Source organism: Staurois parvus, unplaced genomic scaffold, assembly GCF_062004578.1.
Source record: "Staurois parvus isolate SC_StPar_1 unplaced genomic scaffold, SC_StPar_1.0 ptg000189l, whole genome shotgun sequence".
Classification (NCBI taxonomy): domain Eukaryota; kingdom Metazoa; phylum Chordata; class Amphibia; order Anura; family Ranidae; genus Staurois; species Staurois parvus.
In genome coordinates, this window is record NW_028317985.1 from 901,461 (window position 1) to 1,045,639 (window position 144,179).

A 144,179-nucleotide genomic window follows, 5' to 3' on the forward strand; every position below is an offset into this window, starting at 1 on the left:
TTCAGTGGAAGTATTTGGCCTGTATTGGTGTCTACTACCTTTGCCTGAGCAGAAATAGAGAAGTCAGTGCTGGAAATTTTCTGAAGTAAAAGGATTATACAAACAACAAGAAAAAAAAAGGTAGACACTGTGGCGCCTCACCTCTGTATGGGACATGACATAACCTACACTGTCTGTTTTCCAGAAAATGTCATCATAGAGGAACCCCATGAATGTGAACGAGCTGTTTTCTGTTGTGCCGTAACCAACCTGTAAATATAGAACAGCAGCAATATTTTTTGTGAGCTATTGTTAACAGTTCTATGTAAATGTCATCAACTTAAATGGGGACTAGAAATATGTCTTGGCTTCTTAACCCCATACCGACCGCGTAACGTACATACAGTATACAGCGGCAGGGAAGGTGGGCTTTAATACCCAGCCGCTGCATATATTCGTCTGCAACTGCATGATGTTTGTATGCTGGGCTATCCCAGTACACTGACCACGCAGTCACCAAGAGATCTCAGCCAAGGCTCCTGATCAGGAACCAGCAGGACGGGCTCCCAATTATGTGACCACCAGAAGCAATGCTGCCTTCTACGCTTTATAGCCCATTTAACAAGCGCCGGAAGGCAGCGTTAAGAGTTAAAGTCTTAAACCTTTAAAAGTGCTGCAAGTCCAAAAAAAATACTAGGTCATTTGTCAGAAATCTAGTAAGCACCAACATTTTTTTCCTTTCAGCTGACAACACAGTGTCTTTGCCATGCTAAAGTCCCAAACAGTGTTGTCAGCCCTACCAGCCTGCTGGGCTACAAAGCCCTGCCAACCACCAGCCTCTCTCTGTCCCTACCTACATGCAACTATTAAGGAACAGAGAGGATCAAAACGTACTGCTTCCTTGACTCCTAAGAGAATGCCTACACAGTGTGCATAAAAGAAGGACTCTTGGGAGATGTAGTTCTGGGGGCATGCCTACAGCAACAAGACTTGATCCATCTCCAGCTGCCCCTACTTGAATTTTACAAGGCTAGTGATGATGTCACAGGGAGTAATAAAAGCTCTTTCTTGTTACAGTAAAAAGGTAAAATTAAATCCTGGAACATGCTCTAGGTTGGATGGGGATAAGGAAGGGGGATTTGGGTAATGTCTAGTGGACTGAGCATAATGGATCGGAGTCCAATCCATTATGCTCCCTAATCCACAGATCCGATTCATTCTGCGGGGATCGTCTGCTTGCAACCTATACAGGGTTAACTGATCTCTCCACAAGCTCCACGAAAAGGAAAGTTTTAAAGCAAGCCGACGATCCCCTCAAGATGAATCGGATCTGCGAATAGGGGAGCATAATGGATCGGGCTCCGATTCATTATGCTGAATCCACAGATCCGATCCATCTTGAGGGGATCGTCAGCTTGCTTTAAAACTTTTCTTTTCGTGGAGCTCGTGCAGAGGGCCCGGTGTCACCCTGTGCGATAGATGTCACCCAGTGTGGCGTGCACGGGGGGGGTGCACGCCACACTGGGTGACACCTATCGCACGGGGTGACACCCGACCTAGGGACGCCACTGGTCACAGGGTGGTTGGAGAGTAACTCCATTCACTTGAACAGGTTGTGTTCAGTAGTGCTACACCCCCAAAAGCAACAGGAGGTATAATTCCTGCCATGGCTTGTGCACACCCCAGCCACTGCCTCTGCAACTAAAGAGGGTAGCGGTTGGGGAGGTGGTAAAAGTGCAGCTCAACTGGGTTTTACCAGCCCCTAACCGCTAGTGTGAACGAGTCCTTAAAGTATTTAAAACGCACTGCTCATGTAATCAGACTGCACCTACAAATAATTTAAATACTACTTGGGTATGCAGGAGTTAACAGGCCATCCTGGTATGGTGTTTTTGCACATTCAGGGGCTGCACCCTTCTGCATCCATCACATGTCCCTGGAGGCCTTCCAGGTGCCCCTCCTAAATCTCATAAGTAAGAGACATGTGGCAGCTTCATGAAAAAGTCTGTGGGATTTTCCAAAACATTTCACTGCCGATGCACCCTGGAGAGGAGAGGGGCACGGTGCTGATGACAGGGATACAAGTTAAAAGATATTCAACTGGCACACAGGTCAGTAATGACATCCACAGGATTATTGAATAGGATAATGAGGAATGTGCAAAGCTCCGTAAACCTCTCTATATATATAAATATATACTGTATAATATAAATATATATATAAAAAATATATATACACTGTTTAATGTATAGATAGATGTTTTATGTTTTATTTATTTATATACAGTATCTCACAGAAGTGAGTCCACCCATCACCTTTGTAAATATTTGATTCTATCTTTCCATGTGACAACACTGAATAAATGACACTTTGCTACAATGTGACGTAGTCAGTGTATAGCTTGTATAACATGTAAATTTGCTGTCCCCTCAAAATAACTCAACACACCGCCATTAATGTCTAAACCGCTGGCAACAAAAGTGAGTCCACCCCTAAGTGAAAATGTTCAAAATGGGCCCAATTAGCCATTTTCCCTCCCCGGTGTCATGTGATTGGTTAATTTTACAAGGTCTCAGGTGTGAATGGGGAGCGGGAGTGTTAAATTTGGTTTTCTTTTTTTTTCAGATCCTCAGAGAGTTCTTTGCCATGAGGTGGCATGTTGAACTTCCAGCGACCAGTATGAGAGTGAGAGCGATAACACCAAATTTAACACTCCTGCTCCCCATTCACACCTGAGACCTTGTAAAATTAACAAATCACATGACAACGGGGAGGGAAAATGGCTAATTGGGCCCAATTGGAACATTTTCACTTACGGGTGGACTCACTTTTGTTGCCAGCGGTTTAGACATTAATGGCGGTGTGTTGAGTTATTTTGAGGGGACAGCAAATTTATACTGTTATACAAGCTGTACACCCACTATGTCACATTGTAGAAAAGTGTAATTTCTTCAGTGTTGTCACATGAAAAGATATAATAAAATATTTACAAAAATGTGAGGGGTGTGCTCACTTCTGTGAGATACTGTGTGTGTATATATATGTATATATATATATATATATATATATATAGTTTAATATATATCCACATGCTTATTGACTAGGATAATGAGGAATGTGCAAAGTTCCGTAAACCTATAATATATATATATATTATATACACAGTATATAAATAAATAAAAAATGGATATACCTATAGTGATGTTTTTGTGTGAATTCAGCAGTCTGCTCTCAGTGAAAAAATGCATTTGAAAATAATGAAATAAAAATTGCACAGACAGTGATCTAAACAGGGAGAATCAGACAGCGCGCCCACAAACGGCCTTTAATAGATTCTATAAATACTGCCAATGCCAAAAAAATGTCTGCTACTGGCGAAGGGCTGGTCATGCCAAACTGCTGCATAAATAGAACGGGGGAGCTGTGCCAGGCTACTGCCAGCAGTGTGCCAGGCAATCCACATCCAGAATGCCTTGTATTTGCAGGACTGTGTTCTGAGATATGAGCAGGCCAATGTAAGTGGAACATTGTATTAAAGAGAACCTGTTACCAATTTTAAAAAATTCTGTTAAAAGTATAGAAAAATCATGGATTTTAAAAGATTACTGGCATCGAGTCAACTGGCGTTTCCTGCGCCTTACCCTAGAACAGATAGGTCTGGGTCCGCGGTTCATTAATAAGATCACGACCCTTTACTCTCACCCCATGGAGTCGGTTCTTGTAATGGTACGGCCTCTTCATCCTTTTCTACCTCTAATAGTACCAGACAGGGATGCCCTTTTTCTCCCTTACTTTTTGTTTTGGTTATGGAGCACCTTGCGCGGGCTATACGGGCTAACGATTCTATACTAGGCATTCATACCCCCTCCTCACATCATAAACGTTCGCTTTATGCAAATTGCCTCCTAATTTATATGCAACAGCCTCTCATCTCTCTCCCCAGCCTGCTTCAGGAGTTCCATAGATTTGGTTCGTTTAGTAACTTTAAACTTAACATCTCGAAAACAGAGGAATTGAATATTTCTCTACCTGATTGCGTGCTGTCACACCTTTGCTCCAACTTTTCATTTCAATGGCGCCCAAAGGCTGTTTCGTGGTTCTGATCTCTTCTGATCTCACTGCACTCAACTCGCTTATTTGCCCCCTACTTACGCGTCTTCACAAAGACTTTGCATCGTGGGGAGCCTCCTCTCTGCTCTAGTTTGGATGCATTAATACCCCTAAGATGGACACTCTTTCAAAACTGCTATGTTTTCCAGACTGTCCCGGTCTCTGTGTCCAAGAGTTTCTTCCTCTCTTTGCGCTCTTTATCAATCAAGTTTATTTGGCATCAAAGGTTTCTCCAGATTGAAGTACAAACTGCTCACCTATCCGAAGCTGAGAGGTGGAGTGGGTTTACCTGATTTTGAATTGTATTATCAGGCAGCCTTGTTAGCTTGACTGGTTCCCCAGACCCTTTCATAAAGCCTCCTGCATGATAGAACAGGACCTATCTCAAACTGACCCATGGGCTCTCTTCCGGGGTTATGGTTGTGACCTTCAGCGTCTACCTGGCCTGTCTCCTTTGACTTTGGCAGCTCTGCGCTTGTGGTATAAACACGGTCTCCTTACCCTTCTATCCTCCGACCCTTCCATTTTATCTCCCCTATTTGATAATCCCTCCTTTCCCCAAGGGACTGGATCTTCTGTCCTGGGTCCCTTTCCCCGTACCTCATGGCCGGTAGCTCGGGGCTTTATCCTCCACTCTCAGACAGGTCTCCCAGGGTACAGCCTGCCCATACGTGGAAGAAAAATGATAAATGGTTTTCAAAATGTTTTACAAATAAATCGGTGTAAAGTGTGGCGGCATTTGTATTCAGTCCCCCGGAGTCAATACTTTGTAGAACCACCTTTCGCTGCAATTATAGCTGCCAGTCTTTTGGGGGATGTCTCTACCAGCTTTGCACATCTAGAGAGGGAACTTTTTGCCCATTCTTCTTTGCAGAATAGCTCAAGCTCTGTCAGATTGGATGGAGAGCATCTGTGAACAGCAATTTTCAAGTCTTACCACAGATTCTCAATTGGCTTTAGGTCTGGACTTTGGGCCATCCTAACACATGAATATGCTTTGATCTAAACCATTTTATTGTAGCTCTGGTTCTATGTTTAGGGTCGTTGTCCTCCTGGAAGGTGAATCTCCTCCCCGGTCTCAAGTCTTTTTATAGACTGTTACAAGATTTCTTATAAGATTTCCCAGTATTTGGCTCCATCCATCTTCCCATCAACTCTGACCAGCTTCCCTGCCCTGCTGAAGAAAAGCATCTCCACAACATGATGCTGCCACCACCATGTTTCACAGTGGGGATGGTGTATTCATGGTGATGTGCAGTGTTAGTTTTCCACCACACACAGCGTTTTGCTTTTAGGCCAAAAAAGTTTAATTTTGGTCTCATCTGACCAGAGCCCCTTCTTCCACATTTGCTGTGTCCCCCACATGGCTTCTCGCAAACTGCTAACATATGGCTTTTTTTCAACAATGGCTTTCTTCTTGCCACTCTTCCATAAAGGCCAGAATTGTGCAGTGCACGACTAATAGTTGTCCTGTGGACAGAGTCTCCCACCTGAGCTATGGATCTCTGCAGCTCCACCAGAGTCACTGTGGGCCTCTTGGCTGCTTCTCTTATGAATACTCCCCTTGCCTGGCCTGTCAGTTTAGGTGGACAGCCATGTCTAAGTAGGTTTGCATTAGTGCTATACTCTTTCCATTTTTGGATGAACAGTGCTCCGTGAAATGTTCAAAGCTCGGGATATTTTTTTATAACCTAACCCTGCTTTAAACTTCTCCACAACTTTATCCCTGACCTGTGTGGTGTGTTCCTTGGCCTTCAAGATGCTGTTTGTTCACTAATGTTCTCTAACAAACCTCTGAGGGCTTCACAGAACAGCTGTATTTATACTGAGATTAAATTACACACAGGTAGCCTCTATTTACTAATTAGGTGACTTCTGAAGGCAATTGGTTCCACTAGATTTTAGTTGGGGTAACAAAGTAAAGGAGGCTGAACACAAATGCACACCACACTTTACAGATATTTATTTGTAAAACTTTTGAAAACCATTTAGCATTTTCCCTCCACTTCACAATTATGTGCCATTTTGTGTTGGTCTATAACATAAAATCCCAATAAAATACATTTACATTTTTAGTTGTAACATGATAAAATGTGGAAAATTTCAAGGGGTAAGAATACTTTTTCAAGGCCCTGTAGATGGCGCCCCCTTGTGTTTCTATTACAGAAATCTCCCTGTCTCTTGCTGGAGCAGCCTTTCCTGCAGCAAATCCATATATTTTGATGGACTTTTATGGACTTTCATGATCCATTGCTTTTGGTGTTATGGTTTACTGTTTTTTTTACATTTTTATTTATTAATTTTTACCATCGCTCTGGGACTTTTCACTAGAGTCCTATCTTTGCGTCATATTCTTTTTTGTTTATAAACGGTTAGGTAGGGATGGGAGGGGTGGAGGAGCTGGACCAGCATAGACAGTAATTAGCCACAGAAAAGGAGAGGGCTTTGTGCTAGGGAATTGACTCTTCCTGGAGTAATACAATTTTCTAGCAGTTTCTAGGGCACATTGAAAGTGAATAAAAGAATTATGGAAAGGGAAAGTAATATTTGAAAATACATTTTCTGTGCTGTTACCAGCATTTTGTAAGTTGATGAAAGGGTCTCTTTAAAGTATAAAATATCACTGAAAAAAAGCATATTTATACCTTCATAAATGTTCACACACACAAACCATTACTGTATCTGCTGCTAAAGAATAGTGGGCTATATTACAATTGTGCAGGCGTTAGCTTGGAGAAGCATTAATTAAATAATTAGTCTTCATTAAATTAGAGGCTATAGGCTCAGACTGTGTTGCTTCTGTAATGTTAAAATACTTTAAATATTTTCCTGCAAAGCTTTACCCTGTCACAGCCTGTTTTTAGTTCACTATCTTCTCTTTCTGCTGCTCGCAGTGGGTTAAATTCACACTCACCTCCCAAAATCTGCCTCTTCCATCAGAGCTTGGCTGCGGTCTGCATTTTTTTTATTTAATATGATATAAATAGGTCTGTGTGTGGAGGTCTCGCTCACACTGCCAGGGCTGTGTGACCGCTATGGAACACCTCCGCATTTTTCTCCTGCTCGCCATTCTAGCTGTTGCGTGCCACAGCCTCAAGGCATGCCCCGCGAACTGTCACTGCCACGGGGGAGAACTGCAGCATGTTATCTGCTACAGCTCAGGGTTGGCTAAAATTCCCAAAGTGTCAGAGCAAACTCGCCTGCTTAACCTGCAAAAGAATTCCTTCCCTGTGCTGTCTCCCAACTCTTTTAAAGAGATGAAAGGTTTGGTGTCCCTGCACATGCAGTACTGCGGGATCCGAGAAGTAGCTACGGGGGCTTTCCGAGGTCTTAAGAGGTTGGTGTATCTCTACCTGTCCAACAACGACATTAGTGTGATCGGCACAGGAGCTTTTGATGATTTGCCTGAGCTCACTTATCTCTACATGGACAACAACAAGATCATTGACATACCCAAGGGGCTGCTGTCCCCACTCGCCAACCTGTTCATTTTCCAGCTCAGCCACAACAAGGTGCGTGAGCTGAAAGCAGGGACCTTCACTGGCGCCAAGGATCTGCGCTGGCTCTACCTGTCAGATAATGAGCTCACCACGCTGCAGCAGGGGTCCTTGGATGAGGTGGAAAACCTGGCCATCTTCCACTTAGATGGAAACCAGTTGAGCACTTACCCACTGGCTGCCGTCAGCAAGCTGAGGGTGGTGGAAGATTTTAAGATCTCCCGAAACCCAATCAAAGTCATCCCTGATTTTGCATTCCAGTCATTTGGGCGATACATGGAATCCCTCTCCATGGAACAAATGGGTATCGAGAAGGTAAGAGGTCAACATAAAACAACATGGACTGAAAAACCGCCACAAATTTGCAACCGGACGTGTTCTGTAATGTTGAAGACATTTCGTAGCTTCAGTTCTGAAATGCTTAGGGCAAGCTACAAAACATCTTCAACATTATGGAACAACTCCAGTTGAATGAGACTAACTCCTACTAAATATATCATGAAAAGTATAAATAAGAACCTTCACAGACAAAGATTGCTTTACATTTCAAGTTTTGTTGGCAATGCAAAGGGTTTGTTCCTCAAGCATGCCTCTAAGGCTGGTTTAGCCAAATATACGACCCCCATTGCAGTTCAAAGAGGTATTAAGGAACACTGCTTATTGGTTCTGTGCCAATTACCCCACCAAGATTCGAGGTGACCATAGAGCTTGCCAAGGCAAGGGATAATGGTCATTCTAGGAAGGAAAATAAGGTCGCTACAAAGGTTTAAGAGTTTTTTGGATGATATGATATGAAATGATATGAAATTAGTGTTTTATGAGCTTTTTGTAATGTTATATTTTACATTATGGAAATGTGTATCGTTTTACTTGAAAAATAAATAAATATTTAAATAATAAATAAAAAAAATAGTTTTTTGGAGGCAGTAAGTGTCCATTTCAAGCACCAAAAACTTAACATCTGTCCATTCTCCATCTATTATCCCAAGGATAAAAACACTCCCCAGTGGGACATAGGGTATTTTTTAGCAAAATCAGTTTCTCATTACTAACATGTAACAGGTCAAAACTGATGTCTGTTTGATATCTGCATGGAGAAAGGACTGCTTTGACCAGTTATTAAGCAGTCAATAGTTATTGCTCCTCCAGGCTTTTAAAGGACATACATTATCCATACCACTGGCCATTTTTTCTATCATTTAATGCAATCTCAGCAAAACCACAAAATTAAATTAGCTGTTGAAGCTCAAAATATATCTAAAGCCAAAATTTTTTTGGAAGGAGTAAAGAGTGGCTAAAGCCCCTGTCCTTTTTTGTGTCATCTGTGTCCCATTTAGAAGATTTCTGAGTACGATTTATAGAGACTTTGGAGAGGAAAGCTCTCCATGGTGAGGGACATGTCCTCTCATCCTACTGGAAGACTTACCTTCTTTCCCTGTTTTGGTGACGTCTAAACTCAAAATGCTTGCGTTTCCCTCCTCAGTCTCAGCTCTAAAGACATGTTGGGTTCATATATAGATTTTTAAATGCTTGTTTGAGATCTACATGTGTGCAGATGTTATACCAAAATCGTGCATTTTCATTGCAAGGACCAAAATCTATTCGTCATTAGCTTCCGTATTTTGAAAATGCGCCTTTTTTATATCTGAGTGTTGAAAGAGTTAATTTCCAGCTTCAAACTGCTGTTTCTCCTTCCTCCTGGATAGGAAAAGAGTGGCCAGTTTTTCCCCTTCAAGAACAGTCTGTTTATTGACACAATGTCTCACATGCACTGGCCTCCTCTGCTCCTCACAATGCAGTCCCTGTCTGGGGCTCAGAGGACTCGCGGGAGGGGCACCTGTGCTCTCTCGTTCCAAAATAGCAATGAGAAATTACGGATTAGCAAACAGAGACACTCTGAGTACAGGTCAGGAAAATTCAAAGGTATGATGGCTAACCTCTCAACTTTCCGAAACAGCAACTAAGGACATAATGTAAAGTCACGCAAAGGGCTGTACATAAACACAATAATCAGTGGTGGAACTAGTTGATATATTCCTTGACGTTGGGCAATGCAGTGATTAATTTCTAATTTTTCCAAGTCAGGAGACGATTGCATTATCCGGGTAGCATTTCTCAACCGTTTTTGGTCTCAACAACCTTTGAAAGTATGCAAAAACGTAAGACAAACCAGTCTAAAATGTAAAAACTATGAATGTTACTTATCAATAAGAAACCTGAGCCTGGGATGATGCAGACAACCACCATGATGGAAATAACTTCACATCAGAAATTCCCCCTTACATCAGTTCCTTCTTTACATCAGAACTCCAAATTCACATTAGAAGCCCCCATCACATCAGAAGTCCCCATCATTTCAGAATCCCTCTATCACATCAGAGGCACCCCTATACATGAGAGCCTTCATCATGTTATCGTTGCCCCTAAACATGTGTCCCCCCAACACCACAGAGCCCCCAATCACACAGTCTCCCCCATTACAGAGCCCCCAGTCCCACAGTCCCCACATCACAAAGCCTCCAATCACATGGTCCTCTCTTCACATCAGAGCCCTGCTTTTTTACTCCAGCAGTGCAGTAGAGCTTGGAAGGTGGAGGAGGTGGACTTCCATCTTCTCCTGAATGCTGGGGGCAGCCCTGCATGCTACCTTCCCTACATCAGAGTCTTGAGTTGCTATGTTGCAGGAGATGGTTGCCATCATTATAGCAGTGAATAATGCTATGCATCCTGGCCCTAGAGCATCATTGGTTGTTATGGTGCTGGAGGCCGGCCTGTCCTCACCATGGCAACTCATGAAGCAGACCCAAGGCAAATTAGGCTCCATGCTCGCGGCACACTGGGGAAACCCAGACAGTACCTTGGATGAGAAACATTGATTCAGGGTTTAGATGTGTGCAGACACCCAGCAGGCCAATATCAGGAGAAAAGTTTGATTTTCCCAAACGACCAACATTATTTCCACAAGACTTGCTTGGGTTCCTCGCTTACTAAGATATTGTACAAGTTCAGGAACAGGTGTTTCTATTGAAGAATTTACAATCACCTTCTGTAAAATGTTGGATTTCTGAAACTGGCAGTAAGTACAGTGAAAGATGATATTTAAAGTACACGTTCACGTAAAGTACATTCTAGTCCCACAGTATAAGATGCCTCACGAAAAAATTGTCATGTGATGGCATTGCAAAGATTTGAACCCTGTTTTAGATCAGCGATCTCCAACCAGTGGTTTGTGACACATACTGTATGTGGCTTTTAGCCATTTCAGGTGTTGCTTGTAAGAGTCTCTTGGAAGCCTTGGAAACACCAGTCTTGTTTAAACATCTGTCTGAAGAACCACTCAAGACCTACCTAGAATGACTGTATTGAACTGACCAATATTAAAGTTTTGGCAAATGGCCTTGATAGGGCCATGCGGTGCCGGGACAGGGTTGTCCAGCGTCGAGGGCTAAATGTGGAGCTGTGCCCTCCTCTCCTGCTCCAATGCATGTTGTAGATGGGTGTACCACCTTGCCTACTCTGGTATGCCCATAGTTGACATGGAGGGTGCACTGTGCATGCCTAGTCATTCACTTGTTTTTTAGCAGCTGGGGGTGGGTGGGCAGTTTCTCATGCAATGTGTGTTTTTCATATTGGCTGTGGGCAGTTGGGGTGCGGGAGGCAGATAGTGGGCATGATGGATAGTGTCGTGCAAACAGTAGCTGTTAAAGCAGATGAGTATTCTGCTTATACACACATGTAAATCTATAAAATGTAATCTATTAGAAACATTTTAAAATAACATAGGAAGAAATACAGTCTGCTCGAATTGCGTTGGAAAAGAAGAGAACTGTACCCAACATGCTCTGATCATTATCATGGCCTGATACATTTTATTCTTATCTATGTTACTTGAACATGTTTCAAATAAATTACATGTTATAGATTTACATGTGTGCATTAGCAGAATGCTGAAAAAGTGCCATCTAAACATTGTAGAGTATATTTAAAGATTCAGGGGTTTTGGCATTCATAACTGAGGTGTGACCATTTGGCTACTGTTTTTGGTAAAGCAGACTGAAAGTCGTGGCCCGGTATAGAGAAGGCCACAGTTCACTAGTTACGCACCACCAATCTGGAGCATGCACCGAGTAGTGCCCCCTCTCCCTGTTGGGTGCTGCAACCTGGGTGGCTGCTCCATCTGGGTTGGTCTGGGTAGGCATATCCATGGAGAGACAGACCTCTACAGGCACTGACTGCCATTAGGTATCGGGATGAAATCCTTGGACCCATTGTCAGACCCTACACTGGTGCAGTGGGTCCTGGGTTCCTCCTGGTGCACAAAAATGCCCGGCCTCATGTGGCGAGAGTATGCAGGCAGTTCCTGGAGGATGAAGGAATTGATACTATTGAATGGCCCACACGCTCGCCTGACCTAACTCCAATAGAACACCTCTGGGATATCATGTATTGGTCCATTCGATGCCGCCAGGTAACACCTTAGACTGTCCAGGAGCTCAGTGATACCCTGGCCAGATCTGGGAGGAAATACCCCAGGACACCATCCTTCATCTCGTTAGGAGCCTCCCCCGACATTGTCAGGCATGCATACAAGCACGTGGGGGCCATACAAACTACTGAATACCATTCTGAGTTGCTGCAAAGAAATTTCAGCAAAATGGACTAGCCTGCTGCATCATTTTTTCACTTTGATTTTCGGGGTGTCTTTGAATTCAGTCCTCTGTAGGTTGATAATTTTCATTTCCATCAAACGATGGGGCATCCTTATGTTCCTAACACATTACCCAGTCCATGTCAGTATAGATATCCAGCAGGAGATTTTTCTGCATTGAGATCTGATGTGTTTTCAAACTGTTACTTTAATTTTTTTGAGCAGTGTATGTAGTGCAATGGCTGAAATAATCTAGTCAATTTTCATCCAATTAATTAGGCCTTTCAACTACTCAGATGTTGGTAAATCTAAAGGAGAGTTTACTTTCATGTAGTATGATCAGCCAATATTTAGTATGGTTCATTGAACTACTGTAATCTGTATAATGATCATTGAATAAATATGCTCAATCGTTTTGGTCAAGTGTGCACCTTCATGCACTAAACGGGCACCCGGACCTTCATACAAAAGGAAACTTCCCTTTTGGTCGAGCTGCCCTTTAAATCTGCACTTCGCTCCCCCTCCCAGGTTTGGCAACCACTTACCTAATGCTATGTTGTGCAGTCCAGCTTGACCTACTCACTGCTATGGCTAGTAAACATTCATGGTGGCCCCCAGCCATCTAGAATAGTACAACCCTGAATATAATAATGCTCCTACTTACTTCCAGCATTACTGGAGTGGAAACCAATTGTTTTTCACATCCTAGCAACAAATGAGGACATGGCGTGCTAATTGAGAATTTATAACTGTATGGCCCAAATGGCCTACAGTTATTTATTTCAGGTACTTATATAGTGCTGTCAATTTACACAGTGCTTTACACTTATATATTGAACATTCACATCAGTCCCTAACCCTCAAGGGGTGTGCAATCGTCCCTAACTTACATTCATGCATACACATATTATGGCCAATTTAGACAGGATCCAATTAACCTACCAGTAGGTCTTTGGAGTGTGGGAGGAAACCAGGCTACCTGGAGGAAACCCATGCAAGCACAGGGAGAACATGCAAACTCCATGCAGGAGGCACCATGGTCAGGGATCAAACCCATGATCCATTTACTGCAAGGCAGACGTGCTAACCACCAAGCCACTGTGCCACCCATGTTATGACAATAAAATTTGAGAACATTTTACAAATTTCCTGTATCTTTACTACCTACAGAGGCTCTTTGACTGCATAGTTTATTTTCTGGAAAAGGTGAACTTAGCCTTTAAATGAGCATCAGCTTTTATTTGAGAAAATCCATTTAAGATGATCCACCTTTCACCTAATCTTCTGGTGGCTGGACTGGACGTTGTTCCTCTCATGCCTAAAGGCAGCCTAAGCTTGGCTGAAGCATCTCAGTAGGATCCCAGATGGAAATTTCCAATGACATTCTTTAACCAGCTGAAGAATGTGGGGAGCACACGGAGTGGGTGAGGAATCTGGAGAGGGGGATGTAGACGTGTGTAATGAGCGGGGAAGAGGTGGAGTGTTTGTTCCTCCAGCAGTGGCCAAACCTTCACATTTTTCGCTTTAGTTTTCAGAAAAAGCTTTTGTTGGAGTCACGGCCCTGAAGAGTCTGAACGTTGAAGGAAATAAGCTAAGCCAGCTTCCTGCCAATGCCCCATTTTCCTCCCTGCAGAACCTGACACTAGCAAACAACCCTTGGCACTGCTCCTGCCAGCTGGCAGCTCTCAGAAGGTACATGAAAGAATCATACAGAGATGAAAATATCTCCCGTAACATGCCACCTCCCAATCCTAACTATGCCTCTTCCAATTTAGGTGGATTGACGGTAGCCGCTCTCGCCCAGATGCCACTTGTGCGAGCCCAGCTCAATACCGCGGGCAACAGCTACGAGACACAGGAGCCTTCCGTGGGTGTAAACAGCCGGTAAAGAAATCAAAAAAAGGAGAACGACATTAAATAGGTAATACAGCCAGTACAGGTATACTTGAACAAAAAAAACAAGGCTGGATGGGACTTTTTAAGCATTTTACATATGTATTAATATAAAACAAAGTCTATTGGAACAGTATAGGTATCTCAAAACATTAACGATAAAGGGGTCTCTTTACAGAACATTTGCTGTGCAAATCTCAGAAGCATTTGTGAAAACTGAACAAAATGTCGCTGTAATTTTTCTAAGAGATTAATTCCTGTATCATCGGCTCCAACTAGTGGTCAAATGCAGTACTGTTTTCTCATGAAGATTTTTCAGAAAACTATACTGCATGTTGGCCACTAGGTGGAGCTGACAATACAAGTATTAATTTTAGAGAAAATATTGGGACATTTTGTTCAGCTTGCATGAATGCTTCCGACATTTGTGCAACAAATGCTTTATAAAGACACCCCAAAATGTATATAAATCCTAAGAATGAACATGTCTTATATGTTATTCATACCATGAAAGTGGTAGTAAAGTTGTTTTTTTTCACTTGTACCTACAGGTAAGCCTATAATAAGGCATACCTCTAGGCAGGAGTGGACTGACAACTCATGGGGCCCCTGGGCAATAGGGGATCATGGGGCCCCTGTGTCCTTGCCCAAACTCAAAAAAGCCTATGAAAAAGGTACCAGGGGCATCTCATGGGGCCCCCTACTGACCCCGGGCCCTTGGGCAGTGCTCGAGTTTCCAAATGGTCAGTCCGCCCCTGCCTGTAGGTACTGTAAATATCTCCTAAACCTGCACTGTGTAGGAGACATTTTCTTGTAAAGGAGCACCAGCGCATGCGCTCTGTGCTGTTCCTTCAGAGCTGTGTGCCTTAAAAAGTGACTCAAGAGCGCATGCTCGGGAGTGACGTCATTGAGGCTTTGCCATTCAAGTCTCTGGAGCCCACGAACCCGGAAGAGAGACCAGGTGAAGATGGAAGCCCTGTCAGTGGTGGAGGACTTCGTTTTAAGGTGAGTTTCACATAATGTACTAGTATGGGATGCATACTAGCACGTTATGCTATTGTCCTGCAGAATTGTTTTTTTTTTAAAGGTTGCGGTTTACTACAGCTTTAGCACCACAAAAACCTACTGATCCTGCCAGAAATCTAGTAAGCTCTTCGTTTTTTGTTGAAGTCTTATCAATTATACGGCGTTGTGCCTGCAGCATGTGTACACCCCCGTATGCACCTGTCAACTGCAATTAAAGGGGGTAGTAATTGGAGAGTGGTAAAAACATGGCTCAGCCATGGAGTATTGTGAGTATGACCTGCGCAAAGGACTGAACAATTAGACTGGCTGCTGATAGCAAAATCACAAATGTGTACCGGTGAACAAACACGTGAGTGTAAACATAAAAATTTCTGCGCTGCCTCTCCCAAAAAAATGACTAAAATAAATACAGTGAAGGAAATAAGTATTTGATCCCCTGCTGATTTTGAATGTTTGCCCACTCACAAAGAAATGATCGGTCTAAAAATCGAATGTTCGGTGTATTGTAACACTGAGAGACAGAATAGCAACAAACAATTCAAAAGAAATGCATGTCTAACAAATGATGACTGATCTGCATGTTCATGAGGGAAATAAGTATTTGATCCCCTATCATTCAGCAAGATTTCTGGCTACCAGGTGTCTTTCATACAGGTAACAAGCTGAGATTAGAAGCAGTCTCTTAAAGGGAGTGCTGCTAATCTAATTTTGTTACCTGTATAAAAGACACCTGTCCACATGAGCAATCAAACAATCAGATTCCAAACTCTCCACCATGGAAAAGACCAAAGAGCTGTCCAAGGATGTCAGGGACAAGATTGTAGACCTACACAAGGCTGGACTGGGCTACCAAACTATCACCAAGCAGCTTGGTGAGAAGGTGACAACAGTTGGTGCAATCAATCATGGTGCAAATGGAAGAAACACAAAACAAGTGTCAGTCTCCCTAGGTCTGGTGCACCATGCAAGATCTCACCTCGTGGAGTGTCAATGATCATGAGAACAGTGAGGAATCATCCCAGAACTACATGTGAGGATCTTGTCAATGATCTCCAGGCAGCTGGGACCACAGTCACCAAGGAAACAATTGGTAACACACTACGCCGACAAGGACTGAAATCCTGCAGTGCACGCAAGGACCCTCTGCTCAAGAAAGCACATGTCCAGGCCCGTCTGAAGTTTGCCACTGAACATCTGAATGATGCAGAGGAGGACTGGTTGGAAGTGTTGTGGTCAGATGAGACCAAAATCGAGCTCTTTGGCATCAACTCAACTCGCCGTGTTTGGAGGAGGAGGAGGAGGAATTCTGCCTATGACCCCAAGAATACCATCCCAACTGTCAAACATGGTGGTGGAAACATTCTGCTTTGGGGGTGTTTTTCTGCTAAGTGGGCAGGACAACTGCAATGCATCAAAGGGACGATGGACGGGGCAATGTACCGTCAAATCTTGGGTGAGAACCTTCTTCTTTCCAAGAAGTTGAAAGTTCCAAAAAAAACCATCCGTATCCGGAGTGAATATTAAGTGATACAGTAGTAAATCTTCTTATCTATAACAATTCTCTGTCCGTAGTGCTCCAATTAATGCTCCCCCTCCAGAGCACTCACCACAGATAACTGAGCACCTGGAATGGTAGGTCAAATATCACAGAAGATGTTGCAGCGCTCTCCTGCAGGACAGATGGCCGTCTGTGTGGTCTTAACACCTCTTGTCAAGGATCCGGGTATGACCAGAGATGTGTGGACCGACACAGGGAAACGCAGACTTCAGGTATAGTATAAAACAATACAATTTATTAAAGGCTAACATAAACACAGTGTAAACAAACCAAACCTCCAACAGATAATAATATGTACAACACCAAACGTAGTCAGGTGGGCCGGGTCGGTAGCAAACGGGCAGACAAGGTACAAGGAGCAGGCGGAAGAGTGGTCAGGAATAGCCGAGGTCGGTACAGGCAGAGTTCATGCAGAGTCAGGATCAGGCAGGAAGCAGACAGGATGCAGGTACAGGGGCTCATGGGAAGAATACACCAAGGCACTGACTGCAGGCCTGGCCATTCCTTAAATACACCTCCTGCAATCAGCCTCAGGTGATGGCTTGATTGCAGGAGTGAGCTTCTGGCTGCTGAGAGCACCCGCTGGCCAGCCCTGGTACTGCAGCCCACACGGCAGGTGAGTCCCACTACCAGTGGTGAATCCATTCCTGACACCTCTATATGCTGATGACAGACTCCATAGTGGAAACACCTCTAGATTATCGTTTGCAAGAAAACTCCTCCAGAACATCCACAGCTCCTGATGAGATCAGATGACAAAACGTGTAGGACGGGGCTTGACAGAAATTGCTTTTTTGCTGGGATTTAAAGTGCCATACACATGGTTTTATGTAAGTGCAATTTTAATGTTTTTTACCTAATAAATACTGTGTTACGTTATGGAAGTTTTCCTTTGATGTTTTTACGGTGGTGGAGGAGTACTGTGGATGTTCTGGAGGAGTTTTGTCGCAAACGATAATCTAGAGGTGTTTCCACTATGGAGTCTGTCATCAACGTATAGAGGTGTCAAGACCACACAGACGGCCAACTTTCCTGCAGGAGAGCGCTGCAACATCTCATGCGATATTTGCCCTACCATTCCAGGTGGTCAGTTATCTGTGGTGAGTGGGGCTATGGAGGGGGAGCACTAATTGGAGCACTACGGACAGAGAATTGCTATGGATAAGAAGATTTACTACTGTATCACTTAATATTCATACCTTATTCGGATGGGTTTTTTTGGAAATTTCAACTTCTTGGAATTTTTATATGTTTGAACAATATTGGGACATATATATATCTATATATATACAGATATATATACATATATATATTGTTTTATACAAATTTCACTGTATACACAGTTTTATGGCATTGTATATGTAATTTTTTTAGCACCATTAACGTTTAAGCACCTTGTTTTACATATTGGTTCATCTAGGACTTAGTCACTGGGGAGGAGGGATACAATCGCCAGCCCGCGGGGCATTATAGTACATGCACATTTGTGGGGCCTTTTTGTGTAGCAGAGAGTTCATTATTTATTTATTTTTGGGAGAGGCAGCTCAGCAATTTTTATTTTTACAGCCGTGGAGTTTGACCGTCCCCTCAACCGCTAGTATGAAGGAGCCCTAAGAAACAAACCAAAGCAGGTTCAACAAACTAAAACTCCACTTTCTTTTAGAAACGCACCATTTGCCCACTGCGTTGTTACACTTTTTTTTTCTCTACAGGCTCCAAATGGACAGTCGGGGGAACTGTGACCCGGGTGACCAGTAAACTACTGACACGTAGGACCTTCAAGATGCTCTTCCAATAACGATGGAGCCACCTTGTATCTCTACAGCTGCCATTTTGCATTTACCAAAGCCATTCCACCATGTATGCATGTAAACTATGTGACCAACTAACAGCCATTGCACTCCTAATCATGTGACCAACTAGGTATGTACATATAAATGTATATATGATATAAAATATATAGAAATAAATACATACACAGTAATGACAACTAAAACCATTTTCAATAAATGTCCACGGTCTCATAACAGCTTGATTCATGTCAGACAAATAAATCAATTGAAAAAAAAAAATAGCGAGTCCGTTAAAGTGACCGATGTTTACCGTGTAAAAATAATAGGAAAACCATGAAAGACAAAAATGATGGTCAATAAATAAAAGGTCAGTCCAGCCAAAAGTGACATTGTAGTCTCCAGTCCCGCCTGTACCCCTCGATCATTACAAAAAACTTTCACTGCAGATGGACAGAGCTAAGGTTGCTACAAGGACCACTCACTAGTCCTGAGACATATTGAACCCTCAAGATACAATCAGCCCTCAGAGGTCCACTATAGCTGAAACAGCAGTTTCGGGTGGTCTGGCCCTTTAAGACCATCAATTAAAAAAACATTAATTGGAAAACTGTAATAAAGGGACATTTACAACTAACATAGCGCTTGGACTAATTTATGTCCACAGCAGCATATAAAAAGGTGGTGGGATTTTCTCATGAATTAAAGTGGAAATGCTAGACATGTGCAGAACAAAAACATTTGTTTCCGTTCGGATTGATTCGCTAAGTTACTCATTTTGCTGCATTCGTAACAAAATTTGCTTCGTTTAGTTTCATTTATGCGTTTTCGGTTCAAATTTTTCTAATGGATTCAAAGCATTCATATCGATTTTAACCACTTGCCCTCTGGAGCATTTACACCCTTCCCGAGCAGTCCATTTTTTGTGATACGGCGCTTCGCTACTTTAACTGACAATTGCGCGGTCATGCAATGCTGTACATAAATTACCAATCTTTTCCCCACAAATAGAGCTTTCTTTCAGTGGTATTTGATCACCTGTGTGGTTTTTATTTTTTGCGCTATAAACAAAAAGAGACCGACAATTTTGAAAAAAAAACAACTATTTTTGACTTTTTTGCTATTAAACACGTCCAATAAAAAAATTGAAAAAATCAAAATTCGTCATAAATTTAGGTCAAAGTGTAATCTGCTAAAAAAAAATTCTAATACATGTAAATTAATTGGTTTATGTTAAAGTTATAGCATCTACAAATGGCGGTATGTATATTGGATTTTTTTTTTTCATACTAGTAATGGTGGTGATCAGCGACTTATTGCGGGACTGTGGGACTACGGCGGGCATTCTGACTAATTGCCACTGACATCCCCAGTGACACCAATACAGTGATCAGTGCTAATAAAAAGCACTGACACTGTACTAATGACACTGGGCAGGAAGGGGTTAAAATCTGGGACGATCCAAGGGTTAACTGTGTGCTGTTTTATATAATGTGCTGTGTGTGTTTTACTAGGGAGACAGAGAAATACACAGCAGCATGTCCTTACTCGCACGAGTGCCATTTGGATGTCAGTGGCAGTTAGTCAGTTCCCACCCAAAATGCCCACCCCAGTCCTGCTATAAGTTGCTGACCGCTGCCATTACTAGTATCCCCCCCCCCCCTTTACCCCCCATCCACAGTCCAAATTCTTTCCAAGAACTCCTATATTTTTCCATCTATGTCAACACCCCAATTCTTCTGCCACCTCTCTCTCTTTCCTTTCTATGGTACCCCATAACTAGTCGGTAAATCTATAGACACTTTAAACTTTGAAACTCTCCAAAATCTACTACTTTAACCCCTTCACGCCTAAAGGTAAAACAAATCTAAATGCCTAAGCACAATTCTGCAATGTTGACATGTGTTAGTAAAACCGTACATATCATCACAACTACTTTGTACATCCAGGTGGATTATACCGTGTTTTTTTAGGACAAATTGGGCTTTCATTTGGTGGTAAATGGTAATGGATATCTCCTGATTTCTTTTTATTATCAAAAGGAAAACTGGCCCAAAATAGTAAAAAAAAATGTTTTTTTTATTTAGCTGTGTGTTTCTTGTTACTACCATAACCTACCACCAAAGAACAACCCAAAATAAAATTTCCAGCTCTTGACGATTGCAGCGATACCACATATGTGTATGTTATTTGTACCCGTAGTACAGCCCAGAAACAATAGTGCTCATTTTGGGTTTTTTTTACCTAACGCACACTGACACTAACTGACACTGATACCAATTTAAAAAAAAAATCCTGACCTTTTAACCTTGACCTTTGACCCTGACCCAAACACTTACCGTGGCACTGAACTAGATCAAACCTTGATCTAGGTATTTTTTCTTTATTTTTTAATATTTACAGTATATATATATATATATATATATTTTATTTAACAAACATTTTTTTTTCTCTATGCCTGGAGTTAAGAGAGATACAATGTATCTCTCTCCTCCATTCATAGAGAAAAAAAAACAAGGGGGACAGGCTACACAGTGACTGATCACTGTGATAGCCATTCAGAGGCTATCACAGCAATCATGTGACCCAGAATCGGGAGTCCCGGGTCACGATCGTTAGAATGGGACCCGGGGCTCTCAGTGACACCCTGGTCTTTGTGGTGGGAGTGCGCTGTGCGGCACGTTCCCACCACAAAGACAGGTACGCAAATATACGACCCCACGGAAAAAAGCCAAGTTCTGTCGGGCAGCATATTTATGTGACATCGGCACAAAGGGGTTAAACTTCTACCACTTCCCTATATCTTTTAGATAATTAAAAGTTGTGCCAACTACTCTACACTTCTCTATATGTTTCCATTTTATCCTTTTTCATATGATATAACTCTATCCTGTTTATGTATTCCACTCTCTTAATCCAATATTTTATTTTTGGGGGCTCCTGAGATAACCAGAATTTAGGAATAAGACTTGTTTTTATATTGTTTCACCCACGGGTCCCTCTGTACAATCGTCCCCGACATCTCCTGTATATAATGAATTATTTCCTGCCAGAACATCTGAATTTTAGGGCATCCCCACCATATATGTGCCATTGTTCTCTTATTCCCACACCCTCTCCAACATAATGGTGAAACATCAGCTCGCTGTTTATGCGCCACACTCAGGGTGATATACCATCTTGCTAAGCACTTGTAATTCATTTCAACTGTGTTCATATTTATCACCTCGTGTGTTAATTTAAATATCTTATTTTTTTGTAGCTCATTCAATTTTTGTTCCCAGCTCCTTTTCCCATTTCTCTTTAACTTTAAATTTCTTATAGTATATCCATCAGGGCCTGGGCTCTTTCCTGCAGCCATACTCTTCAATGTCAAAATGATTTCCTCCTGAGAGATAGCTCTCTCTAGTGTCTCGAACTTTTCTTCTGAGATTCTTGGTAGGCGTACTTCCTCTAAATATTTCTGCTTTTTTTCCTTCCTTTCGTCCTGTTTCTTTCTGGTCCCCAAGAAACAGCCTACTATAATATTTTTGAAACGTATTAGCGATATCAGTGGTGGTATACATCATTTCTCCTTTTTCATCTTTAATTTTTTCAATATAATTTTTTTATTTCTTTTCCTTTAATCATTTCATTAGATGTTTCCCTGGTTGATTCCTCCACTGGTATCGATCTTTTGAGACCCTGTTAAAAATCTTCCTTGTTTCCAATTCCATAAGATCCTTTACTTCTATCTCTTTTAAGTTTTATCTTCTGGTGTATTTCTGCATTCACTGTCTTTTTATGTAATTAGGTGTTCTTGCACGGCAAGACCACTTCCTGTTATCTCACATATATATTCTTATTATTATAGCCAAATTTACCACCCTAACTCCTCCCACAGTTTTTACACTACATAGACAGTAATATACCGAAACGTGCGGATTGTTCCCGATTGGTGTGCTATTACTTTGTGGAACGTTTCGCCGTATGGTTCACGAAATATCGGCGTTTTTGTGGTGAAATTGGTCCCATAGGAATGAATGGCGGAATGTTCAAAACTAGAGTGGGAGCTGACAACAGCTAGAGTGTGAGTTGAAAAATCAGGACATGATATCTAAACTGCCATCACTCCCTCATTTTCAAGCCCACCTACACAAATCTTATATCAAAACGTTCAGCTATCCCTGCTGCCATTAAAAATGTCCACGTCTAAGCCATAGTCCTGATAGTTTTCACAATATGACCATTTGTTTGCAACTCACGCCGCTCATTGACATTCATTGAAACTGCACCTCAAATTTGAAGGGCAATCTCTAAACTGCGACTGTGCCTTCATTTTTAATATTTCAGAGACATGCTATGCATCAAAATGTAGGTCTGGGTCTTGTGATTCTTAGGTGTAGGATTTAAACTACAACCGTTTGAAGATGGCAACCGCCGGTCAAGTGAGCAAGTTGGAGTAGTTTGTTTTTAACCGCTCTTCTCTGCCCTTGCTGTAGAGTGTGTTGCCATAGGAACCCAGGTGTGTGAGCAGGCAGCAGAGTTACAAAAGCTACTCCGCCCAGTTACTCCGCCCACTCCAGTTGTAGACTACTGGTGGAGGCAAGAACACTTCACACAATTTCCCCAGAAATTGTAGCTTTTCTAGTTCTAAATTATACAACTCCTCCATCACAAGCCCTCTTTTTCTCCTGCTCTTTATTTTTTTCCGCCCCCATCGAAATCAGAATTCCTCTGATATATATCTTGTGAGCCTCCCATATTGTAGCCCAGATACCTCCTCAGTCTCGTTCAATGCAAAAAATTGTTCTGATTCTTTCCTTATCCTTTTCTCTAATTCCGGGTCTTGTATAAGCGACTTAATCTCCACAATGCTGCTCTATTCCACTCCTCTCCTACCCGTAATCTCATTGTGACAGGTGCATGGTCTGACACAGACATAGTCTCAATGTTACACCTAACCAGTGACTCCAATTGTCTGTGTTCGACCATTATGTAGTCCAATCGTGAAAATGATCTGTGCACTGGAGAGAAAAAGGTATAATCCCTTTCTCTTGGATGTTTCAGTCTCCACTTGTCTATCAATTGACATTGATGTAACTTCTTTTTTAGCAATTTAATTTTTTTACCTCTTTCTCTCTACGCATCTGATGACGTATCCATCCATGGATCCAAACAAATATTAAAGTCTCCTGCCAAGATCAGCCATCCTCTTTTGAAATCATTGAGTTTTCTTAAAATACTCTCCAGAAATACTGCTGGATTATTATTCGGACAATAGATGTTAACTAAGGTACAGTCAACTCCTTGTGTCTTTTAGTCGGAGAGTTTAAACCTTTCACATTATGTGTTATAACGTTAATCAAACTAATTTCTTTCCCCTTTCCTCTGGATTTCCCTTCACAAGGACAAAGACAGAGATCATATGGACCCAGGCTATCCCCCCCCCACCTTCCTTCTCCCCCTCTTCTTTCTCACCCCCCTCCCCTCCTCCTTGCCCCTCCCCCTCAACCTTCCACCCTCCCCTGTCCTTTCTTTTATTCCATTTAAAAAAAAACCTCTTGGCCTAAATATTGCCCTAGAATCTGTCGTGGGTCTTTCCCACTATCAATTCCTACGTTGGGGAGTGGCTCTGGACACACACACCTACTCTGCCCCCTATCCCACGGCATAGGGGATCCAGAGTTTAGGAGCAAGTTTGGTCTCCAGACGACCTGCCAATTCCTGCTAATCTTCCTCATAGGTCCTGCTGCCTATCTAGTCCACCCACTTTATTCTGTAAGGGGGATCATGAAACCAGTGGGGAGAAGCAAGAGAAGAAAGGAGGAACCATGAAAGAGGAGTAGGAGAGAGAAGAAAAAATCTGAATCAGAAAAACAGGGTCACCTTCCATCATTCAGGAGGGGTTCCTCTATGTTAGTCAATTCATCTGCCATTGCAGTGGGTGTGCTCAAAACATATTTGCCAGGGTGTCCTGGATTGCTTGTAAAGATGCTAATTGGTTGTATTCAATGATCTCAGTTATTCTTTAGCCAACAAGATTTCTTTTGCATTGTAACCACCGACAAAAACACATAACCAGCCGTTCACATTAGCAGGTATTTTTATTAAAAATAAGGCAATTGTTAAAATAAACTTGTTCTACACATTCAGTGAGGTCCGCTAATTGGTGCCAGATACAGACTGTTGATATATCTATGACTGCCACCCCGCTGCTGTTTCACATGCAGTCCAATGAAAATTTGACTTAATGCCAGTAATAATTCTATACCGGCTTAAGGTATTTCCAGAGTAGGTAGTGGGCGTCCATCTGGTGTGCGGTAGAGAAAGAAGTGTTAAAATCTAAGTTTAGTTAAAATGTTTTTTTAAAAATTAGCACAAGGGATGGTACATACATTCAATAGAAAGTGTCCCTTGTTTGCTGGCTGGTCACTTTTTTGAAATCTGAAGTCTTCTGCCAAATCCACCCCCCACCATACCCATACAGCCATAATCTTCTGGTGCTGCAGTGTTGACTATGCCAGCCCCTTTTGGTGCTCTATAAATGGAGGACAGGTAGGTTCATACTCACTTCTCCATTGGTAGCTAACTCAGATTGCCACCATGCTGAAGATCTACAGAGATGAAGACCATTCAATGGGGTTGATTTACTAAAGAAAAATAGACTGTACTTTTCAAAGTGCAGATGCACTCTGCAAGAGCAGTTGCTCCAGAGCTTAGTAAATAAGAAGACACTCTGCTGACTTCCATCCAATCATGTGCAAGCGAAAATGCTTTTTTTTTTTTAATTTTCCTTGCACGTGATTGGGTATTCTTTGCAAATTAAAGCTTTACCTCATTTACTAAGATCTGGAGCAACTGCACTTGCAGAGTGCAAATGCACTTTGCAAAGTGCACAGTCTATTTGCCTTTAATAAATCAACCCCTATTACCCAAAACTGCTCGTTGGAGCTTACAAAGGGTTGAGATAGGGTTATCAATACATGGGCAAAGTACAAGTTTGCTTTAGAGCAGGGTCTCCAAACTTTCAAAACAAAGGGCCAGTATACTGTCCTTCAGACTGTAGGGGGGCCGGACTGAGGGAGTAGAAATTATCCTGATGTAAGTGGGAGTAAACAATGCCCTTTAGTTTGGGTCAGTGGTAGGAATACTGCCCCATTGTTGGTGTCATTAGGAGGAATTTTTTCCCTTCATTGGTGTCATTGGGAGGACATGTGCCCAATTGTTGGTGTAAGTTGGAAGAATTGTGCCCCATTGCTGGTGTAATTGGGAGGAATTGTGCCTCTTTGTTGGTGTCATTGGCAGGAACTGTGCCCCATTGTTGGTGTAAGTGGGAGGAATTATGCCCTATCATTGGTGTCATTGGGAGGAACTGTGCCCCATCACTGGTGGCAGTGGAAGGACATATGTCCAATTGCTGGTGTCAATAGGAGGACAGATGCCCAATTGTTAGTGTAGGTAGATGGAATAGTGTCCTGAGGGCCAGATAAAAACAAGCAAAGGACCACAGTTTGCAGACCACTGCTTTAGAACAATTTTGTTGCTGGGAATTTTTTTTTCCTAGAAAAAAAAAGTGTTCATTTTCACCCCTCTGTCGGGAAGTGACTCGGACTGTCACTATGCTGAAGATCTATAGCAGCTTCTGAAGACCATATAGCATCTGAACGGTCCCCCACTGTAAGCTGTAGTTTTCCTTGCTGGCTGCTACATCACTACTCCTGTAGCAATATAGGTATCAGCAGAAGGAACCAAAACACATGGTGGGGACATGAGCAACCATTGCTCTTGCAAGTGTCAAATGTGAACATTCTGTCAGAGGTTTTAACCTTTCAGAAAAGTGACAATCCAGGCCAGTGGAGAGAAGTATGAAAAGTCTTCTTTTGCAGGGACGCTTTTGTAGGAAACTTTTCCAAGCAACGGAGTTCTCCAAACTCAACTTGACATTTTTAATTGATAATATTTAAAGCAAACCTGTGATCAACTCATACCTACTAAGTAATCGTAGACCCAAAAAGCAGATACTATATGCCTCGCACAGGTCCACTGTACTGGGAGCCCGAAAACCAAAGATGTTCTATCAGCAAAGCTCAACATTCCCTTTACACTTCCCTGCCTCAAACTACTGGCCATGGCTATCATGGTCACCCTACCTAACCAACAGTGAGGTGTGGATAGCAGAAGAGGGCAGGCTTGAGCTCAGCATGAATCTTCCTGCATGTCATAGTAAGAAAATTCCATGGTACGCAAATTCTGCTTCACATGACTTAAATTGGGAATTGAGCGTGCAACGGTTGTGTATTCTGGGTACAGAGGCCAAATAATTCTCCAGTTACACTGACTACAAGATTTATCTGATATCAACTTCCCAGTGCAGAGCCATAGTATTAGGTCATGTGGCCCTATGATATATGTTGGACGGGGGTATGTATGTCCCTATGATATATGGTGGATGGATTTATATATGGCCCTAGAATATATGGTGGATGGGTGCATGTATGGCCCTAAGATATATGGTGGACGGGTACATGTATGGCCCTATGACATACGGTAGACAGGTGCATGTATGGCCCTAGGATATATGGTGGACGTGTGCATGCATGGTCCTAGGATATATGGTGGACGTGTGCATGCATGGTCCTAGGATATATGGTGGACGGGTGCATGTATGACCCTAGGATATATGGTGGACGGGTGCATGTAAGACCCTAGGATATATGGTGGACGGGTGCATGTATGACCCTAGGATATATGGTGGACGGGTGCATGTAAGACCCTAGGATATAAGGTGGACGGGTGCATGTAAGACCCTAGGATATAAGGTGGACGGGTGCATGTATGATCCTAGGATACATTGTGGACAGGTGTATGTATGGCTCTATGATATATGGTGGATGGATGCATGTATAGCCCTAGGATATATGGTGGATAGGTGTGTGTATGGCTCTATTTTTTTTTATAGGCCAGCTAATATTAGTTTGCACTGACAAGGGGCAGGATTGCTTTCTAATTACTGATAGATTTTAGCTGGTGTCCTGGCTTTCCATGCCGTTTTTCACCTACCTTTCTTCATGTGTTCAATACTTTTTTCCTGTATTATTCCATTTTATTACACATAACTTAATTTAAAAAAAATATTTATTTTGGTTTCTTTGTATGTATGGGTTGCATGAGAAAAATGGTGGCATGTTCAATACTTATTTTACATGCTGTATATGGTAGACAGGTGCATGTATGGCCCTATGATATATGGTGGGCAGGTGTATGTATGGCTTTTTGACATATGATGGATCAACACATGAAAACTGCAAATTATGACCTCTTTTGAAGATGCTAGTTTTCTGGCTGTGGTGCTGACCCATTTGCTTTTTTGAGTCTTGGACTGAATACAAGTATGCAGATAAGTATGCCGGTTTTCTTTTTTTTTTTTTATATCCCTGAGCTTCATACTTGTTCTACAGACTCAAAGTACTGAATGGTTCAAGCCTAGAAGCAATAAACTAGCGATTTTGGTAATGACAACCCCCATGTATCTCTTCTGGGTTTACTTTCAAGTGGATCTAAGTTTTGACCTTTAGGCCCCGTTCAATGGCACTAGCGGTGCAGACTGAAGAACTTTGGGGACACAAGTTAAGGACGTATTTGATTGCCCACAAAGCCTTAGGATGGACAAGGAGCAACTTTCCCATCTGGACAAGCAAGGTGCAGAATCTGCTCTGGAAGAAGCAATGGAAAGTGCTTAACATTCACAGTATAAGGCACATCACGGTATTTACAGCCTAAAGAGCATGTTCATAATTCATACTCATAAGCCCCATATAAAGGACGGAGCAGCACCTCATTTAATAAAGCTTGTCGTAAAAACAGTAAATGGAGTATGAAAGAGTAAGGAGTGACTAAAAACTAGGCCAGGAGGAATATGAAAACTGTAGATCTCATTATGAAAATATAAAAGCTGAGAACCATTTTTTATGCCCACAGCAGCCAATCTAACCTGCACTAGATTAATAGCAGAGGCCTGGTATAAGAAGCAGCAATGATTAATGAATGGTTAAGCAATGATATAGTGCAATATAATGCAGATAAAAGTGAAAAAAGACTGCTAACTATGTGACTTGACCCTTTCCTGACTGGTCTACACTCGGAAGAGGTTATATAATGATCATGATGAATGAACATAAATCGTCTTTTTCCACATTCATTTTTTCACTTCTAAGTCCCAGCACCTGGAGAATACCAATCACAGGTCACCAACCAAACGGGAAGGGTAGGAAGTCTCTAATGAAGGGTGCTACATTTTGAGGTCAGGACAATGCTCTTGGTTTGGACATGAAGGGCTCCTCATAACTTCAGCTGCTTCTCCACCATTTCTCTCAGTTTGAACTTTTGGATCTGAACAGAACAAAGAACAGTATAAGGTTGACATGAGTACCCAACCAACACATACACCGCATATCAATTTACGATGTCGCCTCCAAGTAAAGTCAGCACATCCGTCCCAAAATTACCTTTCCAGAAATTGTGAGAGGGTACTCATTCACGAAGACTATGTAACGAGGGATCTTAAAATGAGAAATCTGTTGGAAAAGAGAGAGTTGGAAAATGAGATCAGGGAAGTAAACCTTAAAGCAGTAATCCAGTCATTTTTCAAAAATAACTTGCCTGAACTGTTCAAAAATGAAAAAAAGCAGCTATTCTTTTTTTTCTCGTCTCCCCCCTTTGACCTCAATATTCGCCTGCATTGTCTACCACTTATTTAATCTGCAGTTCTGTCCAACTTCTATGTCTTGCGTATTGCGAATTTCTGTGAATTCCTAAATGAAGAATTTTTTAAAAAGGCAGCTATTCGCTTTAGAAAACACCTTGGGGTTGATTTACTAAAGGCAAATAGGCTGTGAACTTGGCAGTACACGGCAAGTACACTGAAAGTGCAGTTGCTCTTGATCTGAGGAGGACATGCAGGAAAATAAAACAAAAAAACAAAAACATGATTTTTTTGTTACTTACCATGAAATCCCTTTCTCTGAGTTCATTGACAGACACAGCCTCTTCTTCTTTATCCATTGTTAACAGGGTTTTATAGCCCCACCTATAGGAGTAGTACTCTAGGTAGGAAAAAACTCGGTACCTTCTATGGGCAGTCCTCTCTAGGCATAAAACCCCCAAACCCCCTCTCTGCTATAGGTCTCCAGTCAGTCACAAGCAGTGTCAAAGGAGAAAAAGCCATAGAGGGGAGGGTGCTGTGTCCGTCAATAAACTCAGGGAAAGGGATTTTATGGTGAGTAGCATCTCGTTTTCTTTTACGTTCGTTGATGGACACAGCCTCTTCCTCTTTATCCATTACCAAACAGGGATGTCCCCAAGAAGTGCCACAATGACGGGTGGGCAAACCAACTAATGGAGAAAAAAAAAAACCCCAGGCAATCTGCCAACACTCCAAACCATTCCAAGGGGGTGTCTGAGTGGTCTGCAAAACTTTGCGCCACAACTAGCATTGAACATGCAACACATCAATCTGACAGAACTTAGTAAATGCGCACACAGCAACCAGATCATTGCTTGCAACCTTAATTAGGCGCCTTATGCTTGAACGCCCCTGAGGCACTAACTGCCCTGGAGAAGAGGGCTGTACCAAAGAAGGGAGATTCCTGTCCCTAAATGGCATATGGCTGCACAATCGTTTGTTGAATCTAACAGGAAACAATGGCAGAAGAGGCCGCAAGGCCTTTTATCTGACTGTCCGTGAGCACCAGGAGAGAACTGAACTTCCGAAAAAAAGCCAGGTATATGCAGAGCACATCCAAGGAGTGCACAGCCACCTCCTTAGGAAGTGATGGCCAATGTCATATAGAAGGAAGAACAATGTTCTCAGTCAAGTGAAAATCCAAAACCATCTTTGGAAGGGAAAGGCAAAAAGCATCACCCTGTCCCTGTGGAAAACCAGATAAGGCGGCAAACAAGATAAGGCCGCCAACTCCTCCAACCGCTGAGCGAAGTAAGTGAGGAGTAAGGCACCTTACGTCAAAAGAATAGGAAAGGGAATATCCTGAATGCTCCCAAAGGGAGGCATCTGACGAGCCGACAACACCACATTCAAATCCCACTGTGACAGGGAAAGCGCACAGGGGACACCATATGACAAACCCCCTAAGGGAAGGTGCATAGCTAAAGGACACTGAAGGAAAAAAACCAGAGCAGAGCAGAGAGCCATGACCCTTGACTCACATCCGCTCCACTGATAAAGAGCAAGGATGGAACCCCAAGGCTGCGCACTAAACAACATAAGCTCTCGAGGTGCGATGATAAATCTGTTCAGAGGTAGACTCACGAGTCATTAGCATAGATGGAACACAAAGTCAGACAATCCGCCAGTTCCTTCAGAACCTGGTTTGCAATAGCCATGCTGTCAAAGCCAGCAAAGAAAAGTAGGGGGGGACACAGTCCCCCGAGGTATAAGGTCCTCCCCTTAGGCAGCCGTAAGGGAGCATCTTCCAGCACCGCACCACAGGTGGCTAGGCCAGTCTGGAGCCACCGGGAGGACCGGGATCCATCAGTCTCTATCCAGCGGAATAGACAAAGAATCATTCGGAAGGACAGAAGTTGTAGATGATATTGTACTCATCCCCCAGCATCACTAACCCATTCACTGCGTTCGCCAGAGGATCCAATGATCTTGCCACGAACCTTGGAAGCAAGCCGGGACACTAGAACATCCACAGCCTGAGTCCCCCAGTGAAGGCAGAGATGAGAGAACAGCTCCGGGTGAAGGGACCACTCGCCCTGATCCAGCATCTGACAGACGAGAAAATTTGCTTGTTAGTTTCGACCCACGAAACATGTACATGTACAGAGGATAGAGCCAGAAAGAACCTTTCTGCCCATCTCAGGGCGTGAGATGCCTCCAGCACTGCTCCTGCACATCTTGAGCCCCCTAATGAGTGACATATGCCACTGCAGCGGTGTTGCCCGACCAGATCCCGATTGGTAGACCTGTAGGCGATAAGTCCCATGGGTAAGGAACAACCTGATCACCCAAAATTCCAGGACATTGATGGGGTAGTCGAGCCTCCTCCAGAGTCCAATGACCCTGAGCCAAGTCCTATCCCAAGACTCCTCCCTAGCCCGACAGGCTGGCATCCGCCATGACCACAGTCCATTAAAGGGGAAGGAAGGACATTCCGTTCCATAGAGCCGGAGACTGCAGTCACCAGAGAAGAAAAGCCCTCGTTGACCACCCCAAGTGAATGTGAAACTCTTAGGGAGTGGAGACCCTTTGCATTTGGACAGGATTGCCTACAACAGTGTACTCACATGGAACCGGATATCTGGAACCGCACAAAAATAGACACCAGTAGGCCCTTGTCCAGCCAGCGAAAATGCAAGGTGGGAAGCTTGAGATTCAAAAAGCTGCCAGACTGGTACCAGAGGTCCTGTAGTTCGTTCGCCAGGTGAAACACCATGGAGCAGCAGCCCCAGACACTCCAAGCACTTGAATGGAGCGACACAGACTTCCAGAGGGTGGGGATGCATGGTGATCTCCCCACTGTCCAACAAGGGCATGCAGGTCTCCACCCACACAAGCAAAACGTACAGGTAGCCAAGCCCCTGTTGTTGCTGAAGACACTAGGCAGAATGACTGGAGACCTATAGCAAAGAGGGGGTTTTATGTCCAGAGAGGACTTCCCATAGGAGGTGCCGAGTTTTTTTTCTACCAAGTGTACTACTCCTGTAGGTGTGTCTATAAAACCCTGTTTGGTAATGGATAAAGAACTAGAGGCTGTGTCCGTCAATGAAAGTAAGAGAAACAGCATTTTTGCTTGCACATGATTGGATGAAAAGAAACCAGCAAAGCTTCGACTCATTTCAGATCTTCCCCTCGGATATAAAGCAACTGCGCTTACAGTGCACAGTATATTTACCTTTAGTAAATCAACCCCCCCCCCCCCGTCTCTAGTGCAAATCACAGATCTGCCATTAGCTGTCTTTGAAGCTAAGCTGAATGATGGCCACCACCACTCACCCTAGTGAGCCTAGGCTGTCACAGACAACCTCTTGGGGGGGGGGGGGAGGCATCACCACGTCGCCCTGGGTTTACTGTACAACACTGCACTGACTTCATATTATGGCTCCAATCTCTACAGTATTGAAGAAGGCCCACAGCTGGCATTGGAAGAGAACCCCTGGCTTTTCTACCACGTAAATATTCAGGTGTGAAGGATGAAAGAACCACATGCCTATGAATGGTTCAGTAAAAATTAATTAAAGTGGTTTTAAAGGCTGAAGGTTTTTATACCTTCATGCATTCTATGCATGAAGGTAAAAAACCTTCATTATGCAGCTACCCTGCAGCGCCACCAAAAACTTACCTGAGCCCGATCTCTTTCCAGCAATATACACGAAGACAGCGGCTCTCCCTCCTCATTGGTTCACACACAGCAGCAGGAGCCATTGGCTGTGAATCACAGCCAGTGAGGAGGGAGCAGGAGGCAGGGTTGAACCATGCTCTTATGGACACACAGAGCAGTGGCTCGGGAGCAAGTATGCATGAGTACCCCCAGAGCAAGCTGCTTGCTATGGGGGTGCTTGGTGAGGGAAGGGACCAGAAGCACCAGTGGGGGACCCCAGAAGAATAGGATCGGGGCTGCTCTGTGCAAACAAATAACACAGAGTAGATAAGTATGATGTGTTAGTTATTTTTTTTAGATTGCCTTTACAATCACTTTAATCTTGATAAAAACACTTGCTTTTTATCAAGTTTAATTAACTTTTACTGGATCATTTAAGAAAAATAATAACTTTTTATCAAAATTAATACATTTTTAGTTGATCATGTATAAGCTTGTGCTGCTGTCATTCTTCACATTTTTATTGGATCATCTTGGGGCCCATAGGGCTGCTCTATTTATTAGAGAGCTACCTCTCCAGACTAGTAACTGCACCAGCTCACACTTATTTTTGAGTCCAACACTCCTTCAACACCTATGGAAACATTGTAGAGGCTTCCTGGGTCAAGTGTGTGACTTTTCCACCTATGCCTTACTTAATACCCATTCCCAAGGCCTAAAGTGAGCCACTGCTTTGTACTAGGCAATGGAAATGGTTTGCTTCAGCCACCATAGGATCACTGTACTTTCCTACCCTGTTCTCCACTGCTGCCAGAGGCCCTGGGAGAACCTTAGTACTTCTGAGTATGGGGCATATGCTAGAGTGTGCTGCAAGGGTCTCAATCTGCTCAATGGCAGCTGCCTGTAAAGTTCTGGTGTTATGTCATCCTGGACAGTCAAGAGGCAGTGCAGCTGTTCATGGTAGCCAATCAGCTTCTAACTTCAGTTGGTTCAGTGAAGCTTTGACCATAAAATATGGAAGCTGATTGGTTTCTATGCAGAGTTGCTTCAGACATGGAGCATTCTTCCTTCCAATGACCAATATGGGCGATCTTGGTGGTCTCCCAGATTCCAGTGTTATAATCCACTGATGGAAGGTGCGCCAAGGGCCTCAATCTCCTCAGTGGCAGCTGCCTGCATAGTTCTGCTGTTATATCATCCTAGACAGTCAAGAGGCACAAGACTAAGAGCATTTCAAAGATGGAGCATTCTTCCTTCCAATTGCCACTGATGATGTTCCATTTTTCTTCTCCTACTGACCAACACAATTTTTTTTGCACCTATCCAGTGGAGTCGCTATGGGGGTGTGAGTGGTGCGGACCGCACCCAGGTGACACCCACCGGAAGGGTGACACTAGAGGCGGACTTGGACTTACCATTTGGTGACAGTGAGGGGAGCGAAGCAGGAGGTGGCAGCCTCCAATCCCGGAAGCAGCTCACTTATGGTGGCAGAGCGGGTTGGAGTCCCAGGCTATCATGACTCACTACATAGCTAGTGATAGATGGTGAAGGTGAGAGTCCATAATATTAGGTGGCAAGACTAGACACCAACTCCTTCACCATGGCTGTGATCAGGGAACCCCGCTGATATACTTATAAAATCACAGTATACATTTTTTTTATTGAGAGGGGGGTTCTCCTAGTGTAATATGAGGGGATAGGGGAGCCTCTCACTCTCAATCCTCTCTCTCCCCAGCCCCCCCCCCCCCCTCACCGCCCCCTCTGTTTCTCTCACCTCCCTCTCTTTCTCTCACCTCCCTCTCTTTCTCTCACCCCCCTCTCTCTCTCTCACTCCCTCTCTCTCACCCACCCTCTCTCTCTCTCACCACCCCACTCTCCATCTTGCACACAGGCCCACTGCTTTTATAAAACACCTTTGGTTATGTCCAAACGATGGCTGCTATGCACTGTGGCAGGCTAACAGGGAGGAGGGTTGTTGATGGGAGCACTGTGGCAGGCTAGTGGGGGGAGGGGGTACCGTGTTTTACTGTACCAGGTGACACCAACCCTAGTGACTACTGCACCTACCACTTGATGCTGAGTAATTTTTTCCTTCTATTAACCAGTGACATAAGGGCATTATTTTTCTCCCACTGACCACCGATGCTGGATAACATTTCTTCTTCCACTGACCAGATGCTGGAGCTTTCCTTCCACTGACAACCAACACTGGATTTTTTTTCCTCATTGACCACCAAATAACAAATGTTTGAAGACCCCACAAGGACTGTGACATCAGAGCTCTGGTGCACCCCCTGCATCCCCCAAAGAAACATGCTGTGCCTTTCTGATCAATAAAGAGGTAAGCAGTGGGGGAAAGTAGAGTTTCAGTTTGAAAACTGGAGGCAGCTGGAGGCTGTTATTTCTATATTAGGCACCCTAGGCAAGTGCTGACTGGCTATATACCACCAAGAGCCTTTTTAAGTGCAATAGTCATCACGCTTGGCAATAGATATGGCAATTATTTGCTATTAGGGGGTCAAATTTAAAAAAAATGCCCCAAAAACTTTAGGCACCACTTTTTTTGGACTGGCTTACACCTCAATTACCTTACCTTTCCCTTGCAGTATTCCTTGATCTCCTCTGCCGTACATTCCTGGTCGTTATGGGTTCGGATACAAGCACAGATCTCCTCCCCCATCCGTGCATCTTTAACTCCAACGATCTGCAACAACACGGTGCAATTTGGTCTGTAACAGGCGACATGGACAACTATTGTTCAATTGTTCAGTGTTGGCTCCTCCCAGTTACCTGGGCTTCCATGACTTTGGGGTGCGTGTGCAGGAACTGTTCGATTTCAGCTGGGTATACGTTTTCACCTCCTCGGATGATCATGTCGTTACAGCGCCCAACGATTCGACAGTATCCATATTCGTCCATGGTGGCTATGTCTCTGGAAGATGGCGGCAAAAGAAGAACATTAATTCATTAGCAAACCAAACTTTAGAAGCATACTTAGTCTGAGACAATGACTCAGAATTGAAGCAAGAGAGTCAGTGTGACAACCAGGTAACTATCATTTTCAGAAGGTGACAACATTAGTTCTATTTGATTGCTCAAGAGTTCCAAGATTATGAGTGTGGGTATAACCAAGATGTCAGTTCATAGCCCTAAAGCACGTGTCAAACACAAGGCCCGCAGGCCGAATTCGGCCCACCAGGCCATTTTTATGTGGCCCTCACACCTGACCTGCAGCTGTGGCACCCCCCTCGTCTCCGCACCCACCATGTCTCAGCTGTCAGCAGCAGAGAGGAGGACAGGACTCCTCTGACAGATCCTTGGCTTCTCTGAGCAGCCATGGAGAGGCTCATCTCTGGCCCCACCTTGTCTCAGCAGTCTGCAGCAGAAAGGAGGACAGAGCTCCTCCTACAGATCCTGCACCTCTCTGTGCAGCAGCAGCACCCCTCATCTCCTCCTCCCCTAGTCTCATAATTCAACAGACTCCAGAAACTAACTCCAGCTCTAATCTGGTCCTCCTCCAGACCCTGCACTTTCTACTTTTCAGATCTGCCCCCAGCTACTTCCAGGCAGCAGCACAAGATAAGGGGGGTGGACTGTGATGCAAGGGAGGGTGGGGGACTCTTGACTTCTGATGTAAGGGGGAAGAGGTGCTCTGGATATGTAGTCTTACAGATACAACTGGCCCTTTGAGGGCAACCATAATGCTGATGCAGCCCGTGATAAAACTGAGTTGGACACCCCCGCCTTAAAGCATTATTACCAGAATCCCTCCCATTATCACATTCAAATTACTGCTAATCAGGACCAAGCAAACATCTTTTTTTATGTGCATTGCTTTACTCTTTTCTCTGTACTTATTGGTTGCTGTAGGTTGGATCTCCATTTATCAAAAATTTTAAAGTTTAAATAATTTGCTTAATATCCTGGGTACTAATTGTATGTTTTTTATTGTCCCAATAAAAATGCTCTGCCATTCACTTTAAATAAGGATACCCCATTGAAATCTACGTATGAGTCTAAGAATCAAAGCGTCACTCTGAGATGATCAAGTCTAGAAAATAGAATTTCATCCAAACATAAATAGAGTGCAAAAGACAATTTGTTACGGGGGTCACACAACTCCCCCTTCATCAGGACTACATTGTAATACAATTAATAAAAAAATTAAATTGGATTTGGTTAAAAAAATTCAAAACAATCCCAGTCATATATGGTTTCCAAGGAAAGCAAAATACACATAGAATAAACTTCATCTTTAAGCTTTGAAATATCATGTCCATTAGAAAATGACAGGTCCACTTTATCGCTGTCAGAACATGGTAAGTCAATAATAGCAGCGCACCAATGGACTAGCATTGGTCACTCACCCGGTCTTGTACCACCTTTCAGGGGTGATGGTCTCCATGGTCTTCTCTTCATCGGCCCAGTAGCCCAGCATGACACCGAAGCCTCGAATCCATAGTTCACCTGAAGCATCCAGTGGAAGTATATGGCCTGTATTGGTGTCTACTACCTTTGCCTGAGCAGAAATAGAGAAGTCAGTGCTGGAAATAAGTAAAAGGATTATACAAACAACAAGGAAAATAAAGAAAAAAGTAGCCACGGTGGCGCCTCACCTCTGTATGGGACATGACATAACCTACACTGTCTGTTTTCCGGAAAATGTCATCAAAGATGAACCCCATGAATGTGACCGGGCTGTTTTCTGTTGTGCCGTAACCAACCTGTAAAAATAAAACAGCAGCAACATTTTTTGTGAGCTATTTTTTACAGTTCTATGTAAATGTCATCAACTTAAATGGGGACTAGAAATATGTCTTGGCTTCTGAACCCCGTACCGACCGCGTAACGTACATACAGTATGCAGCGGCAGGGAAGGTGGGCTTTAGTACCCAGCCGCTGCATATATGCGTCTACAGCTGAGTGACGTTTGTATACTGGGAGATCCCAGTACACTGAGCGCGCAGTTACCAATAGATCTCAGCCAAGGCTCCTGATCAGGAACCAGCAGGACGGGCTCCCAATTATGTGACCACCAGAAGCAATGCTGCCTTCTAGGCTTTATAGCCCATTTAACAAGCGCCGGAAGGCAGAGTTAGGGGTTAAAGTCTTAAAACTTTAAAAGTGCTGCAAGTCCAATTAAAACACCAGATCATTTGTCAGAAAACTAGTAAGCGCCTACTTTTTTTTTCTTTCAGCTGACAACACAGTGTCTTTGCTGTGCCAAAGTCCCAACCAGTGTTGTCAGCCATACCAGCCTGCTTGGCTACAAAGCCCTGTCAACCACCAGCCTCTCTCCATCCCTACCTGCATGCAACTATTAAGGGACAGAGAGGATCAAAATGTACTGCTTCCTTGACTCCTAAGAGAATGCCTACACAATGTGCATAAAAGAAGGACTCTTGGAAGATGTAGTTCTGGGGGCATGCCTACAGCAACAAGACTTGATCCATCTCCAGCTGCCCCTACTTGAGTTTTACAAGGCTAGTGATGATGTCACAGGGAGTAATAAAAGCTCTTTCTCGCTACAGTAAAAAGGTAAAATTAAATCCTGGAACATGCTCTAGGTTGGACGGGGATAAGGAAGGGGGATTTGGGTAATGTCTAGACATACCATTTAAAGCAAATGTTTCCATTTACAGATTTAACAAAGGACTTGACCCCCAAAAGAGGAGCTGAAGATATCGTTACTTGATGATGAAATGCGTTGGAGGGATGTCTGGTTGACGTCATATCCAGTTACTTGAAGCGCACGGCAGTCATACTGGAAGCTGAGCTTCCTGGTTAGTTTAAGAGGCTATTGACATTTTTTTTGCTTGTAAGATGAGCCAAGTGCCAGCTTAGCATAAAGAAGGGATGAATGGGCTGGAATGGTTCTCAAAATAGTTTATTTTCCAAATTCTTTAACCTTTTTGCTGCCACCACATGTCATACATCACTGCAGCGGGGGGGGGGGGGGGGGTTACAGCAGACGGGAGCAAGTGTACACTCCATAAGCCAACTGTTGGCTTCCTGTGATCTCCAGAACTGGGGTCTGGGGAGACCCCTGATGTCTCATTAACCTCCTTGGCGGTATTCCTGAGTGTAGCTCGGGGTAAAGTTTCAGCACCACAAGCGGTAACCCCGAGCTACACTCGGGAATACACTGCAGCGTTGCTCCAGGATCCCTTCTGCACTTACCTTGTCCTGCGCTCCCGCGATGTCCCCCCTGCAGTGTCCCTGGCCATCTCCTCTGTCTGATGCCGGCATCCGTCTTCCAGGTTCCGTTCCCTGCGAGCGTCGGGACGTACAGGGGACGGAACTGGCGGGAAATTTAAAAATGTCAAAAAGTGACCTTCACTAAATTCACTAAAATCACATAGTATAACATTCCTGTATCAAACCATTTCACATACATTTTGTCCCGAGTGCTTTGTCCGGCGCCCTGCCTGCATTTTTACTGTTCTTTCTGCCTGGAAACTGAGAAATGTCCATGGCGTCCAAAAAGTGTCCCTTTAGGTCAAAATCGGTTTTCGACCGGCTAGAGAACAGCGATAGTAAATCAGAACCACTTGCAGAATTGAGTGATAATGATTGGTGGGGGAAATTCCTCATCAGACACTGAAAACGATTTTACGACTTTGCTCAGCGATGTGCGAACTTGGCGCTATATTTCAAATTTCAGTGGTTTTGGTAATATATAATATTGAATTACATTTATTATTCTATTATTATTTTTTATGATTATTTATTATATTATAATTTATGATTTCGTGTTTAAAATTTTAACATACCCGGGATGTTTACTAGACTCTTGTTTGGACAGATTTCAGTAAGTTATTCCTAAAAATTACAGGCCTACAATAAAAAAATGACACATTTCCATGCAAAAAAATGTACCGCTTTGAGCACAGAAATACTTACATAATCAGACCGCTAGGGAGGCTACAGAGAACCTGTCACAAAGGGTTTATATCACATAGGGGACTTTGATAAAGTTTTAGTGAAAAATAAAATATCAAAAAATAAGTTACATCCCAGTATGTAGCACCAAATGCCCCCCCGCAAAAAATTTGGAGCATGTTTCTTGGCAGATCAGGAACACTGCACAACTCTAACATGCGGACTTCTGCAGCTCCTGCTCCTCAAGGCGCCATGTTCAGGCCCCTCCCCCTCTTCACAAGTGAAGACTGTTTTTTGTGACTCAGCTGCAGATTGTACTGTTCACGGGTTCAAGGCCCGCCATTATTAGTATAAAAAAAAAATTTCAGTATATATATCACCATTTGTAGATGCTATAACTATCACGTAAACTAATTAATTTACATGTATTGGGATTTTTTTTTAGCAAAGTCATTTTGGCCTAAATATATGACAAAATTAGATTTTTTACTAGATATGTTTTATAGCAAAAAGTCAAAAACATTGTTTTTGTTTTCACAATTTTTCGGTCTTTTTTTGTTTATAGCACAAAAAATTAAAAACGCAGAGGTAATCGATTACCACCAAAATAAAGCTCTATTTGTGGAGAAAAAAAAGGACATAAATTTCAATTATGTACAGTGTTGCATGACCGCGAAATTGTCAGTTAATGTAACACAGTGCTGTATGGCAAAAAATGGCCTGGTCAGGAAGGGGGGTAAATCCTCCGGAGGGTAAGTGGTTAACATGAAATGACAACTCAAACAAGATGCACAATTGCAGTGTGTTTCTGAAACGCATGACAAAGCGCACATTTTCTGTGAAGTTTGCCATGCGTTTAGAAACATACAGATGTGAATGGAGCCTCATTGTTCTGGTTTGTGTGAACAAACTAATTTCACTTCCAGGCCCCATTCACACCCAGCGTAGTCAGAGCACGTTTTTTATCTCGTTTTCCCAGTGACACACATAGGACAGCCTGTTGATTTCAAAGGGCTGCACTACACGTGGCAAAGTAGCATATGGGATATTTTCGCATGGTGCGAGTTGCATTTTTTTTTTTACTGCGCATTTTGCTGCATTTGTCACCCACTTTTTTATGAGGTAAAATGTGTGTTTGCTTGTGTTTGGTGTGTCTTTAACAATTAATGACACTGAAAGCGCAACTTTAGGTGTATAAATGTGGCCATACATTATACAAGCTGATTGTACAATCTCTGACCAATCTCTTCTAGATTTACCAAAACTATATAATAATTAATAATACACCATCTATCCAATCACTCTGTATCCAATCAGGCAGGTCCTTGCCAGGGGCGGACTGACCATTTGGAAACTCGGGCTCTGCCCGAGGCCCAGGGTCAGTAGGGGGCCCCATGAGATGCCCCTGGTACCTTTTTCATAGGCTTTTTTGAGTTTGGGCAAGGACACAGGGGCCCCATGATCCCCTATTGCCCGGGGGCCCCATTAGTTGTCAGTCCGCCCCTGGTCCTTGCGCTACATCAGGAGTATCCTGTGGGCTGCAAGCTGCCCTAGGGAGTTTAGCTGGAGCCCGACCGAAGGCACAAATGCACGTTTGGAGAGATGCTGTGAAAAAATAGTTGATGGGTGTGGGTTTTAATGAGGTCAGTGCAGGATGCGTGTGCTAATGAGATCAGCCGGTATACTCCTTCCTATGTCCTACTGGCTCCTCTGTCCTACATCTACATACCAGCAAGTGATGAAGCTTTCTAAGAAATCCAGCAAGCGCTAAGGTAAGGCCTTGTTCTCAAATCAAAGAAAGCTTTTATTTTTCTGCAACTAAGGTACATTAATGGTATATTGGTACATAGGGGAGATGGATTTTAGAGCTTTTTTAGCTGAGAAATCATTTTGAAAAACACCCCCTGGCATTTCTGGCAGTGGCCATCTTGAGTAAAGGCAGGTGATTCATGTAGCATTTACTTACTGGAATCCATCTGCCCTTAACTCAGGCATTGGCTGAGCTGAGAACCCTCCCTCCCCTCCTGAAGACTGCTGGGATGTATGACATCATATGATATACTTTCCTATCCATTTACATCTTGATACCTGATGTGAGAGGGGATGGGGTACTCTGAACATCTAGACTTGCAGATACAACCAGTCCTTTGAGGACAACTATAATGCCCATGTGGCCTGCTGTGAAATTGAGTTTGAAGGTGTCCAAACAAGTTTGACCAAATTGTGTATCTCTTTACAAGCATGGCAAACGTGTGCTAACTAAACCCCTGCTTTTAAACGCATGTTGTTAGACAGGTTCATTTGGTTGTTGGCTAGCTGGCTGGCAAGTTGAACTGGGTGACATCTTTCCTTTTTTTGATATGCGATGCCCATCCGTGTTCCTTGCTGTAAAAGCCAGTTATAGACTGGGGCAGTGACCACCTTTTTGTATTGTTGCATTGTAGGTGAGTGGGTACACTGGACACCTTAGCTGCCATTGTGCCATATGCTGGGTGTCCAGTGCGCTCCCATGCCTTTAAGGAGGGGTGGGCTCCATCAAGTTCACCTGCCCTTGGTCTATCCATTAAATCAGGGGTGGGCAACTGTGGCCCTCCAACTGTTGTAGAACTACAGGTCCCATGAGGCATTGCAAACCTGACAGTTACAAGCACGACTCCCAAAGGCAGAGGCATGATGGGACTTGTAGTTCACCAACAGCTGGAGGGCCACAGTTGCCCACCCCTGCATTAAATGCATGTGTCTCTACTATGAGGGCTCTCAAAATTTGTAGAGTTAGGACCACAGAATATCGGGGTGCCTCTGTGACTTACGTATGTGTTTGCAAATTTGTGCTGACTAAACCCCTGTTTTTAAACGCACATTGTTAGACAGGTTAATTTGCTTGTTGGCTAGCTGGCTGGCAAGTTGAACTGGGTATTTTCTTTCCTTTTTTTCACTATGTGAAAGCACCTACCATCATATTCCTCATTGTGGTCTCAGTGAGAAGTTTCTTCATGACCTCAGGTGGTACGATGGACCCAGCAATAATTCCTGCAGAAGAAGGCCTCATTTATAAACAGCTGAATTGGTTGCACATCTTATGTCAAGTTTTAGGATACTTAAATAAACAGCTAACAAAGTAACATGAAACCAAGAATCAATATTCTTAGTAAGATATTTTATTTAAACTATCAGAATATGGTGGAGTACTTATGAGAGATCCGGAGTAGGATTAGAAGTAGGTTCTGGCAGATATTTGGTACACATTCCCCACACAAGCTGTACACTTCATATTCTGGCCCAGACTGGTATGCTTTGTAGTTTGTGGTGGGTGATCATCGAGCCAGGTAACAGAAATTAAGTTGGTGGTTCCCAGGTAATGTACATGGGGGTACATGGGGGTGTTGGTAGTTGGTCACTGTGTGTGGACAGGGGTGGCCTAAAAACACTCAGGAGTGTAAGACTACACTCAACCATACAATGTCTGACAGTTACTGAACCAACCTTTCTCAACAAGGAATCCATGGAGCTCCAGTGTTCCACCAGAGATTCCTAAGGGTTCATTGAGCAGTAGAGATATAGCAGATTGATCTCCTATCTTCACTGGCCACCAAGGAGCACTTACATCCAATGTAAGGGATCCCATCTATAATGACCATGTAATCAGGCCACCAAGATAAGGGGTGCCCTGCACTGACCACAACAGTGGGGATACACTACAAAGACCACCAATGTAAGGGGGCACTACACTGATCACCAACGTAAAGAGGCCCATTTTCCATTGACCACTAATATAGGGCAGCGCTTTTCCACTGACTACCAAGGTGAGGCATGCCCTACACTGATCACCGATGTAACTGGATTCTACACTGACCAGAAATGTAAGCAGGCACTATACTGACCACCAATGTAATTGGACACTATACTGACTACCAAGGTAAAGGGGCACTACAGTAACCACACATGTAAAGGGGAACTATATTGGCCACCAATGCAAGCGGGCACTACACTGATCACTAATGTAGGGGGCACTACACTGACCACAAATGTAAGGGGGCACTACAATGACCACCAATGCAATTGGACACTACAATGACCACCAATGTAATTGGAAATCACACTGACCTCCAATGTAAGGAATACTACACTAACTACAAATGTAAAGAGGCAATATACTGACCACCAATGTAAGAAGCTACACTGACCACCACCAATGTAAAAAGAAACTATATTAACCACCAGCGTGGGGGGATACTACACTGACTATCAATGTAAGGGGGAACTACACAAACCACGCATGTAAAGGGACTCTTTACTGACCACTAATGCAGGGGACACTACACTGATAATTTAAAAAGGGCAATACATCGACCACCAATGTAAGGAAGCACTACACTGACTACCAATGTGACTGGACACAACAATGACCCCCAATGTACACTCACTGGCCACTTTATTAGGTACATCTTGCTAGTACCGGGTTGGAACCCCCTTTTGCCTTCTAAAGTGCCTTAATTCTTCGTGGCATAGATTCAACAAGGTATTAAAAACATTCCTCAGAGAGTTTGGTCCATATTGACCTGATAGCATCACACAGTTGCTGCAGATTTGTTGGCTGCACATCCATGAACCAGTGATACAAGGCAGGATGGCTTTCATGCTGTTTATGCCAAATTCTGACCCTTCCATCTGAATGTTGCAGCAACCAGTCTGCCCATTCTTCTCTGACCTCTGCCATCAACAAGGCATTTTAGTCCACACAACTGCCACTCACTGGATATTTTCTCTTTTTCGGACCATTCTCTGTAAACCCTAGAGATGGTTGTGCATGAAACTCCCAGTAGATTAACAGTTTTTGAAATACTCAGATCAGCCCGTCTGGCACCAACAACCATGCCACATTCCAAGTCACTAAAATCCCAATTCTGTGATTGGCTGCCATATGATTGGCTGATTAGCAATTTGTGTTACCAAATAATTGAACAGGTGTACCTAATAAAGTGTCCGGTGAGTGTAGGTGGACATTAAACTGACCACCAATGTAAGGGGACACTACAATATTTCTGGCCATTATTGAAATCATTTAAATTATTAAAAATAATTTTGTTGTATAGCAAGGGAATATAAAATCAATTCTTGATATCAAATCATCTAGGTATGTTACATTTATTATTTATTTTTTTAACTGATGTTTGTTAAAGAGAAATTATTTTTTTTAAAGTTACATGAAAAACACACAGTCACATACCAGTTGTGAGAGTGGAGGAAAGAGATGCAAAGTCTGGTTCTGCCAACATATCAATATACATGGTTGGGGTGCCGTAAATACTTGAGCATCTGTGGGGTGTTAAAAGAACAGAAATGACTACTTAAAACATACCTCGCTGAAATGATACAATGGTTTAGTACCAACCAATCATACTGGAGTGCTTTTGTTTAACCTCCCCGGCGGTATTCCTGAGTGTAGCTCGGGGTAAAGTTTCAGTACCACAAGCGGTAACCCCGAGCTACACTTGGGCTTACCATGCGGCGCTGCTCCGGGATCCCTCGGTCACTTACCTTGTCCTGCGCTCCCGCGATGTCCCTCCTGCAGTGTCCCCGGCAATGTCCTCCGGCCGATGCCGGCATCTGTCATCTGGGTTCCGTCCCCTGCAAGCGTCAGGACGTACGGGGGACGGAACAGCGGGAAATTTGAAAATGACAAAAAGTGACATTCACTAAAATCACTAAAATCACATAGTATAACATTCCTGTATCAAACCATTTCACATACATTTTGTCCCGAGTGCTTTGTACAGCGCCCTGCCTGCATTTTTACGGTTCTTTCTGCCTGGAAACTGAGAAACGTCCATGGCGTCCAAAAAGCGTCCCTTTAGGTCAAAAGCGGTTTTAGACCGGCTAGAGAACAGCGATAGTAAATTAGAACCACTTGCAGAATTGAGTGATAATGATTCGTGGGGGAAATTCCTCATCAGACACTGAAAACGATTTTGCGACTTTGCTCAGTGATGTGCGAACTTGGCGCTACATTTCAAATTTCAGTGTTTTTGGTTTGATTATATTGTTGAATTAAATTTAATATTATATTATTATTTTTTATGATTATTCATTAAATTATAATTTATGATTTCGTGTTTCAAGTTTTATCCTAGACTCTTGTTCGGACAGATTTCAGTGAGTTATTCCTAAAAATTACAGGCCTACAATAAAAAAAATACATATTTCCATGCAAAAAAATGTACCGCTTTGAGCACAGAAATATGGACATAATCAGACCGCTAGGGAGGTTAACCATGGTATTCTTTAAAAAGATACAGCTGGCTACACGGATGCTTCTCAATATAATTTCTTTATTGATTACAACTTCTTGGTACAGGATCTGACGCGTTTCGGCAAAAGCCTTCCTCAAAGCATGCAGTACATAAAGTAAAATGTAGTGTGTTTAATAATCCAAAATAAATATAATGGTATCACGATCCACTGATCAATATGCAAATTACATGTATAATCTGCAAAAAACCTTGCCAAAATCAATACAATATTCCAAGAATTAAGTGTTCATATTTCACCCGTGATTTCACATTCTTTACAGTGATGAAAACGACTTGTGCTTGGTTCACCTCTGCTGCATATTTATGACAACTATGTGCGCACCTTCACCAGTTGTGCTTTCACCTGGTAAATATGACCAAACCGTTAAGTGAGCTCAGAAATAGTTTGTGTCCCGTTTGTGGACTGTGGCTGGATGGGATTATTATCCTGCAGAGTTTGGGATCCCCACATCTTAAGAAACTTACTCCAATGGTCCATGTGCCATAAAGAATAATCAAAACAAAGTGCCTTATCCTCTTTTAAAACATTTATTTAACAAAAAGTATTGCACTCACATGTAAATGCTGAAAAAATCGCTTTAAAATTCATCCACAATGCTTGCTAGCAATCCAATACAGTGATGAAGCCACGTGACCCGGTGAAGCAACGCGTAGGGGAGGGGCTTTGACGTCACGATGCTTAAGGAGACAGGCAGTTACACAGCAAGTACACTGTATTGGATTGCTAGCAAGCATTGTGGATCAATTTTAAAGCGATTTTTTCAGCATTTCCATGTGAGTGCAATGCATTGTGTTAAATAAGTCTTTTAAAAAAAAAAGATAAGGCACTATGTTTTGATTAGTCTTTATGGCACATGGAGCACTGGAGGAAGATTAATTTGGTCTCTTTTTGGAACAAATGAAGAAAAGTGTTAGAGGCGGCGACATACGCCATATTCTGCTTGTGCATGAGGTGTGGTGGATACACAGTCTTAATACTAGGATCCCACATGGCTTGAATAATAGAATGGATGTTAACCTCTTTTAGAGATAATAATCAGTTACTTTGCAGTGATTGGTTTTGAATATTATTATGGTGATTTTTATATTTATAAATATGAATGTTTATACCACATTTGCTAGCTCATTTTTGTCTTGAAAGTGGGTTATATCATCCTTTTTCAGGTGGGATTGTTGTCTTCAGATTTGTTCCTGTCCTTTATCTATTAAGTTTAATTGTTTAAGTAGCTACTGCCCCTACGATTGGTTGGAGGGGCTGGATTATTATATATATTACATTTTATTTTATGTACTGCATGCTTTGAGGAAGGCTTTTGCAGAAACGCGTCAGCATCAGTAGATCCTGTACCAAGTTGTAATCAATAAAGAAATTATATTGAGAAGCATCCGTGTAGCCAGATGTATTTATGTGAAGATTACTATGTGACAAGTGAAAGTTCCAAGCCTGAGCACCGGTCTCCAGATTTCATCAGGATTACAGCAGTAGAGATTGGGTGAGTCCAATTCCTTTTGTGTAACCACTTCAACAGACACGTTCACCCACCTTCCTGCCCAGGTCATTTTCCAGTTCTCAGCGCTGTCACACTTTGGATGACAATTACTCAGTCATGTAACACTGTACCCACATGATTATTTTTACCTTTTTTTGAGACAGTTAGAGCTTTCTATGGGTGGTATTTAATAACCACCAGGGTTTTGTCATTTTTGCTAAATAACTAAAAAAAGACCAAACATTAAAAAAAAAAAAATGTTTTTCTTCGTTTCTGTTATAAAAGCTTGCAAATAAATAATCTTTCATCATAACCTTAGGCCAAAATGTATTCTGCTACATTTCTATGGTGAAAAAAATAACCAAAATCAGGGCTATTTATATATAACCAAAAAGGAGAGGTATTTGTTTCTTGAGACCTTAAGGCTACGTTCACACTAGCGTTGTGTGCAGGCGGCAGAAAGGCGTTTGGGAAGCGTTTTTACCGCTTCCCAAACGCCTCGGACAATTCTGCACATTACAGCACATAGTGCTGTACTAACGGGAGCGTTAGTATCATGTTGCGGCAAAATGGATGCCTCTGGTCGAGTCAAGAGGGGTTGAAGCCTCCTATTCTAGTCTATGGTGCCGCTCCGCAAACGTCCAACCGGGGTTTGCGGTGCGGTTGCGACGTGGTTGCGAAGCAGTAACACCATTCAAACTTCATTACAGGCGTTTTTAATGCTTGGCAAACGCCTAGCAACCTCCGCTAAACCACGCATGCGGGCAGAGTGAAAAATCTGGTTCAATTCTGCATAGAAACAAATCAGCTGGGGAGGAGCCTAAACATGGCGGCGCCGGAGAGCACGATGTGAGTGCTCTCCGATAATCCACGAGTAGACCACCATGAGAACCCCTAAGGTCTGAAGAGCGGAGCCCTACCTGAGCGAGGAGGTCTCCGGGGGGGAGAGAGGGTACCGGCGAGCTGAAGGGAGAGGAGAGCGAGAGTCGATACGGAGCTCTGGGAGGAGTTCGCGCCGTGGAGACCTGGGACCAGCTGTCGGGTTGCCGGGGAGACGGAGCAGTGCGGCGTGGTCACGTTGGCTGGCCGCAAAGGAGTACTGGGAGGCAGAGGTGTCGGCTCCCTGGCGGGAGAGTGGAGACGCCGGTTCAAATTTTCAAAAATCTGCAGCACAGGAGCGGAAGGTGACATTGGATATATACCTACAGGAGACCCTGCAGGAATCCCCCAGAGATATCGGCTGAGTGTGGTGAGCGGATGGGTGAGTCCACACGTATGAACCCACAAGTAACTGTTTTACTAGGTTGAACTGTGGGTAGGACTGCTAATTACTAACAAAGTGAGAAGGGGGATTCCCAAGGGATCTGGAAAAGTGAGAACAGAAAGAAGAGGGAATGAGAAATTACTAAGTGGCTCCAGAAGAGACCTGGGAAAAGAAAATGAAGTGTTAAATTGATAGAGACTTAATAATATTAATACCCCAATATACAGCCTAAAGTTCCCCGCCGATTAAAGAGCAAAACTAAGTGCAGAAGATATGAAGAATAAAAGCGCTAAAGGAAGTGGGCTTAAAGGGTCCCAGACGGGCACAATTAAAAAATATACTTCTCAGGGTAATGTGACTCCAGAAAGGGCCTATAGTGGAAATGAAAAAGGGGAAATGGAAACCACCTTGGAGAATAGCCCTAGATTGTCATTGGGCCTGAATAGTAGCAGCCATCAGTGGACAGAAAACCTAGCGAGGAAAGATCTTGAAAAAGACTTACAAATGCCGAATAAAAGAGAGATGGCCGTAATGTTTAAGGACTTGGAAAAAACTATTAAGCAGGAAATGACAAATATACGTCAGGATCTAGGGCATCTGTTAAAGAGAACGGAAGAAATGGAGGGAAATATCAACAAACATACCCAATTCATTTCGGACTTAGAAAAAAGGTCAGCTACGATGAGGAACACGCAGAAACAACTGCAGTATAAAATAGAAGTACAGGAGAACAGGTCTAGGAGAAGTAACTTGAGGATAAGAGGAATCCCAGATATCCTGAAAGAGGGAGAACTGCAAGAAATTGTTTGTAAAATGTTAAACTCTATTATGGACAGACCTGAAACAGAGGTAATTAAACTGGATGGAGTCTATAGATCAGGAAAGCCCCAACAAGGTAACGGGAAGGAAAAATCAAGAGATGTGATTGTGCAGCTGCAAAAATATGGAGATAAGGAAGAGATCTGGAGAAGGATTAAAGGAAGAACAACTATTAAGTATGGAGATATAAATATCCAGATTTTTGCGGACTTATCGTATGAGACTTTGGGGAGGAGAAGAGCCTTGAGGCCCCTATTAGAGCAGATGAGATCAAGGAATGTTCAATATAGATGGGGTAACCCAGAGTGTTTGATCGGATGGAAGAACGGTGTCACAGCATATTTGAGATTTCCTGAGGACTTAAGAGACTTCTGTGACAGACTGGAATTGCAGAGAACGAGGATTAGTGGATGGGAAATAGAGACTGAAATAGGCATTGGGGGAAAAGAAGTATGGCAGGAAGTTGGTAGGGGGAAGGTAGCGAGGAGTTAGTTGGGATAGTATGATTATTTTTTTTTTTATTATTTTTTTTTTTTTCCCTAACTTTCTCTCTAAATTGCACCGCTAAGGTTAAAAGGTTTAATGTAAGCGAGGGAAACCGTGGTGGTCGGAGGGTGGGTAAGCCGTACATGGGAGGAGCTCAACCCCAAGGTTTAAATAAAAAAATCAAAGGTGGTTCTATTACCCCAAATGATTGATAGGCAGCTTGAAGGCCTAAAAAGGGGGGTGGTGGGGGGCGGAGGAGCGAGTAGGAGGGGGGAGGGAGGGAGGGGACTAGTGGGAGAGGGGTGGAGGGATATGAGTAGAAAGATAAGAGGGGATAGGGGGGGTCTTAGGGTTAAGTCTCTGCACGTTAGAATGAGGAATAAGAATATATTGATACAAGATCTATGGAAAACTTGAGATTTTTAACATATAATGTAAAAGGTTTGAACTGCCCAGGGAAGAGGTATAAAGTATTCAAGGAGTTGCAACATAGAGAGGCGTCAGTGGTTTTTCTGCAGGAGACTCACTTAGAGATTAAGTCAAACGTAAAGTTGTACTCAAGAAATTATCCAACATGGTTCTGTGCTGATTCCCCGATTAAAAGAGCTAAGGGCGTAGCAATAGGGTTTGCAAAAAATATAAGGTGGGTGTCAGGGCTCCCAGGTATGACCAGAGGTGTGTGACTGAAGCAGGGAAACGCAGACCTCAGATATGTGATAAACAATATAATTTATTAACACTAACAGTACAAACATAAACGCAGTGCAATACTAAAACATAATACGGTGCAAACAAACCAAACCAACCACCCACAGATAACAGTACATACAAGCAAGCGTCGTCAGGCAGGCCGGGTCAATATCAATTGGGCAGGTAGGTACAGGGGGAGCAAGCGGAGAATGGTCGGGGTCACAGGCCAGGTTCAGCAGGTAGCAAGCAGCATAGTACAGAGGGTCAGGCAGAGGGATGGTCCGGGTCACAAGCCAGGGATCAGAACAGGTAGCAAGCAGCGTAGTACAGAGGGTCAGACAGAGGGATGGTCAGGGTCACAAGCCAGGATCAGAGCAGGAGACGTCAGCAAAGGAACAGAAACAGGATGCAGGACAGATACAGGGCCCAGGACAAACACAACACCAAGGCAGAGTCTGCAAGTCTGGCCATCCCTTAAATACCCCAGTATCATCAGTTCCAGGTGTTAGCTGGCTGAAAGGTTGAGTCTCTGATTGCTGGGAGCACCCGCTGGCCAGCCCTGGTACTGCAGATCAAAAGGCAGGTGAGTCCCACCATTGCTGGCCAGTCCATTCCTAACAGTACCCCCCCCTCAAGGAGCGGCCTCAGGACGCTCCAAACAGTCCTAGCTGGGCAAAATGTTCCACCGCCCGGGTCTGGCAACTGGCGGGATATCAAAGACTGGCACACCGGGCAGGACTCCGGGCAGCGGCACACCGGGCTGGACTCCGGGCAGCGGCACATCGAGCAGAGGCACACCGGGCAGAGGCACATCGGGCAGAGGCACACCGGGCAGAGGCACATCGGGCAGGACTCCGGGCAGAGGCACATCGGGCAGGACTCCGGGCAGAGGCACATCGGGCAGGACTCCGGGCAGAGGCACATCGGGCAGGACTCCGGGCAGAGGCACATCGGGCAGGACTCCGGGCAGAGGCACATCGGATTACCAGGCGAAGCAGCAGGCAGCGGGCCACCAGGCGGAGCAGCAGGCACCGGGCCCCCGGGCGGGGCAACAGGCTCCGGGCCCCCGGGCGGGGCGACAGGCTCCGGGCCCCCGGGCGGGGCGGCGGGCTCCGGGCCCCCGGGCGGGGCGGCGGGCACCGGGCCCCCGGGCGGGGCGGCGGGCACCGGGCCCCCGGGCGGGGCGGCGGGCACCGGGCCCCCGGGCGGGGCGGCGGGCACCGGGCCCCCGGGCGGGGCGACGGGCACCGGGCCCCCAGGCGGGGCGACGGGCACCGGGCCCCCAGGCGGGGCGACGGGCACCGGGCCCCCAGACGGGGCGACGGGCACCGTGCCCCCAGGCGGGGCGACGGGCATCGTGCCCCCAGGCGGGGCGACAGGCATCGTGCCCCCAGGCGGGGCGACAGGCATCGTGCCCCCAGGCGGAGCGGCGGGCGCCGGACCTCCAGATGGAGCGACAGGTCTCGGGCCCTCAGGCGGAGCGGCGGGCGCCGGACCCCCAGGAGGAGCGACAGGTCTCGGGCCCTCAGGCGGAGCGGCGGGCGCCGGACCCCCAGGTGGAGCGACAGGTCTCGGGCCCTCAGGCGGAGCGACAGGCGCCGGACCCCCAGGCGGAGCGACAGGTCTCGGGCCCTCAGGCGGAGCGGCGGGCGCCGGACCCCCAGGAGGAGCGACAGGTCTCGGGCCCTCAGGCGGAGCGGCGGGCGCCGGACCCCCAGATGGAGCGACAGGTCTCGGGCCCTCAGGCGGAGCGGCGGGCGCCGGACCCCCAGGAGGAGCGACAGGTCTCGGGCCCTCAGGCGGGGCGGCGGGCGCCGGATCCCCAGGCGGAGCGGCGGGCGCTGGACCCCCAAGCGGAGCAACAGGTCTCGGGCCCCCAGGCGGAGCGGCGGGCACCGAGACACCAGGCACGACAGTGGGCTCCGAGTCAACTGGTATGACCGCAGGCACTGGGTCAGACATTGGATGGTCTGGCTGGACAGCGGGCATCGGGTCACCAGGCATCAGGTCATTTGGCTCGACAGCGGGCACCGCGTCATCTGGCAAGGCAGTGGGCTCCGAGTCAACTGGTATGACCGCGGGCACTGGGTCAGACATTGGATCGTCTGACTGGACAGCGGGCATCGGGTCACCAGGCATCAGGTCATTTGGCTCGACAGCGGGCACCGCGTCATCTGGCAAGGCAGTGGTCTCCGAGTCAACAGGCACGACAGTGGGCACCGGGTCATCAGGTACCGGATTGTCTGGCTCGACAGCGGGCATCGGGTCATCAGGTATGACAGCGGACACTAGGTCACCAGGCATCAGGTCATTTGGCTTGCCAGCGGGCACCGCGTCATCTGGCAAGGCAGTGGGCACCGAGTCACCAGGTACGACAGCGGGCTCTGAGTCAATTGGCACGACAGCGGGCACCGGATCAGGTACCGGATCATCTGGATCAACAGCGGGCATCGAGTCAACTGGCCTAATAGGATCGTCAGGCTGGATCAGTTCATCATGCTGGGTAGAGGCATTAGGCCGAGTAGAGGCTTCAGGCCGAGTAGAGGCATCAGGCCGAGTAGAGGCATCAGGCCGAGTAGAGGCTTCAGGCCGAGTAGAGGCTTCAGGCTGAAGAGAGGCATCAGGCCGAGTACAGGCATCAGGCCGCGTAGAGGCTTCAGGCCGCGTAGAGGCTTCAGGCCGAGTACAGGCATCAGGCCGAGTACAGGCATCAGGCCGAGTACAGGCATCAGGCCGAGTAGAGGCATCAGGCCGAGTAGAGGCTTCAGGCCGAGTAGAGGCATCAGGCTGCGTACAGGCATCAGTCTGAACCACGGAAGGCAGGCTCACCGGTTTGGATACTGGCAGGATGGTATTGGTTGGAAAGAATTTTCGCTTTTTTCTGGTTTTAACTACTGGAGCACTGCAAGTAAACGCAGGTCTGCAAACGAATGGAGCAGCTGGAGACAGAGAAGAACTGGAGGATGGAACAGGAGAGGGAGCAGTTGCTACAGAGGGCTTTTTTACAGGGTTAAAGGCAGGATAGGTGCAGCGAGTGGGAACAGGGGACTGACATGCGGTAGATAGCCAAGTATACTGGGCTGTAACTGGAGGAGCTGGTGGGAATACAGGAGTAGAGTTAGAAGCAGGACTGGGTCTTTGTAAGCTGACTGAGGCTGGGTGCAACAAGTCTGTCCATGTCTGCAGTAGGGGTTGAACAAAGCTGAGCTTACACAAAGCCTGTCTGGTCAATGACTGCACTGCGTTTATACAATCTCTTAGTGTCTGTGGTGAACATGTGGAATAACGCTCCAGAAAGTAACCCACATCATCCTCTAATAACCACACCAGGGACTCTACCTGGTCTGCACTAAATGGTGGCAAAAATTCATCCCTGCATTCGGGGGAACCAGATGAAACCAACTCTGCACAAACCTCAATCAATGGCTGCACCTCAGAGAACTCTGTGCCCTGATCTACTAGAACATGAGCGAGCCGTATACATTCTAGCAGTTCATCCCGGGTATACTCCTTCAGAGTTTGATAAGCATACTCCCTGTCATCAAACACTAGCAGATATAAATACTCAACCTCCTCAAGATCCATCCTTCCCATCAACAAGCCAAGATGGCTTCCCTGTGCAGCCACTTCTGGTCAGGATTGGCCTTGGTGTAATGTCAGGGCTCCCAGGTATGACCAGAGGTGTGTGACTGAAGCAGGGAAACGCAGACCTCAGATATGTGATAAACAATATAATTTATTAACACTAACAGTACAAACATAAACGCAGTGCAATACTAAAACATAATACGGTGCAAACAAACCAAACCAACCACCCACAGATAACAGTACATACAAGCAAGCGTCGTCAGGCAGGCCGGGTCAATATCAATTGGGCAGGTAGGTACAGGGGGAGCAAGCGGAGAATGGTCGGGGTCACAGGCCAGGTTCAGCAGGTAGCAAGCAGCATAGTACAGAGGGTCAGGCAGAGGGATGGTCCGGGTCACAAGCCAGGGATCAGAACAGGTAGCAAGCAGCGTAGTACAGAGGGTCAGACAGAGGGATGGTCAGGGTCACAAGCCAGGATCAGAGCAGGAGACGTCAGCAAAGGAACAGAAACAGGATGCAGGACAGATACAGGGCCCAGGACAAACACAACACCAAGGCAGAGTCTGCAAGTCTGGCCATCCCTTAAATACCCCAGTATCATCAGTTCCAGGTGTTAGCTGGCTGAAAGGTTGAGTCTCTGATTGCTGGGAGCACCCGCTGGCCAGCCCTGGTACTGCAGATCAAAAGGCAGGTGAGTCCCACCATTGCTGGCCAGTCCATTCCTAACAGTGGGAGATTGAAGAGAGAGAAACAGACCCGGAGGGGAGATTCTTATTTTTGAAAGGTAGATTACAAGAACAGAAATGTACAATTGTGAATATCTATTGCCCAAATAAGAGACCAGAGGTATACCTGAAGGGAGTTTTGAGAAAATTGTTGGCCTTTAAGGAGGGTCTTTTGATTGTGGCGGGGGATTTGAATCTTTGCATGGACCCACAAATGGACACGACATCATCTGTGCAGAGAGAGGGAAGTAGAGCTTTGAAAACTCTGAAGGGTGTGATACATGAATGTCAATTGGTGGATATTTGGAGAGTGACACATGGAAAAGAGAGAGATTATACATATTTCTCTAATGCCCACGGGATGTATTCCAGATTGGACTACATATTAGTTGATCATCAAAGGGTGGACAAAATAGAAATAGAAGCGATGTCTCTCTCGGATCATGCGCTGGTTACATTGAAAGTGAGGTGGGGGAGATGTTCGACCGGAGGGATAGGATGGAAGTTGAATGAGGCTCTCTTTCTAGACCAGGAGGTGGATCGGAAAATTAGAGAAGAAATTGAGAGATTTTTTCAGGAGAATGAGACAGGGGAGGTGTCGGTGGCCACAGTGTGGGAGACCCATAAGGCATACATAAGAGGTATATTGATTGCGATTGGAGCAAAAAAGAAAAGGGAAAGAAGAGAGAAACTTACTGGGCTGTTAAAAGAAATAAGTGATTTGGAGCAGTTACATAAAAATAAAAGAACAGAAGAGATAAGACAGAAGGTAGTAAAAAAGAGAGAAGAACTGGGGTTATTGTTGGAGGAGGAGAAGAGAAGAGTCTTTAATAAAGTTGCTAGTGAGAGATAGATGGGCAGATAGACCAGGTAAATATTTAATGAGAGCTTTGAGGGAAAAGAAAAACAGGAATTATATAGAAAAAAATAAGAAACCCCAAAGGAGAACTGGTTTATTCTACCAAAGAGATTACTAGGGTGTTCAAAGAATACTATAGTAAGTTGTATAATATTGCCTCCCAAGACCTAGTAAATACAAGTGGTAAAGTGAGTAGAGAAAAAAGAAGAGTGTATTTTAAAAATGCAGGACTACCGAAGTTAAGTGAGGATCTATTGAATTCCCTAGATATGGAAATTTCGCAGGAAGAAATAAAAAGTGCATTAAAAAGTACCATAAATGGGAAAAGCCCAGGCCCAGATGGTTATACAGTGAGGTACTATAAAAAATATAGTGACTTGTTACTACCAAAAATGGAGAAATATATGAATGCCCTGGGAGGGGAGATGGAGATGAGGCGGGAATCTTTGCAGGCCCATGTGGTGTTAATCCAAAAGGAGGGGAAGGATGCTTCTCAATGCTCCAGTTATAGACCAATATCACTTCTGAATATCGACACAAAGTTATACGCAAAGGTCCTAGCAAACAGATTAAAAGACCTAATGCCAGATTGGATTCACGCTGACCAGGTGGGATTTGTGCCAGGGAGAGAGGGTAGAGATAACGGTTTGAGAACTCTGTTACTTATCCAGAAGGCTAGGAAGGGGAAGACGCCGGTAGTGGTGCTTTCGATAGATGCTGAAAAAGCATTTGATAGAGTAAACTGGAGCTTTATGATGGATACTCTGGAGACTTTAGGTGTGGGAGCAAGAATGAGAGAGTGGATAGGAAAGTTGTACAGAGAACCTTCCGCGGTCATTGTGGTTAATGGGGAGAGGTCGGAAACTATAGGAATGTCAAATGGAACTAGACAGGGATGTCCACTGTCCCCATTATTGTATGTGCTGTCGTTGGAACCTTTGCTGGCAACAATTAGGAAGAATATAGATATAACAGGGGTGCAAACAGGAGGAGAAGATCATAAAGTGGCAGCTTTTGCAGATGACCTGTTGTTTTATGTGGGAAATCCGAGGATAACACTTCCCAACTTAATGAAGATCTTAAAGGAATATGGGGAGTTATCAAACCTGAAAATTAATCCATCAAAAACTGAGATTTTAAACGTTAATCTCCCAAGTAGTGAAAAAGAAAAAATACAAAAAGAATTCCCTTTTATATGGAAGAACAGAGAGATAAAGTATTTAGGGGTTAAATTATCTGCTTCATTTACAAACCTATATAAGCTAAATTATATCCCACTCTTAAATGAGATCAAGGAGGAACTAAGGAAATTGGGAAGAGGTAACCCGTCTTGGATAGGGCGTATAAACCTGATAAAAATGGTAATTGTACCTAAAATCCTATATAAATTTCAGATGGTCCCAGTTAAAATCCCGGATGTATTCTTTAAAGTAATAAAAAAGATGCTAATAAGATATATATGGAAAAACAAAAAACCTAGAATATCATACGACCTGTTGAGTAGAAATAAGGAGAAGGGAGGCTTGGGATTGCCTGATATTAAGAGGTACTATAGAGCTGTAATCCTAGCGAGAACGTATGACTGGACACATAACCCAGAGGGGAAAAGATGGGTTGCGATTGAGAATGAATTAAGCGGAACTACCCTGAGTAAAAGTATATGGGTCCCAGCAAAGTATAGAGGTTTAAAAGATTCCACGAGTGTTTTCACATTAAATGTTTTAAAGGTGTGGGATAATTTGCACAAATATATGAAATGGGATTTCAATTCACAATTAATATCACTTAGGAACACAGATTTTTTTCCCCCAGGTAGGGAGGAGAGTATGGGTAAATGGTTTAGGAAAGAGGATATTCAACTGAGAGATATTATGGATGGACAGCAGTTGAGAACACTTGAGGATTTGAAAAAAGATAAAAGAGAACTTTTTATTAAAATAGATGAGTGGAGATATCACCAGTTAAAACACTTTGTTAGAAATCTTCCGAAACCTTTGAGAATGAGAAAGGATTGGAACTCGTTTGAGAGGTTGTTGGATACACGTGGAGAAGGGAAACGGGGCACAGCTAAGGTATATAAGATTCTCACCGAGTTAGTCACACAAACAAAGCCAATGTATATAGCAAAATGGGAAAGAGATCTGGTAATGGAGATAGATGAGGATAAACAAGGGAAAATATATAGATTGATACACGAGAACATAAGTATGAGAGAGGTGGAGGTTAATTATAAATGTTTAACGAGGTGGCACATTGCACCGAACGTGGAACACAGGATGAACGGGGAAAAGGTTTCAGAGTGTTGGAGGGGATGTGGAAGAATATTTACCTTATATCATCTATGGTGGGAGTGCCCAATGATACAAGCCTTCTGGGAGAAAATAGTCCAATTAATTGAGACAATCACTGGGTTAAAAATAGGATTGAACCCAGAGGTGTGTCTATTACATTGTACAGATCTACCAGTAAATAGATATAAAGACTCGGGTGTATGGCATTACTTGAACGCGGCAAAAGGTCTGATTCCTAGGTTTTGGCATAGACCAGAGATACCGAGGGAGGAGGATTGGGTAGAAAGAACAAATCAGACATGTAAGATGGAGAAATTATATTACATGCAAGAAGACAAGATGGGGCTATTTTTTAAGAAGTGGAGAACATGGGAAGATTTTGTAGCAAGATCCACGAAGTAACAACTTAGGAAGAGGAGGAAGAACTTGTATATTCTAATTAGGAAAAAAAAAAAAGTCATTAGAAATATGCAGAGGGGGAGGATTAATGGGCAATGGGGATATTTTAGGGGGTGGGTGGGCTTTTGGAGTGGGTTGGGGGTTGCTGAGGGAATAAATTAGGGGTAGGAAAGTATTTAAAGGTTTGGAAAATGTTTTTTTTTTTGTATATGAAAATGATGAAGAAATGTGTATATTATATGGAAAATAAATAAATATTTAAATGTAAAAAAAAAAAACCACGCATGCGGAGTTTGCGTTGCATTTGCCGAGCGTAAAAAAACGCTACGCAAACATCGGACCAATGCTTGCCAAACGTTATAGGGGCGTTGGCAAGAGTTGGTAAAACAGTCAAGTGTGAACGAGCCCTAAATCACCAGGACAGTACAAATAACCCCCAAATGACCCCTTTTTGGGAAGTAGACAGTCCAACGTATTTAATAAGAAGCATTGTGAGTTTTTTGAAGTTGTACATTTTTGCCACAATTTTTTTGAAAGTGAAAAAATGAAATGTTTTTTTTTTTATAAAGTTGACATATAAGTTATTTCTCACATGCAGCTTAGACATACTTAGAATTATACACCAAAAAGATTCTGCTACCTCCCCTGATATGGGGATATCACATTTTTGGAGGCCCTGAAGCAACAGGACAGTGAAAACCCCCATGAAATGACCACAGTTTGGAAAGAAAACACCCCAAGGTATTTTCAAAGACGCATGGCGAGTCTTTTGAAGACATCATTTTATTTTTCTATACGTTTTTGAAAAATGCAAAGAACATGAAAATATTTTTTTTTTACAAAAAGTTGTCAATTAAAGAGCTATTCTTAACATACAGCATAGACATTCTTAGGATTAAACCTGAAAACATATTCCACTATTCCTCCCTGGTACGGTGATACCCAGGGCTGGTGCTGCCAGTATGCAAACTAGGCAGCCATCTAGGGCACAGCCACAGCCACTGGTTTCCCTACTCTCCTGCTTGCTGAGGATTGTATCACATAGTGTTTTTACCTCTACATTTTATGTTCACCTTCTCTTTTTCTACTTTATTTAATTGAATTGTTGCACAAAAAAGTCATGCTGGTATCTGTAGTCTGCTTAGCCGCTGCTGTACCCAAAAGTAGTGGGATATAGGAGTGTGCTTCCAGACCTCTAGAAGTAGCAGAGAGCTTCAAGTGCGTAGCATATCCTCCAAGGCACCGTGACGTCACATCCGCTTCATGTGCCAGCTCAGGCATTTCATCTCCCCGTCTCTCCATCGACGGCTCCAGACCCACACTGGCTGATCCTTACGACGGGAAGGACTGACGGTGACTATTATCGATTTTATTTCTTTCTTTTAAATGTTTAACACCGATTGTTTATTAAACTGGTCTTTTAATACTGTACTTAGTGGAGCCTCCCCTTGTCTTCTTCCTGTCTTCCACATACAGAGCTGGCATACTCTGATGATGGCTGCCGCAGATGTTGCTGGTTTCTAACGGACTTATGAAAATAATTTTGAAGTTTTATTTTTTGGGGGGAAGGTGGGGGCGGGTGCAAGTAGTTGGTCTTGACTAGGGCGCATAATAGTCTTGCACCAGCCCTGGCGATACCACATGCGAGACTTTACACAGTCTAGTCACATAGAGAGGCCCAAAATCCAAGGACCACCTTAAAGTTATTCTAAAGGTTCCAATTTTTTTTAAATAACAAGCATGTCATACTTACCTGCTATGTGCAGTGGTTTTGCACAGAGCAGCGCCGATCCTCCTCTTCTCGGGTCCCCTGCTAACGCTTCTGGCCCCTCCCCCTCGCTGAGTGCCCCCAGAACAAGCAGCTTGCATTGGTAGTCAGTGTAGTACTACCTTACATTGGTGGTCAGTGTATTGCCCTGCACTCATGCATGTTTGCTCTCCAGCAGCCTCTGTGTGTCCATGGGACACACAGAGTATGGTTTAGTCCCCCGCTCACTAAAATATGCTGCAGCTGGATGGGGCTGACCGCTGTCTGGGCACTATCCATTCAAAGACGAATGCCAGGAATGCAGAATACCAGTAGATGTACACCCAAAAATATTCTTGGATAGACATCTACTTTAGAGCCGGCTCACAACATGAAATGCACAGGAATGCACTTTGTATTCTTGTGCGATTCACATGTGATCCGGATGCAGTGTTATTTCAGCCCAATCCTTTGAACGGGCTGAAATCACTCCAGATTGCACCAAACGTCCTGCATGCACTACTTTAAAAACGCAGAGCAACTGGATTGCATGGTACAGTACCATGTGATCCGGTGCAGGTGAACACACTGCGTTTGCAACCTGCATTTGGGGTGTCATTGACACTGACATCCACTGTAGATTGCGTTTTGAACTCGGTGCAGGAAACGCATGCAGAACACAAGTCCTGGTGTGAACTTGCCCTTAATGTAATAAGTGACACCAGCTGACATAAAAAAAAAATCTGAAACCTACTTCTCCTTCGAAACGGCCTCCAACACAGCTCGGGCTTGAAAGCTTGGAGAGGGTAAGACCAAAGTGGGACCATAAATTATGGATGTCAGGCTGCCTAGCACAGAGCCCATGCAGTGGTACAGCGGCACAGGAAGAGCGACACGGAAGTCCTTGGGGAACAGCAAAGAGACAAGTCAGTTCTAGTTGAAACCTAAGACGTGATGATGTCTATTCTGTGTATGCTCTGACACGCACCTCTCTCCAGCCGTACCCCAGCCTCGCCCCCACAAACTGCGCATTATTCACAATGTTGTGATGGCTCAGAGTGGCTCCTTTGGGATATCCAGTGGTTCCCTAAGACAGGATAAGAGCAAATTAATAGTAAGAAGAATAATCAGGACAGAAAAGGATCAGACATTGCTTCCCATGTTGTGGCATCTGACATGCACCCAAAGCCAGCACTTTAACTCAGTAACGTAATTTAAAGTCATCTTTTTTTATTAGTTAAATCTGCAGTTTTTATTAACCACTTGTCTATCGGGCCAATTATGACATTTTCTCCTACGTGTCAAAATGATCATTTTTTAGCTAGAAAATTACCTAGAACCCCCAAAATTTATATATATGATCAAACACAGTCTGTGTTTGATCAGATGCTTTGAATGGCAGGGGAGATATCAGGGGTCTAATAGACTCCTGATGGCTCCATAAAGCTTTCCTGTCACTGCCCAAAGCTTTCACACAGGGTCTTGTTCAATTGGAGAATTTTAGATATCATTTGTTGCCATTTCACAGGCGTGCAACAATTTTAATTTTGTTTGGTATCTCTACTCAATGCAGCATCAACGTTTATTATATTTTACCAAATAATTGGGTATTCTATTGTGTTTGTGTGCACTAAAATTCATTTATGTGTACTTTTTGCTAAAAATTTGCATTTGCGAAAATTGCAACCACCATTTTTTTTTCTCCAGGGCCTCTGCTGTCAGAAAATACATCATGTTTGTGTGGTTTTTAAATATTTTTTTTTAGCAAAAAAAAAAGTCTGATTTTTAACTTTTATGTTTGAAAAATGTCAAAACTGCCCTGGACACCACGCGGATAATTGCCCAGCATTGTGTTTCTTTGCCCAGTAATCACACTACAATTCAAGGGCCCGACAACCCAAGTGGAAGGGGCAGTATTTGTATTGAAACACCCCAACAGTCTGTCTGTCCTAGTTTAGTTTAATTTTAGGGTAGTATAAGTACACTGGCTACAACGATTATGACCGGGCAGGCTGGCCAACAGGTTAGATTGTAAAGGTGGAACATTTTTGTGAACAGTACAATGATTTATCATCTACTTGGCCAAATATAATGCAGTATAAAGGTGAACTAGGGTCATTGTTTCGAATCCCAACCACAGCACCACCTGCTTGGAGTTTGCATGTTCTCCCTGTGCCTGCTTGGGTTTTCTCCAGGTACTCCGGTTTCCTCCCACACTCCAAAGACATGCTGGTAGGTTAATTGAATCCTGTCTAAATTGTCCCTAGTATGTGTAGGTATGAATGTGATTTAGGGACCTTAGATTGTACACCCCTTGAGGGTTAGGGACTGATGTGAATGTACAATATATATGTAAAGAGCTGCGTAAATTGATGCGATATAAGTACCTGAAATAAATAAATAATAAATATATTTAATATATATGTATATATTATGTTATATAATATTATATAGTTTTGATGCGTGTTTCTAGCGTGTTTTGCGGTGCGTTTTGTGTTTTTGAACATGGGTTTTAGAATTTTTCTAATAGGAAAGTATTGAGTGAGACTTTAAAGCAACTTTACACTCTCTGGCACTCAAAGTCGCATCAAAGAAGTGCAGGAACCTTTTCAAAGTCACAGCAACTTTGAAAATGTTCCTGCACTAATTTGATATAATTTGAGTTCCAGAGAGTGTAAAGTTGCTTTAAAGTCTCATTCAGTACTTTCCTATTGGAAAAATTCTAAAACCCATTGACCGAAAGACTCAAAACGCATAAAAAACGCACAAAAAAAACAATAGAAAAGTATTGAGTGACTTTGATGCGACTTTACACTCAAAGTCGCATCAAAGAAGTGCAGGAACCTTTTCAAAGTCACAGCAACTTTGAAAAGGCTTCTCCAGATCTGTCTATGAATGTGGAGCAGCGCAGAGCTGCCTGCAGGCAGCCCATGTAAGTCAATGGAGATACCCCGGTTGGACAGGCTCACCCACACCTCCAAGTCTGTCAAACCCACAGAGACGGATGCATGGCCTTGAACGCACGTTGTCTGTGCTTGAGGCTGTACCCTTGTCCCTGGGTAATGGAGGAGACCTCAGACATGCCCAAGGGTTTTCAAAAATAATAGGGCAGCCCTGCTTTTGGGTCCTGGCAATGATGGGGGGTGGGGGGATCAGCCACTTCAAAAGCATATGATCTCCATTTTTGGTCCGGCATTTTATTAAAGCAGTATTAAACCCAAAATCAAATATTTATTATATCGCAGCTTACCAATTCGTAGATGTGATGGCTGCGCTCATTTTCTTTTTTAGGGCTTTCTTTCATCTATTTCCATCTGGTGATCCAGCCAGAAAGTCTGTTGCTTTTTAAAAGCACAAGCTCTCCAACAGAATGTAGCAGTTACAGACATTTAACACTGGTAGGGGTCCTTACAATGTTCAGCTTTTATTTACGTGAAACCTTTATCCCAAAAGGAAAAAAAAACAGTTTGCCATAACTGCTTATAAAGTGTGAGCTGGAGTTTGGCTTCAATTTGTTAGTGTATTTAAATCTGCTAGTACATTTAACACTCCCCTACAGACTGACAATGCTGCTATCCAAAGGTGCTCCCTGTGCTCCTTCATCTACATGCTGTCTCACTAATACAGGAGGTGTGTTACTGGGCAGATCACCAGGTGAAAACAAGGGGGAAAAATCATGAAAAAAGAAAACTAATGCAGCCACATTGAATATTGGTAGTCTGCAATATATTACATTTTCGGTTTTGGGTTTAATACCGCCTTAAGAAGATATTCAGGACACCAGTAGGATTAAAGAGTAAAATAGATATGTGATCTAAGGCTGTGAAAACAGAACATATTGTCAATGATCATATGTATGGGGAAACATTCCTTTGGGCACTTTGGCAATTTCTGGATGGAGAGACACTTTGAGGGCTCAAGTGGACAGGAAAAATGTACTATAAGATGCACATCTCTGTAAAACCCTGTAGATAGATGCAGGGTCGGACTGACAACTCATGGGGCCCCCGGGCAATAGGGGATCATGGGGCCCCTGTGTCCTTGCCCAAACTCAAAAAAGTCTATGAAAAAGGTACCAGGGGCTTCTCATGGGGCCCCCTACTGACCCTGGGCCCTCAGGCAGTGCCCAAGTTTCCAAATGGTCAGTCCACCCCTTGATAGATGTATGACAGCCTCAGCTCGGACTCCAGCCAGACCCAGCCCAACACGTTTCGCCCTGCTCCCGAAGCTTAGTTATGGGGATTCCAAGACTAAGCTCCAGGGGTGGGCTGAAATGCGTTGGAGGCGTAGCCTGGTTGGAGCCCGGGCTGAGGCTGCCATACATCTATCTACAGAGTGTTACAGAGCTGTGCGTCTTATAGGGCTTTTTTCTGAAGCGGAGACGAGCTCCATCCTTGCCTGCACTCCTAGCGATCTGCCACAGAAGAAGACCTGGTGGAGCCTTGAGTGGCACCATTTTTTTAGTTCTGGGTCACTTTAAGGGCTCGTTCACACACGCGGCTATACTGCCAACTCTCTGAAAAGTGATCCTTGGTGAATTGCTTTCCAGAAGGCATTTGACAGGTGATGAGGAGGCAATATGTCACTTCCTCACCACTTGCTTTTACCTGCAAAGTTCTGACCCACCATGTGCATTGCATTAGATACACAGAATATAACTGGATATAACATTTATAGGTAATGTTGATCCAGGGAATATCCGATTGCCTCTCGGGGGATCAGGAACAAATTTTTTTCCCTGCAGGAGCAGATTGGATCATGCTTTGCTGTTTTTTTTTGCCTTCCTCTGGATCAACTGTGGGTGTAGGATTATAACTTTTTTTTTTTTAATGGTTGAACTGGATGGACTTTTGTCTTTTTTCAGCCAGACTATGCATGCGACTGCAGGGCGGTTTTGGTGCAGTGGCATTAACATGAATGGGTCACGTTTTAGTGGTGGTACTGCATGCTGTTTAATTTTTGCCGTGGCATGTGCACAGCGCTGAGTCGCTGCATGTCCTAGTTTAGGTGGGCAGTAAAACCATGGCTCAACCATCCGAGTTTTTACTTACCATGTGAATGAGCAGTAACCAGGGGCTGACTGACAACTCATGGGGCCCCCGGGCAATAGGGGATCACGGGGTCCAAACGCAAAAAAGCCTATGAAAAAGGTACCAGGGGCATCTCATGGGGCCCCCTACTGACGCCGGGCCCTCGGGCAGTGCCCGAGTTTCCAAATGGTCAGTCCGCCCCTGGTCGTAAACCCTTATTTATTGGAAGTGTCATGGAAGCGATATCTTCTGTTATAAGAAGACTTGGCTGTATATATCCACATGAATAGACGTCACCGCTGGATGTCCATGACCCTCATTGTTGAGCCCGGGTGGAAAATTTAGCTCTGCTTGTGAAGCAACTATTTGTGTGTGTTCTATTTATAATTGCTTCTGTGTGCGCCAACAAATATGCCAGCCTGGCAGGCACACAGTCCAGTGGAAAAAATGTCAGTGCGGGTTATATGAAAGAGTCAGTAAAAAAGAACATCAACACGTCCGAGGGTGACAATATTCTACCGGGAGGGAGACACATTTTAATAGGAAACTATATGGTTTGGGGTCAGTTTATTTATTCATTTTAATATTTAGACATTTCCTAACTCCTGCCCAGAATTTTGTTTCAGTTTTGGATGGAGTGGAGAAGGGTTACAATTTCTGCCGACATCTAATTCTTGAACAAGTCTAATGCAGGCCATAGATGGGTCGAAAACCGGCCCCTTTTCTTAACAAAAAACAGAAAAATCGGTCGTTCAATAGGCCGACGTTACCAAAAAAAAAAAAAAAAAAAACGGCTGATTTTCATCCCATCTACAGCCGGCATTTTTACTTCTGTCCCTTGCAGAGAGCTCCGCTATTATATTTGACATGAAAAAGTATTGCAGTTACAACATTGTATCTATTTGTATCCATTTCGGATGCAGATGTTTTTATTAGGATACAAATAGATACATTGATGTAACCGCAATACTTTTTCATGTCAAATATAATAGCGGACTGGAATTCTTATTCTTTTTCTTCTATTTCTTCTGTTTCTTCTATTTCTTCTTCTTCTGTTTCTTCTTCTTCTGTTTCTTCTTCTTCTGTTTCTTCTGCTATTTCTTCTGTTTCTTCTTCTTCTGTTTCTGCTTCTTCTATTTCTTCGACTTCTATTTCTCCTTCTTTTTCCTCTTCTATTTCTTCTTCTATTTCTTCTGCTTCCTTTTCTTCTTCTTCTATTTCTTCTTCTATTTCTTCGTCTTCTATTTCTCCTTCTTTTTCTTCTTCTATTTCTTCTTCTTCCTTTTCTTCTTCTTTTTTCTTCTTCTGTTTCTTCTTCTTCTATTTCTTCAACTTCTATTTCTCCTTCTTTTTCTTCTTCTATTTCTGCTTCTATTTCTTCTTCTATTTCTTCTTCTTCCTTTTCTTCTTCTTCTATTTCTTCTTCTATTTCTTCATCTTCTATTTCTCCTTCTTTTTCTTCTTCTATTTAAGTGTTCTTGCATAGCAAGGAACACTTATTGTTATCTCACAAATATATTCTTATTCTTATTTTTATTCTTATTCTTATTATTATAGCCAAATTTGCCACGCTAACTCCTCCCACAGTTTTTACACTACAAAGACAAGTAATATATCAAAACGTGCGGATTGTTCCCGATCGGATTGCTATTACTTTGTGGAACGTTTCGCCGAATCGTTCAAGAAATATCGCGGTTTTTGTGGCGAAATTTTCCCATAGGAATGAATGGTGCATGTAGAGTGGCAGCAGTGCACAGCTAGAGTGTGCAAAGGAAAAATCAGAACATGATTTGTAAACTGCCATCACTCTGCCATTTTCAAGCCCACCTACACATATCTTATATCAAAACGTTCAGCTAACCCTGCTGTCACTAAAAATGTTCACGGCTAGGACATACTCCTGATAGTTTTCAGAATATGACCATTTGTTTGCACATCACCCCTCCCATTGACTTTCATTGAAACTCCACTCTAGACACCAGACATTTTAAGGGACATTTTTAAACTGCGACTGTGCCTTCATTTGTTATCTTTCAGAGACATACTATACATCAAACTGTAGGTCTTTTTCTTGTGATTGTCACAATATAAACCTTTTCACGGTAGCATTTATACTTTTAAAACTACAAGCGTTTGAAGATGGCAATCGCCAGTGAATTTGGCAAGTTTAAACAGCCTGTTTAGAGCACAGCTCCTCACACACCTGTGACTGACTGAGGTAACAGGTGCAACCAAAGGTCACTCAGAGGGCAGCTGAGTCACATTAGAGTGAGAAAGCTGCAGTGTGAAAGGAAAAATCAGAACATGATTTGTAAACTGCCATCACTATGTCATTTTCAAGCCCACCTACACATATCTTATATCAAAACGTTCAGCTAACCCTGCTGTCACTAAAAATGTTCACGGCTAGGACATACTCCTGATAGTTTTCAGAATATGACCATGTGTTTGCACCTCACTCCTCCCATTGACTTTCATTGAAACTCCACTTTAGACACAAGAAATTTTAAGGGACATTTTTAAACTGCGACTGTGCCTTCATTTTTAATATTGCAGAGACATACTATATATCAAAATTTAGGTCTGTTTCTTGTGATTGTCACAATATAAGCCTTTTCACGGTAGCATTTATACTTTTAAAACTACAACCGTTTGAAGATGGCAATCGCCAGTGATGTCAGCAACTTGGAGCAGTTTGTTTATAACCATGACTCTGCCCTTGGTGTGGAGGGAGTTGCCATAGGAACCCAGCTGTGTGAGCAGGAAGCAGAGAGACAAAAGCTAACCTGCCCACTCCAGTTGTGTGGAGGCCAGAACACCACACAATTTCCACAGAAATTGTGAAGACACCAGTGAAGTGAGCAATTTGAAGCAGTTTGTTTTTAACCGCTCTTCTCTGCCATATTTGAAATCTAATTCTTATTCTTATTATAGCCATATTTGCCACGCTAACTCCTCCCACAGTTTTTACACTACAAAGACAAGTAATATATCAAAACGTGCGCATTGATCCCGATCGGATTGCTATTACTTTGTAGAACGTTTCGCCGAATCATTCAAGAAATATCGCGGTTTTTGCGGCGAAATTTTCCCATAGGAATGCATTGAGCAGCACAGCACAGCTAGAGTGTGCAAAGGAAAAATCAGAAAAATCAGAACATGATTTGTAAACTGCCATCACTCTGCCATTTTCAAGCCCACCTACACATATCTTATATCAAAACGTTCAGCTAACCCTGCTGTCACTAAAAATGTTCACGAATGCCAGTAGTGTACCGCGCTCCAATATATTCTACCTTATGTGATATAATGAATTCATAAGTGTACCACCGATAATCAAATAATTACATCAATTAATTATACTTAAATATATGATTTGTGTAAATATATAAAATAAATTAATTTATCAATGTGAAAAAACAAAAACTATGAATGAAAAATATAAATAAAAAATAAAAAATATTTGCAGTGGGAATGACAGTTCCTTCTGTATAAATGAGATGGTGTTATTATTCAGTCTGGATAAAAATAAAAATAAAATAAAATTAAAATAAAAATAAAATTAAAAATTAAAATTAAAATTAAAATAAAATTAAAAATAAAAATAAAATTAAAAATAAAATAAAATTAAAATTAAATAAAAATTAAAATAAATAAAAAATATTTGCAGTGGGAATGACAGTTCCTTCTGTATAAATGAGATGGTATTATTATTCAGTCTGGATAAAAAAAAAAAATAAAATAAAAATTTAATTAAAATAAAAAAAAAATAAAATTAAAATTAAAATAAAATAAAAATTAAAAAAAAATTAAAATCAAAATAAAATTAACATAAAATTAAAATAAAAATAAAATTAAAATAAAAATTAAAATAAAATTAAATTAACATAAAATTAAAATAAAAATAAAATTAAAAATAAAATAAAATTAAAATAAAAATAAAATTAAAATTAACATAAAATTAAAATTAAAATAAAATTAAAATAAAATTAAAAATAAAATAAAAATAAATATAAAATTAAAATAAAAATAAATATAAAATTAAAATAAAATAAAAATAAAATTAAAAATAAAATAATAAAAATTAAAATTAAAATAAAATTAAAATAAAAAAAAATTAAAATAAAAAAAAAAAAAAATAATTGATATCCCGGATAAGACACTATGTTTCTTTTCTTTAATATTTAATTAATACTAATTTTAGCACGCAATTGAACTTGGCAAGTTTAAAAAGCCTGTTTAGAACACACATGCTGACATTCCTCTCAGAGTGAGTTGTCATAGCAACCCAGCTGTCTCAGCACAGTGAGCCTACTCCGCCCTCTCCAGGTGCAGCAACCAAAGGTCACTCAAGAGGCAGATGACTCACCAGGCTGGACTGTGAGCTTCAAAATACAAGCTGAAATGCATTTCTCACTATCAGGCTTGCAATGTGCACTGCTTACATTTCATCAATCATTTGGTAAAGGTTGCGGCAAGAACACTTTACACAATTTCCCCAGAAATTGTAGATTGTCTAGTTCTTCTTCTTCCTTTTCTTCTACTTCTATTTCTTCATCTTCTAATTCTTCTTCTTCTTTTTTCTTCTTCTTTTTCTTCTTCTTCTATTTCTTCTTCTTTTTTTTCTTCTTCTATTTCTTCCTCTTCTTTTTCTTCTTCTTCTTCTATTTCTTTTTCTTCTTCTATGTCTTCTTCTTCTTCTTTTCTTCTTCTTCTATTTCTTCTTCTTTTCTTCTTCTTCTATTTCTTCTTTTTCATCTTCTTCTATTTCTTCCTCTTCTTCTATTTCTTCTTCTTTTTCATCTTCTTCTATTTCTTCTTCTTTTCTTCTTCTTCTATTTCTTATTTTTCATCTTCTTCTTCTTTTTCATCTTCTTTTTCTTCTTCTTCTTCTATTTCTTCTTCTTTTTCTTCTTCTTCTATTTCTTCTTTTTCTTTTTCATCTTCTTCTTCTATTTCTCCATCTTGCAGGTCACGGCTCATGCGCAGATATTTTTATTGGTAAAAAGATCGGCCGATTTGCCCATCATTGCCGTGAAAATTGGCCGATTTATTTCCAACTTTACCGATAAAAAAAAATGTGCCAAAATCCCGAAAAACGGCCAACCTGTTAACCCACTAACAATCCGAAAATCCGGCAATTTTTTTTTTTTCAGCCAAAAAAATCGGCCGATTTTCGACCCATCTATGGCCTGCATAAGGGCCAGTTCACACTACATACGTTTCAGTTGCTTTTTTTCTGCATGCAGACCACACAGAAAGTAGGTTATATGGTTGTCAATGTCATAGTTCACATCAGTGCTTGCAGGTCCAGTGCGTTCCAGTTGCAGAGAAAAAAGTAGAACAGGCTGCATTTTTCCTGCACATAACTGTACTGGAATGCAGTAAAACGCATCAAAAACGCACCGGAACGCACCAGATTCACACTGGAATGCACGTCTCTATTTAAATTGAAAAACAAAAAGAGAGGGCAAAAAATGAACCGGAAAGCATCAAAATCGCACCGGAACGCACCAAAAATGCGTCAAAAACACACACGCAGAAACGCATCTGGACTGCGTTTCTATAGTGTGAACCAGCCCTAAAATTGAAGCACCACACTATAAGGCACCAGTCACACTTGTGTCGCAGACCGTGTATTTCAATGGAAGCCATTCAAATCTATATGACTTAAAGTTGCAGCAAAATTTATAAAAAGGTTCCTGTGCTACTTTCATACGACAGACTGAAATGTAACCTCTCAAAAGTCGCATGAAAGTCACATCTTAATGTTATCAATGAGAAAGTTGTGCAACAGCCAAAGTCAAAAGTCGACAAAGACGCATCCAAGTTGCACCCATCCAAAATTGTATCAAAGTTGCAATGTAACGTCCCAACGGAAATCACACGACTTTGGAGTCTAAGGCCTAAGGCTCCATTCACACCTGAGTTTTGTATTTTGGGGCATTTTTTGAGGATTTTTGTTGCATGTTTTTAAAGTGTTTTTGAACTTTGTTATTTTATGAACCAACAGAGAAAAATATCATTTCTTTCATCATTTGTTACAACGTTTTTAGCTTTTTTCATCTACTTCCTCCTCTTCTTCCTGGTGTTTATTATTTATTTTGTTAAGGTTAGGGGTTAATTTATTATTCATTTATTTATACAAATATATTTATCATCACTATTTATTTATGTCATTATTAATATTTAATTTATTTATGTATTTATTTTATATATTGATTGTGTGTGCAAGCGTGAGTATGAATGCTCCTGTAGTCTTCTGGGACCTGTCACATGTCCCAAAAGACTACGGGGAGGGAGGACACCTTCCGCTTCCGGTTGTCTAGGAGATCGGACCAGAAGTGGGAGCGGGTACCTGTCAAATTTGGGTACCCGCGCCCCCCAAAGGTGCCAATCCTTAATGGGGAGCAGGGGAGCAGTGGAACTTCCCCTTTTGGGTGGAGCTCCGCTTTAAGTAAAAAGCAGCACACATTAACACCTTTTAGGCACACACTTAACCCCTTGATTACCCGAGATGTTAACCTCTTCTCAGCCAGTGTCATTAGTACAGTGACAGTGTACAGCATCAGCACTGATCACTGCATTAATGGCACTGGAGATGTCAGTGTCAGTTAGTCAGTTCCACCCAAGTGTCAATTAGTGTCAGATTGCCCGCCACACAGTCCAACCATAAGTCGCTGATCATCACCATTATTAGTATGAAAAAGAAAAAAAAAATTCCATTATATATACTGTATACCATTTTTGTAGCCACTAAAACTTTCACGCAAACTTAATATATGCTTATTGGGATTTTTTTTTTTTTTACTAGAGACATGTAGCAGAATACATTTTGGCCTAAATTTATGACGACATTTGTTTTTTTTAGATTTTTTATGTTTTATAGCAGAAAGTAAAAAATATTGTTTTTTTCCCCCAAAATTTTCCATCTGATAAAAAATAAAAAAAAAAAGCAGTGGTGATCAAATGCCAGCAAAAGAAAAAAAAACTATTTGTGTGAAAAAAATGATATGAATATATATTAATTTGAGTACAGCGTTGCATGAGCGCGCAATTGACAGTTAAAGTAGCTCAATGCCGATCACCACTTGGTTACTTATTATATAAATGAAAAAAGACTAAAAATAAAAAAAAAACAATATTTTTTACATTTTGCTATAAAACATATCCAATAACATTTTAAAAAATCTAATTTTTTCATAAGTTTAGAAAAAAATGTATTCTGCTACATGTTTTTTGTAAAAAAAAAATCCCAGTAAGTGTAAATAAAGACTGATGGCTGCTCTGCCTCCTTTTCCCCAGCCACTGGTCTTGGCACATCCCTGCTGTAGTTCTTTTTCCAGGAAGCAGTGATGTAATTCAGCTCTTTTCCAGAGGTGGGCAGACCGAGACTCTCAGACACATTCAACATGTACAGGCCTAGTGTACCCGCCCACATTTACTACAATTCCCTGTGGTTGATGGGACCTGTAGTTTCCTTTTACTGCAGAGAAAGAGAGGAGAGGATATGATGTAATCCCGGCTGTTACACCTCCTCTTTGGCAGAACAGATGCTGTCATCTTTTGAATTACAGAGATGAGGTCATGAAAATTCAATTAGATTTTTCTCCTAAATGGTATGGATTTTCAAAATTGTATTAACTGTTTACTGTTTTGGGTAGGGGGGTGTACTAATGGGTGAATTTTTTTTTTTGCCTGTCCCAGAGTTCTTCTTTAAATGTTAGATTCAATTAAAGCATAAAAAATTACTAAGAAAAAAAACCTTTCAACAAACTCCAATATAGTGTTCTTAAGGTACATTTAAAACCAAAACATTTTCCCACTCTGGACAGAGCAGAAATGATAAAACCCCTGTTGGGTTCTTTTGCCATCTGTGTCCTATTTGAGAAATTTCCCTTTACTTCCTGCCCTCTGGATGCAACAGAAAGGACAATTGGCCACCTCCTCCTGCTGCTGTCAATCACAGCAAATGAGGTAATGGGGAAGTGGAGCCATGTCAAGGGACACACAGAGCGCTGCTCAGGAGCAAGCACGTACAAGTGACCCCATAGCAAGTGGCTTGCTATGGGGGCACTCAGTGGGTGGGAGGGGCCAGGAGTGGTAGCAGTAGACCCGAGAAAAGAAGGATTGGGACTACTCTGTGCAAAACCATTACACAGAGCAGGTAAGTATAACCTGTTTGCTATTTTTAAAAAATAAAAACTGAGCCTTTAATATCACCTTTAACAACCCTCTCTTCCAAAAAAAAGAAAATGCAAAAAACATGCTACAAAAACGCACCGAAAATGCATGATTACGCAGCAGCACTACTGTAAACCTAGGCTTAAACAGTCACAGGTTGTATGAGAACTTACAGAGGTGAACTGGATATTGATGGGGTCTTCAGATGACACGGTCTTCTGTATATCATGTAGCTGCTTCACATGTTGAGTGGTCCCGGCATTCATCACTTCGTCATAGTGGAAAGCACCCGGGTACTTCTTGTCCAAGACTATCGCAATGCGGAAATCTGGAAGTCTGTCAGACACACAAAAAAAACAATAAACAACTGAAAGAGACGTAAATTCACTGAAAGATTAAGAAGGAAGCCAGAAGGCGCTTCTAAATGCAGTATTTCCAAATGTTTATCAAAAGGCGCAGGGCTGCTGTCACTATGTTCTGGATCTCACTGTGCCAACCAGCAGCTGCAGGGGGAGCTTAGGTAGCAGTGTAAAGAGGCAGCTCTTCCTATAACGCACGCCGTCCACGTGGAATCTATGGGTCGGAAGTGACGTCAATAGTGGTGACGTGTTTCGGAGCATGCGCAGATTGCTTCTTCATCAAGTTAAAAAGAGGGAGAGGGCAGAGACGAGGCGGTGTCTATCCCTGAAGAAGTCACGTGATACATGACGCAACGCGTCGGACAGAAGCATGGTGATGTCATTTCTGGTGCGGCGATGGCCGCCACCATCTTTCATACTCCCTGTCTAATTTGCTGGAAGAGGGTTTTTACCCTTTTGATATATTACACCCCCAAGCTAGAGATTGGTTGAAGCATCACCACGCTTCCATCGGACGCGTTGCGTCATGTATCACGTGACTTCTTCAGGGATAGCTTGTAATTTATAGTTCTCGGTATCCTATTCACATTAGCCATTCATTAAGCAGGGATCTTGTCACTGTTTTTCTGTCCCACAATCTGTCCTTGGCTTTACTATGGTTGACATGTATGGGCATGACCCCTCCCCCTTGGCACCAGCTCGCCCCTGCCCCCTCCCCCTATTTAACTTGGCTCTGTTCACTGTGACTCACGGTCTTGATGAAGTAATGATCTGCGCATGCTGCGAAACTTGTCACCGCCCACTAATGACATCACTTCCAGCCCTTTCCTTTCGACTCGGGCGGCGCACGTTCCATGGCGGTCCAGGAAGAGTGGCGGGCATCTTGACACTGCTACCTGAGCCCCCCCTGCAGCTGCTGGTCGGCACAGCGAGATCCAGAACCTAGTGACAGGAGCCCTGCACCGACGCTATTTACATGCTTGAGCCTTACATACTTCTTGTAAGAGGTTTTAACCGTTCCGTTTATTAAACATTTGAAAATACTGCATTTAGAAGCGCCATCTTGCTTCCTTCTTGCTCACATTTAAGGCCAGTTCACATCACAAAAACGCACGCCGGATACATTCCGGATATGTTTTTGCTTACAGTTCACGCCACATGCAGTTCCGGCGCAGTTTGGATGCAGTTTGCTATGTTCCAGTACAGTTCTGTGCAGAAAAAATGCAGCATGTTCTACTTTTTTTTCTGCACCGGAAACTGAATGGAACTGACAGCACTAGTGTGAACCAGGGCCATTGGAATACATGGAAAACACTGTGCATGCATTTTTGATGGAGAAAAAAGCGCACTGAACTGCATCTAGTGTGAACTAGCCCTAAGGCCGGCCATACACTATACAATTTTCTGTCCAATTTCCTTTAGATTTAACTTCAACTATGTAGTGCAAGGGCCTGGCTAATTGGATACAATTGAAAGTGTTGTTTAGGTGTGACCTCATATTATATTGCTTTTGGTGAATCTAAAGCAAAATTCTCAAGAAAATTGTATAGTGTATGGCCAGCCTTAAGAGTCGGCTTCAATTCTTGGAAGTGCTGATCTAGTGCCTTCTTCCAGCTGACATGTTCCACACCTGAAGGTCTCTGAGGCAGATGTGCCCTACAACCTCCTTTTCATTGAAAGATTCACTGACCGCAGGGGTCCAATTTCTCGGAGCCTGAGGTATGGCAACCAAGAACCACATTTATGAAACTGTCCACGCCAGGGGCAGACTGACAACTCATGGGGCCCCTGGGCAATAGGGGATCATGGGGCCCCTGTGTCCTTGCCCAAACTCAAAAAAGCCTATGAAAAAGGTACCAGGGGCATCTCATGGGGCCCCCTATTGACCCCGGGCCCTCGGGCAGTGCCCGAGTTTCCAAATGGTCAGTCCGCCCCTGGTCAGCGCCAGAAACTGTCTGAGTGGTTTGATAGCAACAATTACTGTAGATGAAAGGCAGAACTTTGAATAAAATCAAAAATTTCAAACATAATGCAGACTGTCACTAGTATTAACCCCTTCCCTACAGGGCACTTTCACCCCCTTCCTGCCCAGGCCAATTTTCAGATTTCAGTGCTGTCGCACTTTGAATGACAATTGCGCAGTCATGCAACACTGCACCCAAACAAAATTTTTATAATAACAGATAGAACTTTCTTTTGATGGTATTTAATCACCACTGGGGTTTTTATTTTTTGCTAAACAAACGAAAAAAGACCACATTTAAAAAAAAAAAGTTTTCTTAGTTTCTGTTCTCAAGTTTTGTAAATAAGTGATTTTTTTTTTCCTTCATTGATGAGGCTGCACCAGGGGCGGACTGACAACTCATGGGGCCCCCGGGCAATAGGGGATCATGGGGCCCCTGTGTCCTTGCCCAAACTCAAAAAAGCCTATGAAAAAGGTACTGGGGGCATCTCATGGGGCCCCCTACTGACCCCCGGGCCCTCGGGCAGTGTCCTACTTTCCAAATGGTCAGTCCGCCCCTGGGCTGCACTGATGGGCACTGATGCGGCTGCACCAATATGCAGCACTGATGGGCACTGATAGGCTGCACTGATGGGCACTGATGAGGCTGCACCAATATGCAGCACTGATGGGCATTGATAGGCTGTACTGATGGGCACTGATAGCGGACACTGTTAGCAAGCACTGATGGTCACTAATAGCAAGCATTAAAGGGCACTAATAGCAAGCATTGATGGCCAATATTAGTTGGCACTGATGGGACTACACTGTGCTACAAGTGGCTTGCTATGGGGGCACTCAGTGGGTGGGAGGGACCAGGAGTGGTGGCGGGGGACCCAAGAAAAGAAGGATTGGGGCTGCTCTGTGCAAAACTATTACACAGAACAGGTAATTGGCTGCACCAATATGCAACACTGATAAGCATTGATAGTGAATATCATACACAACCACCTAAAACACTATTAAAACCTAAAAGCAATTTGTATTGCAAAGCGCAAAGAAGTATGCAGTATAAATATGGACAGTGGTGAGATATAATAATGGATGCTAATGTTCCTGATTAGGAGCAAACTTTGGGCAATGCTGGCAGTACCCTAAGTGGGTAATAAGCAATATAGTAGAGATAGGAACATCCATGTGAATGGGGCCCAACACGGCAGTTTTTCTTTTTCTGAGCCCCCTCATAACATACTGTAGTTGTATAACCTGTTAATCCGGCTAATATATCCATTATTTTTCTACATCCCATAATAGGAACTATTACATGTCTACTGTTTGTTCTGCACTGAACTCGCACAGCAGCGTTGTCACTATGTGGACAGGGTGATCTTCAGTTGGAGACAAATAAATGAATTCCCACCTCCAGCTAACACTTTTCAGGCAAGTACAGCAACAGGTTTTCTTTCAGAAAAAAAGGTTTTAGCCATATGAATCAATGCTGACCAGCATCATAACCCCTGACAGTGATATATAATTTATCCCAACCCTCTAACCGAAACTTTTCCTGGACAGCTTGGCCTGTATGTTAACATATATAAATATCAGTGAAAAAAAAAAGAAATTAATTGCATACTATCATTACATTATACCCATAGAGCTACCAAAATACAGCAGCATAAGGATGCATTCACACCTTTGAATATACCTGCACCCCGATAGGATGCGGAAACCCCAGCGGCAGCCTTATTAAAAACAGTGGGAGGCTGCCAAAGCTAATTGCGGCCACTCACATGTAATCACTCATACAGAGATCATATGCGATTGACCAGCCCTGGACGCAGGCAATCTCGCATGGGACCGCTGAATGAGTGATTAAATGTGAGCGGCCACAATTGGCTGCAGGAGCCAACAGCCACCCATTGCATTCAATAGGGGCTGCCTCCCACAGGTCATCGTGGGAACCCCCCACTGGGGTTCTTGCATCTAATCGGAGTGCGGGTCCATTCGCAGGTATGAATACACCCTAAGCTATACTGGTCTTTTAAATTTCCCCGTAGCAGAGAGATCTGATTATCTGTGTAACCTGAGGCCATACAATAGATTTTTTTTTTCGGTCAACCCGAAACAAAATCTAGCAGATTCCTCCATACATGCCGAATAGTGTGGATGGACAAATTTCCTGCCATTGTATTTTGACAGCCAGTGCAGCTGATTGAAGGATGAGGGGGGTGTGGGTTGGTGGGGAGCACCCACAGCTTGAATCTTGGCCAGTTCATCAGGAACCAGACAAAATTCGATTCGTGTATAATCACAATGGTCACATGACCTCAAACTGAGCACACTTACGCCTTGCTCTTGATGCCCCCTGCTGGTGAGGTGTCAATCTCCGGACAAATACTCCTCAAAAGTTCATAATATCTTTGCGTTTTAAACTGGGCAGGGAATATTAGGGCAGAGCAACCAACCTGTGAAAAGAAAAAGCAGAAACATGGCTGAAAATTATCTGGACTTACATAGCTATCTAGATTGGCCTTTCCTCAACTAGTCTTTGGAGAGCCGTACCTGGACCCACTGGACTAGAAGTGCAAGACTAGCCTGGAAGTGACCTTTGGGCATTGGCATACCCTTGTGGCTCTTTCCAGACACCAAATACTGGCAAAATCTGGCTGCAGAGTGTTTTTCTAGGTCCAGATCCATGTACATTGCCCTAAGCCCTTGCCCTGTTTCTGAAACCAGGAGCTACCTCATTATTTCCACCATTGGGCATCTATCAAAGTTCCTTCCACTGGCAGTTTTACTGTGGAAAGGGTTAACACTGAAGACTGAACGATCAGGAGTGCGTTGTGCGTTTTGTTTCTCACCATTCAGTTTAGAGCAGTGGTCCCCAAATGTTATGAACAAAATGCCAGCTTACTACCCATCAGATTATAGGAGGGCTGGACTGTGGCCAGCTGGAGCAGAAAATACCCCAGGGTCAGTAGGAGTAGACAATGCCTCAGGCTTGATTGTCAGTGAGAGTAAAAAATGTATTAGTAGGAACAAGAATAGTGCCCCATCATTGGTGTCAGTGGGAGGATCATTTCCCCATCACTGGTGTCAGTGGGAGGATCAGCGCCCCACTGTTGATGTCAGTAAGTGTAACTGGTGTCATTGGGAGAAATAGTGCCCCATCATTGGTGTCAGTGGAAGGAAAAAAGCCCCATCACTGGTCTCTGTGGGAGGAATAGTACCTTGTATCAGTGTGAGGAACAGTGATCAAAGGGCCACTAACAGGCAAGCAAAGGGCCGCATTCGGCCCACCAGCCACAGTTTGGAGACCACTGGTTTAGAAGAAGCATAGTTCCACAGCTGCTTCTGCTTTGCAAAAGAGAGAAATGGAGCTCTAATCATCTGGTCCTTTTCTGCATTGCCTTTGGTCACCTCCAGCCTTCTGACCCTCATCAGCCACCATCGGCCTGGATTTGTGAGCACCTGTGGAATGGCCTCATATATTGAGTCTAGTTGCAACCCTGCCATGCAGTCGCACCATGGCTAAACGGCAGCTCTATGTGTCTTATGGACATATAGAGCAGGGCATGGATGTGAGCACGCGGCTTGCTATTGGGGCACTGGCCAAGGTAGAGGAGCCAGAGGTGCCGGTGGGGAACCCAAAAAGCAGAGGACTGGGGCTGATCTGTGCACAAAACCACTGCACAGGGCAGGTCATTTTGACATGTTGGTTATTTAAAAATAACCAAAAAAACTGAACTTTTAGTACCACTCTAAGAACATAATAGCATTATAAATGGACTTACTTAAAACAAAGCCCCCCACTGGTGCGCTGTCAGGGCTTCCAACTTCACCTTGTCTTCTTTCTGGGTTCGTGAGCTCGGCCGCTTAAGTGGCCGAGCCATGATGACGTCACTCCCACATATGCATGCGGCAGTCACAGCCTCGCACAGATCCCTCAATGGACAGCATGCAGTCCATTGAGAACACAGTGTGCATGCACTGGTGACGTTACCGGCTGCTATACAAGTATATATCCCCTCAACAGGGCATGTTTAGGAGATATTTACTGTACCTACAGGTAAGCCTTATTATAGGTATATATAAACAAACAGGATTTTATTATCACTTTATGACCATGAATGATCAAACAAATATACAAAGATATAATAGGGGCCTTAATCTATTGTACCTTCTTAAGGACATACTCCAATTCCTTTGCTTGATACGCTGGATTCACCGACACCTGCAGAAAACAGATTTGTGTTAGAGGTCAATGTGAATGTGTAATGGCAATGTACACTGAACAATTTCATTTGTATTAAAAGTCAAAAAATGTATCTAAACCCAAAACTGAAAACGTAATATAACAACCTAAGTTGTGTTGTTCTTTATATACTCTTCTATTTTGAGAATGCTTATAATTGTGCCCCATTTTATTGCTTTATACCACTCTTCCTCCTGAAGAATGATCGAAAATCTGACAAGTGATGTTTATGAAATATAAAAGTGCTGGAGAACTCTTATAAAGTGCTCTTCCACTGGTATTTTACACCGTAGAGAAAAGGTAAATGTATTCCAAACTATATAGCATCTTGCTCTAGGGGTGTTGCAAAGAAGGCAATATGTTTCATATTCCATATATAGTGGACTTACCCAAAGATACATCACTTGTGGATAAAGGTCTATATCAGGGGTCTCAAAACTTTCAAAACAAAGGGCCAGTTTACTGCCCTTCAAAGTTTAGAAAGGCCAGACTGCAGTCAGTGGGAGTAGAAAATGCCCTGGCATCAGTGGGAGTAAAACAATTACATCATTGGTGTCAACGGGAGGAATAGTGCCACATCATTGGTGTCAGTGGGAGGAATAGTGCCCCATCATTGGTGTCAATGGGAGGAATAAAGCCACATCATTGGTGCCAGTGGGAGGAATAGTGCCCCATCATTGGTGTCAATGGGAGAATTAGTTCCCCATTTTTGGTGTAAGTGAAAGGAATAGTACCTTGTATCAGTGGAAGGAATAGTGCCTCAAGGGCCAGATAACAAGCAAAGGGCCACATCCGGCCAGCAGCTTACACTCTGTTCTATACAATGATTAAATCACAAATTAACTTTCACAAAGACTCTTGGGAGGCCCTTTTCCACAACCCGATTAACAATATCCCCCAGCAAGGTCGCATCCTTATCCCCCATATTTTTATAGTCACTAAATTAACTATTGCTCCTGCATGGAAGACTCCTTCCCTCAGCTTTGAAGAGGTAAAATTCAAGATTCAGGGCACATTTGTCAATGAACTGAGGATCACGATTTTGGAGGACACTCATGGTAAATTTCTTTTGGTATGGCAACCTTGGCTTGACTACTCCCCTCCTTCTCCTCACACCTCACATTTACTGCTGCTTTGAACATCAAAGGGGGGCTTCCTTCCTCTTAACTGCCTCTCAGAACTCCTTTAAGTGGCCTCTGTGGCTTCTCCTCTCTCCCCTTTCTCTTTTCTTCTCGATCTTTCTACTTTTCTATTTTTTTTGCTAATTTCTACAGAAGAGCCCTGGGTCCATCCTAAATTTATTGAATAAAACTCTGAGTTTCAAAGTCAGAATTCTGAGATTAAAAGTCACAATTATAAATTTCAAAGTCAGGATTCTGAGAGTAAAAGTCAGCATTCTGAGAGTAAAAATCATAATCCTGAGTTGAAAAGTCAGAATTTCGAGATAAAAACTCAAAATTTTGAGATTAAAAGTCAAAATTCTGAGTTTTAAAGTCATACATTCTAAATTTCTAAATCAGAATCCTGATAAAGTCAAAATGTTACATTTCAAAGTCAGGAATCTTGAGAATAAAAGTCATAATTCTAAATTTTAAAGTCATAATTCTGAGATGAAAAATCAGAATTCTGAGATTAAAGGTCAAAATTCTGAGATTAAAGGTCAAAATTCTGAGATTAAAAATCAGAATTCTGAGATGAAAAGTCAACATTTTGAGATTAAAAATCAGAATTGTGAGATTAAAAATCAGAATTCTAAATTTCAAAATCAGAATTCTGACATTAAGGGGTTTATTTACTAAAGCTGGAGAGTCCAAAATCAGACTCCCTTCTGCATAGAAACCAATCAGCTTCCAGGTTTCATTGCCAAAGCTTCATTGAACAAGCTGAGGTTAGAAGCTGATTGGTTTCTATGCAGAAGGAAGTCTGATTTTGGACTCTCCAGCTTTAGTAAATAAACCCCTAAAAGTCAGAATTTTACATTTCAAAAACAGGATCTTGAGATTAAAAGTCATAATTAAAAGTCATAGCACTGTTGGGCTTTGCTCAGACGGAGCGATTGCCTCTGTTCCCCATGTGAGGTCTGTGCTTACCCACACAGGAATGCACAGATGTTCTGTGCATCCCCATGCAGATAGACTCATTCATGTCTATTAGGACACAGCTGTGCCCCAATATGACATCCAGGTGAGTGCGGGTACAACTCGGAAAACTCATCTTGGGTGCCTTCGGGGGGCCATGCACCAGCCATTTGCATTTATGTCATATTGAGAGCAGCTTCTGTGTCCATGCAGCCACTGTATCCCAATAGACATGAACTAGACTGCCTGCATTGGTATGCACACAGCATCTGGTAATCCCTTGGAAAACACCACCCTGCTTGGGGCACAGAGGTAATCGCCCCGTTTGAACAAGGACTTTTGTGGTCCTTGATTAGTTTAACCATTCGACTTTTGAAACGTCCAAGACTTGAAGTGGTTCACATGGCTCTAAAGCCTGAAGGGTTTTTTTTCTCAACAGAGCTCATGCTTCTCACTGATTAGACAGCTCTGGCTCTGACTCCGAAGGGGGAGATGTTAGACCTCTGCAGAGAGACCACTGCTTCCTTCCAAAGAGAAAGGGTCCTTCTCTGCAGCATGGTGGTCAGTGACAGGCCTATCTCTTCAGGTTGTGGCTAGTATTTTACTGAAAACAAACTGTAAGACTTTGCATGTCTTTTGTTTTAATACACCCGGAATGTATATAACTTTAAAACTGACAATTCAGTTGGGCTTTAAAAAAAAAAAAATGTCCGTTGTTCAGAATACACCATGAACAGCGGAACTCACCAGGATGATACCAGCTTGAGCCGTAGCAAACTGTGTAACGATCCACTCATAGCTATTTGGCCCCCACATTCCGAGGCGGTCTCCTTTTTTCAAGCCAAGTGCCAGCAGTCCTGCGGCAAGAGTCTCAACCTGTGCAATAAATAATAAAAAAACATTATATTCTATAGCAGTGTTTAACCATTTCAATACCGGGCAATTTTACACCTTCCTGCCCAGGCCATTTTTCAGGTTTCAGCGTTCTCACACTTTGAATGACAATTGCGCGGTCATACAACATTGTACCCAAACTAAAATTTTATCATTTTCTTCACACAACTAGAGCTTTCTTTTGGTGGTATTTAATCACTGCCGGGGTTTTTATTTTTTGCTAAATTACAAAAAAAGACCAAAAATTTTTTAAAAAAAAAGCTTTTCTTTGTTTCTGTTATAAAAGTTTGGAAATAAATAATTGTTCTTCATAAATTTAGGCCGAGATGTATTCTGCTACATGACTTTGGTGAAAATAACCCAAATTAGGATGTATTTTTTAGTTTGTAGGAAAGTTATAGAGTTCACAAACTATGGGATAGATCTGAAAATTGATCAATCCTGAAGTACTGACAGCCAATCCAATTTCTTGAGGTCCAAGAATGTCAGAACAGTACAGATATCCCCCAAATGACACCTTATTGCAGAGTAGACAGTCCGACGTACTTCATAAGAGGCATGGCGTGTTTTTTGAAGTTGTATTTTTTTTGTCATAATTTTACGGAAAATGAAAAAATTAAAAAAATTATTTTCACTATTTTTTTTTTACATACTGTCACCAGTGCAGTACAGCGTCATCATATAACTGGCATGGCGGTGCTCAGGGACACTGACTGGTGACAGTATGAAAAAAAAAAAATTATATATTTTTTTAAAACATTTTTTTATTACATTTTTTTCTTTTTTTTAAGATTTTTTTTCATATTTCACTATGACCAAAGTAGTACAATGTTACCATAGTAACATTGTACTACTTTGGGGAAGTGATCAGTATTTTTTTTTTTTTTTTACACAATTTGCAAGCATTTACCTGAATGACATCGATTCATTCAGGTTTTTTTTTTTTTTTTTTTTTTTTTTGTGCTTAGCTTGGATTTGGCCACAGCTAATCACATGACATGTGCATGTGATTAGCTGTGACCATTCACAACTAGACAGTAGTATACAATGGATGGCATGAATGAAGCCATCCATTGTATACAACTGTCATGTGACCTACTGTGATTGGGCAACAGGGCCGATACTCAGATCTGTCATCGGCCGTGTCCGAGGTACACGGCCAGTGACAGATCGCGCCGCTGCGCCGCTCTGCAGGAGCCATATGGCGCCATATGGCGTCCACCCGGAACGCTGATGGCATTTGCCGCCCGCCATTCGGCCATAGGGCGTGCGGCAAATGGTTAACAACTAATAATGTACTGGCCCCCTTTATAAAATCCAATGTCCACTGATCTGCATACTTGTTCCTGGTCACTGACACAGAAATGACTGAAAACACTGGATCCACATAATAGCCAGGCAACTAACATTTTCAAAAGGAGCCAGAAATTATATAGTCTACACAATATGTAAGGACAGATGTATTTACAAAAAATTCACAGAGCTATTCTTCCTGTGGAATGGCATGCACATTACCTCTGTCTAAAGGGGACAAAACAAATGTTATTAGATTATTTTCTCTACAGGCTGAATTTTATTCTTCACAATCAAGTGTGATTTAGGAAAATACTGCTTTATGACCACTAGATGGCGCTTACAATCAAGTACAGGCATACTTCGGTTTACGAAATTAATTCATTCTGCGGGACTTTTAGTATAGCAAATCATTGATGTCACATGGGGTGGGGGTCACATTCGTAATATCCCCGGGGGGCCCCACCCCATACATATTTGAGAACTGTCAAACCACCGGAGCAGGCAGACAGCCGGGGGCCCTTGTCGGATGCAGAGCCCTTTTTTTTTTCATTCTTTTTTCGGGTCGGCGGCGGACATCGTGACTGACGTTGGATCTGCTGCGGGGGACATTCTTTTATTTTTTTCTTTTAATAAAGGACTTGTCAAAGCACGTGTCCGGTTTTTTTTTCACACTACACTTTTAGTTTTTTGTGAATGAGCAACGGTACCATGTACCCCATACTCATTCACATGGGGGGGGCAGGATCTGGGGGCCCCCTTGTTAAAGGGGGCTGCTAGATTCCGATAAGCCCGCAGACCCCCACAACCACCGGCCAAGGTTGTGAGGAAGAGGCCCTTTTCCCCAACATGGGAACAAGATGCTTTGGGGGGAGCCCCCCCCCCGCCCCGAAGCACCCCCCCATGTTGAGGGCATGTGGCCTGGTATGGTTCAGGAGGGGGGGGAGCTCACGTGTCCCCCCCCCCTTTCCTGACCTGCCGGGCTGCATGCTTAAATAAGGGCCTGGTATGGATTTTGGGGGGGACCCCACGCCATTTTTTTTTTTAAATCTTGGTGTGGGAGTTCCCCTCAAAATCCATACCAGACCCGAAGGGCTTGGTATGGATGGGAGGGGGGACCCCACGCCGTATTTTTTATTTATTATGGTGCCGGTTTTTAAACGTAATTACCGCTTTTTGTTTTTTTTCACTATAGCTCAGAAATTCAGCTGTCACTTTCCCCCCAGCTAAAAGAAAGAAAGTTTCCTTTTAGTTTATTTGCCTGAGTTAAAAGAAACATTGTTTTCTTTTAGTTTCTTAACTCTGGGGAAAGTGACAGCTAATTCTGTGAGCTATAGTGAAGAAAAAAAAAAGCCGGCAATTGCATTTAAAAATCGGCACCGACATACACTTCGTATTGCGAAAAAAATTTGTAAAGCAAGGCATTATTTTCAATGGATTTTTGTAAACCTATGTTAATTGAGGCGTTTGTAAACGAGGTACACCTGTACTTATTAGTGTTAGTACCATCTAGTGGCCAAGATGCAGATTCACTGAAATCTGAATGAAGTAGAAAATTCGACTTGAAGAAAAAACAAACAAAACAATCTAATAATATTCATATTTTCCTCCGTTTACACAGAACAGATGTACATGTGATTTCAGAGGATGAATAGATTTGTGATTTTTTAATTCACTCCTATGAGTAATCTGTATACTATCTGTAAATCATTTTCTGTGTTTTTTTTTTCTTTTTAATGTTTGTGCTGAAGATTGCGCTGGACTAACTAGATCAGTCACCGGTCCTAGGTGGGTGGTTGCGTGGGGGGAGGGAAGAGATGTCCCCAGTGGTGGATATTGGTGGTAAACCCTCTTAGGGTTTGGGCTGCTGCCTTTCTGGCATGGCCTTGAGGTTGTTTCCACTCGTATATTTTATTTATTTCAAGTACTTATATAGCGCCGTCAATTTATGCAGCGCTTTACATATATATTGTATATTCACATCAGTCCCTAACCCTCAAGGGGTGTACAATCTAAGGTCCCTAACTTACATTCATACATACACATACTAGGGCCAATTTAGACAGGATCCAATTAACCTACCAGCATGTCTTTGGAGTGTGGGAGGAAAACGGAGTACCCGGAGAAAACCCAAGCAGGCACAGGGAGAACATGCAAACTCCAGGCAGGTGGTGCCGTGGTTGGGATGCAAACCAACGACCCTAATATTGTCAGGCAGAAGTGCTAAACATTTAGCCACTGTGCTGCCCATATACTTCGAATAGTAGAAAGGAAGGAGCGCCCGATATTCAAAAGAATGCACTTATGATGGTAGATTAGGTGGCATTTATTGAGAGTAATGACAAGTACATCAAGCCAACGCGTTTTGGGAGAAAAGACTCTCCCTTCTTCAGTGCTGTTGCTGCACGTTATTAAACGGGAAAACTTCCCATGTCAGTTATATATATTCCAGGTTTTGGGGTAAACAAATGACAGAGCGACCGCTGCCCCTGGAATGACAAAATGTCATATTTTCCTCCGCAAATATATAACCGACGTAGGAATTTAAAGCTTGACATTTTGGTTATCAGATAATTCGGTGAAACCTCATCTTTTATATTTTTATCACAAACTGGGTAATATATTTATTTGTTTTAGAATTAACTTTAATGCATTTTTTACAGAAATGTTGTGCTTGATAAAAAAAATTGTGCAAATGTCACGTGACAAAAAAATTGGCACTACCAACATTTTATTCTCCAGGGTCTCTGGTTTCAGAAAATAGATCATGTTTGGGGGTTTTAACTAAGCATCAGGCCTAAAATGATTTTTTAAACGTGTGCAAAAAGTTAAAACGGCTCTGGCAGTGAAAGGATGAATCTACAGATTGAGGTTTAGGAAAGGGTAACAAAATACACTAAAACTTTCACCATTAAAAGGATCCTACCATCTATCCTACACCACACTGTTACCCGCGACATGACAGGTGCACTTGTTACCTACATCTTTGCACATCTGGCTGAAGGTCTTTCTTTTGCCGCCCTGGACATCGACAACGACCTCTTGATCCGGGATTCGCTGAGTTGTGTCCCACAGACACTGCTGCATAGTCTTGCTGATCAGCGGTATATCAGTGTTCCCATGGACGTAACTTATGGTGGTGACGGGTTTTTGGGGTGGAGCTACGGAGAGCAGAACACTGTGGGATGAAGAATTAAGGTGGCATTAGAGTGTGTACCTTTATAAGTCACTATATGTAGGGTGCAAATTAACAGACTGCATTGGTGCAGATTTCTGTACAAGCTGGCCACCAAGCAGATATAAAAGACATGAACGCAGTTCCCTAATTAATATTACATCATTATATTCATTTTTTTAAAGTAAGCAGTGTAAATACCTGAAATTGACCTGGTACCTGCCTGCACAGCAGATCTGTGTCTTGTGGAGGGAAAAGCAGCACAAAGAGCCAATCAGTTCAAGTGCTGACAGGAAGCATGCTGATAGGAGGCGCAAGCATAGTGACAGAGAGATGAGCATCACTCTGCTGCTTTTCCTTTCACTGTCCAGTCAAAGATTGGGGGCTTGTCCGGGATCACCCAGGCTTTGAGGAAGTACAGGGCACACAGAACACACAATTTTTTATGGGCCCTTGTGGTGACTGGCATTGATCTGGCGGAAAACCGCCAGTCACCGCAAACCCCTACAGGACATAGTGATGAAGGTACAGGTCAGCGGATGGAACTACATCTGGTTCCGGGGAATTCAGCCATCCAATCCGCTGGAAAGTGATCATTTTGAAGATTTTTGATTCAGATGTACCTCTTGAGCAAAGATTGGGGAACAAGCAGCAGGACACAGAGATATAAATCCTCTTCTTTCACAGGTCATGTTTTTTTACAATTTTTTTACATCCAGTGACAGGGTCACTTTAAAACACCAAATTGGAAGGCGGGTGCTAATGCTGCATAACAAAAACTGGAGGATATAAATGTGAAAATTATTCATACAACAAAACTGGCCACGTTTAAGTAGCATGGGAAAACATTGTAAAACACAGCGCCTTTCTGTGCGGTTAAAAGGTGTCCTTTCTATGTCCACAATCGCTTTCATTAAACAAACACTCACACGTGGTAGAGCAGAAGATTGTCTCCAGGCAAATGCTGAAATACTGTACATGTAAAGGAACTCTGCCAAAGGATTTAAACTGTTTTAGAGACAAGTTTGTGACTGCGGCACACCTGCCAGAAACCATAGCCAGGTCAGTGACCTCATTTTATTCCTATGGCAGTTAAGCAGCATGGCTTGATCACCTATCTGCCTGGGACTGAACAAACAGATTCTGCACCAGATTACTGGGGTCATTTCTCTCTCCTTGTCAGCACACGTGCAAGCAGGAGAGCCTGAATGGCTCCCAGTACTGACTGGTACAAATTACACATAAGACTATACTGTATATACAGTATTTGGATAATAGTAAAAATTTGGCACACAGTATAATATATACATAATACCTAGTGCTACACCAAAATGAAAATTCTGGTGCCGAAACCCAAAATTCAGGATGCACTTGGCCGAAAATGAAATGGAAAGTTTTTTAAAATTAATATATATTTCAAACGCAATTGTTTGGGAAAAAAATACACTTTAATGATAAAAAAAAAAAACAATATACCCCATTTTTTTTGTAAAATATGAAAGATGATGTTATACCGAGTAAATAGATACTCAACATGTCGTGCTTTAACCTCCCTGGCGGTATGATTATTTTAGATTTTTGGTGCTGAAAGCGGTACCATTATTTTGCATGGAAATATGTAGTTTTTTTATTGTCGGCTGTAATATTTAGGAATAACTCACTGAAATCTGTCCGAACAAGAGTCTATTAAACATCCCAGGTATGATAAAATTTGAAACACAAAATCATAAATTATAATTTAATAAATAATCATAAAAAATAATAATATAATAATAATACATTTTTTTTGATTCTATCTCTAAGTGTGTTTCCTGCAGGAATACTACTGAGGATTTTCTATGTTGTAGTTCTTTAAATAGTCTAAATCTCTTTCCTGGGCAATTTAACCCCTTTACGTTATAGGTTATATATTGAATTTCTTCCATCTTACTTTTTTCCTGCGGGTTTATCCTTCCTCATCCATCCTTCTCTTATCTTGCAGAGTATTACTACCCCCCTACCCTTTGCCTTTCCCCTGTCCCTACCCCCCTTTCCCACCAACCCCTTCCACCCCCACCTCTTTGGCTGGAATGAGCAAAGGTACGTTTGGAGAAGAAGGGGCACAGAATTTAATGAAAAGAACCTCTGTCCAACTGTTAAGCATGGGGTTGGATCAATCATGCTTTGGGGTTGTGTTGCAGCCAGTGGCACAGGGAACATCTCACGAGTAGAAGGAAAAATGGATTCAATAAAATTTCAGCAAATTTTGGATGGTAACTTGATGCCATCTGTGAAAAAGCTGAAGTTAAAGAGAGGGTGGCTTCTACAAATGGATAATGGACCTAAACACACCTCGTAATCCACGGGGGATTACATCAAGAGGCGTAAACTGAAGGTTTTGCCATGGCCTTCACAATCTCCTGACCTCAACATAATTGAAAATCTATGGATAGACCTTAAAGGAGCAGTGCGTGACAGACAGCCCAGAAATCTCAAAGAACTGGAAGACTTTTGTAAGGAAGAATGGGCAAAGATACCTCAAACAAGAATTGAAAGACTCTTGGCTGGCTACAAAAAGCGTTTACAAGCTGCGATACTTGCCAAAGGGGGCAGTACAAGATATTAACTCTGCAGGGTGCCCAAACTTTTGCAGACGCAAAATCTGTTATTTTGAAAGTGTAAATGATGGAAATAAAATCTAACTTTTGTTGACATATTATAAGAATGTCTAAACTGTAATTTGATGCCTTTTGGAGATTTTTCCATCTTTCCTTGGCTTCTTTATGCTCATTAATACAAATTTTTAGCTGGGGTGCCCAAACTTTCGATCCCCACTGTATATTTCACATTATGTTTTTTCAACACTTCTAATAGGGGTTTCAATGATCTTTTCCTTCTCAGAGACTCTGCTGTTAAATCTGCAAAGATTTGAATGTTTTTCCCTCCATATACAATGCTTGGTCTTCCTGTAATCTTTTTCCATATTTCTTCTTTATCTCCATAGCTATGGAATTTAACAATTATATCTCTTGGTTTCTCTAATCCTTTTTCTTGTTGATACTTCCCAATTCTATATACTCCATCCAATTTAAACATCATCATATCCGATTTGTCCATTATGGAGTTTAATAATTTGCCAATTAACTCTTTCACATCTTCCCCCTGGGTCGGCTCTGGAACTCCTCTTACTCCTCTTTACCCTCTAAAGCATTAGATCAAAAAAAGCATTGATCTAGTGCTTTAATAAAAAAAAAAAAAGCTCTGGAATCGGAAGTGACGTCGCTCTGGTCCTCCAAGGGCATAGAGATGAGTGGAGGCCATCTTTTCTTCACTTATCTCTATGCCCAGTGCTGGGATCGTTCGGTGGTTTCTCAGGTAAGGCTGCGAACTGGCGAGTGGCGGCGGATGGCGGCAGCCAGGGACCGGGGTTATTTTCGGAACCTGTATCGGTGCTTATTTTTATATCGCCCGGAGGCCGATAGGGGTGTTTTCGGCCGAAGCGTTTCGGCCTCCAAAATTTTGGTGCATCCCTATACATTATATTATTATTAGTATACAGCAATATACAGAGTACATAGGTAATATTATATGCAGAGCACAAAGTGTAATATATAGACAGCTCTATACATATAGTACTGCATTCTGTGCATAGTGTGTAATTAAAGTGTTACTAAACCCACAACAGTACAATCAGTCTGTAGATGCAGTAAAACATGCTTGTTATACTCACTGTGGAACCTAAGGGGTTAAAGTGATTCTAAAGGCTTTTTTTTTTTAAATAAAAAACATCTCTATACTTACCTGCTGTGTGTAGTGGTTTTGCACAGGGCAGCCTGGATCCTCTTCTTCTTGGGTCCCCCGCGGGAACTCCCTCCTGTCAGGTGCCCCACAGCAAGCAGCTTGCTATGGGGGCACCCACTGCTCCGTGTATCCATTCACACACACACCGCAATGGCTCGCCCTTCTCTCTTCTGATTGGCTCACTGTCTGTAAATGACAGCAGTGGGAACGCCAATAGCTCCTGCTTCTGTCTCAGCCAATGAGAAGAGGGAGTCCAGCGGAGACTCCAGTGCACATGGATCAAGAGGGGGCTTAGGGGAGGATGCTGCACAGAGAATGTTTTTTAACTTCATGTATAGAATGCATGAAGGTAAAAAAACGTGAGCCTTTACAACCACTTTAATGCTCTACATTGTGTACAAAGGATGTTTGATCCTGTCTTCTCTGATCCTCCCCTTCTACTGTCCCCAATCCATCTGCTGATAGAACAGAGCCTTGGGAGCAAGCTGCACATGTTCAGTTTGGTGTGTATTGCTGGAGAGTTGTGGAAGGAATAGTGCCCGATTGTGGTGTCATCAGGAGAAATAGTGGCCCATCATTGGTGTCAGTAGGAGGAATAATGCCCGATTGTGGTGTCATCGGGAGCAGGGGAGGACTGAAAACTCAAGGGGCCCCTGCGCAACTGGAAATCATGGGGCCCCTGTGTCCTCACCCACACTTAAACAACACCAAAAAAACAGGGGCATCTCATGGGGCCCCCTACTGACCCCGGGCCCTTGGGCAGTGCCCGGGTGGCTAAATGGTCAGTCCGCCCCTGATTAGGAGGAATAGTGCCCCATCATTGGTGTCAGTAGGAGGAATAGTGCCCCATCATTGGTGTCAGTGGGAGGAATAGTGCCCCATCCTTTGTGTCAGTAGGAGGAATAGTGCCCCATCATTGGTGTCAGTGGGAGGAATAGTGCCCCATCATTGGTGTCAGTGGGAGGAATAGTGCCCTATCATTGGTATCAGTGGGAGGAACAATTCCCCATCATTGGTGTCAGTGGGAGGAATAGTGCCCCATCATTGGTATCAGTGGGAGGAATAGTGCCCCATCATTGGTGTCAGTGGGAGGAATAGTGCTCCATCATTGGTATCAGTGAGAGGAATAGTGCCCCATCATTGGTATCAGTGGAAGGAATAGTGCCCCATCATTGGTGTCGGTGGGAGGAATAGTGCCCCATCATTGGTGTCGGTGGGAGGAATAGTGCCCCATCATTGGTATCAGTGGGAGGAATAGTGCCCCATCATTGGTGTCAGTGGGAGGAATAGTGCCCCATTATTGGTATCAGTGGGAGGAATAGTGCCCCATCATTGGTATCAGTGGGAGGAATAACAGGATTTATATAGCACCAACAGTTTGCTCAGCGCTGTACAATATAACGGGAGACAATACAGCAACAATACAGCTCAATGCAAGAGGGATAAGATATATATATATATATATATATATATAGTACATGATGCACATACAGTTGTGTTCAAAATAATAGCAGTGTGTTGAAAAAAGTGAATAAAGCTCAAAATCCTTCTAATAGCTTTTATTTCCATCCACACAAATGCATTGGGAACACGACACATTCTATTCCAAATCAAAACATGAAGAAAAATAGATCAAATTTGTGTTGTTCCTCTAAAAAAATTGAAGAAAAGTGAATATTAGACGGTTCAAAAAAATCGCAGTGTTTGTATTCTTCTTTACAAACTCAAACATTCACTATATAAACTGAGAAATGTTTGAAGATTTTGCTTTCCTTTGAATGACTTCATGAATATTTGGTTGTAGTCGCACTGTTTCTGAGAACTGCTGTACATCTGTGTTGCATGGAGTCCCCCAACTTCTGGCCCCTGTGATCAGGTATTCCAGCCCAGGATGATTGGACGACATTCCACAGTTCTTCTCTATTTCTTGGTTTTTCCTCAGAAACTGCATTTTTGATGTCACCCCACAAGTTTTCTATTGGATTAAGATCCGGGGATTAGGCTGGCCACTCCATAACGTCAATCTTGTTGGTCTGGAACCAAGATGTTGCCCGTTTACTGGTGTGTTTGGGGTCGTTGTCTTGTTGGAACACCCATTTCAAGGGCATTTGCTCCTCAGAATAAGGCAGCATGACCTCTTCAAGTATGTATTCTGATGTATTCAAACTGATCCATGATCCCTGGTATGCGATAAATAGGCCCAACACCGTAGTATGAGAAACATCCCCATATCATGATGCTTGCACCGCCATGCTTCACTGTCTTCACAGTGTACTGTGGCTTGAATTCAGTGTTTGGGGGTCGTCTGACCAACTGTCTCCACCCACTAAACCCAAAAAGAACAATCTTACTTTCATCAGTCCACAAAATGTTGCCCCATTTCTCTTTAGGCCAGTCAATGTGCTCTTTGGCAAATTGTAACCTCTTCAGCATGTCTTTTTTCCAACAGTGGGACTTTGCGGGGACTTCTTGCAGATAGCTTGGCTTCACATCGGCGTCTTCTAATTGTAACAGTCCTCACAGGGAACGTCACACCTTCTTTCATCTTCCTGGAGCTGATTGTTGGCTGAGTCCACACCATTTTGGCTATTCTTCTATCCATTCGAATGGTAGTTTTTCGCTTTCTTCCACGTCTTTCAGGTTTTGGTTGCCATTTTAAATCATTTGCGATCATTTTAGCTGAGCAGCCGATCATTTTCTGCACTTCTTTATATGTTTTCCCCTCTCCAATCAACTTTTTAATCAAGGTACGCTGTTCTTCTGAACAATGTCTGGAACGACCCATTTTCCTCAGAATTTCAGAGAGAAATGCACTGTAACCAGCATGTACAACATTTGCTGCCTTCCTTCCCTAAATAAGGGCAATAATTGCCACCTGTTTTTCAAAGAATGAATGACCTCACTAATAGAACTCCACACTGCTATTATTTTGAACATGCCCCTTTCAATGAGTGATTCAATGACACAGAATCAGCAGCATGCATGTCATGACTGTTGGGTCTGTTGGATCTCTATTACTCTACTACACCTGCTAGGAAATTATTTGCCATGTAGAAATATCATTTCTACCAAAAACAGTGATTGATCCGGTTAGTGATGTCTGACTGATATTATTTTGAACACAACAGTAGGTATATATACATAACATGTATATAATACTAAATACACAGCGCATAGTAGTATACAGATAATACTACATATAGAATATGATGCACATAAGTATATGCTGTACACAGCATGTATATAATAATAAACACATAGCACATAATAAACAGAGAATACTATATACATAATACACTATATTATATAATGATGAAATACAAACATACAATAAAGAACAATAAACTGATTACCTCCAGCACCTCTCCAAACCGGCTCTTAAAGGCAAAAAGAAAAAAACCCGGAGCACAGAAGGCTGGGAAATTGTCCAACATAAACATCATTAATCTGAGATAAGTCCAAGTGTTTGCTGTTTCTGGTATCCATCAACGTCCACAGGAAGGTTACTGGAGAACGGCTCACTGCTTAGTGGAGTGTCACTATCACACCGCCAGGGGCGGACTGACCTTTTGGGAACTATGGGACTGCACGAGGGCCCGGGGTCAGTAGGGGGCCCATGAGATGCCCCTGGTACCTTTCATAGGCTTTTTTGGGTGTGGTTTGAGTGTGGGCGAGGACACAGGGGCCCCATGATCCCTTATTGCCCGGGGGCCCCATGAGTTGTCAGTCCGCCCTTGCACACCGCACTGATATTTCACACTTTTAAACAGAAATATCTTAGACAGACCTATGACGTTAGTGTAACACCCTGGAAGAAATGTGTGAAATAAGAAACGAACATGTCACAGGCACCTCTACCCTAAAATCCGAAAAATCTTCAGTATTCGCTCACACGATCTCTGCACAGCTAAACAAAGCCATGTGAAGGGTCTTAAAGGGACAGACTCATACATTACAGCCTTGTTAGTGCTCTTAGATTTCAGGGCAGAAATAGAAGCTTTCATTACACACTTCCAGGTCTTCCTTCCAGGTTTGCACTTTGAATGGTTGGGTCGCAATGACATCACTCCTGCGCATGCGCCAGAAGTCATCTTTGAAGCACAGCGCTCTGCCTTCACAGCATGCTCAGTTTGCCCTGAATGAGGAGTGTCATTGCGCATGCGCAGTGACGTCACCGGCTCGTGATGTGAATATCTCCTCAGTCACATTCACCATACCTACAGGTAAGACTTACTATAAGCTGTAGGTACAAATTATAAATCAGAGTTGACAACCGCTTTAAGGGTGTAATATGCAATCGTTTGTGCGAACATTTTCAGAATGTTCCATGACTTGACGAATGCCGCTTAAAAGTACTATAAAAAATTGTATGCTGTTAAAGTGAATGTAAAATATATAAAATAACATCATAAATACCTTTTTTCCCTTTTTTTAAAATGATCACATTCCCGCTGTTCTCAGCTGGATAGAGAGCTGGGGGACGAGAAAAAGCAGCACACTGGCCTTCTCAGTGAATGGCTGTAGAAAGGGGCGTGTAAGGACACGTCTGACCACTGGAGGAGAGCAGGTCGAGTTCCCAGCACAGCTAGAAAACTGACCACGCTGTGCTCTCATGTTTAGTGTGGCCACTTTTAAACCACTTATCCACCTGCGCTATAGCCGATACATGGCTACAGTTTGGCTCTCCAGTTCTGGGAGGGTGTCCTTGGCTGTCCTCCCACTTGCATAGAGAGCTGGGGGAGAAAAAACAGCAGCACACTGGTTTTCCCAGTGAATGGCTGTAGAGGGGGGCGTGTAAGGACAAGTCTGACCACTGGAGGAGAGCACGTCGAGTTCCCAGCACAGCTAGAAAACTGACCACACTCTGCTCTCCTGCCTAGTGTGGCCAGTTTTTAGCCACTTATCCACCGTGCAATTGCTGATATATGGCTACAGTGTGGCTCTCCAGTTTTGGGAGGGCATCTTTGGCCATCCTCCCACTTGCAAACCTCCTGTGCTGCCCCTGGGATGCACAATGGAAGCGCTGTGTGACCGCTGTGTGCCTTGGACACAGCTGATCACAGATTGGGGTAAAGGGACAATCATATTGGCCCTTTACCATGTGATCAGCTGTGTCCAATCACAGCTGTCACAGTGTAAACAGACTAAATTCCTTTGTTGGTTATCGGCTTTCTTTTCCTCACCCAGACACTGTGTGTGAGAGAAGGAGAGCCAGATCTGTGAGGGGCACATCGAGTACAGTATTTTACACTGGCACACTGTGCCCTGATCATCAGTGCAGCCCCATCCGCGCCCATCAGTGCAGCCCCATCCGCGCCCATCAGTGCAGCCCCATCCGCGCCCATCAGTGCAGCATATCAGTGCCCATCAGTGCAGCATATCAATTCCCATCAGTTCAGCCTGTCAGTGCCCATCAGTGCAGCATATCAGTGCCCATGAGTGCAGCCTATCAGTGCCCATCAGTGCAGCATATCAGTGCCCATCAGTGCAGCATATCAATTCCCATCAGTTCAGCCTGTCAGTGCCCATCAGTGCAGCATATCAGTGCCCATGAGTGCAGCCTATCAGTGCCCATCAGTGCAGCATATCAGTGCCCATCAGTGCAGCATATCAATTCCCATCAGTTCAGCCTGTCAGTGCACCCCACTAATGATTAGAAAATTGAAAGAACCTGTTTGAATGAAAATTTTCATACAAATTTCTACTAGTGTATGGTCAGCTTTAGGGGGTTAAGAGATTGTCACTTTGCCTATGCAGGTGACAGTGTCTGCAAATAACCCCCCAGCAAGGTACACTCACAAAAAAGGCAATGTATTTACAGTATATAGTGGTGTCAATGTAGGCAGCTATTTACATACCATTCATGTTATTATTATTACAGGTATAGCGCCATCAATTTACGCAGCGCTTTACATATATATTGTACATTCACATCAGTCCCTAACCCTCAAGGGGCGTACAATCTAACGTCCCGAACTCACATTCATACATACATGTACTAGGGCAGGGGTGGGCAACTGTGGCCCTCCAGCTGTTGGTGAACTACAAGTCCCATCATGCCTCTGCCTTTTGGGAGTCATGCTTGTAACTGTCAGTTTTGCAATGCCTCATGGGACTTGTAGTTCTACAACAGCTGGAGGACCACAGTTGCCCACCCCTGTACTAGGGTCAATTTAGACAGGAGCCAATTAACCTACCAGCATGTCTTTGGAGTGTGGGAGGAAACTGGAGTACTCGGAGAAAACCCACACAGGCACAGGGAGAACATGCAAACTCCAGAAAGGTGTTGCTGTGGTTGGGATTCAAACCAATGACCCTAAAACTGCCAGGTGGAGGTGCTATCTCTTTAGCCACTGAGCTGCCACATTAGTATCCTGAGCGCAAGGAGCTTGCAATCTAAGATTCCTATCTCACATGCATACACACACATATCAGGGTAGTTTTAAACAGGAGCCAATTACCTACAAGCAGGGGCGGACTGACCATTTGGAAACTCGGGCACTGCCGAGGGCCCGGAGTCAGTAGGGGGCCCCATGAGATGCCCCTGGTACCTTTTTCATAGGCTTTTTTGAGTTTGGGCAAGGACACAGGGGCCCCATGATCCCCTATTGCCCGGGGGCCCCAGGAGTTGTCAGTCCGCCCCTGCCTACAAGCATGTCTTTAGAATGGCTACCTGGAGGAGACCCACTATAGGGAGAACATGCAAACTCCATGCAGATAGTGCCCTGGTCAGGATTCAAACCAAGGACCCCCATGCATAACCCCACGAACAGGAGCACAGAGAGAAAGCTAGAAATGTGAGCAGAGCAGATTCTATTGCATCATACAGTGCTGTCACTCTAACAATGGGAGCTTGATAACAGGAGATAACATCAGGCTAATCAGAATGATGACCTCAATTTTGTATTGTCCCAATCAGTATGTTGGGGGGGGGGGGGTCTGTGACCACACTGGGTTACTTACCTGCAGTGCAGAAAAATAAAGTAACTGACCTGGCTAATAAATCTTATGGAGCGCCTGGAGTAGAACGCTGGCAGAACGGAATTGTATTTTTCCATTCGCCTGGACTTTATCTTTACTGATGTAATGCATGATCTGCTTTCTCCAGGAGCCGTTCATTGAGAATATGACACAATGTATCACATAACATTATAACAATACAAACAAGCTTCTGTTTAACATTAATATTTCCCCCACTTGTCTTCAGGTTTACATTCCTCCAAGATTCAGAGCTGCACTTAGGGGACAGCTCATCAGAGCTTCAATAAACCTCTGGAGGGTATTGGAGGACAGGCAGCGACATTGTGCAGATCAGGAAAGCGTGTAGGAGCTGCATTCTGAGCTGGCACCATGTTTGTTGGAGGTCCATGGGAAGTACACGTGTTCTAATAAAAGTGTTATGTCGGACGATTGGCAGAATAACTGAGCTGGCGCAGAGCCAGATTTAGAGGCGTCTGTTGGGTTTCCAAGGTTGGAGTTGAGCTTGCCGTATTCTCAGCTGAAAATAACATAAAACAATAATCCCGTGCTCCTGCCTGTATGTAGATAGCTAATTGGTAATCATCCTAGAGGGATCCATGTCACAAGACCAACCATTCTCAAATTCGGATCTTAGGAATCTTATGATGCCTTCAGGGATTGCTAGACGTTCCTTGAGCTGTAGCTGACGGACCTCCTATATGATGGTACCTACATAATTCCAGGTCCAAAGCCACTTCCTATTGACCACTAATTTCAGAGACATTCTATCAGTTGACCACCCATTTAAGGAGGATTCTTCCCAATGAGCACCAATATAAGGAACATTCTTCCCAAAGGCCACCAATGGAAGGGAAATTCTTCCCACTGATCACCAATGTAAAGGACATTCTTCCCACTGACCTCCAAAGTAAGGGAAATTCTTCACACTGACCACCAATGTAAGGAGCATTCTTTTCACTGACCTCCAAAGTAAGGGACATTCTTCCCACTGACCACCAATGTAAGGAGCATCTTCCCACTGACCTCCAATGTAAAGGACATTCTTCCCACTGACCTCCAATGTAAGGAGCATTCTTCCCACTGACCACCAATGTAAGAGACATTCCTCCCAATATACACCAATCTAAGGAGCATTCTTCCCACTGACCTCCAAAGTAAGGGACATTCTTCCCACTGACCACCAATGTAAGGAGCATTCTTCCCACTGACCACCAATGTAAGGAGCATTCTTCCCACTGACCACCAATGTAAGAGACATTCCTCCCAATATACACCAATCTAAGGAGCATTCTTCCCACTGACCTCCAAAGTAAGGGACATTCTTCCCACTGACCACCAATGTAAGGGACATTCTTCCCACTGATCACCAATGTAAGGAGCATTCTTCCCACTGACCACCAATGTAAGGGACATTCTTCCCACTGATCACCAATGTAAGGGACATTCTTCCCACTGACCTCCAATGTAAGGAGCATTCTTCCCACTGACCTCCAAAGTAAGGGACGTTCTTCCCACTGACCACCAATGTAAGGAGCATTCTTCCCACTGACCACCAATGTAAGAGACATTTTTCCCACTCACCACCAATGTAAAGCACCCCACAGATAGTGTATTTTTTTTTTGTTCAGCCAGCTGTCTTTGCTAGCAGAGGAAGAAGGAGACAAGTCCATGTTATGACTCAATCACTACAGCTACTACTAGCCATGACAACTGACTTCAATGCAAAAACGCCCCCTAGTGACTTCAATGCAAAATCACGTCTCATAGACTTTCATGCAAAGTCACGTTCCCATTGACTTCAATGCAAAAATGCCCGCTAATGACTTCAATGCATAATTCTCATAAAGGTCAAGGACTTCCTTTAAAAGTTTCTTGCACTCAGGCAGCTCATTTAAATGAATGGGCTATTCTACACTCAATGCGCAGAAACGCATGCACACTCCAATGATGTGAACGGAGCCTGAAAAGCAATCCACGGTGGAGGGCAATAGAAAAGCATCTTCCAGGTATTCAGAGGCTATACTTGGAACATGGATCAATGCACAACAGTGTAAATGGGCCCTTACCCTAGGTTCACACCTAAGCGTTCTCTGCAGCATTTTGCAGAAACACAATACGGGCCATTTAACATGATTTCCTATGGGACTTGTTCACATCTCCACGTTTTCACCCGGTGCGTTTTTTGGAAAGGGTCAGGGACTTTTTTGAATGCAAAAAGTTGCGTTTTTGGTTTTATAGACTTCAAAGGAAACGCTTCAGAAAAGCATTTCTTGTGGTTTTGTTGCGGTTTTGCGTTTCAAATCTGCCTAGCAACAAGAAAAGATTAAAAAAAAATGCAATGTAGAAACGGGTCAGACGCAACCTGCATAGGAGTGAACCTAGCTGCAATAATTAAGGAACACATTTTTTTTATGCTTGGGATTTCAGCTTTAAACAAAGGTGGAGAAATCTCTATCTTCAGCAGCCTTTGTAACCTTTGTTAACCCCTTGAATTTGTTTGATCGATTATTATTGTGAAGTGCATTTCCCGCTGATGATCATAATCCCCATTACACCTGTTTCCCTTTGGCAAACCTCTGACCTCCTCTTCTCACATATCAGTAATATATCCATGAGCGTCCTTCCTGGAAGGAGTGAGCACACGCCGGTCCTGAACACAATCTAGATTTGGCTGTTTATGATTGACGATACCAGAATGATTTCAAGTCAATCAGCATTCCACTCTAATATGATAAGGCTCCATTCACAACTGTCATTTCCAGGACGCCGCGGGACAAAGAGAACATAAAATGCGCATTCAACATCTGCTTTCATAAGAAACTCAGGTACCACTGCAGAGTCCACCCATCATTGTTCACACCTACCAACAGCCCTGAAGCAGGGGGAGGCAATTCCCCGAAATGTGTTAGCTCTATTGGTACATTCTTTACCTACTTGAGCTCTGGAAGATTTGATCCCCTTCATGACCAGGACATTCCACATGGAAGAAAAATATATTTGAAATATATTTTAAAAATATTCTTCCCAAATATATTGACATATATTTGAAATGCTACAATTTTGGCCGTATTCAATATATTTCAAAACATATTTCAATAAATATACTGTATATATAAATGGTTAGCACGTCCGCCTGGCAGTACTAGGGTTGTTGGTTTGAATCCCAGCCACGGCACCACCTGCCTGGAGTTTGCATATTCTCCCTGTGACTGCGTGGGTTTCCTCCGGGTACTCCGGTTTCCTCCCACACTCCAAAGACATGCTCGTAGGTTAATTGGATCCTGTCCAGGGGCGGACTGACAACTCATGGGGCCCCCGGGCAATAGGGGATTCTGGGGCCCCTGTGTCCTTGCCCAAACTCAAAAAAGCCTATGAAAAAGGTACCAGGGGCATCTCATGGGGCCCCCTACTGACCCCGGGCCCTCGGGCACTGCCCGAGTTTCCAAATGGTCAGTCTGCCCCTGGTTAGCACTTCAGCCTGGCAGTACTAGGGATGCTGGTTCAAATCCCAACCAAATCCCAACCATGGCAATACCTGCCTGGAGTTTGCATGTTCTCCCTGTGTCTCGTAGGTTTCCTCCAGGTACTCCGGTTTCCTCCAACACTCCAAAGACATGCTGGTAGGTTAATTGGCTCCAGTGCCCGAGTTTCCAAATGGTCAGTCCACTCCTGATCCTGTCTAAATTGGCCCTTGTATATGAATGTGAGTTAGGGACCTTAGATTGTACGCCCCTTGAGGGTTAGGGACTGATGTACTATATATATGTAAAGCGCTGCGTAAATTGACGGAGCTATATAAGTACCTGAAATAAATAAATATGTACACATATATATATATATATATATATACTGCATGTGGAAGTGTGTTTTTATTACAAAATACATGAAAAATATTTTTAAAAATACATGGCAGTGATCAGCGATTTATAGTGGGACTGTGATAGTGCGGTGGGTAATCTGATGCTAACTGGCACTTTGTGGGAATTGACTAACTGCCACTGACACTAATACAGTGATCAGTGCTAACAATATACACTGTCACTGTACTAATGACACTGGTTGGCAAAGGATTAACATTTAGGGGCAATCAAAGGGTTAACTGTGTGCCTAACAATCTGTAAAGTGTGTATTGTATGCTGTTTTTACAAAACAATGTGCTGGTTTTTACTCCCTGCAGGGAGGAAAATAAACTGGCACATTGCTGCTGTCTGTAGCGAGCCCTGTGTTGTTGTTGCTCTCTTCTGTCATTCGCTCGGGACCTGCTGGCCAGGACCTGCTGATTGGCTTGTGCTGTAACAAATGACAGCACAGCTGGAGAGGCGGGCGAGTGCGCCCCCTACCTAGAAATACCAGATTACGTGCATGTGTGTGATCTGGCACAGGAGAGCTGCAGGCCCACAGTATATCTGCATGGGCCATTTGGCAAGCGGTTAATTTCAATAAACCATTGCGATCCTCTCAGCAAGTGTGACGTTCCTCTGGACACGGGGCGCTCCTCTCTCCCCATTCAAGTATTTCGCTGAATCGACATCGCTATCATGCCAGTAAAGTAGCAGCCAGTACCTCCAAAGGGGGCTAACCACCACCAATCATCTGCAGAACCGCCTAATACTGACTAAGTCTAGGTTCACACCTATGCAGGTTGCGTTTGAGGCATTTCTGCATTGCGTTTTACGTTGTGTTTTTGATGCGTTTTTGCTGGGGGTTTTTTTTTCATTTTTTTTGCTAGGCAGATTTTAAATACAAAATATCTCAAAAATGTGGCAAAAACAGAATACATGCTTTTCTGCAGTGTTCCCATTGAAGTCTATAGAACCAAAAACGCAACATTTTGCGTTCAAAATTCTAAAGAAAATTGCATAATGTATGGCCATACATTATACAATTTTCTTGAGAATTTTGCTTTAGAGTTACCAAAAACCATATAATAGGAGGTCAAACCTAAACAACCCTTTCAATTGTATCCAATTAGGCAGTACATAGCTGAAGGTAAATCTAAAACAAATTGGACAGAAAATTGTATAATGTATGGCCAGCCTTTGAGTGTTTTTCTGTTCATGGAATGTTATATCCACTTACAATGCAATGTGCCTTTGAGCTTGCTAGAACATCTGATTACTCTAGGAAAGCCACTTCCCTAGCACAGCCCCTCCCTCCTTGCACATCATAGCCCTCTCCTCTGTTTTACTGCCTGTGCTGGCCCAGCTCCTCTCCCTACACAACCTTATAGGTAGCTGCTGGGCAGGAACGAAGGAGAATTCGATGGAGAATTCTTAGCGTGTCACTTGGGTGACAGTTCTGAGTCTGCTGACATCATATACAACATGGCGGCACCCAGCAGCAGTCTCAGGGCTTTTGGGTGTCTACACCAGTGGTGTCCAAACTGTGGCCCGGGGGCCAGAGGTGGCTCTTGGCTTGCTTTTATCTGGCCCTTGGGGCACTATTTTATCCACGGATACCAACAATGGGGCATAATAACCTCAAGTGACACCAATTATGGGTCAATATCACTCACAATGACACCAACAATCGAGCCCAATGACACCAATGATGGGGCACAATTCCTCACAATGACACCAATGATGGGGCAAAATTCCTCCCACTGACACCAATTATGGGGCAATATCACTCCCAATGACACCAATGATGGGGCACAATTCCTCACAATGACACCAATTATGGGGCAATATCACTCCCAATGACACCAATGATGGGGCACTATTCCTCCCACTGATACCAATGATGGGGCACTATTCCTCCCACTGATACCAATGATGGGGCACTATTCCTCCCACTGATACCAATGATGGGGCACTATTCCTCCCACTGATACCAATGATGGGCCACTATTCCTCCCACTGACACCAATGATAGGGCACTATTCCTCCCACTGATACCAATGATGGGGCACTATTCCTCCCACTGACACCAATTATGGGGCAATATCACTCCCAATTACACCAATGATGGGGCACTATTCCTCACAATGACACCAGCGATGGGGTGCTATTCCTTCCACTGACACCAACAAAGGGCATTGGTTTACTTCCACTGACATCTGGACCTTTTCTGCTCCCACTGGCCACAGTCCGGCCCCCTCGAAGTCTAGAGGACAGTAAACTGTCCCTATGTTTAGAAAGTTTGGAGACCCCTGGTGTCATAAATAACTATTGTTTGTACAAAATGAAAATGCATTCCCTTAACGCCTCATTCACACAAGTATACCCATCAGGGGCGGACTGACAACTCATGGGGCCCCCGGGCAATAGGGGATCATGGGGCCCCTGTGTCCTTTCGCAAACTCAAAAAAGCCTATGAAAAAGGTACCAGGGGCATCTCATGGGGCCCCCTACTGACCCCGGGCCCTCGGGCAGTGCCCGAGTTTCCAAATGGTCAGTTCGCCCGATACCCATGCATACAAAGGGCCATCTTCACCTGCACAGGATGCACAAGTGTTCCATGCATGCGCGTGCTGCAGCCCCAATTATGTTCCAATTTTCCGCTGGTGCATATTGTAACTTACTGGGGAGTGTGACATTTATTGTGCTCAGGGAGTGCAGCCAAAACCACTGAGGGATTCATTTTAGTTTAAGGATCAGCAATTATTCTTAGGGACTTCAAAACATTGCCAGAACAAGTGATTCTAGGCCCCAAGCCATTCAGGTTCTGGCAGTTATTCAGCCATGAGGGGAGGAGGAGGGGGATTATTCTTCAACCTTCACTGTCTGCAAAATGTTACTCTTTATTAGTTCTTAAAGTGGTTGTAAACCTCAGACATGAAATATGAACAAAGCATATCCCTCTATAATGTGTGCTTGTCTCTATCCAGAGCACTAAGTGTCACTTCTGTTTGCTGCTTCATTCCTCTACTATCAGCATGAATTACTTCTGAGAAGTTTTCCTGACACCAAGAGAAAAATGGTGACAGGAGAGAGACCTCCAGCAGATTGACAGCCTCAGGTCTGTTCCTGAGAGCTGTGTGGAGGGTGTCCCTTTCCTCCAATCAGCTCTCAGAATTCTCATCACTGAGCTCTAGTGTGCAGTTTCAGCTCTCCACAACCCTTTGTTCTGAGTTCTCAGATGAGCTTTATTAATTCAGAACTTTGAACATATGTAGAGAAAAGAATACTGCACATAAACAGGTACAACTTATGTAGGATTTGGGTCATCTCTGTGTATCACCTGAGGCCAGTCACCTCACTGGGTAGATGTAAGAGTTACAACCACTTTAACCCTTTCGTTGCCAGACCCCTACGGCATACGGACCTACAGCACTGCTTCCAGATAGCCAGGTCCATTTGCCATACGGACCTGCATTCCTCCTCTGCTATAAGCTCATGGTCACTTCAGTGGGGGGCGCTCTATTGTCCAAGTGGTGATCTGATGTTTATGGGAAGCTCTAACCTCCATGGGGGGGGGGGGCTCTAGCATCCAAGGGATGATCTAATGTTCATGGGGCATAATCTCTGTGGGGATGCTTTAAACTCCATGGGGGGCGTTCTAGCATACAAGGGTTGGTCTAAAGTTTATGGGGTGCTGTAACCTCCATGGGGGGGGGGGGCTTCAGCATCCAAGGGGTGATCTAAGGTTTAGGGGGCGCTCTAACCTGCAGGGGGGCTCTAACCTCTATGGGTCACTCTAGCGTCCCTAGGGTGATCTAAAGTTCATGGGGCGCTGTAACCTTCATGGGGCACTCTAACCTCCATGAGGGGCGCTCTACCAACCAAGGGTTGGTCTAAAGTTTATGATGCGCTGTAACCTCCATAGGAGTGCTCTAACCTCCATATGGGAGGCGCTCAAGCATCCAAGGGTTGGTCTAAAGTTTATGGGGCGCTCTAACCTCCAAAGGAGTGCTCTAACCTCCATGGGGGGCGCTCCAGCATCCAAGGGTTGGTCTAAAGTTTATGGGGTGCTGCAACTTCCATGAGGGGCGCTCCAGCATCCAAGGAGTGATCTAAGGTTTAGGGGGCGCTCTAACCTCCATGGGGGGCGCTCCAGCATCCAAGGATTGGTCTAAAGTTTATGGGGCACTCTAACCTCCATAGGAGTGCTCTAACCTCCATGGGAGGCGCTCAAGCATCCAAGGATTGGTCTAAAGTTTATGGGGCGCTCTAACCTCCATAGGAGTGCTCTAAGCTCCATGGGGGGCGCTCCAGCATCCAAGGGTTGGTCTAAAGTTTATGGGGCGCTCTAACCTCCATAGGAGTGCTGTAACCTCCATGGGAGGCGCTCAAGCATCCAAGGGTTGGTCTAAAGTTTATGGGGCGCTCTAACCTCCATAGGAGTGCTGTAACCTCCATGGGGGGCGCTCCAGCATCCAAGGGTTGGTCTAAAGTTTATGGGGTGCTGCAACCTCCATGAGGGGCGCTCCAGCATCCAAGGAGTGATCTAAGGTTTAGGGAATGCTCTAATCTCCATGGGGGGCGCTCCAGCATCCAAGGGTTGGTCTAAAGTTTATGGGGTGCTGCAACCTCCATGAGGGGCGCTCCAGCATCCAAGGGTTGGTCTAAGGTTTATGGGGCGCTGTAACCTCCATGAGGGGCGCTCCAGCATCCAAGGGTTGGTCTATAGTTTACGGGGTGCTGCAACCTCCATGAGGGGCGCTCCAGCATCCAAGGGTTGGTCTAAGGTTTATGGGGCGCTGTAACCTCCATGAGGGGCGCTCCAGCATCCAAAGGGTGATCTAAGGTTTAGGGGGCGCTCTAACCTTCATGGGGGGCACTCTAACCTACGTGGGGGGCACTCTAACTCCCATGGGGTCGCTGTAACACCTATGTACAGCCCCCCTCCTGCCTTCAGGCAGATGACCAGCCATTCCTGCCAGCTGTTGGGACGTTCTGCACATCTTCCTGGCGGGGAGCCGGAGGTCGGAGCGCAGTGTACAGCAATGGCAGCACATGACTGCACCGAGTAGAACACATTGTCCCCCTTACCTGCCCTGGTGCATGCCCCGAGACCACACCGTCTTCACCCCCGCACTCAGCGCCCTCCGGGCCAGCCCCATCATCCTCCCCGATCTCGCCATCAGAACTCCGAACAGCCAAAGGACAATAGAACCGCCCGAGACAGCTTCGGGTACCTTTAATTTAGCCGCGCCCCCGAAGCCCTAGTCCCCGCCCCGCAGGAGGTGCCCGCCCCAGTACAGTATTCTATCACGCAGGGCCCCGATTTGCCTATCCCCGCCCACACGCCATATATGGGAGGGGGATCAGCGAGGGAGCGTCTGAAAAGATGTGCCTGCGCTGTGGGAGCAGCTGGAGGGGGAGGCTGGGGGGGGTTGGGGGGGCAGGGGGTTGTTGCCAACATGGGGAATCATTATGGAGAATTCCTCTGCAGAGCCAGTTATGTCATGTACAAGCAGGATCAGCCAATGGGAGGGAAGGTAAACATGTCCTGGCCTCAAATCACCCCTGAACAGAAATAAATGCCAGGAGAGCCCCCAACACCCCCCAGCTGGCAGAGTGCCCCCCCAATCAGTGCCATGAAGACTCCCCCTGAGCTGCATAGGCTGCAGATCCTGGTTGACAAGCAATACCAACCCCTGGAAGGTGACCCGTACAAATGATTGGTTGTGATGGGGGCATTTCTGGGTTAAAACAAGAGTCGAGGAACTAACATAACTCCTCCTTACAGACTGTCACATCCCCTCTGAAAAGTGACCCTCATTGGATCGCTCTTCAGAGGGTGAGGTCAGTGTAAACAAGCCTTGGAACTAGATGTGCGTGTGTCTGTGAATGCGTGTTGCAGGTACAGCAGCCCATGAGGGATAAAAGTCCCTTTTTTTTAAATGTGCCACGTATGCAAAGATGCAGAGGTTATTTGCACAAGCATGCGGTGCAGTTCCTGTGCGAATCACATGCGATATACCGCACCGCACATATATGAACCCGGGATCAAATGTGGACTTCACCTTTAACCACTTGTCTACAGGGGCGATTTTTTTACTTTTTTTTTTTTTGCACATGTTAAAATCTACATTGCTTGTTAGAAATGACAGCAAATCAACCAAAAACAAAAAAATATATTCTGAAAGCACAGACCCTGGAGAATAATGTGGCGGTAGTGGCGGTGTGGTGCACAATATTTGCGAAATACACTAAATGTAATCTCCAAACACGGAAAGGTTTCTTCACAGTAAGAGCTGTGAAAATGTGGAATAGACTCCCTCCAGAGTTGGTTGTGGCCAGCTCAGTGGATTGCTGTAGGAAAGTCCTGGATTCTTTCTTGGATACACAGAATATAACTGGATATAACATTTATAGGTAAAGCTGATCCAAGGAATATCCGATTGCCTCTCGGGGGATCAGGGAGGAATTTTTTCCCCTGCAGGAGCAAATTGGATCATGCTTTGCTGGGATTTTTTGCCTTCCTCTGGATCAACTGTGGGTGTAGGTTTATAACTTTTTTTTTTATGGTTGAACTGGATGGACTTTTGTCTTTTTTCAGCCAGACTAACTATGTAACTAATGCGGGCCATAGATGGGATGAAAAACAGCCGAAAATCGTCCGAAAAAAAAATTGGCTGATTTTCGGATCATTAGTGCGGTAATCGGTCAGCTGTTTTTAGTGATTTTTGCCCTTTCGATTATCGGTCCTGCTGGGAAATAATCGGCCAAATTTGTCGTTCTGACGATTTTCGCGGCAATGATGGACATTTCTGCCGATCTTTTTCCGATTTTAAAAAATGAGCATGAGCAGTGACATGAAAAAAGAAGGAAAAGGAGAAAAGGAAAAAAATAGAATATGAATGAGAAGAAGAAATAGAATATGAATAAAAAGAAGAAATAGAATATGAAGAAGAAAAAGAAGAAATAGAATATGAAGAAGCAGAAGAAGAAGAGAAAGAAATAGAAGAAGAAGAAGAGAAAGAAATAGAATATGAAGAAGAAGAAGAAGAAAAAAAAATAATTTCAGTCCATTATATTTGACATTTAAAAGTATAGCAACATTGTATCTATTTGTATCCGAATAGAAACATCTGTATCCGAAATAGATACAAATAGATACAATGTTGCAACTTTTTCTTCTTTTTATTCATATTCTATTTCTGCTTCTGCATATTCTGCATATTCTATTTCTTCTATTCCTTCTTCTTCTGCATATTCTATTTCTTCTATTTCTTCCTCTTCTGCATATTCTATTTCTTCTTAATATTCTATTTCTTCTTTTTATTCATTTTCTATTTCTTCTTCTTCTGCATATTCTATTTCTTCCTCTTCATATTCTATTTCTTCTATTTCTTCTTCATATTCTATTTCTTCTATTTCTTCTTCTTCTGCATATTCTATTTCTTCCTCTTCATATTCTATTTCTTCTATTTCTTCTTCATATTCTATTTCTTCTTTATATTCATATTCTATTTCTTCTTATTCTGCATATTCTATTTCTTCCTCTTCATATTCTATTTCTACTTTTTATTCATATTCTGTTTCTTCTATTTCTTCTTCATATTCTATTTCTTCTTTATATTCTATTTCTTCTTATACTGCATATTCTATTTCTTCCTCTTCATATTCTATTTCTACTTTTTATTCATATTCTATTTCTTCTATTTCTTCTTCATATTCTATTTCTTCTTTTTATTCATATTCTATTTCTTCTTCTGCATATTCTATTGCCGGACGTAGACGGGACGAAAATCAGCCGACTTTATTTTACCAATGGTGGTAATGTCCGCTGATTGAACAACCGATTTTTGGTTTTTCTAAAAAAAAATGGCCGGTTTTCTCCCCATCTATGGCCTGCATATGTCCTCATGCACACGGGACGTTTTTACAGCAGCTGTTTTTGTCTTTTGAAGTTTTTTTTCTACAGCCAGTAAACTCCCAGCATGTTATTCTATGTGCACACATAGACTGGAATCAATGTTTTTTGGCTGGAAAAACCCACGACTAATGGGATTCTAGAGGAGCTTCTAGCTGTAAAAACACTCTAACGCTGAAAAAACGAGGTAAATCGCGATAAATCATGGCAAACCAGCGTTTCTACACTTTTTTTAACTAAAGAAAATTTTTTTTTCTTGATAAAAAACCTCTAAAAACATCTAAAAAACAGACACGCAAAAAAACGCTGCAAAACGCTAATGCAAAAATGCTGAAAAATGTTGAAAAACTCACATTTTTAACATGACTTTACACAGAGCTAACATTACCGGCGTTATTAAAATGCCCCGTGTGTATGGAGCCTGAATGAAAATTCTTTCGGTATTCCACCCATGTATGGCCGGCTTAAAGCGAAGTTCCACCGCTTTATAGATTGGTCTCCTGCTCCCCATTAAGGATTGGCACTTTTGGGGAGCGGGGAGGGGGGGAAGGGTACCCGAATTTGACAGGTACCAGCTCCCACTTCCGCTGCGATTGCTTAGGCCGGGGGTAGGCAACCTGAGAGCCGCAGGACTACAAGTTCCATCATGCCTCTGCAAGTCATAGCTGTAGTTTTGTAATCTTTGCAATGCCTCATGGGAAATGTAGTTCCACGACAGCTAGAGAGCCGCAGGTTGCCTACCCCTGGCCTAGGCGATTGGAAATGGAAGTTGTCCTCCTACCGTTCCTCCCCGAAGTCTTGTGGGACACGTGACAGGTCCCAGAAGACGACGGGGCCATTCAGGAAGCGCAGCGCTACTCGCACATGCGCAGTGGGTACCCGGCTGTGAAGCTGCAAGCTGTCACAGCCGGGTGCCCACACTGAAGATACCGACCTCCTGGAATACAGGACGACCAGTGAAACGGGCTGCGGCGGGGGCAGGTGAGTGTCTGTTTTTTAAAAGTCAGCAGCTACAGTTTTGTAGCTGCTTTTATTTTTTTACAGAGTGAATGGAACTCCGCTTTAAATGTCAGTTGAACAGCATCTGCATCCAATCAGATGAAGCTGCTGTACAGATATTTTGGGAGCTGCAGTGGGAAATCTGTCCATCCATGCAGTGCAACTGTTCGATTGTTTTTTTTTGCTGAATGTAAAAAAATATTTCTATGTGTATGTCCAGCTTATGTCAGCACCAGGGGTGGACTGACAACTCCTGGGGCCCCCGGGCAATAGGGGATCATGGGGCCCCTGTGTCCTTGCCCAAACTCAAAAAAGCCTATGAAAAAGGTACCAGGGGCTTCTCATGGGGCCCCCTACTGACCCCGGGCCCTCGGGCAATGCCCGAGTTTCCATATGGTCAGTCCGCCCCTGGTCAGCACAGACGAGCAGGTATGAGTCCCCTCTGTCCCCACCAATTGCCATGTGCAGCCTGCAAACAGTCCTAATACTAAATGGAAAGTCGTCTCATTTCCCTCGCTCCCTAAACCAGATCTGTGGGCGTGGCCTCATAACTTTCCTTTAAATACTTTTAGTAGTTGCGGAAGTGCGGTTGTAACATTGAAAGATCGCAATGACGCTCTGGAACTTGTCAAACAAGCGATTATACATACCAAGCTGAGCTTTATCGATTCAATAAAAACCGACTGACCGAACCACAGAATGCGGGTCACAAAAATGAACGTAGTAAATGTCAACGTTATAATAATATCATCATAATCTGCAGTTTACCATTTATATTATATTTTGTCAGTATTAGTCCTCATACACAACGGGCAAGTTTTTCTGCATTTTTAGCATTAGCATTTAGCAGCGTTTTTGAGCCCCAAAAAAAATATTGGCTCAAAAACGCTGGTTTGCCGCGTTTTACCACGTTTACCAGCATTAAAGCATTTTTACAGCTAAAAAAAAACTGCTCTTGAAACGCACTAGTTCTGTTTTTTGGGGGGGGTTTTCCAGCCAAAAACCACTCCTGATGAAAAATGCTAATTATAGCCTATGACCCTTTCATACAGGCATTCCATTTTTTTCATCAGTTCAGTCATGTTTTTTCCAAGTTCATCAGTTGACATCCGTTTACATCCGTTTTTTTGTCTGTTTACATCAATTTTTCATCTGTTTACATATGTTTCCATCAGTTTTTCATCCGTTTACATTTGTTTTTGTCTGTTTACATTTTTTTTTGTCTGTTTACATCCATTTTTCATCTGTTTACATATGTTTACATCAGTTTTTTGTCTGTTTACATCTGTTTTCGTCTATTTACATCCTTTTTTTTGTCCGTTTACATCCATTTTTCATCTGTTTACATATGTTTCCATCAGTTTTTCATCCGTTTACATCTGTTTTTGTCTGTTTACATTTTTTTTGTCTGTTTACATCCATTTTTCATCTGTTTACATATGTTTACATCAGTTTTTTGTCTGTTTACATCTGTTTCGTCTATTTCCATCCTTTTTTTGTCCGTTTGCATCCATTTTTCATCTGTTTACATCAGTTTTTCGTCTGTTTACATCTGTTTTTGTCTGTTTACATTCTTTTTTTTCTGTTTACATCCATTTTTGTTCGTTTACATCTGTTTTCATCTATTTACATCCTTTTTTTTTGTTCGTTTGCATCCATTTTTCATCTGTTTACATCAGTTTTTCGTCTGTTTACATCTGTTTTTGTCTGTTTACATCCTTTTTTTTGTCCATTTACATCCATTTTTTATCTGTTAACATATGTTTACATCAGTTTTTCATCCGTTTACATCTGTTTTCGTCTGTTTACATCCTTTTTTTGTCCGTTTGCATCCATTTTTCATCTGTTTACATCTGTTTTTGTCTGTTTACATCCTTTTTTTGTTGTTGTCCATTTACATCCATTTTTCATCTGTTTAAATATGTTTACATCAGTTTTTCATCCGTTTACATCTGTTTTCATCCTTTTTTGGCCATTTATATCCATTTTTCATCTGTTTACATCAGTTTTTTGTCTGTTTGCATCTGTTTTTGTCTGTTTACATCCTTATTTTGTCCGTTTACATCCGTTTTTGTTCATTTACATCCTTTTTTTTGCTAATTTCCATCCATTTTTCATCTGTTTACATATGTTTACATCAGTTTTTCATCTCTTTACATCTGTTTTCGTGTTTACATCCTTTTTTTGTCCGTTAACATCCATTTTTCATCTGCTTACATCAGTTTTTCATCTGTTTACATCTGTTTTTGTCTGTTTACATCCTTTTTTTGTCCGTTTACATCCGTTTTCATTCGTTTACATAAGTTTTTCTTCCATTCTGTTTTTTTTAATGGAAGAAAAAACGGGTTTTCTTCCGCTCAAAAAAGTGGTGCAGACATTAAGCCTGGGTTCACACTGATGCTGTGCGTAATTTGCAGAGGTTTCTGTGCGAATTCTGCACCACATCACAATCGCACCCTGTTCATGCAAACCGCTGCGAGTGTGTATGTTAACAACACCCGAAATCAGTCCGCAAAGCCCAGTCCGTACCCTTCGCTCTTCACAGGATCTCCTTCTATCTTGCTCCCTGGTCTCCTCCTCCCACGCACGACTGCAAGACTTCTCCAGGTCCTCCCCCATCCTCTGGAACTCACTACCCCAATCCATCAGACTGTCACCTTCCCTCCTCACCTTCAGGCGCTCCCTGAAAACCCACCTCTTCAGGGAAGCCTACCCCACCCTCACCTAACAGCCGCTGCCCTTCCCTCCTCCTACCACTCCATCCCCCACAGCCGTTTCCTCCTGTGCCTCTACCCCCTCCCTCCTAGATTGTAAGCTCGAAAGAGTAGGGCCCTCTTACCCCTTGTGTACTGTTTGATGTTACTGTTCTGTTTCATGTATTGTCCCCCCCCTCTATTGTACAGCGCTGAGCAAACCCTTTGGCGCTATATAAACTCGATAAATAAATAAATAAATAAAGCGCGGTGTGATGTGCAGAATCAGGTGTGAATACCCATGCAATCCAATTCTAGAGCAGACCAAAAAAAGGGTCCTGCGCCTTTTTGGTGCGAAAGCAGTGCGATTTGAGTCATACAAAATGTATGGCTCAAATCGCACCGCACAGAATTCGCATGTGATTTGCACAGGAATGCGGTGCGGTTTCTGTGCGAATCACATGCGTACAAGTGTGAACCTAGGCTCACGGATGTAAACAGATGATTATCCGTTTACATCCACTAGTTCATAGAAATACATGGGTGTCCAGACATATGCAGGTGAAACTCGAAAAATGAGAATATGATGCAAAAGTTCATTTATTTCAGTGCAGCAACTTAAAAGGTGAAACTAATATATGAGATAGACTCATTACATGCAAAGCAAGATAGTTCAAGACATGATTTGTCATCATTGTGATGATTATTGCTTACAGCTCATGAAAGCCCCAAATCCACAATCTCAGAAAATGAGAATATTCCATGCAATCAATAAAACAAGGATTGTACATAGAACAATATCGGACCTATGGAAAGTATAAGCATGCATATGTACTCAGTACTTGGTTTGGGCCCCTTTTGCAGCAATTACTGCCTCAATGCGGGGTGGCATGGAAGCTATCAGCCTGTGGCACTGCTGAGGTGTTATGGAAGACCAGGATGCTTCAATAGCGGCCTTCAGCTCTTCTGCATTGTTCGGTCTCATGTCTCTCATCTTTCTCTTGGCAATGCTCCGTAGATTCTCTATGGGGTTCAGGTCAGGGGAGTTTGCTGGCCAATCAAGCACAGTAATCCCACGGTCATTGAACCAGGTTTAGGTGCTTTTGGCAGTGTGGGCAGGTGCCAAGTCCTGCTGGAGAATGAAGTCAGCATCCCCATAAAGCTCATCTGTGGAAGGAAGCATGAAGTGCTCCAAAATCTCCTGGTAGGCGGCTGCGTTGACCCTGGACTTAATGAAGTACAGTGGACCAACACCAACAGATGACATGGCTCCCCAAATCAACACAGACTGTGGAAACTTCACACTGGACTTCAAGCATCTTGCAGTGTGTGCCTCTCCATTCTTCCCCCATACTCGGGGTCCTTGTGCCTCTCCATTCTTCCTCCATACTCGGGGTCCTTGGGCCTCTCCATTCTTCCCCCATACTCGGGGTCCTTGTGCCTCTCCATTCTTCCTCCATACTCGGGGTCCTTGGGCCTCTCCATTCTTCCTCCATACTCGGGGTCCTTGTGCCTCTCCATTCTTCCTCCATACTCGGGGTCCTTGGGCCTCTCCATTCTTCTTCCATACTCGGGGTCCTTGTGCCTCTCCATTCTTCCTCCATACTCGGGGTCCTTGGGCCTCTCCATTCTTCCTCCATACTCGGGGTCCTTGGTTTCCAAATGAGATGCAAACGTTGCTCTCATCAGAAAAGAGGACTTTGGACCACTGAGCAGCAGACCAGGTCTGTTTTTCTTTAGCCCAGGTAAGACACTTCTGACGTTGTTTGTTGTTCAGGAGCGGCTTGACAAGAGGAATACGACATTTGAAGCCCATGTCCAGGATCCATCTGTGTGTGGTGGCTCTTGATGCACTGACTCCAGGCTCAGTCCACTCCTTGTGAAAGTCCCCAACACTTTTGAATGGTCTTTGCCTGACAATCCTCTCCAGGCTGCGGTCATCCCTGCTGCTTGTGCACCTTTTTCTTCCACACTTTTCCCTTCCACATAACTTTCTATTAATGTGCTTTGATACAGCACTTTGGGAACATCAAACTTCTTTTGCAATTACCTTTTGAGGCTTTCCCTCCTTATGGAGGGTGTCAGTGATGGTTTTCTGCACAACTGTCAGGTCAGCAGTCTTTCCAATGATTGTGATTCCTACTGAACCAGACTGAGAGACCATTTAAAGGCTCAGGAACCCTTTGTAGGTGTTCTGGCTTAATTAGCTGATTAGAGTGGGACACTTTGAGCCGAGAATATTGCACCTTTTCACAATATTCTAATTTTCTGAGATTGTGGATTTGGGGTTTTCATGAGCTGTAAGCCGTAATCATCACAATTATGACATATCACGGCTTGAACTACAGTCAGGTCCATAAATATTGGGACATCGACACAATTCTAACATTTTTGGCTCTATACACCACCACAATGGTTTTGAAATGAAACGAACAAGATGTGCTTTAACTGCAGACTGTCAGCTTTAATTTCAGGGTATTTACATCCAAATCAGGTGAACGGTGTAGGAATTACAACAGTTTGCATATGTGCCTCCCACTTGTTAAGGGACCAAAAGTAATGGGACAATTGGCTTCTCAGCTGTTCCATGGCCAGGTGTGTGTTATTCCCTCATTATCCCAATTACAATGAGCAGATAAAAGGTCCAGAGTTCATTTCAAGTGTGCTATTTGCATTTGGAATCTGTTGCTGTCAACTCTCAAGATGAGATCCAAAGAGCTGTCACTATCAGTGAAGCAAGCCACCATTAGGCTGAAAAAACAAAACAAACCCATCAGAGAGATAGCAAAAACATTAGGCGTGGCCAAAACAACTGTTTGGAACATTCTTAAAAAGAAGGAACGCACCGGTGAGCTCAGCAACACCAAAAGACCCGGAAGACCATGGAAAACAACTGTGGTGGATGACCGAAGAATTCGTTCCCTGGTGAAGAAAACATCCTTTACAGCAGTTGGCCAGATCAAGAACACTCTCCAGGAGGTAGGTGTATGTGTGTCAAAGTCAACAATCAAGAGAAGACTTCACCAGAGTGAATACAGAGGGTTCACCACAAGATGGAAACCATTGATGAGCCTCAAAAACAGGAAGGCCAGATTAGAGTTTGCCAAATGACATCTAAAAAAGCCTTCACAGTTCTGGAACAACATCCTATGGACAGATGAGACCGACATCAACTTGTACCAGAGTGATGGGAAGAGAAGAGTATGGAGAAGGAAAGGAACTGCTCATGGTCCTAAGCATACCACCTCATCAGTGAAGCATGGTGGTGGTAGTGTCATGGCGTGGGCATGTATGGCTGCCAATGGAACTGGTTCTCTTGTATTTATTGATGATGTGACTGCTGACAAAAGCAGCAGGATGAATTCTGAAGTGTTTCCGGCAAAATTATCTGCTCATATTCAGCCAAATGCTTCAGAACTCATTGGACGCCGCTTCACAGTGCAGATGGACAATGACCCAAAGCATATACAAAAAAACGTATTCCTGCGCCAAATCTTCAAAATATCAATCTAAACTGCTGCTGTGCAAATTGTGAAAAACACAAACAATATAAATATAAATAAACAGCGCAAAATTAGATTATTAATCACTCATAAAATTAATAAAATAGGTGCATAAATTAATAGTGCTTATCCTCACTCATGAATAAAACACCCAAAAGTCCATGTGCTCAAATATTATTAAATTATTAATATAAATGTGTAAACTTCTTTTCTTCAAACTCTCTTTAAGAGTAAAAAAGGAACTTCCACCTTCCACCCGTGCACAAACCAACATCAAACACACTCACCAGAACTTGGTGAGTAAAAAACCTTTAAGGAATTTTAGGGATCCTAAACCCTCCTTGGTGCCACACTAGAGGAAATCTTCACCATCCGAATATACTCCACCGTTCAACCAATAGAAAAAACTCACATAGTGTAATATTGTCACACAATAGTAACTTTTTAAAATGGAGATTAAGGCCACTCACATGGTAATCACTTGATAAAAGCATATTTATTATATATAGTAGACTTCAGTTCAGCAAATATACAAACTTTTTCTTCCAGGATGTGAGAGTCCTGGAAGAAAAAGTTTGTATATTTGCTGAACTGAAGTCTACTATATATAATAAATATGCTTTTATCAAGTGATTACCATGTGAGTGGCCTTAATCTCCATTTTAAAAAGTTACTATTGTGTGACAATATTACACTATGTGAGTTTTTTCTATTGGTTGAACGGTGGAGTATATTCGGATGGTGAAGATTTCCTCTAGCGTGGCATCAAGGAGGGTTTAGGATCCCTAAAATTCCTTAAAGGTTTTTTACTCACCAAGTTCTGGTGAGTGTATTTGATGTTGGTTTGTGCACGGGTGGAAGGTGGAAGTTCCTTTTTTACTCTTAAAGAGAGTTTGAAGAAAAGAAGTTTACACATTTATATTAATAATTTAATAATATTTGAGCACATGGACTTTTGGGTGTTTTATTCATGAGTGAGGATAAGCACTATTAATCTATGCACCTATTTTATTAATTTTATGAGTGATTAATCTAATTTTGCGCTGTTTATTTATATTTATAATGACCCAAAGCAGACTGCAAAAGCAACCAAAGAGTTTTTTAAGGGAAAGAAGTAAAATGTTCTGCAATGGCCAAGTCAATCACCTGCCCTGAATCCGATTGAGCATTTCACTTGCTGAAGACAAAACTGAAGGGAAAATGCCCCAAGAACAAGCAGGAACTGAAGACAGTTGCAGTAGAGGCCTGGCAGAGCATCACCAGGGATGAAACCCAGCGTCTGGTGATGTCTATGCGTTCCAGACTTCAGGCTGTAATTGACTGCAAAGGATTTGCAACCAAGTATTAAAAAGTGAAAGTTTGATTTATGATTATTATTCTGTCCCATTACTTTTGGTCCCTTAACAAGCGGGAGGCACGTATGCAAACTGTTGTAATTCCTACACCGTTCACCTGATTTGGATGTAAATACCCTCAAATTAAAGCTGACAGTCTGCAGTTAAAGTACATCTTGTTAGTTTCATTTCAAATCCATTGTGGTGGTGTATAGAGCCAAAAATGTTAGAATTGTGTCGATGTCCCAATATTTATGGACCTGACTGTATCTTGCTTTGCATGTAAGGAGTCTATCTCATTTATTAGTTTCACCTTTTAAGTTGCATTACTGAAATAAATGAACTTTTGCACGATATTCTAATTTTTCGAGTTTCACCTGTAGAACGCCCTTGTGAAAGGGTCCTATGTGTGCATGGACACATAGGATAACATGCTGGGGAGCTTACTGGCTGTAAAAAAAAATGCCAGAAGCCAAAAACAGCCGCTGCATAAACGCACAGTGTGCATGAGGCCTTTGGATCACCATGCATGCTAACAGGGCTTTTTTTCGCCAGGAACACGAAGGAATGCAGTTCCAGCACCTCCAGCACTGAAAGTATCTAATGCCAAGAGGTGCTTGGGTGTGCTGGAGGATCTATTATCACTGCTAGGGATCTGTTTTTGTGGGGGGTCTATTGTTGCTGGTGGGGGATATATAGTTGCTGGTTTGGCTTGTAATGCTAGTAGGGATCTGTTTTTGTGTGGGGGTCTAGTGTTGCTGGTTGGGATCTATTGTTGCTGGTTTGGCTTGTAATGCTGCTAGGGATCTGTTTTTGTGTGGAGGTCTATTGTTGCTGGTGGGGGATCTATTGTTGCTGGTTTGGCTTGTAATGCTGCTAGGGATCTGTTTTTGTGTAGGTGTCTATTGTTGCTGGTTGGGGATCTATTGTTGATGGGTTGGCTTGAAATGCTGCTAGGGATCTGTTTTTGTGTGGAGGTCTATTGTTGCTGGTGGGGGATATATTGTTGTTTTTTTTTTGGCTTGTAATGCTGCTAGGGATCTGTTTTTGTGTGGAGGTCTGTTGTTACTGGTGGGGGATCTATTGTTGCTGGTTTGGCTTGTAATGCTGCTAGGGATCTGTTTTTGTGTGGGGGTCTATTGTTGCTGGTTGGGGATCTATTGTTGCTGGGTTGGCTTGTAATGCTGCTAGGGACCTGTTTTTGTGTGGGGGTCTATTGTTGCTGATGGGGGATATATTGTTGCTGGGTTGGCTTGTAATCCTGGTAGGGATCAGTTTTTTTGTGTGGGTGTCTATTGTTACTGATGGGGATCTATTGTTGCTGGGTTGGCTTGTAATGCTGCTAGGGATCTGTTTTTGTCTGGGGATCTATTGTTGCTGGTGGGGGGATATATTGTTGCTGGTTTGGCTTGTAATGCTGGTAGGGATCTGTTTTTGTGGGGGGGGGGTCTATTGTTGCTGATGGGGGATTTATTGTTGCTGGTTTGGCTTGTAATGCTGGTGGGGATATGTTTTGTGCGGGGATCTATTGTTGCTGGTTTGGCTTGTAATGCTGCTAGTGATCTGTTTTTGTATGGGGGTCTATTGTTGCTGGTTGGGGATATATTGTTGCTGGGTTGGCTTGTAATGCTGCTAGGGATCTGTTTTGCTTGGGGGTCTATTGTTGCTGGTGGGGGTTCTATTGTTGCTGGGTTGGCTTGTAATGCTGGTAGGGATCTGTTTTTGTGTGGGGTCTATTGTTGCTGGTTGGGGATCTATTGTTGCTGGGTTGGCTTGTAATGCTGCTAGTGATCTGTTTTTGTGTGGGGGTCTATTGTTGCTGGTTGGGGATCTATTGTTGCTGGGTTGGCTTGTAATGCTGCTAGGGATCTGTTTTTGTGTGGGGGTCTATTGTTACTGGTGGGGGATCTATTGTTGCTGGGTTGGCTTGTAATGCTGGTAGGGATGTACTGTTCAGGGAGAGGTTGCTGGCTACTGGGAGATTGGTTGTTGCTGTCGGAGTTCCTCACTGCCTGCCAAACACCTCTGAAAAGCAATGCCCACTCAGATTACTTTTCAGAGGTTTTTGGCAGGTGGTGAGGAGGCGATATGTTGCCTCCTCACTGCCTGATTTTACCCTATATTTGCCTTAGTACAACAGTGTAATTTCATGAATTCCATGTGGTTGCAGTGCAGTTATTTATTTTATTGATTTCAGGTACTTATATAGCGCCGTCACTTTACGCAGCACTTTACATACATATTGTACATTCACATCAGTCCCTAACCCTCAAGGGGTGTACAATCTAAGGTCCCTAACTCACATTCATACATACACATACTAGGGACAATTTAGACAGGAACCAATTAACCCACCAGCATGTCTTTGGAGTGTGGGAGGAAACCGGAGTACCCGGAGGAAACCCACGCAGGCACAGGGAGAACATGAAAACTCCAGGCAGGTGGTGCCGTGGTTGGGATTTGAACCAACATCCCTAGTATTGCCAGGCTGAAGTGATAACCAGGGGCGGAATGACCATTTGGAAACTCGGGCACCGCCCAAGGGACCGGGGTCAGTAGGGGGCCCCATGAGATGCCCCTGGTACCTTTTTCATAGGCTTTTTTGAGTTTGGGCAAGTACACAGGGGCCCCATGATCCCCTATTGCCCGGGGGCCCCATGAGTTGTCTGTCCGCCCCTGGTGCTAACCATAATGCAGTTCTACTGAGCCACGCCGTAATGGGCAGAACAGTGTGCTGCCCGTCACGGCATGGCTCAGTAGAACTGCATTGGTCATAATTGTACAAAGCAATCCAAGCAGGTATCACTTTTCAGAGGACTGCCAGTACAAGCTCTCATTGTTAGTTGCCTCCCTCCTACTTTGTTAGTTTCATTCCTGTGTCCTCTGCATTGGAAAGGCAACGCATCGTACAAGAACTTTAGCAGGAAATCGAATTCCATAGAGGAGGATCCCAATGCCAACGTTCCAGGGTCCATCCAGTAAGGCTTCGCAGATGCTACCTTGTTAATGTTTGACATTGTAAATCCTGCGTGTTGCAGCACAGCCCCATGAACTCAGTCATTCAGTTTTTATGACCTCTTTGCAGCCCGTGTTACAAATTCCTCACATGGTTTTCCTGTACAGAACCCAAATCCTTGCTGATGAAGCAAAAAAAAAAAAAGTGATATAATTCGCTGAGTCAGCTCTCTGTACCCACATTCAGCCAGGGTTATATCTGCAGAAGGCCAAAGAATGTCAGCAATGCACAGCAGCTATTGACAACCACTAAAGTGGAACTTTGCAGCAAGTGTGAATAAATCGTCACAATATACAGCAAAAATGCCTCACCTTTTATCATCCAAAAACAGCCCTTCGGCTCTGGTTCAGTGACTTTGCCTAGGCTGAGAGGATGTCATCAGTCTGCTGCAGGCAAAAACAAAACATTTCCTTAGTCTCCTTTCGCTCAGTGATCCGATTGCAATATTATAACTTTGCAGTAAGTCACAAGGTGAGAGGCTGCAGCAGGGGGCTGATCTGTGTCAGGCATTTGTGAACACAGCCAAGAACTGCACAGGCACCAGGATTTAGGGCCAGATCAACCCATGAATTGCACAGGAAAAACATCCTTTACCTTCCTGGGCTGGAAGAGTGACTGACATTCAGCCTGGAGAAAAAATAGCTTTATAACATTCATTTTTGCCTCCCCATTTGAACAAAGCAATTGTACTGGCAGTTTCACAGGATGAATAACTCCCCCATATGACCCGTAGTTCTTGATGGTGAATGAACATCATCATTTGACCCAAGAAGCAGGGATGCTGAATGAAGACGTAGCAGAGTGATCGTCCTGACTAGCAGAGGCGGGCTGACCAATGTGACCATGGCAGCAAACATATACTATATGGAATTAGCCCTTGTATTCAGCCACTATAAGGAGTGTATTTATAATAAAGGTACAGAGCTATTCTTACTACTGACCCCTGAACTCTGCGCCACCTACTACTGACCCCTGAACTCTGCACCACCTGCTGCTGACCCCTGAACTCTGTGCCACCTACTACTGACCCCTGAACTCTGCACCACCTGCTGCTGACCCCTGAACTCTGCGCCACCTACTACTGACCCCTGAACTCTGCGCCACCTACTGCTGACCCCTGAACTCTGCGCCACCTACTGCTGACCCCTGAACTCTGCGCCACCTACTACTGACCCCTGAACTCTGCGCCACCTACTACTGACCCCTGAACTCTGCGCCACCTACTACTGACCCCTGAACTCTGCGCCACCTGCTGCTGACCCCTGAACTCTGCGCCACCTACTACTGACCCCTGAACTCTGCGCCACCTACTGCTGACCCCTGAACTCTGCGCCACCGACTAGTGACCCCTGAACTCTGCTCCGACTACTAGCGACCCCTGAACTCTGCGCCACCTACTAGTGACCCCTGAACTCTGCGCCACCGACTAGTGACCCCTGAACTGTGCACCAACTAATACTGACCCCTGAACTCTGCGTCACTTACTACTGACCCCTGAACTCTGCGCCACCTACTACTGACCCGTGAATTCTGTGTCACTTACTACTGACCCCTGAACTCTGCGCCAGCTACTACTGACACCTGAACTCTGCACCACCTACTACTGACCCCTGAACTCTGTGTCACTCACTACAGACCCCTGAACTCTCTGTCACTTACTGTTGACCCCTGAGCTCTACATCACTTACTATTTACCCCTGTTGACTTCTGATCTCTGCATCACTACTGACCCCTGAACACTGTGTCACTTACTATTGACCTCTGAACTCTGCATCACTTGTGATTGATCTCTGAACTCTGCGTCACTTACTACTGACCCCGGAGCTCTGTGTCACTTACTACTGACCCCTGAACTCTTTATCACAATTTACCCCTGCTGACTTCTAACCTCTGCATCACTGCTGACCTCTGAACTCTGTGTCACTTACTACTGACCCCTGAACTCTGCATCACTTACTACTGACCCCTGAATTCTGCATCTTTCACTACTGACCCCTGAACTCTGTGTCACTTACTATTGACCTCTGATCTCTGCATCACTTACTACTGACCCTTGAACTATGCGTTACTCACTACTGACCCCTGAACTCTGCGTCACTTACTACTGACCTCTGAATTATTTATCACTTTCTACTGACCCCTGAACTCCGTGTCACTCACTACTGCCCCTGAACTCTGTGTTTCTTACCACTGACCTCTGAACTATGTGTCACTTACTATTGACCCCTGTTGACTTCTAAAGTCTGCATCACATGCAAGTGACCTCTGCATCACTACTGACCTATGACTTCTGCGCCCCTTACTATAGAGTTCAGAGGTCAATAATAAGTGATGCAGAGTTCAGAGGTCAGTAGTGACCCCCCATTCCACCTCTGCGCTGTTCTCCTTCTATTCCCTGATCCAGTAGGTGGAGATAAATTACAGCTAGTCATAGCCTCACCTACTGGCCCAGGGGATAGGAAAAGGGGGAGAAGATCTGCATTATCTGAGTACTGTGAAGAGTCCAGGGAGAAGGAGAACAGAGCTAAGCCAATCCCCTATCTGCGTATTACCAATCATAGCCCCGCCCCCCTACTCCCCGTGCTGACATTTATCACCCGCCCCCTCCCCAGTGTTTCTGCTGCAGCTGCCTGTGACAAGTGCAGCTGCAGCAGAAACTGCATTTAAGCCGGGGAGAGGGCGGGTGCTATAGCCTGGCAGGAGGAGTAAGGGCGGGGTTTATTATTGGATGTGATTGGCAAGCTCTACCTCCTACTCCCTGCACCGGCCTTTAGCACCCGCCCCCTCCCCGACATAAACAGCGTTTCTGCTGCAGCTGCACTTGTCACAGGCAGCTGCAGCAGAATATTCATGTAAGCCGAGGAGGGGGCAGGTGCAGCAGGATCTTCATGTAAGCCGGGGAGGGGGTGGGTGGTAAAGACTGGCATGAGGAGTAAGGGTGGGATTTATGATTGGCTGTGATTGGTAAGCGCTACCCCCTACTCCCTGTGCCGGCCTTTAGCACCCGCCCCCTCCCCAGCAAAAACAGTGTTTCTGCTGCAGTTGCCTGTGACAAGTGCAGCTGCAGCAGAAACTGCATTTAAGCCGGGGAGGGGGCGGATGCTAAAGACTGGCACAAGGAGTAAGGGCGGGGTTTATGATTGGCTGTGATTGGCAGGCTCTAACGCCTACTCCCTGCACCGGCCTTTAGCACTCGCTCCCTCCCCAACATAAACAGTGTTTCTGCTGCAGCTGCACTTGTCATAGGCAGCTGCAGCAGAATATTCATGTAAGCCGGGGAGGGGGCAGGTGGTAAAGACTGGCACGGGGAGTAAAGGCAGGGTTTGTGATTGGCAAGCTCTACCTCCTACTCCCTGCACCGGCCTTTAGCACCTGCCCCCTCCCCGACATAAACAGCGTTTCTATTGTAAAGAAATCTTGCGAGCCAAATGATAAATGAATTCCTATTGTTGGATCGCTAACCTCTAGCACATAACTACCAATGTGAAAAACGTAAAATAAAAATAAATATAGTGTTGCGCTCTCAACCCTTCAATCAATACATATAAAAAAATATTGTATTAATAAACATATATACTAATGCTTGTGAATCTATTTGAATCCACTCAAAATAAACAATGTGCATAGGACAGTGATAAATGAACAATTATATGAAATAGAAAAATATAAAAAAATATATAAAATATATATATTTATATATATAATATTAAATAATGTCCCAAAAAGTGACTTTGTGCTGTAAAAATCTTCAATAAATCGGTGACTGCTTGTGACTCTTCCCTTAAGTGAAGATATGCGCTCACCTCATAAATAGCCTGCAATTAGGCTATTATAGCTTGCGGTTCACCTCCTTTGGAACCTACTTGTTTAGGAACTCCTATTGTTAAGATATCCGTGGAATGTGACATGTGCTATGGAAAAATCTCCTCTCATATGGTGCCACTCCTCTGTCTTCCTGTCTCCATGCGGTTCTCCATAAAACAAAAAGATCCTGACATGGTGCTTTATCGTTTTTAAAAGCTTGACTTTAATTTGCTTTCAGGTGGCACTCACATATATTCGTATAGTGGTAGTACAATTGTTATTCCAGATTGCCGCTGACTGCCGGAGCTGTGCGATCGTGGTCCGGCAAACGGACTAACTCCCTCCGAGTGACGTATACAGTCCCACCCCTACGCGTTACGCCACTGGTCACGTGGCTTCATCAGGGGGATTTGATTTGAAGTGCAGCTGCAGCGTTTCTGCTGCAGCTGCACTTGTCACAGGCAGCTGCAGCAGGATCTTCATTTAAGCCGGGGAGAGGGCGGGTGCTAAAGACTGGTAGGAGGAGTAAGGGTGGGGTTTGTGATTGTCTGTGATTGGTAAGCTCTACCCCCTACTCCCTCTGCCGGCCTTTATCACCCGCCCCCTCCCCGACATAAACAGAGTTTCTGCTGCAGCTGCCTGTGACAAGTGCAGCTGCAGAGGAGACACGGAAGGCGGAACAGAATGCTGTTTCCCCCACATTTGTGGTGCATTGTACGCATGGATAATACGCCACCAATCTGATTGTACAATCTCCTTTAGATTGACCATCAACTATGTAATGTAAAAGTCTGGAGTGTAAGCGTCTACAGGAAGGGGGCCAGGCAGCAATAATTCCGCCCTGCTATTGCTATGCAGCAGGGACAGTTTTTGTTTCTTTTTGCTATAAATTGACCTATTACAGCTCAGCCTGTCAATAGGGATTTGTGGTTTGTCCTGCAGAACCCGCATGTGTTCCGTGTTGTTCTATGTGGGACTAATACTCTGTTTACACAAACTGCTGCTGTAATATAAGTCAGCGCTCGGCCCGATGGCGCTCTATAAATAGTTGCATGAGCTTGTTACTGTCCTCTAATTTGGATGGGCAATGTGGAGGCTGTCCCGCACTCCCTCACTGGAATCCACAATGTACTTTTCCTTTTTCCCACTGAACTCGGTCACCTGAAATAATCTGTTCAACCTTTCTGGGTTATCTTGCTGGTGTTCTGTGATAAGCCATCGATTATCTGTGCTGAGTCTGTAAACTTTTCGGGCCCAACCTGTGGTCCGAGGGCCACATAGAGACTGCCTTTCTGTCTCAGTACTAATGCAGGCCATAGACAGGTCAAAAATCAGCCAATTTTAAAAAAAAAACAAAAAATCAGTCATTCGATCGGCCGATGTTACCACCAACGTTAAAAAAAATCAGCCGATTTTCGTCCCGTCTACGGTCGGCATTAACCCCATAACTTCTGTCCCTTGCAGAGACAGGGGAGAAGAAGGAGGAAGAAGGAAGTAGGAAGAAGAAGGAAGAAGGAAGAAGAAGAAGAATTCCAGTCCACTATTATATTTTATATATCAGTTGCAACAAATGTATCCATTTGTATCCAAATAAAAACATCTGTATCCAAATAAAAATATTGTAATACATTATTTGGATTACAATGTTTTTATTTGGATACAAATGGATACATTTGTTGCAACCGCAAGACTTTTTCATATAAAATATAATAGTGGACTGGAATTCTTCTTCTTCTTATTATTATTATTCTTAATCTTCTTCTTCTTAATCTTCTTTTTAATCTTCTTCTTCTTCTTATTATTATTATTCTTAATCTTCTTCTTCTAAATATTCTTCTTCTTCTTCTAAATATTCTTCTTCTTCATCTTCTTCTTTTTCTACTTCTTGCAGGTCACGGCTCATGCGTAGATTTTTTATCGGTAAAACAATCGGTCGATCTGCCCGTCATTGCTGGGAAAATTGGCCAAAAGTCAAAATCAGCTGCAAATTTTCCAACGTGCCCAATAAAAAAAATGTGCAAAAACCCCGAAAAACGGTCGACCAATTAACCCACTAACGGTGCGAAAATCAGCCGATTTTCGACCCATCTATGGCCGACATAATACGATAAGAAAACATTGTCTAAATACAAGTCATGGTTGTTCTCAGGGCTTTTTTTCTTCAGCAGGAATGCGGGGGAACGCAGTTCCGGTACGTCCAGCACTGAATGTATGTAATTGCAAGGGGTGCTCGGGTGTGCTGGAGGATGTACTGATGCGGGCTGCTGGGAGATCTATCAATACTGGCGGGGATCTGATTTTGTGTGAGGGTCTATTGTTGCTGGTGGGGGATGTATTGTTGCTGGTAGGAATCTATGGTTGAGGGAGAGGTTGCTGGCTGCTGGGAGATCTGTTGTTGCTGCTGGGGATATTGAATGATGCTGGGGTAGATCGTTTGTTGCTGGGGGTGAAAGTTTGTTGTGGGTGGTCCATTATTGCTGGGGTGGGGTCTATTTTTGGGGGGACCTATTTTTTCTGGGGTGGGGTCCATTGTTGCTGGGAGAGTCTATTGTTATGTGAGGGATCTATTGTTGCTGGGGTGAGGTCTATTGTTGGGGGGACCTATTGCTGCTGTAGAGGGGTCTATTGTTGGGGGGACCTATTGTTTCTGGGGTGGGATCCACTGTTGCTGGGAGAGTCTGTTATGTGAGGGATCTATTGTTGATGGGGTCTATTGTTGGGGAGACCTATTGTTGCTGGGGTGGAGTCTATTATTGGGGGACCTATTGTTTCTGTGGTGGATTCCATTGTTGCTGGGGGAGTATATTGTTCTATGAGGGATCTATTGGTGCTGGGGTGGAGGCTGTTGTTCAGGGGACCTATTGTTGCTGGGGGAGTATATTGTTGTGTGAGGGATCAATTGTTGCTGGGCGGAGTGCTTTTTTTTTTAAAGCTGCAGGGACTTTTTTTTACGGTGCATTTTTTGGCTCCATAGACTTTAATGGAATTGTATAAAAAATGCATGAAAATTGCATGCGCATGCGTTTTAGGTGCAATTTGCTGCGTTTTCCTGTATGACAACAGAAACCTCTTCCTAGCAACATAAATCTATCCCAAAAATGCAAAGCACAAAGAGCATCAAAAACGCATGTGAAAAAAACACAAACTGGGCTGGAAAATGTATGAGCTGCAACCTGCATAGATGTGAACCTAGCCTTAGGGAAGATATCTGTGCTTCTTTGGTGCGATGCAGTGCAAATTTTTTATTTTTTTTTTTGCCCTATAGACTTCAATGGAAACACATCAAAATTGCATGTACACGCATTTTTTTTATGTGATTCCTTTGCATTTTTCCCCCCAACTATTTTCCTCCTCCACCTCCCTCCCCCTGCAGAAATGAAACCAGTATGAAAATCACATCAAAAAGGCATAAAAAATGCACAAAGTCACACTGCAGTTGCACTACAAAATTGCATTGGAAATCAGATGAAATTGAAGATACATCGGGGGGGGGAGGGGGGAACCTTGGAGTCATGTGAACTGTGGAATATGGAAAGTCGGGGAATGATCCCCCCCCTTAATCAGCATTAGTTCCAGCTAAAGTTACACTCCGCAGAGCTCAGTGAAAGCCTCCCCCTCTCCTACACACAGCATACAGGAACAGAGCTAATGCTGTCAGTCACAGGTTGTGTGCTGGAGCTCCCTCCCCTGTCACCTTTTTATCCCTTGGTGTCAGGAAAACATGTCGGAAGTGATTGATACAGATAGCAGAAGAAAGAAGCAGCAGACAGAAATGGCACTTAGTGCTCTGGACTGAGGCAAGTACACACTATAGAGGGATATGCTTTGTTCATACAGTATATCATGTCAGCCACTTTAAAGTGACCCTGGCTTAAAAAAAAAAAATTCTGTTTAACTGTAAATTTGTTTCTTCTCTGTTCGCTGGGTCTTTCTTTTTCTGTTCATTCAGTCCTGAGATTTACACAACTCTGCCACACATCACAACCCTGTTTGGCCGTGGAGGAGACCTGAGTTTTTTCTGCTGCAGTTAAGTGACACTTACAGGTCTTGCCCCTCCCCCCCATCCACCCAGACTTTGATTGGACAGTGAAAGGAGAAGCAGCGCACTGATACGCTCATTTCTATGTCACTCTGCTCTCTCTTCCTATCAGCAGCACAACTGATTGACTCCTACTTTACCTCCCCCAGTCTGAGCTCTGCTGTAGAGGGACGCAAAGAGAACAACACCATATCAAACTCTGCTAGAATGAAAAAAAAAACACAAAAGGTCATGGATTTAAATATTCTTTTATGAAATGATTTAGTATGAGAGCCTTGCATCATGCAAAGAACACAAAATTCTAGGTTGTCCTCTGTAAACGGTTGGTAATATGGGAGACCTCGGGGGACACGCCATGGAACATAACACAGCTTGGTTACTACCCAAGAGATAAGCTTAGTGCGGTTTGAGTATTACATTTTTTTTTTACATTTGGCTGTTTTATTATATTCTGTCTTTCTTACTTGTTTGCTTTTAACCCCGTAAGTCCCCTTTCACACGGGCGTTCCATTTTTCATCAGTTGAGTAACTTTTTTTCAAGAAAAAACGGATCAGTTCACATCAGTTTTTCATCAGTTCACATCAGTTTTCATCGGTTTACATCAGTTTTCATCGGTTCACATCAGTTTTTCATCAGTTCACATCAGTTTTCATCAGTTTACATCAGTTTTCATCAGTTCACATCAGTTCACATCAGTTTTTCATCAGTTCACATCAGTGTTCATCAGTTCATATCAGTTTTTCATCAGTGCACATCAGTTTTCATCAGTTTACATCAGTTTTCATCAGTTTTCATCAGTTCACATCAGTTTTTCATCAGTTCACATCAGTGTTCATCAGTTCATATCAGTTTTTCATCAGTGCACATCAGTTTTTATCAGTTTTTATCAGTTTACATCAGTTTTCATCAGTTTTCATCAGTTCACATCAGTTTTTCATCAGTTCATATCAGTTTTCATCAGTTCATATCAGTTTTTCATCAGTTCACATCAGTTTTTATCAGTTTACATCAGTTTTCATCAGTTTACATCAGTTTTCATCGGTTCACATCAGTTTTCATCAGTTTACATCAGTTTTCATCGGTTCACATCAGTTTTCATCAGTTTACATCAGTTTTCATCGGATCACATCAGTTTTTCATCAGTTCACATCAGTTTTCATCAGTTTACATCCGTTTTCATCAGTTTTCATCAGTTCACATCAGTTTTTCATCAGTTCACATCAGTTTTCATCAGTTCATATCAGTTTTTCATCAGTTCACATCAGTTTTTATCAGTTTACATCAGTTTTAATCAGTTTACATCCGTTGTTCATCAGTTTACATCAGTTTTCATCAGTTTACATCCGTTTTTCATCAGTTTACATCCGTTTTTCATCAGTTCACATCAATTTTCATCAGTGTACATCAGTTTTCATCAGCTTACATCATTTTTCATCAGTTTAAATCCGTTTTTCATCCATTTACATCTGGTTTTTGTCAGTTTACATCGATTTAAATCCATTTTTCGTCCGTTTACATCCGGTTTTTGTAAGTTTACATCCTTTTTTTGTCTGTTTACATCAGTTTTTTTTCTGTTTACATCTGTTTTTGTCTGTTCACATCCACTTCCGTCTGTTTACATCCATTTTTTGTCCATTTACACCCGTTTTTCATCTGTTCCTTTTTATTAACAGAAGAAAAATAGGGTTTTCTTCCTTTAAAAAAAACCCTGATGTTAACAGATGCAGACATTAACGGATGTAAACAGATAATCATCCATTTACATCCGCTAGTCCATAGAAATATATGGGTGTCCGTTTTCCATCTATAAACAGAGAGATGAAAAATGGACATATGGAACGCTCATGTGAAAGGGGCCTAATGACCATGTATCATGGTGGGTTATCAAGAACCTTATAACTAACAGCTGCCTGCCAATGTGGACAAAAGAATTGAGTAATGCAGGCCATACATGGGTCGAACTCTGAACGAATTTGGGAGGAGCTTAAAACTTGAGTGTGCCTACAGGGTGCAGGAGTTAGAAGTATGTAACATGCATAGTTCAGGGGTCCAGGGTGGGTAACATACATAGTGCAGGGGTCTGGGGTGGGTAATGTACACTGTGCGGTGGTCGGGGGTGGGTAACATACATAGACCAGGGATCCAGGGTGAGTAAAATCCACAGTTCAGGGGTCTGGGGTGTGTAATGTACATAGAGCAGGGATCTGCGGTGGGTAATGTACATAAAGCAGGGGTCTGGGGTGGGTATCGTGCAGGGTGTATGATGTCCAGGGTGGGTAATGTACATAGTACAGGGGTCCAGGGTGGGTATCGTACAGGGTGTATGGGGTCCAGGGTGGGTAATATACATAGTGCATGGGTCTGGAGTGATTAATGTACAAAGTACAGGGGCCAGGGTGGATAACATACATAGTGCAGGGGTCTGAGGTGGGTATCGTACAGGGTGTATGGGGTCCAGGGTGGGTAATATACATAGTGCAGGGGTCCAGGGTGGATAACATACATAGTGCAGGGGTCTGAGGTGGGTAATGTACATAGTACAGGGGTCCAGGGTGGGTATCGTACAGGGTGTATGGGGTCCAGGGTGGGTAATGAACATAGAGAAGGGGTCTGGGGTGGGTATCATACAGGGTGTATGATGTACAGGGTGGGTAATGTACATAGTACAGGGGTCCAGGGTGGGTATCGTACAGGGTGTATGGGTCTGAGGTGGGTAACATACATAGTGCAGGGGTCCAGGGTGAGTAGTGTACACAGTGCAGGGGTACGGGGTAGGTAGTGTACACAGTGCAGGGGTCAAGGGTGGGTAGTGTACACAGTGCAGGGGTCCGGGGTGGGTAATGTACATTGTGCAGGGGTCCGTTGTGTGTAATGTACATAGAGCAGGGGTCCGGGGTGGGTAATGTACATAGTGCAGGGGTCCGTTGTGTGTAATGTACATAGTGCAGGGGTCCGGGGTGGGTAATGTACATAGTGCAGGGGTTCGGGTTGGGTAATGTACATAGTGCAGGGGTCTGGAGAGGGTAATGTACATAGTGCAGGGGTCTGGAGTGGGTAATGTACATAGTGCAGGGGTCCAGTGTGTGTAATGTACATAGTGCAGGGGTCCGGGGTGTGTAATGTACATAGTGCAGGGGTCTGGAGTGGGTAATGTACATAGTGTAGGGGTCTGGGGTGGGTAATGTACGTAGTGCAGGGGTCCGGGGTGGGTAATGTACGTAGTGCAGGGGTCCGGGGTGGGTAATGTATATAGTGCAGGGGTCTGGAATGGGTAAGGTACATAGTGCAGGGGTCTGGAGTGGGTAATGTACATAGTGCAGGAGTCTGGAGTGGGTAATGTACATAGTGCAGGGGTCCAGTGTGTGTAATGTACATAGTGCAGGGGTCTGGAGTGGGTAATGTACATAGTGTAGGGGTCTGGGGTGGGTAATGTACGTAGTGCAGGGGTCCGGGGTGGGTAATGTACATAGTGCAGGGGTCTGGAGTGGGTAATGTACATAGTGTAGGGGTCTGGGGTGGGTAATGTACGTAGTGCAGGGGTCCGGGGTGGGTAATGTACGTAGTGCAGGGGTCCGGGGTGGGTAATGTACATAGTGCAGGGGTCTGGAATGGGTAATGTACATAGTGCAGGGGTCTGGAGTGGGTAATGTACATAGTGCAGGGGTCCAGGTTGGGTAATGTACATAGTGCAGGGGTCTGGAGAGGGTAATGTACATAGTGCAGGGGTCCAGGGTGTGTAATGTACATATTGCAGGGGTCTGGGGTGGGTAATGTACATAGTGCAGGGGTCTGGAGTGGGTAATGTACATAGTGTAGGGGTCTGGGGTGGGTAATGTACGTAGTGCAGGGGTCCGGGGTGGGTAATGTACGTAGTGCAGGGGTCCGGGGTGGGTAATGTATATAGTGCAGGGGTCTGGAATGGGTAATGTACATAGTGCAGGGGTCTGGAGTGGGTAATGTACATAGTGCAGGGGTCCAGGTTGGGTAATGTACATAGTGCAGGGGTCTGGAGAGGGTAATGTACATAGTGCAGGGGTCCAGGGTGTGTAATGTACATATTGCAGGGGTCTGGGGTGGGTAATGTACATAGTGCAGGGGTCTGGAGTGGGTAATGTACATAGTGCAGGGGTCCAGGTTGGGTAATGTACATAGTGCAGGGGTCTGGAGTGGGTAATGTACATAGTGCAGGGGTCTGGAATGGGTAATGTACATAGTGCAGGGGTCCAGGGTGTGTAATGTACATATTGCAGGGGTCTGGGGTGGGTAATATAAAAATGTGGCTTTTTATACATCTAGATTAATTTCATGTAATTTCCCTGAGTCCAGGAAGCTGCACATGCCACATACAGTCTACCATACCAGTGAATGGCTCTTGTATACACCGCTGCTTCTTCGCATTGGCATGCGTGCCCAACATATTTATATATTGTGCGTTTGGAGAATACGTCAGACAGGCATGCATGGGTATCTGCTAATGCAAGGAGGCATCTGTACAACCATTCACTTGTATGGCAGTTTGCTCATGTAGGCATATAGACTTCCTGGAGTGCATGACACCGATGATTATATACTGTATGTTTGCACTGTATATCTCCTCCTTGTAATCAGGATTATCCATTAAACAGGTATAGAGGGTGTGATCCTCCGAGCCTTTCACCTACAACTGCAAATCCTCACCTGACTGCTCCCCCCACCCTCCTCATCACCCCACGAGACACCTTGGAGGAGGGCTCTGGTGTCCATGAAATATTTATCCATTCAGGAAATCATTGCTCTAGATAGAAAAATATTCACCATGTCTCAACCAGGAGAACAACTTGTAATTGGGTCAATCATCAGAATCACACAGTAAACACCCCATTCACTTCCAGTCCACATGTCAGGAGGAATTGCAAGAAGTATTCAGCAAGTCTCAGTGCAGGAATTAAAGTGATACTAATGGTTTGTTAACACTAGCGTCCCCTCTGAAGAGCGATCTGTCATGGGTCGCTTTTCAGGGGCCATTTGACAGGTAGTGAGGAAGCATTATGTCACCTTATGTTTTAGCTCCTAAAAACCACCGCCCACTCCACTAGGTATATGTAAGGGTTTACAGCCACTTTAATGGCCTCAAATTATTATTATTTTTTTTTTTAAGTTGCTTCTTACTGTGTTTTTCTTAGGACAGTATTGCACTTACAGGATTATCTATAACTGACTTGTGTTCTATACATTTGATTTTGGCGCCATTTGTGTTTATTGGTGATGAATGTCTATTGATCTGCTTTCTCTTACTGTATGTTGTACACTATGTCATACTGTATGCCTTACCCGTACATTTGATTTAAGCTGTGGACAATCGATTTAAATGTGATTTAGTCATGCTTGTCCTCTGGTGATGTTTGCTCATGTCTGCCCTTTTCTTGTTTGTGTAAGTCTTTATGTATGTATTGTTTATTTTACCTTTTCATGCATTTAATATCCAACATCAAAATACAGTAATACCTCGGTTTAAGAATTTAATTCGTTCTGCAGGACTTTTCCTATAGCGAAAAATTCTTAAACCGAAACACCGTTTCCCATAGGAATGCATTGAAAACCAATTAATCTGTTCTGGAAATCAGAAAACAGTAAACACTAATAAATACCGCATGAGTTATTTTATCAAGTCATGCGGCATTTTAGTAGTGACAACCTTGTGTTAATATTTCAGCTGTCAGCGGGGTTCCCCACTGACAGCTGAATGTAAAAGAATTGCCGGCAATTAAAAAAATAATTTAAAAAACTGTGTGGGGTCCCCCCTCCCATCCATACCAAGCCCTTCAAGTCTGGTATGGATTTTGAGGGGAACTGACACGCCAGAATTTAAAACAAAATGGCATGGGGGTCCTCCCCAAAATCCATACCAGACCCTTTTCAGAGCATGCAGCCTGGCAGGTCAGGAAAGGGGGGGGGGCAAACATTGTTTCTTTTTAGTTTCTTAGAAGAAACAACATTTCCGTTAACTTTGGGGAAAGTGACAGCAAATTCTGTGAGCTATAGTGAAGAAAAAAAAAAGAGCCAGCAATTGCATTTAAAAATCAGCACTGACATACACTTCGTATTGCGAAAAAAATTCATACAAAATTTGTGAACCGAGGCATTATTTTCAGTGGATTTTCATTTGTAAACCGAAAATTACTTTAACCGAGGCGTTCTTAAACTGAGGTATTACTGTATCAGATTGGTGTATACAGTATAGTGCTTGTATATGTAGCGCCCTCTAGTGTTCATGGTTTGATGAGAGTAGTTAAAGGCTTGTTAGAAGCCTGAGTTTAGACAGAGTACTTCAGGTTAAGCTGGAGGGCTCTACAGGTCAGTCCTGGAGAAGCTTCTAGAAGCCAGTAGGCCAGTAGAAGGTGAGGAGGGACTGGTCTGCATATTATTATTATTATACAGGATTTATATAGCGCCAACAGTTTGCTCAGCGCTTTACAATATAATGGGAGACAATACAGCAACAATACAGTTCAATACAAGAGGGATAGGAGGGCCCTGCTCCTCGGAGCTTACAATCTAGGATATATATATATATATACACACACACACACATATATATATATATACACTGTACAGTATGTTGCATATTTATGGGAGTCTGATTAATTCCAGACAGGAGGCCTTGAGTGTGGCAGACTGCTCCATATTTATGACAGAGGCTGGCCAGCAGGGGAGTCGGCAGAAGATGGACTGGTGAAGTACTGCTGTGTAGTCTGGGAGGGGGCTGAGAAGGGGGGGTTCTGCCTCCAGGCTGGAGGTAAGAGGAAAGCTGAAAGAGGGAGCCCCACTGCCCTGCAGTCCATCGGGGAAGGAAGCCTGGCTAGCCTGGAGAGGAACCAGCCCAGCAGAAGGCCTGAAAGCAGTTCTATCCACAACTACAGGACAAGGACAGTGTGAGTACCTCTACACCCCCAGGGTCTAGAAGGGAGAAGTCTGCTGGATGCAAGTTCTTGACAAGTCTTCAGGGGACAGTTCAAGGCTTACCCAATCCCTCGTCCTGAGATCAGATACCGTAGCCAGGCTGCAGAGGACCACAGCACATACCGTATATGCAACAAAGGCTGAAAAAAAGGTGAAAACTGTATTTCATTAACCGCTTTAGCGCTGCCCCATAGCAGAAATACTGCTACAGGGTGGCAGCTGTGTGCAAAATCACGTATATATACGTGATTTTGCATTTCCGGGTAGGGGGCAAGCATGCGCGCCCTGCGCACGCCGTTATTTGTGGCCTCGACTGTCAATCACCGGGTCCCAGCCAGTGATTCCTCGCTGGCACCCGGTGATGGCTGAGCATTTTCGGCGGGGGGGAGAACTGTTTGTACACAAAACAGTTCTCTCCCCTGTCAGCTCCTGCACACTGCTTTGTATGGCTCTGCACAGCACAGCCATGCAAAGTAGTGTGCTTAAAGTGAAGTACTAATACACAGCACACAGTTATAAACAGCACACAGTTAACCCTTTGATCGTCCCACATGTTAACCCCTTCCTGCCCAGTGCCATTAGTACAGTGTCAGTGTTTTTTGTTAGCACTGTATTGGTACAGGAGATCAAATACCAACAAAAGAAAGCTCAATTTGTGGGAAAAAAAAGAACATAAACCTAATTTGATGCAGCGTTACATGACACCGTAAAAGGCATAAAATGGCCTGGTCAGGACGGGGGGGGGGGGGGGGGGGTGTAAATCCTCTGGAGGGCAAGTGGTGAAAAGAAACATGATCATTGTTTATGGCACACAGAGCTTTAGCAAACTCAATGGCTGGAATGTCTGATAAACTTTAATTAGTGAGTGTTGTCTCAGGAATCAATATCCTATCTGTAGTTTCTATTGAAAGGAAACATATCCTGCACCTGTAGGTCCTTATCAATCATTTATCAGGGCTATAGATACAGGATTATCCAAGAGTTGCTGGACACCATGTACTCAGCTGAAAGACATACTATATATAGAAGTTGTTTTATCTATTAAGGGATTAGTAATTCTAACAAGCCAGGCCTGAGATTTACAAAGCTCTGCCAGACAGCACAGCTAGGTTGGTGACCTCATTTTCTCTACTGCAGTAAGACAATAGAATTTGGTCACTGTCCCAGCCTGTGATTGGACAGGAGGCTCAGAAACAGACTCTTTTGGTCAGCTTTCTCTTCCTCTCCTACAGCGCACATGATTGGCCCTCAGTTCTGGCCCTCCCTCAGTCTGAGTGCTGTTGTACAGAGGATTACATAAGCCTGATAGAAACTCAGATTCAATGTATTTACAGTTAAATCACAATTCTTTATTTTAAATGAATACATAACTGTATGAATGTGTTTTTTTCCTGCCTGGAGTTCAACTTTTAACCACTTGTCCACCAGGTTTTACCCCCCCCCCCTTCGTGACCAGGCCATTTTTTGCTATTCAACACTGTGCTAATTTAAGTGGCAAGTGAGCGGTCATGCAACGCTGCACCCAAATGAAATATATATTGTTCTTTTCACACAAATAGAGCTTTCTTTTGGTGGTATTTGATCATCACTGGGGTTTGTTTGGTATTTTTATGTCTGTATGTCAAAAAACAAATAGCCTGAAAGAAAAACAATATTGTTTACTTTTTGCTATAAAATGTATACAATAAAAAATTAAAAATAAAGTTTCTGCATAAATTTAGCCTAAAATGTATTGTGCTACATGTCCCAATAAAAAATCCCAGTAAGTGTATATTGATTGGTTTATGTGAATGTTATAGCGCCTACAAACTATGGTATAGATATAGATAGATATTGTATACTAGTAATGGTGGTGATCAGTGACTGTGGTACTGTGCAGCGGACAATCTGACACTAACTGACTCTGGCTGGGATGTACACTAACTGACACTGACATCACCAGTCACACTAATACAGTAATAATACTGTACACTAGTGGTCTGCAAACTGCAGCCAAGGGGCTGGATGCGGCCCTTTGTACGCTTTTATCTGGCCCTTGGGGCATACAATGGGGCATAATCCCCTCCACTGACATCAATGAAGGGGCACAATTCCTCCCAATGACACAAATTATGAAGCACAATTCCTCACAATGATACCTATAATGGGGCACAATACCTCCCAAGGACTCCGACAAAGGGGGCCATTCCTCCCACTGACACCAAAGTAGGAGTATGGTATATTCCCAGGACCTTTTCTACTCCCAGTGGCCACAGTCTGGCCCCCCTGAAGTCTGAAAAAATGTAAACTGGACCTTTGTTTAGAAAGTTTGGAGACCCCTGCTATGTCACCAGGGGAGGACTGACCAGTTGGGAACTCGAGCACTGCCCGAGGGCCCGGGATCAGTAGGGGGCCCCATGAAATGCCCCTGGTACCTTTCATAGGCTTTTTTGGGTGTGGTTTGAGAGTGGGCGAGGACACAGGGGCCCCATGATCCCCTATTGCCCGGGGGCCCCATAAGTTGTCAGTCCGCCCTTGAATGTCACTATACTAATGACTGGCTGGGAAGGGGTTAACATCTAGGGGCAATCTAAGGGTTAACTGTGTGCCTAACATGTGTAAAGTGTGTGATATGTGCTTCTTTTTCTAAATGTCTGTTTGTTGCATTATTGGTGTGTCCAATCACAAAGGGAGTCGGGGAGTGGGGGGGGGGGGCAAGCACGCGCATGTGCACCCTGAACCTGGAATAAGATGCCGACATACAGTACAAGTACATGATTGTGCCTGTACAAGCTGCTGCAAGTGGTTAAAGGAAACCAGTAACAAGGATAACATAAAGGGTGCCAAGCTGACCTCTCCATCTGAAAATGTTAGTTGCCTGGCTGTCATGCTGCTCATCTGGCTCAAATACTTTAAACTGCTGACCTGAAACAAAGATGCCGATAAAGGACTTCTGACTTTACTCTTGAGGGCCGCTGGATTTTTGAGTCCCCTTAAGCTCTGCACAGCTGGGCAACATGCATTTTCCAGATTTTCTCTCTGAGGCAGTAAGACAGTCTTTGAGCTTGTTTTTGTTGTTTTTACTAAGGGTTAACAACTTGGATATGGTCTGGATTCTAGGGGTATATGGGATTCCCAAGGAACTATAGAACTTGAGGACACCTTCTTAGCAACTTTGTACAAAATGTGGACAAAAAAATCAGAACTGTCTCTTCAAGAAGCAATGAGTTCCCTTTGGTGTATCTCCTCCGACCCTACATTAACCTCTCCTCATTCACCTGGCTGTCCTGAGGGTATCCTTGAGCAAGGCTTTCCAGAATCTACTGTAAAGCAGTCCTAGAAGAAGTCTAGTTGGGTGTTGCACCTGACCCCCTCTCCCTTCTGTGGCTCAAGGGGTGTAGAAGTACTGACACTGTCCTGTCCTGCAGCTTGGTGGGTTGGAGCTACTTTCAGGCCTTACACTGGGCTGGTGACAGGATGTCCTTCCTAGGAGAGTGGCACAATGGAGATCCCTCTTTCAACTTCAGCCTGTAGGTGGGCATCCCTCCCTGGGGATCCCTCCTAGGCTCCATGCTCCAACACCTTCCTTCCAACCGACTCCAACAACCACCCTACTGTTCAGGCTCTTCCACATTTAAGGGTTTCTCTTAGCCACCATGCCTGGTCTCCTGCCTGGGGATTGGCCAGGTTCCCTTAAACTGGCAAATCCAGTCCACTCCTCTAGAAAATTCCTCCAGTTTCTAGAAGAGCTGGAGGGCTCCAGAAGCTCTCACCTGTAGAGCCTCCCAGTCCATCCTGAGGTAACCTCACTGCCCTACTCCCAGGCTGACTCTTCCCAGGCTTCTAACAAGCTGCTGACTGACCACAAAAATCCCATCTACCTTGAAGGTGCTACAAGTATATTATACAATGTTTTCTCCATAAAGTAGATTGGTGTGATCTAGGGGTGGACTGACCATTTGGAAACTTGGGCACTGCCCGAGGGCCCGGGGTCAGTAGGGGGCCCCATGAGATGCCCCTGGTATCTTTTTCATAGGCTTTTTTGAGTTTGGGCAAGGACACAGGGGCCCCATGATCCCTTATTGCCCGGGGGCCCATGAGTTGTCAGTCCGCCCCTGGTGTGATCCCTTCTAATCTTATAATTGAGGGTTTTCCAAGTGTAGCGCTGATTGATTTCCCGAAATACAATGTACAATCTTGTCATTTGAGTAGACTGCGTTCTTGTGGTTGGTATAAACCTTCTTGTATATCACATTTCTTTGTCACAGCTGGGCTTGTTCTGTGTGCTCAGGTGGCCCAGTGGATGTGTGTGAGGAAAATGTCTGATTATGGTCTTTAACTAGCTGCCGACCGCAGATAGCCGAATGACGGCTGCACTGCGGCCGGCCAGTTCTGAGTGGACGTCATATGACGTCCTCCCAGAACGCGCTCTCCTGCGCGCCCCAGGGGGCGCGCACCCGGCGATCTCCGTGATCGCTGTGTCCTACGGACACAGCTGATCACGTGATGTAGTAAAAGGCCAATCACAGCGGCCTTTTACCACGTGATCAGCGGTGTCCAATGACACGCTGATCAGAGGGAAATGCAAGTGCCGGTTCTCGGCTGCACTTTCCTCACGCTGTCAGATCGTGAGGAAAGTACTGCCGAGAACCGGCAGTTGTCAGAGCGGGGATTGGCCCCGATCATCAGGGCACTGATGATCAGTGCCCTGATGATCGGTGCCCAGCAGTGCCACCAGTAAGTTCCGCCCAGCAATGCGCCCACTAGCTCCGCCCACCTGTGCCCAGCAGATCACCCACTTGTGCCCAGCAGTGCACCCACCTGTGCCCAGCAGTGCACCCACCTGTGCCACTCTGCAGTGTCACACACCTGTGCCCAGAAGTGCCACCTACCTGTGCCCAGCAGTGCCACCCACCTGTGCCCACCCACCTGTGCCCATCAGTGCCACCCACCTGTGCCCACCCACCAGTGCTGCCCACCAGTGCAGCCCAGCAGTGCTGCCAGTCAGTGCCACCAGTCAGTGCCCAGGGGTTGTGCCAGTCAGTGCCGCCAGTCAGTGCCCAGCAGTGATGCCAGTCAGTGCCGTCTATCAGTACCCATCATCAGTGTCACCTATCAGTGCCGCCTATCAGTGCTGCATATTAGTGCCGCCTATCCGTGACACCTCATTAGTGCTGTCTATCAGTGCCGCCTATCCGTGCCACCTCATTAGTACTGCCTATCAGTGCCCTTTAGTGCTGCCTATCAGTGCCCATCAGTGCCGCCTATCAGTGCCCATCAGTGCTGCCTCATCAACGCACATCAGTGAAGGAGAAAAAATACCTGTTTGAAAAATTTTATAATAGAAACAGAAACTTTTTTTTTTCAAATTTTTTGCACTTTTTTTATTTATAGCGCAAAAAGTAAAGCGCCCAGTGGCGATTAAATACCAACAAAACAAATCTCTATTTGTGAGAAAAAAATGATCAAAATTTCATATGGGTACAATGTTGCATGACCGCGCAATTGTCAATCAAAGTGCGGCAGCGCTGAAAGCTGAAAATTGGCCTGGTAAATAAGGGGGTATAAGTGCCTGGTAGGCAAGTGGTTAAATAAAAAAAACAAGAATATGGAAAGTAGACCAGTGGTATGTGATTTCAGTGACACCCAACTATCACACCTAAAGTGACCTGTCACCACAGGGTCACTGAAAAAAAGCCCCTTTGTAAAAGAGGAATTTATTTACTTACAGTTCTGGGGGCCATCTGGGGTCCTATCAGGGGATTCCTATTAGCCAAGTGGCTCGGAAATATGCAACTGCTCATGTCTACACATGGAGTCATGGCAAGGTGACGCTTATTTGCAGGAGTGTGAATGCAGATGCATTGGTGGCAGACGGCCTATCTAAAGGATGCTGACTGGTCTTCAGCTTGTTCTTTGTGTTCTGTCCTGTGCCCTGCATATGATTCTGTTACTAACCTGGCTCTCTACTGACCTGATTTTGGATCCTACTTTGTACTGTTGCCTACTAGTTCCTGACCTTAGCTGCATCCACAACCATGATTCAGTTGTGTGATTGTTGACCTCAACTTGCACAGCCTTTGATTTTGTTCCACACTATGACCTAGCAGGGGCGGACAGACAACTCATGGGGCCCCTGGGCAATAGGGGATCATGGGGCCCCTGTGTCCTTGCCCAAACTCAAAAAAGCCTATGAAAAAGGTACCAGGGGCATCTCATGGGGCCCCCTACTGACCCCGGGCCCTCGGGCAGTGCCCGAGTTTCCAAATGGTCAGTCCGCCCCTGTGACCTAGTATTCTGACTTCCAACAGTTGTATTAGTGACTTATCCCTTGCTGAGACCTCAATGCCTGGCCTGTATAAGCAGATACATTCACTGCAGACAGTCTTTATCAGACAGCCAAACTCACCAAACACCTTTTTCTCATCCAAGATTTCTATTGCACACAACAAGTACAGCAGACAACAAGATGTAGCACATTATAGAAAAGACGGTATTTGCAGGTCAAAACATGGTAATGTGTTCCTGGATGTGAGCAGATTACATGTGGCCTAGAAACTAGCAGCCATATTCATCTCATTAAAGACAGAAGGAAAGGAAAAAGAAATACATCACAAGTGGGAGGGAAAGCAAGATGGAAGACAGAAAAAAGATGGTGCAATAACCAAAATGACCTCAAGATGGCAGTATATTAACCAACTAATCCTCTGCATTGTGTAAAAAGGCCCTTTGATCCTGTCTTCTCTGATCCTCCCCTTTTTCAAGCGGCAACCTCTTATCGCCTGATAAGAGAGACTGAACCGTAGGCATTTGCACATGCTCAGTTTGGTGTATATTGCTAGAGGTTTTTTTTTTTCTTGGGAGAATGCATGTGATCAGCACAGGGCCAATCAGCACTGTCCAGACAGAGGTCAGGGGTTTTGCATCCTCCTAGCAGAAATAAAACTCATCTTACAAGCTTTAGCCAATGCTGGGCTGGACACTGATAGAAATCACAAGATTGCTCTAACTACTGATGAGAAAAGGTATTTAGCAGTTTATATTTACACAAATAATTGCATTTCCATGTTCTATGTACTGTGGGAGACCAGATATAGTGAATGCAGGGTCCTAGGAGACCAGATATAGTGAATGCAGGTCCGGGGAGAGCAGATATAGTGAATGCAGGGTCCTGGGAGACTAGAAATAGTGAATGCAGGGTCCTGGGAGACCAGATATAGTGAATGCAGGGTCCTGGGAGACCAGATATAGTGAATGCAGGGTCCGGGGAGACCGGATATAGTGAATGCAGGGTCCTGGGAGACCGGATATAGTGAATGCAGGGTCCTGGGAGGCCAGATATAGTGAATGCAGGGTCCTGGGAGGCCAGATATAGTAAATGCAGGGTCCTGGGAGACCAGATATAGTGAATGCAGGGTCCGGGGAGACCGGATATAGTGAATGCAGGGTCCTGGGAGACCGGATATAGTGAATGCAGGGTCCGGGGACGCCAGATATAGTGAATGCAGGGTCCGGGGAGATCAGATATAGTGAATGCAGGGTCCGGGGAGACCGGTTATAGTGAATGCAGGGTCCTGGGAGACCGGATTTAGTGAATGCAGGGTCCAGGGAGACCAGATATAGTGAATGCAGGGTCCAGGGAGACCAGATATAGTGAATGCAGGGTCCGGGGAGACCAGATATAGTGAATGCAGGGTCCGGGGAGACCGGATATAGTGAATGCAGGGTCCTGGGAGACCGGATATAGTGAATGCAGGGTCCG

At 43.7% G+C, this 144,179-nt stretch overlaps 2 protein-coding genes and 2 long non-coding RNA genes across 5 annotated transcripts in view; 2 read left to right on the forward strand and 2 right to left on the reverse strand.

Annotated features, from left to right (window-relative positions):
- Positions 1–9,553, reverse strand: part of LOC149461992 (uncharacterized) — an 11,208-nt gene extending 1,655 nt beyond the window's left edge. The window contains exons 1-2 of one of the 2 annotated variants that reach the window (XR_016312743.1): positions 9,013–9,553; positions 142–249 (exon numbers count right to left, since the gene is read on the reverse strand). This is a non-coding gene — a long non-coding RNA (uncharacterized LOC149461992). Of the gene's footprint in view, positions 1–141; positions 250–7,003; positions 7,877–9,012 lie in introns of those variants that run through there. The other variant, XR_016312742.1, reaches the window with a different exon arrangement.
- CHAD (chondroadherin) lies at positions 7,091–18,738 on the forward strand. The gene is made up of 4 exons (XM_089677598.1): positions 7,091–7,901; positions 13,763–13,926; positions 14,010–14,155; positions 18,424–18,738. The coding sequence occupies exons 1-3, from the start codon at positions 7,125–7,127 to the stop codon at positions 14,149–14,151; spliced, it is 1,083 nt and encodes a 360-aa protein (XP_089533724.1). The 5' UTR covers positions 7,091–7,124; the 3' UTR covers positions 14,152–14,155; positions 18,424–18,738.
- A 5,830-nt stretch (positions 18,739–24,568) lies between these two features.
- Positions 24,569–107,438, reverse strand: ACSF2 (acyl-CoA synthetase family member 2). The gene is made up of 16 exons (XM_089677597.1): positions 107,281–107,438; positions 87,394–87,589; positions 82,972–83,100; positions 80,072–80,125; positions 78,238–78,356; positions 73,764–73,926; positions 61,365–61,463; positions 61,131–61,279; positions 44,935–45,023; positions 42,661–42,737; positions 37,442–37,549; positions 37,193–37,344; positions 35,616–35,757; positions 35,419–35,529; positions 28,989–29,057; positions 24,569–28,872 (listed from the first exon to the last, which is right to left on the reverse strand). The coding sequence occupies exons 1-16, from the start codon at positions 107,370–107,372 to the stop codon at positions 28,822–28,824; spliced, it is 1,800 nt and encodes a 599-aa protein (XP_089533723.1). The 5' UTR covers positions 107,373–107,438; the 3' UTR covers positions 24,569–28,821.
- Positions 107,439–118,002: 10,564 nt separating this feature from the next.
- On the forward strand, positions 118,003–118,993 carry LOC149461995 (uncharacterized). The gene is made up of 2 exons (XR_016312748.1): positions 118,003–118,128; positions 118,382–118,993. It is a non-coding gene; the product is annotated as an uncharacterized LOC149461995 (long non-coding RNA).
- Positions 118,994–144,179: the final 25,186 nt, after the last annotated feature.

Bases quoted from the DNA above. Each gene is read 5' to 3' on its own strand.
- CHAD (XM_089677598.1), top strand. From the start codon at position 7,125: ATGGAACACCTCCGCATTTTTCTCCTGCTCGCCATTCTAGCTGTTGCG. The intron at 7,902-13,762 runs GTAAGAGGTCAA...TTTTCGCTTTAG, and splicing joins AACAAATGGGTATCGAGAAG to TTTTCAGAAAAAGCTTTTGT. The intron at 13,927-14,009 runs GTACATGAAAGA...CTTCCAATTTAG, and splicing joins CAGCTGGCAGCTCTCAGAAG to GTGGATTGACGGTAGCCGCT.
- ACSF2 (XM_089677597.1), bottom strand. From the start codon at position 107,372: ATGGCGAGATCGGGGAGGATGATGGGGCTGGCCCGGAGGGCGCTGAGT. The intron at 61,280-61,364 runs GTGCGTGTCAGA...CTGTTCCCCAAG, and splicing joins TGGGGTACGGCTGGAGAGAG to GACTTCCGTGTCGCTCTTCC. The intron at 42,738-44,934 runs GTATGTGACTGT...CTTCTTCTGCAG, and splicing joins TTCCTCCACTCTCACAACTG to GAATTATTGCTGGGTCCATC.